Source organism: Zingiber officinale, chromosome 7B (assembly GCF_018446385.1).
Source record: "Zingiber officinale cultivar Zhangliang chromosome 7B, Zo_v1.1, whole genome shotgun sequence".
NCBI classification, from domain to species: domain Eukaryota; kingdom Viridiplantae; phylum Streptophyta; class Magnoliopsida; order Zingiberales; family Zingiberaceae; genus Zingiber; species Zingiber officinale.
Genome location: NC_055999.1, coordinates 104,309,093 through 104,453,271, shown reverse-complemented (window position 1 = coordinate 104,453,271; position 144,179 = coordinate 104,309,093). Strand labels below are relative to the sequence as shown.

The following is a 144,179-nucleotide window of genomic DNA, read 5'->3' as shown; positions in this document are numbered from 1 at the left end:
TCGTTACCTACGATGGAGGAGGAGAGGAGAGCGGAAAGAATCAGGTAGATTTCCGATCTCCGCCTCTTCGCCAACGTCGCGCTTCTTGCTATAGCTGACACAACCGTTTCAGGTTGCAGAGTGCGGCTCGGCGAGTGGAAGGAGAATGGCGAGGACATCTTTTTATTCTCCCTTTGAGCAGCGGCGAGCAGGGGGGTTTAAAGATTTTGTAAAATATCCTTATCGTTTGATTGTTAAAATAAAATGAATATATAAATAAATATTTTATTTTTTTATTATTTTCCATGAAGACAGTAATATATATATATATATATATATATATATATATATATATATAGTTTTGTTAAAATGCGGACCTTGGCGTGCGGATTCGTCCGCAACCACATAATTTGATTTTTTTTTAATATTTTGTTTATTTTTTAAATATAACTTCTTCTCTATTTTTTCTCTTCGTTCTCGCCGAAACAAATGTGCTCACCGCGCCTCCTCGCGCACCCGCCACCCGCCCTGCCCACCTGCCATCTGCCCACCGTCGGCGGCCTCCGGCCGCCTGGACCCACCCACACTATAGCCCAAGGGGTGAACCCGTCGAGGATTGCGGCCGGACTCCGGACGCTATCGCGACTAGACGCAATCGTGCCAGATTCCGGCGAGATCACAGCCGGAATCCGGCGCGGCCGCAATCGCGACCGGAATCTGGCTGCGATCGCGCCGGAATCCGGCTGCGATCGTGCGCCGGATTCCGGTCGCGATCGTGTCTGAAATCTGGCGTGATCGCGGCCGGATTCCGGACGCGTCACGACCGAACGCGAGGCTGCCGGGCCAACAGCGGGGGCGGTCGGTCGGCGACGAGGCGCGAGGCCAGCTGCGGAGCTGCCGGTCGGCGGCAGGGCGCGAGGAGGCGCGAGGGTGGAGCCGCGGTGAGCTTCGGTTGCAAGAACGAAGGAAAGAGAAAAAGTTTCATTAAAAAAAGGAAAATAAAAAGCGGTATTAAAAAAATGACGTGGAGCTTAATCCGTAGCAATCCGTAAAATAAGGTCCGTAGCATAACAACATTGTATATATATATATATATATATATATATATATATATATATATATATATATATATATATATATATATATATATATATATATAATTAATATTAATATTTATATATCATTTGATATTTTTATAAACCGTATTGAAAATTAAACTTTTCTTTATTTTAAGAAAACCAACCTTTTCATCTCCTCGTCGAAAAAGCCTCGCAATCCTCCTCGTTGCCACAGCAATCTCTTATCGCGCATGCTCTCTCTATCTCGCCGCACCCTCCCTCAACTTTTTCTCTCGTCATTCTCCTAGCGGAAACTCTTCCAGTCCCAGCCCCTTTCGTCATGCCCTCTTTCACTGCGATGTCTACCGTCGCCGCGCCGAGCCTCCCTTCCTCGTCGCGAAGAAGCTAGGTTTTCCTTGCCGCGCCCTCCCTACTACAACGAAACTTGGTTTTCCAGCACGTCCCTCACTTGCCACGACGAAACTAGGTTTTCCCTCTCTCATCGATCCGTCGTTTCTGCCGATAAGCAAGTTAGGAGAGTAAGCCTCAAATATATGTATTGAAGGTCTCCCTCACCATGCCGTGCCAAGTTTTGTGAGTTATACCTCTGCCAAGTTCCTTCTCATTTGATGCATTCACATCTCAAAATCATTAGACATAAGCTATGTGCTAAGTAACTTATTTACTATGAATGTGTTTTTTTCCTTCCCAATTTGCTAGATTGAGAGAAACAGAGATCATGCTTGCTAACTTGTATCTGCTACATTGTTGCATTTAAATCTACTAGTACACAGATAGATATTCTAATAACATCATGCTTGCTAACTTGTATCCTGATTGAAGTACAACTAAGGGGCCAACCATAATGATATTTGTAAAACATTTCCTTCTATATCATGGTCGACCAAGCTATTGTTATTACTATTTGATTTGATTTGGTTATCATTTTTCTAAAAGTCTGATAGCGGTACTTGATGCGGTGATAAGGGTCCACCTGTCACGGGTCAGTTGACATGGTGTCGGTCAAAGTCAAGGCGGCCAATGCTGGGGTTGTCTGTTTATCCCGGTCGGTGATGTGCGTAGATCTTATAATCTTTTATGCATGTTTCGACGTGCATTCATGTATTTTATTCATGATGGATTTATGCATTCTTACACTCTTTATCATGTTTACAGCATAATTACTCTTCTATTTTAGAAATCTGCTCTTTGTGTGCATTTGTGTTGACAGGGATGACTTTTGGAGCAAAAGCGGTGATCGTCGACATATCGGGGAGCAAAGCAGAAGGCTAATCGACACTGGTCATGTGACCCTACACGACCGTGCAACACATCTAGAGGAGAAGGAGAACATGATCGTGTGACCCTACATGGCTGTGCAACACATCCAGAGGAGAAGGAGAACACGATCGTGTGACCCTACATGGCCGTGAGAACACGGTCGTGTGACCTTACACGGTCGTGTGAAGCATCCCGAGCCAGAGAAGAACATGGCCGTGTGGATCTCACACGGCCGTGCCACTTAACCCGCAGCCAAGAAGGAGTTGGTCGTGCGATCCCTCACGGTCGTGGCACGGGCCGTGTCGCGCCCGTGCCCTACCCTATAAAAGGGGTTATAAACTTCTTCTTGGGGGAGGAGGCAGTCGTTCGAAGAAAGATCACCTGGGTGTCATTCCACGCCATCCCGGACCTCCGTTCGATGATCCAAGGGTGTCTTCATAATCATATTAACTCCAAAAGCAAAGGGTTGGATCCAAGGATCACTTGACGTCATTGGATAAGCGTTTCTCTTCCTTCTTTCTCTTAATTTGGAATTGAATGCTATATATCATGATGTCTTTGGGTTCTCCTCTTTCATCTATGGAGTAGATTCATTATTTTATGATTAGGAAGTAGTTGTGGTTAAGGGTACGATGTAACAACTCATGTTTACGCCTTTACCTATTATGTGATATTGACTTACTCTTGTATCTATTCTATTTACATGCATGAGAATTGCTCGCGTTTGATTGCCATATAGATTGAATGTTTGTGTAGGGATTATAAATCTCATAGAGAGGGTACTTTAGATCGTATACCCGAGGGTCCCTAGTGACAGTGGGGTAACCCGTTCATGGACGTCTTGAATATTCCCTTGAAAGGAGAAGCAACTCCCTCATAAGGAAGTAGGAAACAGTGCTGAACTTATATCTTTATCTTTATTGTTATTAATGAAGGGCTCTAGAATTCCATTCTGTTTAAATTTCCCGTACAAAAATTATACAAGTACAGAACTATTCCTAGCAACCCGCACGTTCGATCAGACATGTGTTTGATCAATCAAGCAAGTTCTTGAATGATCAAAGCACACCTTGATCGAAGTACAAGATCGCTGGCCTCTTGTGTTGGTATTCAAAATCGATATCCAAAATCGATACGAAGAGAACAAAACTAGATACGCAGCGGAATTAAAGAACTAGTTGTACCTTTCTTCGTAGCTAAAGACCTCTTAATCTTCTATCGTATTCCTCTCCTCTTCTTGGACGTCGTGTGGGCGACGATCTACCAAGACGACACCACCCTTCTTTTCTTCTCTTCCAAAATGTCGGCCACAAAAGGAGTCTCTAGGATGGGGCACCTTCTAATCTTCTTTCTTCTCTTCCTCTTTTTCTTCTTCTTCCTCTTCTTCTTCTCTTCCTCCTCTTCCTCAAGCCGCCAACCACCAATGGATGGGAAGAGGCATCGGTCACCAAGGGAGAAGGGGAACCGCAAGCCCTAGCCGAGGTAGAGGAGGAAACCGTCGGCCCTAGGTGGGGAAGAAGGTGGCGTCGGCCACAAGGGGAGACGAGAATTGGTTGTGCCGCCGGCCCTAGCAAGGGAAGAGGGGGCGGCAACCACAAGGAGAGAAGGGAGTTGTGGAGAATTAGAAAATTAGGTTTTAGGGGTCACATCCTACTCCTTTTTATAGACTTACCGTCGGTTACAAGGAAAGAAAAATTAATAAAATTTTGTTTAGAAAAAATCTAAACAAACTATGTTAAACCAAACCAAGTTAAGTTACATCAAACCAAATTAAGTTAAACCAAATCAAGTTAAACTAAACCCGGTTCTGGAAAAATGGATGCGAGGCTTTATATATTGAGGCTACAACAGGGACCTAGAGGAGGAATTAGTTTAGGCCTCCCGATGGGCTTGGGTTTCCCGTGTTCGCCCCGAACACCCAACTCAAGTCCATCAATAATAACTTATACCACTAAAGGATTATTATTAAACTATCGCACCAATCTCATATTACAATATGGACTCCTTCTTATTATGAGTGCGTTAATCTCCCTGTGTTTAAGATATCGTATGTCCGTTAATTAAATAAGTTATTGACAACTCATTTAATTAACATATGACTCCAAGAGAATTATCACTCAACTTTATTATCATGTCGGACTAAGTCCACCTGCAAGATTTACATAATAATCTTTATGAGCTCCTCAAGGGGACATCATCGACCTAAATAAATAGGGCACAGTTTCCCTTTATAATCAACAATACACCATATAAATGGTACTATCTCCCAACTTATCAGGCCTATTGATTTAACGAATAAATCTCACTCATTGATAAGTTAAAGAAATAAATACTAAGTATATGTGTTTGTTATTATATCAGGATTAAGAGTACGCATATCTATAATAATAGAGGTTCTGCTCTTTTATATAGTCAGTATAAATCGAACAACCTCAAATGGTCCTGCTCAATACACACATAGTGTACTAGTGTAATTATATAGTCAAAACAAACTAATACCGTTCCAATGGTTTGTCCCTATCCATCTTGGTTGTGAGCTACTATTTATAACTTATAAGAAACCGATAACATGATCTTCTGTGTGGCACCACACACCATGTTATTTACAATATAAATTAAATGGACATCTGCATCGACATATATACAAATATAAAATGCAGACATTTGACCAAAGTGATTCTCATTTCAAAATATCTCAAAAACAGATGTTCATACAAAAGTTAGGCTTATAGTATACATCCCAACAATTAACTAGTCATGTATTCCTGTAATTTATGACTGAGGTGCCCTCGTGACAAGGGCTAACCGTTACAGGCTTTCACAGGGATCACCTCTATTCAATACTTAGAGATAATGACTCTAGCTTCCTATAAGGGCACGTTAATTGGAGATAGGAAAATGGTAGATTGTGACACATTAGTGCACACCACAATGAAACCGAACTCCTAGAATACTCCCCAAACCGAGATAAACAACTTTACCTCTAGTTCTTTCATCTTTCTTCTAGGTTTCGTCTTTCCTTCTAAATAGATAACTTCAGACCATTGATAGTTTAGCTAATTCTACATGAGTGATAGCTAGTACTTATAACCAGTCCCTGTGGGTTTGATGTCTTTTGTATTACTGACGACGTAACCATGAACTTGTAGTAAGTAATAAGTTTTTAGTGTCGTTGTCGAGGATTGCGCTTATAACATTAGCGATAATCATATTAAGTTAGACTAAATCTTATTTTCTTTGTTTTCTCTGCATTTTACTTTATTTTTTTCTGTAATTTTATTTCTGCATTTTACTATCTATTTTTGAAAAAAAAACCTTCATTTCCTTATTGCATATAGAATATTCAATACCTTATTCTTGCATGTGAAGAGCTAATCTTTCAGGAGAACTTCTGTCATTCGACCCAGAGATCGATAAAAGCTTCCTGAGGAGAAGAAACTTGCAAAGACTCCAAGAAGAACAACAGTCATCTGAGATGACTGACAAACCTTTGAAAGACTACGTAACACCCTATGCATGCAGGCTTCGGTCTAGCATCACCATACCACAAATTGAAGCTAACAACTTTGAGATTAAGCCTGCAGTGATCCACATGGTTCAGCAAAGTCAATTTGGAGGAGGACCACATGATGACCCGAACCAATACTTGGAACACTTTTATGAGATCTGTAGCACGATGAAGGTGAATGGAGTTCCACCGGAGATTATGAGACTACTTCTCTTTGGATTTTCTTTGAGGGGCAGAGCCAAGCAGTGACTTAATTCCTTGCCAATGAACAGTATTGCATCATGAGAATAGTGTGAGCAGCGATTTCTAGAAAAATTTTACCCATCAAGCAAAACAGCTCACATGAGGAACTTAATAGCAAGTTTTAGACAGACAGACAGACTCAGAGTCGTTACTTGAAGCATGGGACAGATTCAAGAGTATGCTCCGACAGTGCCCCCATCATGGGCTTGAGAAGTGGTTGGTGCTATATATATTCTATAATGACATCAACTATCACACGAAGGTGTCCCTCGATTCTGCAGCAGGAGGGGCGTTAATGAACAAAAGCTTAGATGAAGCCGAAGACATAATAGAAAATGTAGCCTAGAACCATCATCAATGGGCATCTGAAAGATCTGGAGGCCCCTTCTCTAGAAATCCAATCAAGGCATCAGGAAAATTTGATGTAGATGCAGTCACGCTCATATTTGCAAAATTGGATGGTCTAACCAAAAAGTTTGAGATCATGGGGAACAACACAGTCAATGCAATTGCATGTGTGTGCGAGACTTGTGGAGGTTCGGACCACGCTCAAGAAACTTGCCCCCTAGGGCCAATATATGAAAAAATAAATCAACTTGAGTAATGCGATGCAATAGTTAGTTACAACCAAAAGTAGAACAATCCATACTCCAACGCATACAACCCTGGGTGGAGGAATCATTCAAAATTTTCTTACTGGGGCAATCAAAACCAAGGAACCTCTATAGGGGCAAAGCCAAGCTACCAACCTGGGCAACAAACCTATCAACAACAGCAGCCTTCACAAGGCTACTAGTTGTCCAGGATAGAAAAGATGCTTGAAGAAGTTCTCGTTGGACAAAAGGAAATGAAAAATGATCTCAAACAATTGAATCAAAGAATGGAGAACTCTAAGAAGCACCAAAAGATGCAAGATAGCCAAATTGCCCAGATAGCTCAGTCCTTTTCAAGAGCACTAGGAGCATTGCTAGGAAAGCATGATATAAACCCAGTGGAACATTGCAACCTCATTGAAATAAGGAGCAGATGGACTTTGAGAGATCCCCAAATGACTGCTCAGAAAGGATTCGACTCAAAGGAAGAGCCCTCTCCTTTCACACCAAATTTGGTCCAGACCAAAATTAAAGAAGAGATCACCGAGAAGGGTGAAGGGACTCTTCTGTTTTCCCTACAAAGTCAAAGAATTCCTTTCCCCCAAAGGCTAATAATGACCTAAAAGGGTGAGGAGTTCCATAGGTTCCTAAAAAAAGGTTAAGGAGATTTGCATTGAGGTACCTCTTATAGACACCCTTCACCAAATGCCAAAGTTCACCAAATTTTTGAAGGGAATTTTGTCCAATAGAAGACAGAAGGGCGATTTCGAGACTGTAGCATTGATAGGAAAATGCAGCGCACTGCTCACGGCAGTCATTCCCCCCAAATTCCAAGATCCAAGAAGTTTTTCTATACCTTGCAAATTAGGATCAGAATTTATAGATAAGGCTTTTTGTGATCTGGGGGCAAGTGTCAGCCTTATTCCATATTCTATTTGTAACAAGCTAGGCCTCAGGAACATTAAACTGACTACTATGACACTGTAGTTAGCTGACCATTCATGCATATACCCTATGGGGATAGTAGAAGATGTGCCAGTGGAGATGGGTGGATTCATCATACCCACAAACTTTGTTGTTTTAGACATGGAGGAGGATCCCTAGATCCCAATCATCCTTGGAAGATCATTCATTGCAACTGCTGGAGCCATCATTGATGTGAAGAACCATAAGTTATCCATGGAGATTGGTAAGGAAAGACTAGAATTTGATTTATCTGATTCTCCTAACCGTGTCTCTTCTTTTCAGGAAAATATCAGCAAGTCGGATGTTCACAAAATTGAGAAATGTCGTTTCCATGGGAGGCCACCTGAAGCGATGCAGGATTCAACAAGATTGGAGATATCGCCCCTAATAATTATGACAAGTGCATATGCCTTGCACAAGTAGGAATGAAGGAACGAACTGAAGTATTACCCCCTAGGAGGGGAATCATCACGTTTCCATGGGTTTAGTCCACATTAACTAAGATAGGGTCGAGCTAAAGACCTAAAACAAGTGCTTCTTGGGAAGCAACCCAAAGGTTTCAGTTTCACTGGTTTTTGGTTTGTTATTTTATTTTCTTAGTTAAGTTCATTTATTTCTAACTCTTTGTTTTCAGGTTGTTCATAGCTTCCACGAGTTGGCCATAATTATTTCATGGGCATGAAGGCATCGGAGGAGTCAAAGAGAAGAAAATCCAACCATTACGCAAGTCAAGAGGTCAATCGTGTGACCCTACACAGAAGTGTGATGCTGGCAGAAATGGAAATGCCACAGGCCGTGTGAACTCACAGGGTCGTGTGGCTTTGGCAGAGCAGAGAATGGAGCTGGCCATGCCAACTGACATGATCGTGCGAGGCCACCCGAGAGGAAGAAGACACGGGCCATGTCGATTGACACGGTCGTGTGACCGAGGCTGAGAAGAAAAGTGGATGGATCGTGCCAAACGGCATGACCATGCAGTGATACCCTCAACTGAGTTGTGCCCTTAAGACATAGTCGTGCCACACCCGTGTGTGCCGCCAAACACCTCCACCCACCCAAATTTCCATCTCCTTTTGTTCCAAATCCTTCTTCCCCTCATCCATTTTCATCAACCTCAAATACCTAGATCTACGATTCCTCTCTTTCAAGATCTAGATCTAGGTGCCTACTTTTCTTCTTCTTCCTCCTCCTATTTCTTCAAGACCCACCTCCACCAACAAAAACTTCCTCAAACTCACTTTGAAAATCATGCCTCAACTCTTGAAAAGGCTCCGACAAGGGAGTGGCGGATCTAGCGGAGGAGATGCACTGGAAGGAGACAAGGGTAAAGGAAAGGCTACTTCATCAAAGGGCAAAGGCAAAAGAGTGGCACGCGACGAAGGTATCGACGATGAATTTCATATTGTTTTTAGAAATCAAGAACAAAAAGCTAGATATGATTTACTTGTCATTAGAAAAATTGTGTGTACTAGATATATGGATCCAACTACTGTAAAGATGTTAGGCATTAGAGATGATATAAATTGGATGATTAGCTCTTTTGATTGGAATGCCATTATGTATACATGCCTTCCGACATATCCTCGCATAGTCCTTAAATTTTTAAGCTCAATTGATGTCATATTTCCTTCTGAGGATGATTACATTGGAAAAATAAATTTTAAATTGATGAATAGGGAATTCCAATGGATATTTAGTGATTTTAATATTTATTTTAATTTACCTATCGGTGGTGCCCGTAGATTTGATTCATCTTTTAATTGGAATGAGTTTTGGACTTCAATCACCGGATCAAAGAACCCTTATGAGCCCTCTAGAGCTAAGGCATCCCGAATGTAAAACCCTGTCTTTAAATACTTTCACTGTGTCATGAGTAAAACAATCTTTGGTAGAGGTGATAGTGATGGAGTAGTTAGAAAGGTGAAACTTTATTCTCTTTGGGCTATGCTTAATAAAGTTAATTTTGACTCTGGGTTTCACTTTTTACAAAATCTTTGGAAAGCAGGAAGGACATCTTCGGGGATGATAGTCTTTGGCGGTTTAATCACCCAAATAGTTATACATCCTTGATGGACTGGAAGTCGTTCATGGTAATGACAAAATCGATATCGATTCTTGTCTAGCCATGAAGATGATCTGTAGGGATGAAAGTGAGTTTGCCTTTACTAGAAATGATGGTTTTTCATTATCCCTTCCTTGTCCCGAGCGTACTTCAATTCGCAACCCCACTAATTGGGTTAAAATTATTTGAATAAGGGATTAAAAAGAAGTTGTCATGAGTGTAAACTAACAATTTACCCCTTTGAGACCGAGTTAGGTTACTGAGGGAATAAATGTTATGTTTCTCTTAATTCCGAGTGGTCCTTTGAGACATTGTGTAATTTAAGTAAAGCGAACCAAGTGTGTGGCAGGTAAGTGTCTATCACCGGGAACATTAAGAACTCGATTGTTTGACGACTTGACTAAGATAGAAAATTGAAACTTGAAAAATTTATGTCACTTATTGCACTGAGCACAAAGAACTTATACTTAGGTCATACTTAGGTTACTCCACAATCATGCTTATCAATGAAACTAGTTGATAGACTTAAGCGAGTGTACTAGGGATTATGAAACTCTATAAGGACTCATGAATTTAGATTGCAACATTTTTCTTGAGGACAAGCAAAGCTTCAAGTCTGGAGATGTGATGTGCGTAGATCTTATAATCTTATATCCATGTTTCGACGCACATTCACGTATTTTTTTCATGATGGATTTATGCATTCTTACACTCTTTATCTTGTTTACAGTATAATTACTCTTCTATTTCGGAGATTTGCTCTTTATGTGCATTTATGTTGATAAGGATGACTTTTGGAGTAGTGTCGGCTATTCTGCATGTCACGTGGCACCCCAAATTAATTAAAATTGAAATTCATTAAAATAAAAACAAATGTTATAGTAACGAGTCCCAAATCGTATTTTTCCAAAGATAACTAGTAGTTGTGTGTGAATTCTAGAATTGATGCAAAACAAATTATTTCATCAACAAATTCAACTTAGCACTTCCATTTAACTCACAATTCAAATTAAATTCATCTAATTAAATCAAGAATAGAATTGAAAGAAGATAAATATCATCTAAACATCATTCTCTTGCATCTCATTGAGCTTATTATAATTAAATTCGGATTCTAATGCTTCATTGAATCAAATGAGTCAATTTCCACATTTCCAATTCACACTCATAATAGCAACCAAACTCAAGAGCTCCAACACAATTAAGTTAAACAAAGGCAACATTCAAGAGTGCAAATTAAACATCGATCATGCAAACTAAATCACAGTCATCACATATGCTATGGATAAGTAACTAACACAACTTGATAATAAGAACATCTAATTCAAAACACAAACTGGTTAAGTAACTAATCCAGAAATTAGACTAAATTCAGATTGCTATGGTTCAAAGAAATCAGATGGCAAATGCTAAGTATCAAAATCAGATTGCAAACTTTGTTAGTAGCTAAACAGTCCTAGATTGCAAAATTTAACAAGAAATCAGAGGTTCAAGCAAACAAACGGAAAACAGGACTGAATTGCAAACTAACCCGAAACAAAGATGAATTTACAAAGCTAAGAAATCAGATCTGGTGATCTGAGCCATGTGATGGAAGATTCAAGTAAATTGCAAGACAAACAAGAAAACAACCTAAGAAGCAAACGTTCAAACATCACAGATCCGAGAATGCAGCTTCTTCTCCCTGTTGTCACTACAGAATTGCCGTTGAGAACGCCCTTCGGCAAATGACTTTGAATCTTGAGCTTCCAACTAATACATCTGGATGATCATAGCCTCAGAGAATGCCCTTCTAGCTCACACCCGAGTGGAATCCACATTGCGCGAAGAAACAGTGTTGATTTTTGGAATTGCGCATGCCAATCGATTGATCAGATCGATTCTGGACTCGCTGATGGAATAGAGAAATGGGAGTGTGATCGGAGCTTCTGGGAACGCCCTCGAGCTCCGGCGATAATGAAAATCGCAGATCAGAGAACGCCCCTAAATCCGGATTGCGAAATGGACAGAAATCAACTCGCGGACTGGGAACGCCTCTGCCGCTCTCTGTGTCCTCGGACTGTGAACGCCGGAACTCAAGGAATCGCCGCCGGTGAAGAAAACTCGCTCTCAGATCTGGAATGGTGAACGGGAGCAACGACCGTCGCGCGAAGAAGAAGAGAAATAGTGCAGAGAAATCACAACGCCGAGCCCAAGCAACACTGTAGCTTCTCAACAGATTTAAATCTCTCCCTAATCTGATCAGATGGCTGAGAATCATCGGAGCTTGATCAATGGTGGAAAATAGCTTAAAATTCGATCCAACAGTACTGATCTTCATCTACGGTTCAGATCTACTCCTCATTAGGTCGGATGGACCAGATGCTTGACGGATGGCTCAGATCTCTCCAATCTTCAATGGACGGTCCAAATCAATCCAAAGCTTGATCACCTCGTTTAGCCCTAGATTTGAACCCAAATGTGGTCTGATCTGATCGATTCCATGACCCTTTTGATGCCTATAAAATAATAAACAAATATTAGCATCAAATACCATGAAAATATACTAATTTGTAATTAAGTCTAAAATCAAATGTAATTTATGAAATGTAGAGTAATCATGAGTTTAAGTTATGAAAAGACCAATAAAAACATACATTATGAATTAAAATATTATAACTGGCAGGTAAGTGTCTATCACCGGGAACATTAAGAACTCGATTGTTTGACGACTTGGCTAAGATAGAAATTGAAACTTGAAAATTTTATGTCACTTATTGCACTGAGCACAAAGAACTTATACTTAGGTCATACTTAGGTTACTCCACAATCATGCTTATCAATGAAACTAGTTGATAAACTTAAGTGAGTGTACTAGGGATTATAAAACTCTATAAGGACTCATGAATTTAAATTGCAACATTTTTCTTGAGGACAAGCAAAGGTTCAAGTCTGGAGATGTGATGTACGTAGATCTTATAATCTTTTATGCATGTTTCGACGCACATTCACGTATTTTATTCATGATGGATTTATACATTCTTACACTCTTTATCATGTTTACAATATAATTACTCTTCTATTTCGGAGATTTGCTCTTTATGTGCATTTATGTTGACAAGGATGACTTTTGGAGTAAAAGCGGTGATTGTCGACGTACCAAGGAGCAAAGCAGAAGGCTAATCGACATTGGTCGTGCGACCCTACATGGGCGTGCAACACATTCAGAGGAGAAGGAGAATATGGTCGTGTGACCCTACACGACCATGCAATACATCCAAAGGAGAAGGAGAACATGGTCGTGTGACCCTACACGATCGTGCAACACATCTAGAGGAGGAGGAGAACACGACCGTGTAACCCTACACGGCTGTGTGAAGCATCCTGAGCCAGAGAAGAACACGGTCATGTGGATCTCACACTGTTGGTTGCTACTCGGAAAACCTATAGGTTCCACTGTACAAAAATTTTGTACAAAGGTCTGAACCTTTTCCTAGCTACCATGTGTTCTTTTAAATTAAATTTTGGATCGCCTGCGGAACTTAACACGTTTGATCCAAAACTTAATCTATTTGTTCTTTTAGGTTTTGACTTGGATCTCCTGCGGAACTTAACACGTTCGACCCAAGTCTCCTTAAGTTATTAATTCCATTAAATATTAATTTCCATAAAAGGTTCCCAGTACTGACGTGGCGAGGCACATGGCCTTCTTGGATATGGGAGCAACCACCACCGACTAGACAAAACCTTTAATAGAAAGCTAATATTTAATTTCCTAAAATAACTTTAGGTTAACCAAAGAGAACAATCAAATCACAAGGAAAAGAAAGAAACAAAAGAACACAACTTCGAAAAAACATATTCGAAATACTAGAACGTAAGCCTCTTGTATTTGGTATTATTTCCATAAATAACTAGCATGATGCGGAAATAGAAATTACTAGTTATACCTTGTAGAAAAACCTCTTGATCTTCTACCGTATTCCTCTTCTACCCTCGGACGTTGTGTGGGCAACGATCTACCGAGATGAGAAACCACCAACCACCTTCTTCTCCTCCAAGCAAGGTTCGGCCACAAAGGAAGAACTTTACCAAAGAAGAAAATCAAAATACTAACCAAGCTCCAAGAGATGCTAGCTTTCTCTCCTTCTTCTTCTTCTTCTCCAAGTAGTATCCGCCACCACAAGAACTCCAAGAGAGATGAAGTTCGCCACCACAAGAGAAAGAGAGGGAGAGGGTAATGGCGGCCACAACACGGAAGAAAAGAGGGAGAGAAACAATAGAGGTTGTGTCTTGTGAAGGCACCCTCACCCTTCTTTTATATTCCTTGGCCTAGGCAAATTAGGAAATTTAATTACAATAAAATTTCCTTAATTTCCTTGACATGATTTATTTGAGAAAAATAAAATAAAATTTCTCAAATAAACTCTAATGGTCACCACATCAAGAGGAAGCAAATTGGACAAGTTTTAATCAACAATTAAAACTTTCCTTATTTGTTTCGGAAATTTTAAAAATAAAATTTCTCTTTAAAAATCTCTTCATGGTTAATAAAAGGAAATATCTATAATTTTAATTTTATTAACATGTGAATAATTTTAAAGAGAAAATAAAAATCTCTCCAATCTACAAATAAGGAAAGAGATCTAATCTCTTTCTTTAATCTTTGTAAATCTTTTACAAGAGAGATATTTTAATTTTAATTCTCTTTAAATTATATCTTCCACATAATAATAAAATCTAAAATTAAATTTCTTTTTATTTAATTATGGTCGGCCCTACTAGCTTGGGTTCAAGCTAGGGCCGGCCACCTGCTTAGGCCGGCCCTAGCTTGGTTCCCAAGCTAGCTTGGCCGGCCCCTTTAGGTGGGTATAGAAGGTGGGTATATGTGGGTATAGTACTCTATAAATAAGAGGCTACGATAGGGACCGAGAGGAGGAATTGGTTTTGGTCTCCGATAAAATTAAGCATCCCGTCCGAACACACAACTTAATTTTATCAATGATAATTCATTCCACTAGAGAACTATCATTGAACTACCGCACCAATCCCAAATTACATTTTGGGCTCCTTCTTATTATGAGTGTGTTAGTCTCCCTGTGTTTAAGATATCGAATGTCCACTAATTAAGTGAGTTACCGACAACTCATTTAATTAATATCTAAGTCCAAGAGTAGTACCACTCAACCTTATTATCATGTCGGACTAAGTACACCTGCAGGTTTAACATGACAATCTTTATGAGCTCCTCTTGAGGACATTATCAACCTAGTATCACTAGGACACGGTTTCCTTCTATAATCAACAACACACACTATGAGTGATACCATTTCCCAATTTATCGGGTTTATTGATTCATCGAACTAAATCTCACCCATTGATAAATTAAAGAAATAAATATCAAACATATGTGCTTGTTATTATATTAGGATTAAGAGCACACACTTCCATAATAAGCGAGGTCTTTGTTCCTTTATAAAGTCAGCATAAAAGGAACGACCTCAAATGGTCCTACTCAATACACTCGAGTGTACTAGTGTAATTATATAGTCAAGATAAACTAATACCTAATTACACTACGACTTTCTAATGGTTTGTTCCTTTCCATTACGGTCGTGAGCTACCGTTTATAATTTATAAGGTACCGATAACATCATCTTCCGTATGTGACACCACATACTATGTTATCTACAATATAAATTAAATGAACAACTACAAACAAATGTAGATAATTAGACCAAATGTGATTCTTTATTCATAATGAATGTTTACAAAGCTTAGGCTTTCTATACACTCCAACAATCTCCCACTTATACTAATGACTAAGCCATATCTTCTACCATACATCCGATTCCCATTCCTCCACATGCCGATCGAAAGCTTTTACGGAAGGGCCTTAGTGAAAGGATCGCCAGTTATCCGCTGATGCAATCTTGGCGATGACAACTTCTCCTCGCTCACGATATCTCGTATCGTGGTACTTGCGCTCTATATGTTTACTCGCCTTATGAGCTCGTGGTTCCTTCGAGTTGCAATGCACCACTATTATCACAATAAATTGTGATGATCTTGGGCAAACCAGAATCACATCTAAGTCCATTAGAAAGTTCCCGAGCCATACTGCTTCTTTCCTCGGAGGCTGCTACATACTCGACTTCCATGGTTGAGTCCGAAACATTTCTGCTAACACTCCTCCATGAAATGGCTCCACCTCCTAAAGTAAACACATAGCCTGATGTAGACTTACTATTGTCCCTATCGATTGAAAATCAATCCATGTAACCCACAGGGAGCAAATCATCTGCTTGGTAAACTAGCATATAATCCCTAGTCCTTCTCAAGTACTTTAATATATGCTTTACCGCAGTCCAATGTCCTTGTCCAGGTTACCCGATATCTACTGCCCATGGAAAACAGATATCGTGTCTCGTATATAGCATTGCATACATTAGGCTTCCTACAGCCGAAGCATAAGGAACTGCTTTCATGTCCTCTATCTCTTTTGATGTCTTTGGAGACATCTCTTTAGATAGAGCTACTCCATGTCTAAAAGGTAAGAAACCTTTCTTGGAGTCTTGCATGCTAAAACGAGCAAGGATTGTATCTATATATGAAGCTTGGGATAGACACAACATTCTTTTCTTGCGATCCCTTATAATTTTGAGCCCAAGAATGTGCACATTCTCCTAAGTCCTTCATATCAAATTGTTTGGACAACCATACCCTTACGTCTGATAATACCTTGACATTGTTGCCAATTAACAAAATATCATCTACGTATAGTACAAGAAATACCACCACATTTCCGTTACACTTCTTATATACACAAGACTCATCCGGACTTTGAATAAATCCATATGACTGGATTACTTCATTAAACCGGATGTTCCAAGACCTTGAAGCTTGCTTCAGTCCATAAATGGACCGATTGAGCTTGCATACTAGATGCTCTTTGCCTTTTTCAATAAATCCTTCTGGTTGTTTCATATGGATGTTCTCTTCAAGACTTCCATTAAGGAAAGCTGTCTTGACATCCATTTGCCAAATCTCATAATCCATATGAGCAGCAATGGATAAGAGTATCCGGATAGACTTAAGCATGGCTACCGTGAAAAGGTTTCCTCATAATCGATTCCCTCTTTCTGAGTGTACCCTTTGCAACAAGCCTAGCTTTGAAGGTTTCTACCTTCCCGTCTGCCCTCTTTTTCTTTTGTAGATCCACTTGCATCCAACGGCTTTTACACCATCAGGTGGTTCTACAAGCTCCCGGACCTTATTAGAGTACATGGACTCTATTTCAATTCATTGCCTTTTGCCAAGATGCATCTATATCTTGGAGTGCTTCATTATATGATGGGGATCGGGTTCATGTTTCGGATCAAGTCCAAGACTCTCCCAAAACATGAATCTTCTATGTCACACAACCCTCCCACTACGACGAGGCACTGTCTGTGGTTGTGTATCATGTGTGACACGTGTTGCAGTCTCTTGTGGTACTTCATCTTGTACTGTTGGTACTGAAGTAGACATGTCCTCTCTAAATTCTTCTAAAACAACTTTACTACTGGGCTTGTGATCCATTATATAGTCTTCTTCTAAAAACTGGGCATTGGTGCTAACAATGACCTTCTGGTCTTTAGGACTATAAAATAAACCACCTTTCGTTCCTTTGGGATATCCTACAAACACGCGAACTTCTGTACGAGATTCTAACTTATCAGTGTTGGTGCAACCTTAGGTCAAGGTTGACCTGGTTGACCCGACTCGAGTTGACGTGACTCGAGTTGTATTTTGATGTTTGACTTGGGAAGATTGTCGGTGCAACCTTAGGTCAAGGTTGACCTAGTTGTGTTGCATGTTGATGTTTGACACTCGTGAGAGAGTTCTATTCTTGATGTGGGACAAGAATAGATGTTTGGGAGATTATTGGTGCAACCGTAGGTCAAGGTTGACCTGGTTGACCTGATTCGGGAAAAGTCCAAGTATGGAGACTTGGCACGAAAAAGTCCAAGCAGGGAGCTTGGCACTGGAAAAGTCCAAGTATGGGGACTTGGCACGGAAAAGTCCAAGCAGGAGCTTGGCGAAAAGTCCAAGTATGGAGACTTGGCGGGAAAGTCCAAACAGGAGTTTCGGGGAAAAGTCCGGTGAGTGAAGCGGGCGGTGGAAATCGTGAGTGAATCCGGTGAAAATCCTAGTGAGTGAAGCTAGGTGAAGGTGAAAGTCCGGTGAGTGAAGCCGGGCATTGGGAAAATCCTGGTGAGTGAAGCCGGTGAAAATCCTAGTGAGTGAAGCTAGGTGAATGGGAAGTCCTAACTGGGATGTTAGGCGGTGTGGAAAATCCTGGTGAGTGAAGCCGGTGAAAATCCTAGTGAGTGAAGCTAGGTGAATGAGAAAGTCCTAACAGGATGTTAGGCGGTGTGGAAAGTCCCGTGAGTGAAGCCGAGGCGGTGTGGAAAGTCACGTGAGTGAAGCCGAGCGGGGAAAGTCCTAGCGGGATGTTAGGCAATGTGGAAATCTGGTGAGTGAAGCCGGTGAAAGTCCAGTGAGTGAAGCCGGGCAAGGAAAATCCAGATGGATCGGGATGATAGGACTTCGGTGTTGGAAAGTCCAAGTAGGTCAAAGGATTGACCGGACACTTGGTGGAGTTCTAGCTGGTCAAGGAGTGACCAGATGTTAGGGATGAAGTACCAATAGGTCAAGGTTGACCGGATATTGGTTTGAAGTCTTGGGACTTGGTTTGGGCCAAACCCAAGCTCTGGATCGGTCACCAAACCGATCCAGATACTGTTTGCTCGATCGGTCCGGTGACCGATCGATATCAAAGCTCTGTTTTCTTGATCGATACGGTGACCGATCGGCCAGCTAACAGAGGCAAAGAGGCGGTGATCGGTGCCGATCGGCCATATCTGATCGATGCAGGGACCGATCGAGACGATGTCGCTGAGGTTGGGATCGGTGTGGACCGATCCATTTGCTCGATCGGTCCACGCACCGATCGAACCCGCGAAGGTGGGCAGCCGTGAAGAAAGTCGATCGGGGACCGATCGAATAGTCTGATCGGTCCCCGGCCGATCGAACAGCCGCTAGCCGTAAACGCCAGATTTTTCTGTGTTTTCTTCGCTTTCTTGCAGGTTATAAAAGGAGGGCTACTGCTGCGAGCTTTTTTTCTTCTTCTGCTGAATCTTTTCTGCTTCCTGCTGAGCTTTGGTTGAGCTCTCATTGTGCTGAGTTCTGTTGAACTCGTCGAAGCTCTGCGTGAGTTTCCTGCTGGTGTTCTAGCTGCTGGATCCGAGAAGCTGCTGCTTCATCAAGGTTCCAGTCGACAACAAGAGGCAAGCAAGTGTATTACAATTTCTATTGTTCTTGTTTGTTTTCTCCATTGTTGTACTCCTTTGTTTGCTGTTGCAAAAGAGTGTGGCGAGGTTTCTCCACCCATAAGGAGTTTATATTAGCCGGTTCTCCGGGGACTCATCCACCGACGGATTGACCGGACTCGTCCACCTTACGGACACGCCGAGGAGTAGGAGCCCTAATCTCCGAACCTCGTTACATCCATCGAGTTTGAGGTTTGATTTCTTTCTTTGTCGCTTCTATTGTTTTATTTCCGCTGCGCTAACTCGACATTGTAGAAAGAATCGAGAACGAATTGGGGTCGGCTATTCACACCCCCCTCTCTAGCCGTACGAAAGGATCCTAACAAGTGGTATCAGAGCAAGGTTCGCTCTTCATCGGATCAACACCCGTGGGAGCAAAGCTAGAGAATGGATCTCTATGGAGAAGATGTCACGATTCAACCCTTCTACGAGTCTCACGACAACTTCACATATTGGAAGGTAAGGATGATGTACTTTCTTAGGACTAATATGTTAAATTGGTTTTGTGTACAAGAAGGTTTTTCCCCTCCGATGGACGAGGAAGGAAAACCTATCAAGAAGAAGGAGTGGACGAAGGAGCAAATCCACAAATCAACCATCAATGATGAGGTAACGAAAATCATTGAATTTTCTTTACCTAATGATGTTTTGTGTAGGGTAGAAGGATACAATAGTGCCAAGGAGTTGTGGAACAACTTGGCCAAACTTCATGAGAAGAACTCCACTTCAAGTCATGAAGAGGAGACAAGTGAGTCATCAAGTAGCTCACTTCATGGAGATAGAGAATTGGGAGTTGAGGGCTACTCAACATCCAAGGAAGAAGAGGAGGAGAGCTCTTCTTCAAGATCGGAGCAAGAAGAAGCATCTACCTCCGGAAGGGATGAGGAAAAGAGCCTTCATCCATCCTCAACCCTAGGTAACTCAAGCATCGTAATTTCAAATAAGTTACATATAATATGCTTTGAGTGTAGGGAGTTTGGGCACTACAAGAGTAAGTGTCCAAGGAGGGTTAGGAAGACTCCACCGGCACCAAAAGTCAAGGGAGCCGGAGTCCCGACACGCAAAGGCAAGGAGCACGTGGTATGCTTCCAATGCAAGCGAAGGGGACATTATCGGAGTCATTGTCCGAGGGGGAGGCAACCTCACAAGGACAAGGGATGCACATCGATAGGGGGAGCTAAGGCAAACCCTAAGGTAACCTCTAAGGTTCATTTTTGCAATTCTAATAAAATGCATGCTAGGAGTTTTATTGCAATTGCAAATAATGATAAGCATGATAATCTTAGGAATCAATATATGTGCTTAGGTGCCAAACATGTGAGCCTAGATAAGGATAACACTAGGAAGGCTAACCCTAGGATCAACCCATCTAAGGCTAAGGATAACCTAGGTAGGAATCCTAAATCAATTAGACACATGCCTAGGAATACCTCAAGGAAGAGTGATAAATCAAAAATTGAGGTATTAGAGAAGGAGAATCAAGTCTTGAAGTCAAGACTTGATACTTTGGAAAAGACTCTTAAGAATTTGGAGAAGTCATCTCTAGGCTCTAAGAGTCAAAAACCAATGTCCAAGGACAAGAAAGGTTTGGGTCACAAACCTAAGTCCCAAATGGTCAAGCCCACTTACCACAATGTTCCATTTGATTATGGAACAAAACCTAGGGCTAGGAAGACCATTACCAAGGTCACAAGGGGAGTCACCCCTATAGTTGACCTTGATGAGACCCAAATGACCAAGGCTTTAAAGCCTAAGAGGGTCATTAGGAGGGTTGCTAGGGAAGTTATCCCTAGTGAATATTTAGTGAACCCAATGAGCTCAAATAGGTATTGGGTTCCTAGGAGCATCTTCTCTACCCCATAAATGGGTTAGAGAGTGTCAACTCCAATAAGAAGGGTAGTTAACCCAACTTTGAGGAAATTGACACTCAAGGAGCATTTTCAAGGTTTTGAGAACTTTTGAAAATGAAATGGAATTATCATTTACTCCCTTGAAGAGCTAAATGTGCCTAATGGTGGAAATATCATTTTTAATCTTAAGTGGCACAATTTGAGGAAAACCTAGAGAAATACCATAATTGGGATTTTGGTTTTCTCTTAGGGATATATGGGCAATCTAGGGTTAGATTTTAAGTTAACTAAGAGATTAAGGATACTTAGATAGGTAATCTAGGTATTTTATTTGTGTTAACTTACCATGGTTGTTTGCCATATGACATGTCATGACATCATGTTTAGTTTTATCATCATTTGAAATGTCATGATAGTGCTAGGCTAGTTTATATGTCATGCTTTATTTAAGTTTTCAAACTTTATGCCATGACATCATGACATTGGCACATGTTTTTACTTATGATATCATTATATGCCATGTCATCATCTCTTGCATTATAATCAATGTAATTGATTTAAGGAAAAACACATTTTGATATTGAGATCAAATTGATGTTTAGAAAATGCATGAGAACTTAGCCTAAGTTGACCTTAACCCATATCTCACATCAAATTGACTTGAATGTGGTTTGATACACTTTAGATGTGTGTGAGATATTAGGATCATGAGTTAGGATCAAGGTGCATAATTCTTGTACCTAGATGACCCTAATTCAAGAAATGGAGGATCATAGGGAAAGCTTATGTACAAGTCATGTACATTTAGCCCTAAGATTATGGTCCTAAATTCAAATGGTTTTAAAAGCATTTTAAAATTGATTTGAAAAACCTTGATGAAGCTTTCCTAGTGATAGCATTCATCATTGAACATTGTGATACAAAGTTGAGTTAAAACTTGAACTATTTCAAAGTTTTTGAACTTTGTATCAAGATTTGAAAATGGAAACTATTTTCATAGAAAATTATTTTTCCATGGTAGTGTATGATATGAGGAATGTATCCTCAAATTCAATATTTTGAATTTTGGAATTTATTAGGGTTTCATCAATTTATCAAATTCTCAATTTCAATTGTTAATGATCCAGGGAGGGCTGGATCGGTCACTGGACCGATCCAGAGTGCTGTGGATCGGTCTGGTGACCGATCCAGTGAGGTCTGATAGCGTGCCAATGTGCTGAAATTCGACTGCATGTCTGAAATTTCGGCTGAAAGTTGGTTTTTAGATTTCTAAAGGTTTGAAACTCTCCAAGACATTGTTGGTGCAATGGTCAAGGGGGAGTTGGCCTTTAGGGGGAGTTTTAACTATTAGTCAAGGGGAGTTGACTTTTAGGGGGAGTTTTTACTCCTTGAGGATTAGTGATATGGGATTATCACTAAGTGGACTGTTGAGTTTAGTATCAAGGGGGAAATTAAGAGTTTCAATGAAAGGTATGGGACTTTCATTAGGAAGAAACTCTTGACCTTGATACCCTCCTTATTCTTTTTGATGTGTGTCAAAAAGGGGAGAGTGTTCATTGGAGAATTATTGGAGAACCCAAGTTAGGTTATCGGTTTAACCTAAGCTAGGGGAAGATTGTCAAGGAATGTTCGAGGAAGAACATTGGAATACTTTTTGATGTGTGTCAAAAAGGGGGAGAATTATTAGAGAACCCAAGTTAGGTTATCAGGTTAACCTAAGGGGAGAATGTCTAGAGAATGTTCAAGGAAAGAACATTGGACATTGGAAGATGGTTGGAAAACCTAAGTTAGGTTATCGGGTTAACCTAACTTGATTATGGTTTTGTCAAACATCAAAAAGGGGGAGATTGTTGGTGCAACCTTAGGTCAAGGTTGACCTGGTTGACCCGACTCGAGTTGACGGGACTCGAGTTGTATTTTGATGTTTGACTTGGGAAGATTGTTGCAACCTTAGGTCAAGGTTGACCTAGTTGTGTTGCATGTTGATGTTTGACACTCGTGAGAGAGTTCTATTCTTGATGTGGGACAAGAATAGATGTTTGGGAGATTATTGGTGCAACCGTAGGTCAAGGTTGACCTGGTTGACCTGATTCGGGAAAAGTCCAAGTATGGAGACTTGGCACGGAAAAGTCGCAGGGAGCTTGGCTGGAAAAGTCCAAGTATGGGGACTTGGCACGGAAAAGTCCAGCAGGGAGCTTGGCACGAAAAGTCCAAGTATGGAGACTTGGCACGGGAAAGTCCAAACAGGAGTTTGGCACGGGAAAAGTCCCGGTGAGTGAAGCCAGGCAATGGAAATCCTGGTGAGTGAATCCAGGTGAAAATCCTAGTGAGTGAAGCTAGGTGAAGGTGAAAGTCCTGGTGAGTGAAGCCAGGCATTCGGGAAAATCCTGGTGAGTGAAGCCGGTGAAAATCCTAGTGAGTGAAGCTAGGTGAATGGGAAGTCCTAACTGGGATGTTAGGCAGTGTGGAAATCCTGGTGAGTGAAGCCGGTGAAAATCCTAGTGAGTGAAGCTAGGTGAATGAGAAAGTCCTAACTGGGATGTTAGGCGGTGTGGAAAGTCCGGTGAGTGAAGCCAGGCGGAAAGTCCTGGTGAGTGAAGCAGGCGGTGGGAAAGTCCTAACTGGATGTTAGGCAATGGAAATCGTGAGTGAAGTGAAAGTCCCGTGAGTGAAGCCGGGCAAGGGAAAATCCAGATGGATCGGGGATGATAGGACTTACGGTGTTGGAAAGTCCAAGTAGGTCAAAGGGATTGACGGACACTTGGCGGGGAGTTCTAGCTGGTCAGGAGTGACCAGATGTTAGGGATGAAGTACCAATAGGTCAAGGTTGACCGGATATTGGTTTGAAGTCTTGGGACTTGGTTTGGGCCAAAACCATCTGGATCGGTCACCAAACCGATCCGGTGATACTGTTGCTACGATCGGTCGGTGACCGATCGGATCAAGCTCTGTTCGATTCTTGATCGATGCGGTGACCGATCAACAAGCGAACAGAGGCAAAGAGAGGCTGATCGGTCCAGGCCGATCAGGCCATCTGATCGATGCGGGGACCGATCGAGCGATGTCGCGAGGTTGGGATCGATGCGTGGACCGATCCGGGCTCTTTGATCGGTCCGCACCGATCGTAACCCGCGAAGGTGGGCAGCTTTACGAAGAAAGCCGATCGTCCGGGACCGATCGAATAGGTCCCGATCGGTCCCCGATCCGCCGCGTCGCAACGGCTAGATTTCTTCGTGTTTTCTTCGCTTCGCAGGTTATAAAAGGAGGGCTACTGCTGCGAGCCGGTTTTTTCTCTTCTTCTGCTGAATCTTTTCTGCTTCCTGCTGAGCTTTGGTTGAGCTCTCATTGTGCTGAGTTCTGTTGAACTCGTCGAAGCTCTGCGTGAGTTTCCTGCTGGTGTTCTAGCTGCTGGATCCGAGAAGCTGCTGCTTCATCAAGGTTCCAGTCGACAACAAGAGGCAAGCAAGTGTATTACAATTTCTATTGTTCTTGTTTGTTTTCTCCATTGTTGTACTCCTTTGTTTGCTGTTGCAAAAGAGTGTGGCGAGGTTTCTCCACCCATAAGGAGTTTATATTAGCCGGTTCTCCGGGGACTCATCCACCGACGGATTGACCGGACTCGTCCACCTTACGGACACGCCGAGGAGTAGGAGCCCTAATCTCCGAACCTCGTTACATCCATCGAGTTTGAGGTTTGATTTCTTTCTTTGTCGCTTCTATTGTTTTATTTCCGCTGCGCTAACTCGACATTGTAGAAAGAATCGAGAACGAATTGGGGTCGGCTATTCACACCCCCTCTCTAGCCGTACGAAAGGATCCTAACAATCAGCATCTAGTTTCAGCACATGTGCTGGACTACCCCATATCCGAATATGTCTTAGACTGGGTTTTCGCCCATTCCACAATTCTATGGGAGTAGAAGAAACTGATTTAGAAGGTACTAAGTTCAGAACGTATACTGCTGTTTCCAGAGCATATCCCCAAAACGAATTTGGTAATTCTGAATAACTCATCATTGATCTAACCATCTCCATAAGAGTCATATTCCTTCGCTCCGCCACACCATTCTGTTGCGGATAATTGGGATTGAATCCCTCCGATAAGTAATTCCTAAACTCTCCTAAGAGGTATTCGCCACCACGATCCGATCGTAGTGTCTTGATACTTTACCTAGTCGTTTCTCCACATCGCCTTGTATTCTTTGAACTTGTCAAAGCATTCGGACTTCGCGCATTAGGTAAATGTATCCATATCTTGAATAATCGCCCATGAAAGAGACAAAATATTCAAAACCTCCTCTTGCACGGACAGACACCACACAAATCCGAGTGAACCAACTCTAACACTTCTTTGGCTCTATACCCCTTGGCCTTGAACGACCTCTTGGTCATTTTACCTTCTAAGCAAGATTCACAAGTTAGAAAATTTTCCAACTCTAATGAACTCAAAAGTCCATCGGCTATAAGCCTCTGAATCCTACTTAAATTAATATGACCAAGTCTTAGATGCCAAAGATATGTTTGGTTCATTTCTGAAGGTTCTTTTCTCTTATTAGAATTAGAAGATGAGTTATAAATTTCCATGTTTTGCTTTGTGGAAGAAATTGGATTTAAAATATACAAATTGCCAACTAATGCACCAGAACAGATAATCACTTTATTTCTTTTAATAACTACATCGTTACTGAAAGAAACTGAATATCCATCTAAAAACAGTTTAGAAACTGAAATTAAATTCTTTCTAAAACTGGGTACATAAAGACAATTTCTTAAAACCAAATTTCTATTTCTACTAAAAGATAAGTAGACGTCTCCCACTGCAACAGCTGCCACCTTAGTAGCATTGCCCATGTAGACGGTAATCTCTCCTTTAGATAGTCGTCGGGTTTCCTGGAACCCCTGCAAAGAATTGCAGACATGATCAGTGGCTCCCGTATCTACACACCAGGTGCTGGTAGATAACACCGCTAAACATGTTTCAACAACTAGAGTATGAGATATACCTTTGTTTTGGTTCTTACGAGGACAGTCCGCCTTCCAATGTCCTGCCTGCTTGCAGATGAAGCACTTGCCCTTCGGCTTCTTCATTCCAGCTTTAAATCCCGTACTCTGAGATTTATTCACTTTCTTTGCTGAACCAGCTTGTTTCTTCTTCTTCTTTCCTTTCGGTTTAGAAGTAGAACCATTTTCAGCATAGTGAATTTGAGCATTGTGACGAAATAACCCTTCTGCTGCTTGAAGTTCTGTCAGTAGTTCCCCTAATGAATAAATCCTTTTATTCATATTATAGTTCAGGCGGAATTGCTCAAAACTTCTAGGTAGCGTCTGGAGGATCATATCGATCTGGGTTTCCCCATCAATTTCTCCTCCAAGGATCTGTATTTCGTTCAGATAAGCCATCATCTTTAGGATATGATCCTTACAGAGTACCCTCTTGCATGGTGGTCATTATCTTTCTCATGGCTTCTTGCCTAGAAGCCCTATCACGATGACCAAAGAGTTCCTTGAGATTGTTCATGATATCATTGGCTGTAAATCTTTATGTCGATGTTGCAATACATTTGACATTGAAGCCAAAATGTAACACCGCCATCTCATCTGCTTACCCATTTCCTATGATATTCAATCTCCTCTTGGGTAGATTCACCAATGGGTGCATCAGGCAATGCTCAGTCAAGATAAATTTATAGCTTTCAGCAATTAAGACAATATCCAGGTTTATTTTCCAATCTATGTAATTTGGTCCAGTAAGTCTATTTTGTTGAAGTATGATGGACAGTGGGTTGAAAGTCATCCTAAGAATCACAAATAACTTTTGGTCAGAACTCTAAATTTAGAATAATATTGATTCCTCAAACAATACTATTTTAAATTAACCAACACCTCATAACACCGTGAATTTTGTATGCCACGTTAGTGTGGACGTATACAAATTCAACATTTGTAAAGGAGGGTTTTAACCCATTAATTTTATTATCTTGTCAACCTAACTTTTGACAAATAAAATTAATAGTTGGTATTATTTGGTCACACAAATAATAGCAGTGACTCCGTTGGGGAGGATACTATCAGATGTGTCTAAGTGTTCACCATTACTTGACACTAAGTCCATTAATAAGATTATGCCCCTTCCGTTGGGGAAGATCACACGCTCTTAATTAACTTCCTATAGTCATCCAAAAATGGAAGTCTGTTCTAGTGATCCGCAAACAAGCTCATCCGTTATGGAGGAAGGCACTCAGAGCCAACGCGCAAGCTTGTTTGCATCACTTACAAACCAGTAATGGAGACCATGGGATTTACTTAAAAATCTCTCTCCCACTTAGTTATTTATAAATGAGGAATTTTAACTATGCTAGCCTACTAAACTTGTAAACTAACATGCACACACAGCACAATATAAAAGCAATAAATAGAAAATCTAATTTTCAACTATTATGGCTTTTATCTTTAATTGTCCTCCGTGTGTTGTCATCCGAAGCTGCTGCCATATTTGGCCACCGCCACCGGGTCTAACTGTCGCATTCATCTTGCTCCGAGTTCCGCTGCGCCTCTTGTCCTTAGAAGGTTCCACGCATTGCAAGATTCGATCCGCGACATAAATAGAATTTTACATTTTTGATCCTATATTCCATAAAAGGAATGTACATGTATCTAGATCAAAAAAAAATAAAATCCTAATAAAACTAAATACAGCTCCTGCTGTATTTTAATACAATCATGCACACACATATAAATTGCCCTTGACATGTCCAAGGGTCCAATCACACACATAATTAATTAAAAGCCATAATAGTTGGATCCTGCATCCATAGAGTTAGTACATCCTACTATTAACCTGCCTAAATTATGTATGACATGTGCATAATTAAACTAAATACCAAATACACAGAGGCAAAACCCTAGCTCTGATACCAATTGTTGGTTGCTACTCGGAAAACCTATAGGTTCCACTGTACAAAATTTTGTACAAAGGTCTGAACCTTTTCCTAGCTACCATGTGTTCTTTTAAATTAAATTTTGGATCGCTGAGAACTTAACACGTTTGATCCAAAACTTAATCTATTTGTTCTTTTAGGTTTTGACTTGGATCTCCTGCGGAACTTAACACGTTCGACCCAAGTCTCCTTAAGTTATTAATTCCATTAAATATTAATTTCCATAAAAGGTTCCCAGTACTGACGTGGCGAGGCACATGACCTTCTTGGATATGGGAGCAACCACCACCGACTAGACAAAACCTTTAATAGAAAGCTAATATTTAATTTCCTAAAATAACTTTAGGTTAACCAAAGAGAACAATCAAATCACAAGGAAAAGAAAGAAACAAAAGAACACAACTTCGAAAAAACATATTCGAAATACTAGAACGTAAGCCTCTTGTATTTGGTATTATTTCCATAAATAACTAGCATGATGCGGAAATAGAAATTACTAGTTATACCTTGTAGAAAAACCTCTTGATCTTCTACCGTATTCCTCTTCTAACCTCGGACGTTGTGTGGGCAACGATCTACCGAGATGAGAAACCACCAACCACCTTCTTCTCCTCCAAGCAAGGTTCGGCCACAAAGGAAGAACTTTACCAAAGAAGAAAATCAAAATACTAACCAAGCTCCAAGAGATGCTAGCTTTCTCCTTCTTCTTCTTCTTCTCCAAGTAGTATCCGGCCACCACAAGAACTCCAAGAGAGATGAAGTATTCGGCCACCACAAGAGGAAGAGAGGGAGAGGGTAATGGCCGGCCACAACACCAAGGAGAAAGGGAGAGAAAACAATAGAGGTTGTGTCTTGTGAAGGCACCCTCACCCCTTCTTTTATATTCCTTGGCCTAGGCAAATTAGGAAATTTAATTACAATAAAATTTTCTTAATTTCCTTGACATGATTTATTTGAGAAAAATAAAATAAAATTTCCCAAATAAACTCTAATGGCCGGCCACATCAAGAGGAAGCAAATTGGACAAGTTTTAATCAACAATTAAAACTTTCCTTATTTGTTTCCAGAAATTTTAAAAATAAAATTTCTCTTTAAAAATATCTTCATGGTTAATAAAAGGAAATATCTATAATTTTAATTTTATTAACATGTGAATAATTTTAAAGAGAAAATAAAAATCTCTCCAATCTACAAATAAGGAAAGAGATCTAATCTCTTTCTTTAATCTTTGTAAATCTTTTACAAGAGAGATATTTAATTTTAATTCTCTTTAAATTATATCTTCCACATAATAATAAAATCTAAAATTAAATTTCTTTTTTATTTAATTATGGCCGGCCCTACTAGCTTGGGTTCAAGCTAGGGCCGGCCACCTTAAACCTAGGCCGGCCCTAGCTTGGTTCCCAAGCTAGCTTGGCCGGCCCCTTTAGGTGGGTATAGAAGGTGGGTATATGTGGGTATAGTACTCTATAAATAAGAGGCTACGATAGGGACCGAGAGGAGGAATTGGTTTTGGTCTCCGATAAAATTAAGCATCCCGTGCCTAACACACAACTTAATTTTATCAATGATAATTCATTCCACTAGAGAACTATCATTGAACTACCGCACCAATCCCAAATTACATTTTGGGCTCCTTCTTATTATGAGTGTGTTAGTCTCCCATGTTTAAGATATCGAATGTCCACTAATTAAGTGAGTTACTGACAACTCATTTAATTAATATCTAAGTCCAAGAGTAGTACCACTCAACCTTATTATCATGTCGGACTAAGTACACCTGCAGGGTTTAACATGACAATCTTTATGAGCTCCTCTTGAGGACATTATCAACCTAGTATCACTAGGACACAGTTTCCTTCTATAATCAACAACACACACTATGAGTGATACCATTTCCCAATTTATCGGGTTTATTGATTCATCGAACTAAATCTCACCCATTGATAAATTAAAGAAATAAATATCAAACATATGTGCTTGTTATTATATTAGGATTAAGAGCACACACTTCCATAATAACTGAGGTCTTTGTTCCTTTATAAAGTCAGCATAAAAGGAACGACCTCAAATGGTCCTACTCAATACACTCTGAGTATACTAGTGTAATTATATAGTCAAGATAAACTAATACCTAATTACACTACGACTTTCTAATGGTTTGTTCCTTTCCATTCTGGTCGTGAGCTACTGTTTATAATTTATAAGGTACTGATAACATCATCTTCTGTATGTGACACCACATACTATGTTATCTACAATATAAATTAAATGAACAACTACAAACAAATGTAGATAATTAGACCAAATGTGATTCTTTATTCATAATGAATGTTTACAAAGCTTAGGCTTTCAGTATACACTCCAACACACACGACCATGCCACTTAACCCGTAGCCAAGAAGGAGTTGGTCGTGCGATCCAGCACGGGCGTGGTACAGGTCTTGTCGCGCACGTGCCCTACCCTATAAAAGGGGTTATAAACTTCTTCTCGGGGGAGGAGGCGACCGTTCGAAGAAAGATCACCTCGGTGTCGTTCCACGCCATCTCGGACCTCCGTTCAACGATCCGAGGGTGTCTTCATAATCACATCAACTCCAGAAGCAAAGGGTTGGATCCAAGAATCACTTGACACCATTAGATAAGTGTTTCTCTTCCTTCTTTCTCTTAATTTGGAATTGAATGTCATATATCATGATGTCTTTGGGTTCTCCTCTTTCGTCTATAGAGTAGATTCATTGTTCTAGGATTAAGGAATAGTTGTGGTTAAGGGTATGATATAATAACTCATGTTTATGCCTTTACCTATTATGTGATATTCATTTACTCTTGTATCTATTCTATTTACATGCATGAGAATTGCTCGCGTTTGATTGCTATGTAGATTGAATGTTTGTGTAGGATTGTAAATCTCGTAGAGAGAGTACTTTAGATCGTATACCTGAGGGGTCCTAGTGATAGTGGGGTAACCCATTCATGGACGTTTAGGATATTCCCTTGAAAGGAGAAGCAACTCCTTCATAAGGAAGTAGGAAACCATGATGAACTTATATCTTTATCTTTATTGTTATTAACTAGTCATGTATTCCTATAATTTATGATCGAAGTACCCTCGTGACAAGGGCTAACCATTACAGGCTTTCACATGGATCACCTCTATTCAATACTTAGAGATAATGATTCTAGCTTCCTATAAGGGCACATTAATTGAAGATAAGAGAATGGTAGATCGTGATACATTAGTACACACCACAATGAAACCAAACTTCTAGAATACTCCCCAAACCGAGATTAATAACTTTACCTCTAGTTCTTTCAACTTCCTTCTAGGTTTTGTCTTTCTTTCCAAATAGATAACGTCATACCATTGATAGTTTAGCTAATTCTACGTGAGCGATATCTAGTGCTATAACCAGTCTCTGTGGGTTCGATATCTTTTGTATTACTGATGACGTAACTGTGGACTTACAGTACGTATAGTCGGTAAAGGAGTAGGCCGAGCGGATCACCCGGCCAGTCAGACGAACAGATCACCCCGCCAGTTAGACGAGCGGATCACCTGGCTGGTCAGACGAATGGACATGATGGGCCGGTCGGATGAATGAACAAACTCATAGCCAGTTGTTTCAGTCAGCAGGAAAGCGAGCTGCTCATACCACTTGTCCGGTGTAAGGAACGACATTACACAGGAGGGGATAAAAAAATAAAAGAGAACACTCCGTCTATCATTAAATATGCAAAAGCCAAGATAAAGAAGAACACTCCATCTATCATTAATGCATGGAAGTCAAGACAAAGAAGTCTTCATCGGATAATTAACATAATTAAATAAGGGCAGATAAATGATCACTAAGAAAGGTATAAAATGATACACCATGTATGAGGAAAAAAAGGATTGGATCTATTTCTTGGCTACTCATTCTCTCTTCCTGATTCTAACTTGAGCGTCGGAGGGCCAACGCCAGGGACCCTTCCCTGGTTTGATTTTGTTTTGTAGGATTGAAGTGTTCATCCTATCAGTAGTCACCCTATCCTCGGATTTCCAGCTTCCTTCATTCGAACAGGATCATTTTGACATCGTCTGTGGGAATCTAGCCTCCATCCGAATAAGAAGATGGAAGATGCTAGACGACTCACCACAGTGACGCTGAAGCAAGAGGATTTCGATACACAATACAAGCTCGAGTGACGAAGATATTAGAGCAACAACAACATGCATTGGCCGATCGGCCAACACATGAGCATGCTGCCTCTGCAGCAGGTCAATAGGCTAGAAGAGGAGATCGAGCGGATCAACTTTCCGCTTGGGAGATAAATAGGAGACCGATCGACTCCTATGGGGGTGCCCATAATGTGCCAGTCCCCTTCAACCAAGCGCTATCATGGGCTCCTCCAGAAGAAAGGGGTCGAGCGGATAAAGACAAGGGATCTTCCTCGGATGAGGCGTTCATACGGGATGCACAAAAGGGAAAAGCGCCGAGAGAAGACAACTCACCCGAGTGGGTTAATCAACAATTTTTGGAGGGGATCCTAAATGATCCTCTGCCAAAACATTACACCCCACTGACGATCAGGGAGTACAATGGAATAACCGATGCCAACAACCATTTAGCTAAGTTTAACAACGCGGCCACCCTTCACCAGTACACGGATGAGGTGAAATGCCAAGTCTTTCTTACCACTCTATCTAGGTCGGCGCAACGATGGTTCAAACAGTTACCGAACAGCTTAATCCATAGTTTCAAGGACTTCTGAGCATCATTTCTACATCACTTTGCTAGCAGTCGCCGCCACCAGAAGACGAGCGTGAATTTGTTCTCGCTGAAGCAAGGACCCTGAGAGGCCCTGAGGACCTATATCCAACACTTCAATCAGATGGCTATAGATATTCCAGTAGTCTCCTCAGATGTGTTAGTGAACGCCTTCACCCAAGGGCTTACAGAGGAAGAGTTCTTTCGATCGCTCATTCGGTGGCCGTAGAAGAACTTTGGTTATCTCCAAAAGAAGGCCAACGAATATATTAATGTGGAAGAAGCTCGGACGACAAGGAAAAAGGAAACGACGTTCGAGCTTGTAAGAGCATCCGAGCGGTGTCAACCTGTTGGTGCGGTTAGCACTAATGATCTAACTCGGGTTTTGATGAATGACAAATCGGGTTAAGTTAGGTTTGTTGTGATCTAACACTCTAACCAAGTGTGCAGACGAAGTCCAGCTAGGTCGACGGGCTGACCGGATAGCTGGCGAGAGTCCAAGCGGGTCGACGGGCTGACCGGACGCTTGGCGAAAAGTCCAGACGGGTCGAAGGGCTGACCGGACATTTGGCAGGTAAGTAAGGTAAGTCACTGGAGGGGAGTCACTGTGAGAACGCGTTCCCAGGAAGGGAACATTAGGCGTCGATCCGGCTTATATCCATTTCGGATATCTAAGTCGAGATCGTGACTAGATTCCGGTCTCGGAAAGACAAAATCTAAGTTATACTTTTTATATTAAACCTATAAACTGTGCTAACACTTTGTTTTGCAGGATATACCTTATTTATTTGCCTCGGACTAACCTTGTCTTGCAGGAAAGCTGTCTTCTGGAGAAAGGTGGTCCGGGCGCCCGGAAGGGATCCGGGCGCCCGGGAGGTGAATTATATCCAGATTGCGCGTCGCCGCGTGGAGCTCGTTGGTTGGACCTGCCACGTCTCACCAGGGCGCCAGGAAGGGATCCGGGGCACCCCGAGCCTCATATAAAAGGAGGGTCAGAGGGGAGCTTCAATACAACAACTGACAGAAAGTCTACTACTGCTTGCTCTGCTGCTCTGCGCTCCTACGACGCTGACAAAGTTCCGACAACACGCTCATTTCCTTTTTTGTTAAATTCTTGTCGGTATTTGCTTTAGTTCCATTAGCATTCCTGTACTTTAATTTGTAACAATTTTTGAACTGCTAGTGATTGCCCACCGAAAGCACCCTTGTGTGCGGGCCTTGGAGTAGGAGTCGACACAGACTCCGAACCAAGTAAAACCAGCTTGTGTTAGCATTGTCCTGTTATTTCCGCTGCGCGTAACTCTTTTCGAACGATTTTGTTTATCGATATTCACCCCCCCCTCTATCGAACGCTTACGATCCAACAAGTGGTATCAGAGCGGGTACCGCTCTGATTTGGTGCAACCACCAATCAGACAGGGGGTGAACTTTATGTTAAGTTTTTTTTTTGTTTCTTATTTTTTTCGCATAATTCCAAACCAGTAATCTTACCTTTTTGAAAGATTTTTTTTGTTATCCAAATTGGTGCAACACTCATTTAGTTCTTTTCTCTTCTTCCCACACTGCTAACCCAAGACCAAGTCTTGGGATTTTTTTTATCTATTTTTTTCTTGTGTGCAGGATTAAAATGTCTCAACTTGAAGGATTCAGCACAGTGCGTCCTCCCCTCTTCAACGGGGATGACTTCCCATATTGGAAGAAGAGAATGGAAGTCTATCTCAAGACGGACTTCGACCAGTGGATGAGCATCACCAGACCATATAAAATACCAGTAGACAGTTCCGGAAACCTACTGGACCCAGAAGATTGGACGGCAGACCTAAAGAAGAAGGCGTCAACAGAAAATAAGGCAATCAACACCCTACAGTGCGGTTTGACCAGAGAAGAATTGAACCGGGTCGGACCACATAAGAACGTCAAAGAACTGTGGGACAAACTAATCGAGCTGCACGAGGGAACAAGCGACGCTAAGGTAACAAAACGAGACTTATTATTAAATAAAATATTTAATATAAGAATGCAGGAAGGAGAAACTGCAAGTCAACTTCACGCGAGGATCAAGAACATCCTGAATGGACTCCACGCCATCGGCCACCAAATGGAGAACCGAGATTTAATAAGGTATGCATTAAACGCATTTCCACGTAATAGTTTGTGGGCATCTATCGTAGATGCCTATAAAATTTCTAAGAATTTATTGAAACTTAAATTAGACGAGTTGTTTTGTGAATTAGAACTATACGAACAAACTAACGTCGGGGTCGAGAAAGGAATTGCTTTGTTTGCAGGTCCCTCCAAAGAAAAGAAGAACAAGCTTGAGCCTGAAGCAGATTCTGACCAGGACTCTGAAGATGAAGAGCACCTGGTGAACTTGGTAAAGAAAATGTTCACCAGGAGAAAGAGGGGCTTCACCAAGAAAGACCTTCAGAAAATCAACTCCCCCGAATCAAGGAGCGTGATGTGCTTCGGATGCAACAAAAAGGGTCACTACAAGAATGAGTGCCCGAAACTGAAGAACGACAAACCGAAGCTGATCAAAAAGAAGGTGCTCAAAGCGACATGGGACGACACTTCCTCGGAGGAATCAGAAGCCGAAGAACAAAAGAACCAGAGTTACCTCGCGCTGATGGCCCGCGAAGAAGAATCGGAGGATGAATCGGAAGACGGGTCTGAACCCGAATCAAGCCACGAGTCCGTACTCGTTTTCGAAGGTTCCGAAGAGGAAACTAAGTGGATTTTGGATAGTGGTTGCTCTAAACACATGACTGGAGATCACACAAAATTCACCCAACTCACCTACAAAAGCCTAGGAACAGTTGCCTTTGGGAACAATGACAAACTCAAGGTAATTGGTATAGGTAACATAGAGCTAAAAATTGATTTTATTATTACAAACGTTTTACTTGTTGAAAATTTCAAATATAATCTCTTGAGTATCAGTCAACTATGTGATACTACGTATAAGGTTAGGTTTTTATCTACAGAATGCTTAATTAAACACCTAGACAATCTTAACATAAGCCTAAAAGGGTTTAGAAAAGACAACATCTATGCAATCAACTTAACCACTTCTTCAATTGAGTGTCACTTAACACAAAAAGAAGAAACCTGGTTATGGCATAGAAGGATGTCACACACAAATTTTAGAAATATAAGTAAACTAAATGGACTAGTTAGAGGTCTACCAAAATTACCTAACTTAGACTCAACCATATGTAATGCTTGTCAACAAGGTAAACAGACAAAATTCACCCATAAACTAACTAATCAATCACAAACCAACTCAATTCTAGAACTATTACACTTAGACCTATTTGACTCCCATGGAGTCAAATCAATAAATGGAAGCCTATACTGTCTAGTGATAATAGATGACTACTCTAGGTTCACCTGGGTAAATTTCTTAAAAAATAAGGATGAAACTTTTGAAATTTTTTCAAACTTTTGCAAACAAGTTGAAAATGAAAATGACCTTAAAATTAAAAGGATTAGAAGTGATAATGGGGGAGAATTCAAAAATCATAATTTCAACAAATCCTGTCTTGAAAATGGCTACCATCACAAATTTTTGTGTCCTAAAACCCCCCAACAAAATGGGACTGTAGAAAGAAAAAATAGAATCCTACTTGAAGCCTCTAGAACGATGTTAAATGAATACAACCTACCTAAATACTTTTGGGCAGAAGCTGTCAGTACAGCGTGCTACGTACAAAACAGAACAACTCTAAATAAAATCCATAACAAAACATCTTTTAAAGTTTATCATAATAAACAACCCAATATAAAATACTTTAGAGTATTCAGGTGTCCCGTTTTTATCCTAAACACAAGAGAACACTTAGGAAAATTCACCTCTAAAATTGAAAATGGAATCTTTCTAGGCTATTCTCTAAATAGTAGAGGCTACAGGGTTTACAATAAGGTTACCTTAAGAATTGAAGAAACTACTAATGTGAAATTTGAAGAATCCAAACAAAACCCAGAACAAACACAACTTCAACCAATTGAATTTGTTCAACAAAATAATAATTCTGAAGGAACAAACCAAACCCTAAGTCTTGAAGAAGAAGAACAACCTCAGGAAAGTCAACCTCCTAGAACTATAAGAGTCAACCCAAATCACCCAACTGATCAAATAATTGGTGACCCAGATCTTAGAATTTAAACTAGATCATCCTTAAGAAATCTAAGTCAAATATCTTTAATTTCAAAAGTTGAACCCAAAATCATAGCTGAATCACTACTTGACCCAGACTGGGTCATAGCTATGCAAGAAGAATTAGCTCAATTCGAGCGAAACGAAGTTTGGGACTTGGTACCACCACCCAAAAATAAGAAAATAATAGACACAAAATGGGTATTTAGAAACAAATTAAGTGAAACTGAAGAAATTACACGAAATAAAGTCAGGCTAGTTGCTAAGGGGTTCAGTCAAGTAGAAGGACTTGACTATGATGAAACATATGCCCCAGTAGCTAGACTGGAATCCATTAGAATGCTACTAAGTTATGCAGCATACAAAGGGTTTAGATTATACCAAATGGATGTTAAGTCAGCATTCCTAAATGGTCTAATAAAGGAAGAAGTCTACGTAGGACAACCACCTGGGTTTGAGAGTCCAGAACATCTTGATTATGTCTATAAATTGAAGAAAGTCTTATATGGACTTAAACAAGCACCTAGGGCATGATATGAAAGATTAACATCTTACCTAATATCTAAAGGATTTAACCAAGGACAAATTGACCCAACCTTATTTGTCAAATTAATAAAGGAAGATATCTTTATAGCACAAGTTTACGTAGATGACATAATTTTTGGTTCAACAAATTCAGATTTCCTAGACGAATTTACAAGTTTAATGGAGCACGAGTTTAAAATGAGTCTGGTAGGCAAATTAACTTACTTTTTAGGACTACAAATCAAACAAACAAATGAAGGTAACTACATTTATCAACAAAAATATACTAAAGAATTACTTAAGAAATTTGAAATAGAAAACACCAAAGAGATGAAGACACCTATGGCAGTAAACACAATCCTAGACGATGATCCAAATGGAAAACCAGTTGATCTAAAGCATTATAGGAGTGTGATAGGTAGCCTACTATACTTAACTGCAAGTCGACCAGATATCTTATTTGCAGTAAGTATGTGTGCAAGATACCAAACATGTGCTAAAGAATCCCATCTGACTCAAGTCAAAAGAATCTTTAGATACCTTAAAGGAACAACAAATGTAGGCATTTGGTATCCTAGGACTAATAACTTTGAATTAATAGGATACTCTGACTGAGATTATGCTGGATGCAAGTTAGACCGCAAAAGCACAAGTGGTGGATGTCAATTATTAGGTCCATCACTTGTCAGCTGGTTTAGTAGAAAGTAACATTGTGTTGCCCTTTCTACAACTGAGTCAGAATATATAGCAATAGGAGAGTGTATTGCACAATTATTATGGATGATGCACACCCTAAAAGACTTCAACTTAAACCTCACAAATGTCAAAGTCTTAATTGACAACATTAGCTCAATCAACCTAACAAAAAATCCAGTGCATCATTCCAGAACTAAACATATTGAAATTAGACATCACTTCATCAGGGATCATGTTACTAAAGGGGATATTGAACTCAAATACATTGAGTCCAAATCCAATTTAGCTGACATATTCACAAAATCACTCCCTGAAAGTGAATTTAGCAATCTACGTAGACAGTTAGGAATGTGTTTAATAGACTAGGATTTTCAAACTTCAAAATTGCTTTCAAATTGACTGTTTTAAATTCTAGGTTAAATTTGTTTTCATTTGTTTTAAAACCTTCCAACTTTTAGACCTTCAAAACAACTTTAGCCTTAGATTAGAAAAATCCCCTTAGAAATCATGTTCCCCCAGGACTAGTATTTGAGCATCTCACCAACACCCTAGGCTTACTTTGATTGTGATTGACAAACTTAGAAAGGGGTGAGATGTATAGGCTAATTGCCTGGACTTAAGATGCTTATGTCAGTGCATCGACATAAGTCTGGGCGTTAAATACAAAACCTACATTAATCAAGTTAAGTTATTCAGCTTAGTCAACCACTAACTGATCACAATGAACTTAACTTGACTAACCAAGTGAAAGCTGCCATCTTCTGATAGTCAGTAAGTAACTAATTGGTTAGACAGCTATTTTAAATGTCAGGTTCAGGGGGAGGATTAATTAGTCTCATATTTATTTTTCCTTTACTATAATTGGTTTTTGAAAAATGCTTTCTTAAAAAATATTTTAACAAATCTGACTTATCTTTGTAAAATCTAATAAACTTGGTTTTTGAAAATATTACTTTTGCAAAAATTATCTTTATAAAACTTATGTTTAAAAAGGTGTTTTAACTCTACTAGCTCATTTTCAAAAATTTCAAGAATTGGATCTAGCTTTAAAGTTTGATTTGAAAATTAAACTTCACCTCATTTTGAAAATCTGGATTTTGCAAACTTAGACTTGAAAAATAAATTTTAATTAGTTTTGAAAACTAAACAAACTCAGTTTTGAAAAATCGAGTTAGATTTGAAATTTTTTGATCTGAAAACTTATGCTTAAGATTTTTTTTAATCCTCTATAAACTAAGTTTTTAAACTGATTTTGAAAACTGATTTTGAAAATTTTAAACCTTGAAATTTTGGTCTGAAAAACTCATGTTTGTAAAGAATTCCAAGTTGAAACTTATTTTGAAAATTCAATTTCTTGAAACTTGGATACTTATGTTTGAAAGTTAGACGTATACTTGAAAACTTGCTTTTTACTCTTTGAGTTTGCAAACCCAATTAATATTGCAAAATTATTTTTACTCAAAATATACTAAGTTATTTTTCAAAACTTAGTTATTTTACAAAAGTTAAGAAATAAACGCTAAATTACTCCCCCAAGTTAATATGACATCGGTTCCTACATATTTTTTTCATACATTTTTGTATTTTTGAATGTTCAAAATATATCCTTGTTTGATGAATGTCAAAAGGGGAGGGATAGGTTGTTAAGTTAGAAAAACAAGATAAAATAAAAAACTAACTTAAACCTCATGCTAGAACAAAATGTTTAACCATTTTTTCTCTCATATCTTTACTAACTTAATCAGGTTGTCATTCCATCAAAAAGGGAGAGATTGTTGGTGCGGTTAGTACTAATGATCTAACTCGGGTTTTGATGAATGACAAATCGGGTTAAGTTAGGTTTGTTGTGATCTCACACTCTAACCAAGTGTGCAGACGAAGTCCAGCTAGGTCAACGGGTTGACCGGATAGCTGGCGAGAAGTCCAAGCGGGTCGACGGGCTGACCGGACGCTTGGCGAGAAGTCCAGACGGGTCGAAGGGCTGACCGGACGTTTGGCAGGTAAGTAAGGTAAGTCACTGGAGGGGAGTCACTGTGAGGACGCGTTCTCGGGAAGGGAACATTAGGTGTCGATCCGGCTTAGATCCATTTCGGATATCTAAGTCGAGATCGTGACTAGATTCCGGTCCTGGAAAGACGGAATCTAAGTCATACTTTTTATATTAAACCTATAAACTGTGCTAACACTTTGTTTTGCAGGATATACCTTATCTATTTGCCTCGGACTAACCTTGTCTTGCAGGAAAGTTATCTTCTGGAGAAAGGTGGTCCGTGCGCCCGGAAGGGATCCGGGCGCCCGGGAGGTGAATTTTATCCAGATTGCGCGTCGCCACGTGGAGCTCGTTGGTTGGACCTGTCACATCTCACCAGGGCGCCCGGAAGGGATCCGGGGCGCCCCGAGCCTCATATAAATGAGGGTCAGAGGGGAGCTTCAATACAACAACTGACAGAAAGTCTACTACTGCTTGCTCTGCTGCTCTGCGCTCCTGCAACGCTGACAAAGCTCCGACAACACGCTCCTTTCCTTTTTTGTTAAATTCTTGTTGGTATTTGCTTTAGTTCCATTAGCATTTCTGTACTTTAATTTGTAACAATTTTTGAACTGCTAGTGATTGCCCACCGAAAGTACCCTTGTGTGCGGGCCTTGGAGTATGAGTCGACACAGGCTCTGAACCAAGTAAAACCAGCTTGTGTTAGCATTGTCCTGTTATTTCCGCTGCGCGTAACTCTTATCGAACGATTTTGTTTATCGATATTCACCCCCCCCTCTATCGAACGATTACGATCCAACACAACAGAGCAGTCATCAACCACCTAAAGGGCCTCGATCGGGAGCCCCTTCACACCAGGAGACTAGGCCACATGTCGTACAGCAGGTGGCGACCGCTCATCCAAGAGGCAAGAGGTGGGGCACCAATGTTTTGCACCTTCCACCAATCGACGATACACAACACCAGGGACTGCTACGACCTGGCAGCTAGTAGGTCAGTTCTGCATGGATACCGCCGTCGATCGCCACCCTCCAAACCAGCGTCATCGAAGCCAATCTACAGAACGAAGGAAGGAGGAAAGGGCGACCAAGCCACAACATCACCAAAGGAACCGAATCCCTACCTGAGAATCTTCCGAATGGACCAGACCGTCCGCAAGGGAAGAAGAGAACCGGAGTAACGCCACCTGGGGGGAGATAAGAATGATCGCCGGTGGACCAACCGACGGAGATTCTAACCGAGCAAGGAAGTTGCATACACGGCGGCTCGAGATCCACGCTGTTGGTTGCAGCAAAGAGAAAACTGAGGGACCTGAGATTAGCTTCGATCCTAAGGATTTGGAGGGAGTGGAGATCCCCTATGACGATGCATTAATCATCCGAGCGGCAATTACCAATTATACAATCCATCGAACTTTTATTGATACAGGGAGCTCGGTGAATATCATATACAAGAAGACATTCGATCAATTGTAAATTGACCGGAGTGAATTGCTACCAATGTCGACTTTGCTCTATGGCTTCATGGGCAACAAAGTGTTTCCGATCGGACAGATCGAGTTGGTCATCTCACTCGAAGAAGAACCCCTAAAGCGAACAATGACGATAAATTTCATAGTAGTAGATGCGCCCTCGGCCTACAATGTCATTTTGAGCCGACCGACTCTAAATGAGTTCCGAGCGGTGGTATCCATCTACTACCATAAGATCAAATTCTCGAATGACGGTAAAGTAGGAGAAGTCAAAGGAGATCAGTTGGCCGCTCGGCGTTGTTACGTTGAAATGGTCATAATGGAAGACACTTCACTTGGAGGTGAATGCCATTATTGAAAAAACCCCCACGCTGGTCTACGAAGTGAGAGAAGAAGTTCAGATTCACCCTAATCGTCCAGAAGCAACTACCTTCATCGTTGCTGATCTAGAGGGCGAGAAAAAGGTGAAGCTGGTAGCCTACCTCAGCCAAAATCATAATGTGTTCACTTGGGCGACACACAAGCTTTCCGGCATTTCACCAAGTGTGGCTCAGCACGAGCTACACGTCCAACCGGACGCTCGACCAATAAAACAAAAGAAAAGGGACTTCAGCACAGAATAAAACTTGGTCATCCGAGCAGAGATAGATAAATTACTGGAGGCCGACCAAAGAGGTACAATTTTTGAGCTGGCTTGCTAACATCATACTCGTTCCCAAGCCGGACAACAAATGGAGGGTTTGCATAGACTTCCACGCCTTAAATAAGGCGTGCCCGAATGATTTCTATTCGCTGCCCCGGATAGACCAGTTGGTGGACTTTACGGCAGGCTGCGAGCTAATTTGCGTACTCGACGCATATCAAGGTTATCACCAAGTGCCACTCGCCCGAGAAGATCAAGAAAATGTCAACTTTATCACGGTTCCCTGATTGATAATTTAAAAAAGAACTGAGATGGATCCAGATTTAAAATATAAAGTAGTTAACCAAACCCAAATTAATTAAAATTAATTTAATTAAGTTAACTTAATTAATTTTGAAATCTTAATTTCAAATTCTAATTAATTTCAAAATCTTAATTAATTTTAATTTCAAAATATTATTTAATTAATTTCAAAATCTTACTTAATTTCATAATTAATTTCAAAATCATAATTAATCTCAAAATTAATTTTAAAAACATAATGAATTTCAAAAATCTTAATTATGTGATTATTAATTTTCAAATCATAATTAAATTTCAAATTATTAATTCTTAGATTTTTAAAATCTTAATGATTTTTAAATGATAATTATTTTCAAATCATAATTAATTTTAAAATGTTAATTATTTTCAAAATCTAATTAATTATAATTATTTTCAAATTATTTTCAAATCATAATTAATTTTAAAATATTAATTATTTTCAAATCATAATGTTAATTATTTTAAAATCATAATTAAATTATAATTATTTTCAAATCATAATTTCAAAAAGTTAATTAGTTTCAAATCATAATTAATTTTTAATTAATTCTAAAATTCTTAATCTAATACATTATTTTCAAATGATTTAATTTTCAGAATCTTAATCATAATTATTTTTTAATACTATTTTAAAAGGTTTAAAATTCAAATTACTCAAACGTATATGTTTTTAAATTCAAATTTAATTATTCTGAAACTCAAATTTAAAATACTTTTTCAATATTTTGAAATCATTCAAAATTCAAACTTATACTTTACTTTTAAAATCTAAATTTAACTTAAATTATTTTTAAAATATACTTCAATATCATAAATATTTTTCAAAGTTAAAGATAAGATCAACTTAACTTAACTCTGTGTCACACACACTCATAAGCTGAACATGTTTAATAATCTAGAATGTGTGAGTTGGAAAATCAAGAAAATAAATAATAACTTTTATATTTTTTATTTACATGCTTGGACTCTAGGACCCTAAAAAAAATTTAACATTAATTAAGGGAGAGTGCAAAGAAGTTTAAGACATTAATTTTTATTTTTATTTTATTAAAGTATTATTTTTCAAAGTTAAACTTTTAAAATATTTTTGAAAGAGGAAGTTTAAATTTTTAAACTATTTTTGAAAAGTAAAATAAATTATTTTTGAAATGACCAAAACTAAGTTTTGGATAAAATATTTTTAAGTGTTTTTCAAAGAATTCATTTACTTAGCTAAGTATTTTTATCAAAAAAATTTAAAGCTAAGTTTTATCAAAATATTCTTAGCTAAGTATTTTTATCAAAAATTTTAAAGCTAAGTTTTATCAAAATATTCTTCAAGCTAAGTTTTTATCAAAATATTTTTAAAGCTGAAGTTTTTATCACAATATTTTTAAAGCTAAAGTATTTTTATCAAAAGCTTTTTAAGCTATGTACTTAACTAAGTTTTTATCAACTTTTTTAAAGTTAAGTACTTAACTTAGTTTTTATCAAATTTTTTAAACTAAGCTTTAATCAAAATCCTTTTTAAATTGAGTACTTTTAACTAAGTCTTTTTTAAAACCTCTATAAAACTAAGTATTAATGCTAAGTTTTTATCAACTTCTTTTGAAAGCTAAGTACCTGACAAAGTTTTTTAAAGAATTTAGTTAAGTATTTTTCAAAGAAATTATTTTCAAAACTAAGTTTAGCTAAGTGCTACCTTTCAGGGGGAGCTTGAAATTAAACAAAGTAAAAACTCTTTTGTCAAACAACCTTCTCTCCTTTTTTATATATGTCAAAGGGGGAGAAAAAAGTTAAAAATTAGGAGTTAAACATAATTTTATGAAAGGGGGAGCATAAAGGAGTTTTTTTTTACAAATTATTGTATTTATGCTCATGCTTATATTCCTTTATTTATTGCTATGTTTTACTTAACTATGAAACATGTTGTCATAATCAAAAAGGGAGAGATTATTGGTGCGGGAAGCATCCGACGATCGAACCTAGGTCTTGATTATGTCAAAGGGTTCAAAGTTAAGTTGTCTTGTTATCTAACAAGGTTGATTAAGCTTGCAGAAAAAGTCCTAGTAGATTCTAGACAAGTGAAAAACCCTAGGGGGTGGTAACCCTAGATCTTAGGGGGTGGTATCCCTAAGTCCTAGGGGGCGGTAACCTTAGGTCCTAGAGGGCAGTAACCCTAGGTAAGGAAAAGTCCTAACTGTGGTTAGGCAGGTGAAAATCCTAGGGGGTGGTAACCTTCGGTTCCAGGGGGTGGTAACCCTAGGTTGTAGAAAACCCTAGGGGGTGGTAAACCTAGATTTTAGGGGGTGGTAACCCTAGGCTATGGAAAATCCTAGGGGGTGGTAAGCCTAGGCAGAAAGTCCAGTCGGTCTGGAGGACTGATCTGGCAACAGGTAAACTCTCCTGAGAGGAGTAGGTGAGGACGCGTTCTCCGGTAAGGGAACAGTAGGCATCGGTTTAATTTAGGGTTTCCGGAGGCAAAATCTGAAGTCAGAATCGAACAATCCCGAGACTGTTAAAAGGTTTATTTTTCATGTTTATATTGTGCTAACTTTGTTTTGCAAGGTATGGCTGGTTTCTTGGACTAACCTAGTTTATAGGAAGTGAATTGGCATGTTTGGCTCGGATGAACAGTGTCCGAGGCGCCTCCAGGGTTGTTGGAGGCGCCTTGGGCACCTTGGCTATAGCTATGCAGGAAGCAGGGCAGAAGGCGCCTTCCAAGGATGCTGAAGGTGCCTTGGATGTTGAATGGAGGGTGCCCTCTATGGAGCTTGGAGGCGCATTCAGGTGGATAATCAACGACCACAGCAAAGCTTATCGACGACCGAGATTGGGGGGATAATAGTTTGCTGAAGGCACCTTCTAAGGAGCTTGAAGGCGCCTTCAACAACCCTATATAAGTAGGTCACGAATTGATGCATCACACAAATCTAAAACTTGCAATCTTTCTTCTGTGTGCTGCTAACAAGACGATCCTACAAAGTCATAACACTCTTCGACGACCAGAAGCTCTCAATTTCAAACATCATTGTTATCGGTATAATATTTGATAGCACTTTAATTATTGTACTTGTTTGTAATATTTCAGATTGATAGTGAATTACCTAAAGTAAACACACAATGAGTGTGGGTCTTGGAGTAGGAGTCGTCATAGGCTCCGAACCAAGTAAAACCAATTTGTGTCATTATTTTCCTTTAATTGTTCTATTCAGCTGCTATTTACTCGATTATTTTAAAATGAATGAATTAGCCACGAGTGCTATTTGTCCCCCCCCCCCTCCCTCTAGCACGCTACGATCCTACAACATCAAGAGGATGATCTTTTTAGATACGTGTTTGAGTAATTTGAATCCGCATGACAGGGAACTACTACTTAAGGTAGGTGTGACATAGTCAGCGAAGTGGGGATTGATATATGAACCATGCCCTGAACCAAGTGGATATAAGATGAGTGGAAGGAATAGATGCACTTATTACTGTGGTTGTTGAAGGGTTAGAATTGTTCTGGAATTAACTGTAATTTTTTTTATTAATTGGGGATCATGATGTACTACTAGGTGTTATTCATAATCAATCTATAATTAATAGTTAATTATGGATAACCAATATAAATCAAAAATCTATTAGGTCACATGCACTACGAGTATATTCTAAAGACTTAAAATAAGTTTGAGAATTGGATTCTCAGATTGAGAAAGACTAAGTTTGGTAAGACCAAATGAGGAGCAAATTGGAAGATATTTTTCAGGTCAGAAGTGATGGTGGGTCATGCCTATTGTAGGCGAGTTGGATTCATTATGGTTTAATAATAAATTCAATTAGTTTGGTTTAATTATAAACCAAAATTTGGCTTGGTTCAATCTTAAACCAATTTGGTTTGGTTCTTAAATCAAACTTAATGATAATGGATTGGGTTGACTAATTGGGCTTGGTTTATGATTTACTCCCCAAATCATTGTAAGAGGTATATAAATACCCCTCTATGGGAGAAAATTTAGATGGATGAATTAAGGAATTAATTGGATTAATTTCTCTCCCTCTTTCTCCCGCACAACCTATGCCACCCAAGAAGCTGCTTCTTATGTTGTCGCTGCCGACAAGGACCTGTCGTCAGCCACTAGCTGACCGTGGACTACCCTCCAGGCTGCCCTTGTCGCCTCCTATTGTCAAGACACCCACCAGACAGCAACCACAAGGGCCTACTATGCTTCCTTACCGTGGACAATAAAGAGGAAACTCCTCCTTGCTTGTTGTTGCCGGCCTCCTCCACCAACAGTAGATTTTCTCAACCGCAGAACAACCTTTATTGCCTACCTTGCCACTGGCAACCACAAGCCCCAAGCCATCGGACAGCAGTTGCTACCCTTGACAGCAAGGTTTCAAGGTTGTATATAGCATGTAGTTGATGTCCTCTTGTTCCCTTTTTGTGTCGTCGGGTTGCTTATACCGTCGGGCACAAATCGGGCCATAGGATCTCTCTCTCAAATCACTTTGTCTCTACATTTGACTAGTACCAAATCATAGATGAAGACTTGTGGCTTAACAAAGTTGTCTCGAAGAAATCTTGATGTCGATATTAATTGAGGTAAACTTTATTAAGTTTTCTAGTTGATACCATTTCAGCTCAACATCATCCAGTAGGTATAATTTCATTTTTGAAATTTATGTTCTCGCCATCGCCCTTAGTTTCGTCCCTCAGATATAGTTCTTTTATACTGATGTGAGGGAATGGTAGAGCCTCCACATGTTTTTTATAAGTCAAGATATATGTCTACGTGGATGGAGAAGTCAAAGATAGGCCGACTCAAAATATGTCGATCAGAATGAGGATCGCTCAACCTTCCGGAATGAGGATAGCTTAGCTGACCGGTACAGGAATAGCTCAGCCAACCAAGATAAGAATTTGTCAGGCTCACCCTGTTAACCGAGGCCAGGATCGCTCAACCGTCTTAAATGCTCATTTGCAACTACTCCTGAGTGGCTATATCCTGAACCCCCGACCGGTGATGTCCAGATTCTCCTGAATAGTTATTCCTTTAATGTGAATGGTTCCATCAGGCTGATAATCTATCGATATGCGACAGCATTCAATAGGTTGAATAAGAAAGGTCGAAAGTGTAAGTACCCAGTAGTAGTTTTGGTGTAATCAACCAAGTCAAGTTACGTCTTATTGTGTTTGATCCTTGTGTCTAAGTGTATAGGAGTTTAGGAACACAAGAAGTCGAGCGAAAGATGTGACTAGCGAGAAGGATGACACTGGAAAGAAGCCGACAGGTTCGGTGCATCCAAGGGACGAGGTGTTACAGAAGAGTACACCGGTGGACGAGAAGGGCGTACGCGATATTTGAGGGACGAGAATCTGAGAAGGAAGTCTGCTTGAGGAGAAGGTTAGAGTTGGATTTGGGTAAGCTCAACTTCGGTTAATCAAAGCATTACTCACACGAAGAGATCAACTAAGGAGTTGATTTATCTCATAAAAGGCACCATCCATGGCTTGGAAGGCGCCTTCGATGAACAGTGTCGAAGGCACCTTCCAACCTGTTGGAAGTGCCTTCCCTAACTGTTAGCCGAAGATAAAATTTTATCTTCGACAGATAAAGTTTTCCACTTGAAGGCGCCTTGAACCTTATTGAAGGCGCCTTCCAACTACAGATAGAGTTTTTCAAGGGCTATAAAAAAATCCCTGGAGTTAGGAAATAATCAACAACTCTTGTATTCATTTCCTGGTTTATTTCTGAGCTTCCAACTGGTGTAAGATGTTTTTCCACCTTCAACGAAGGAGAATTTTAGTGCTTTCATCTATCTTGGATTAACAACCACCTATGTTGTAACCAAGTAAATTTTGGTCTTCTTACTTATTTCTTTTTAAATTGTTCAGTTTATTTCTGCTTTAATTTAATTGTGCTTTTTAATGAAATTGAAAGATCGAAAAAGGATTATTTTTATTTTACAGGCAATTCCCCCCCCCCCCCCCTCTCTTGCAGGTCATACTGAGGCCAACAAGTGATATCAGAGTCTAATCATTTCAGAAGGACTAACTGTCGATCAAAGCACAGAAGATGATGGCCAGAACAAGTATTCACCCGCCTAAGTTTGAGGGAGAGTTCGCCCATTAGAAGAAGAAAATGGAGGTATACTTTAAAATAGATTTTGATATTTTTCTAATTGTAAAAAATGGTTTTGTAGTATCTACCGACACCAACGACAACCTAAAGAAAGAGGAAAATCGGACAAAGAAGGAACAAGCCAAATTTGTGGCCAACAGAAAAGTAAAATTTCATCTGCTGAGTGTGCTGCCACCACAAGAGATCAACAGGATCAGAGTCTACAAGTCTGCAAAATATCTCAGGAAAAAATTATTGGAGCTTCACAAACGATCCTCCGAAGTCAAGCTCGCAAGAAGAGATCTACTTCGGAACCAACTGATAAATTTTCAACTGAAAGAAGGTGAAACGGTCCGTCAACTGCACGTCAAGCTAAAGGAGTTAATCACCGAACTCACGAATCTCAGAGAAAAGGTAACCAACCGAGATTTGCTAAGGTATGCACTTAATGTTTTTCCAAGAACACTAGAATGGTCGACCTTAGTAGATGCATATTACATCTCTAGGGACTTAGAGGTAAGTGATCTAGAAGAATTATTTTTAACCTTTAAAATTTATGAATCTAGATGTGCAGAACTAAAGGAGTCAAATCAAAACATTACCTTAAAGGCAAAAATAGACGAATCAGATTTCGAAACTTCCACCGGTGAAAATAAAGTAGCACTAATGGTAAGAAACCTTAATAAATTTCTTAAAACTAACAAATTTCACAAGTCGTGGGCAAAGAAACACCTTCGAAATAAAAGGAATGTTCAATGCTACAACTACTAAGATGAAGGGCATGTCAAAGGCGAATGCCCTAAATTAAAAAGGAAGGAAAAAGAAAAAGACAAAGAACCAAGATGAACAAAACACAAGAACTTAAAAGCTACGTAGGATAAATCATCATCCTCCGAATCTGAGATCGAGGCCTATGTCGGATTGACACTAGTGGCGAACTATCAAAGGGATGAAGAAAGTACATCAGAGATGAGCATCGATAAAGAGGGAGCATCATTAAAAGAAAGCATCGATGAAGAGGGAGTGTCATCAGAAGAAAGTATCGATAAAGAAGGAGCAACAGAGTATGAGGTAAGTGAGGTACGTACTTTATCTTCTGAACAATATAATCATACTAGTTTATCAAAATGTTTACTATAAATATGATTAAACTAGAAAAAGAAAATTCAAAGTTAAAGTTAACATTAGCAAGTGCATGTAAACTGGAAGATTTTGATAATATAAAATTTGAAAATGAAAAGTTAAAAGAACAATTAGAAAAAATAAACAAGGATAATGCATACTAACATGTTCAACAAGCTAGAAATTATCAAGTACTAAATTGATATTTTAGATATCATAAAGGTCAAATTAGAAAATTATCATAAAAATATGTTCCGAAAAAATTTTTGATTCATCCAGTAGTCAGAAACCTATATTAGGTACTCAAATCATGTTTAGATTAAAATCTTATGCATGTTTTAATTTTAAGTTGCTTTAATATTTTTTTTCATGTTTAAATTTGTCAAAATTTTCATATAAATTATTTTATATGTGTTCTATTTAAAATTAATTCTTAATTTTTTTTCGATCTTATTATCTATCTCTAAGAAAAATCTTTAAAAAATTTTAGTCAGTCTATTATTTTTTATAAATTTTTCAACAAAATTCATGTCTTTAAATTTAAAATTATTTCATAAAATTATTTTTAAAATTTTATTTTTTTTGACAAAAAATCATGTTCTTTATAAAAAAACTCAAAATATTTTGACTATTATTTAATTTTCTATGAATTTTTTATCAAAATACTAATTTTTAATATTAAAAATTATAAAAACATTTAATTTTTAAAAAAATATTTTTTTACAAATATACTTACTATATTACATTCTTATAATTTTTTTAAAGATTTTCAAAGCTGGAAACTATTTTTAAATATTTTGTTAAGAAAATATGTCTTTCTATATCAAATAATTTATTACTACTTTTATTAATTCCTTTTATTTGTAAAAATTTTATCACTATTTTAGATATGACTATTTAACTGTTACAAAAAGTTTCAAAAATTTTAAACCATTGAACATAATTTTAAAATTATTTCTTCTAAAACTAATTTATAAATCATAAAAATTCATATTTTCGAAATAAAAATTTCATAATTTTTTTAAATGTTAGTCCCTATTTTTTATCCCTTAAAATTTATTTCAAATTTATTTTCAGAGAATATCCCTATTTTTAATGTGATGGGAGAATTATAGATTAAGTCTAGGCGAGGCAATATTTTTTTACATTGCATAACATATTTATTAATTATAAATTATTGACCTGTTGTAAAATCCAGTAATTAAATAATAAGTATTATTGGAGAATTAACCTTATTGGATTTTTTAAAGAATTTTTAGAAATTTTCTGGGATTTAATCGGAGCTCATATGACCTATTTTAAGATGGTGCATTTATGGACTCGAGAAAAGCCTATTTAGAATACCCAAAGATGAGAGTTGATTGAGAAATTGATCTAGAGTTTAATTGGGAAATCCTTAAGTTATAAATCTAATACCCGTGCCCTAGCTCCCAAATCCACGTCAACTCCTCTCTTCCCTCTCTCTCTCACGGTCCTCCGCACCCCAGCCACCGATCTCCTCACGCGTGCACCAGCCGTCGAGCCATAGTCGCCTCTCCTCCTCTCTCGAGCCACAGCCGCCGGTGATCTCTCCTCCTCATGTGAGCATCTCCTTCTTGCGATCTCCTCACCACCTCGCTCGAGCACCACAGTCGCCGCCTCTCCTCTTCACGCGAGCACCGCAGCTGCCACAACATCCGACCCCATCGCCTCCAATCGCTGGCTGACCATCGGCCGAGAAGGGGAAGCCCGAACCCTAGCTTCGATTCCTCGTCGTCGAATGCTGATGGATGCAGCCAACGTCGATGTCCTAAATCCTCTGTTTCTGTTCCCGTAAGCAACCGAATCAAGGTAAGCTATCTTTGAGAATCAGATTTCATGTTGTTAGTGGATTTCGAATGATGGTATTGAGTGCAATCGTTAAATTTGTTGTGATTTAGGGTGTTGATATGGAGATGGTAGAGAAACAATGAGCTCTAGCCATAGTTTTCCAGTAGCAAGTTTCCCCGGTTGTGAGTCAACAGCGGAGCATCCAAATTCGGTGAGATTTGGAAGTTGATTTCATTTCTATATTGTTTTGGATTAGGAGTGATGGGTTATAGAAATTGATTACATTATGTAATGTACTGGATTAAGGAATCAATTGAAATGTGGATTTAACCTAGGGTTTAGGTTAGATCCGAGGTTTATGGTTAACCAAGTTAATGAAAGAATTAGGGTTTTTGAAGTTAAATAGGAGTTCAAGTTTATTATTGGATACATGAGGTATAGCATAATTATATGTGTTGTTACAGGACTTTGATTTACGACGAGTCACTTGACGAGTGGATAATTTCGGACGCTCGACTTATATTAAAGGCGAGTACTTCTTACTTTGACTCTCTTTAGTTCTTTAGAACTTGGTGCATGAGCTATTATTTTTGGATAAGGACTGCTTTACCTTAATTCCACTCGTATTTTTCTTGTGCTTGATACTTCTACTCAAATCTTTGAGTTATTCGTTTCTATATCCATACAGTCTCTTGTTGTCATCTATGATATTTAGCAGATATTAGATACCAACCTTGTATGCTTTGATTGTTGTTTATTTATGTACTGTATTGAGCATGCTGGCTTCATGTAGCATATTTGATTCCTGTTTACATGTATATGATGACTGTTGTATATCGTGCATCATATCATTGCATACATGTTAACGACAAATTCTCCCTTGCGGTCGAGAGAGTCGTTAACCAGGGTCGCACGCTCGGCCACTCGAGAGAGTGGTAGCTGGAGCAGATGTCGCTTGTCCTGTTGTGTCATACTCAACCACTCATGGGTAGTGATAGCTGGAGTTGCGAGCAGCAGGGACCCCCGTCGCAGACGTAGGCACGTAGCTAGTTAGCTACTATGCAACTGTCCCTCGGTCACTCGAGAAAGTGGTAGCTGGAGTGGTGTACAGTTTGTCACTGACCTGACCTCTCGACCATACAGTAGGGGTGAGCAGTCAACCCGCCAAACCGACCAACCCGCTTATACCGACCCGAACCGAACCGAAAAAAAATAATCCGCCGGATATAGGGCCGGATGTAGGGTCCTAAGATTGCATTATCTGATCTAGTAGGGTCGGATAGTTTTTTATCCCAATAATCGAACCAACCCGATCCGTGATCACCCCTACTTGTAGCAACTAATGTTGATAAGCTATTACACGTTGTAGCAACTACTGTCGATAAGTTACTACACGTTGTAATAGCTATTTCCGATTAGCTGCTATAATGTGTAATGAGTAATGTCTATTATCATTTTAAATTTTATTTTATTTTGTTATATTTATATTTATATTTTATATTTCATTGGATATAGGGTCGGATATCCAAATAACTGACAACCCGTTGGATATCTGATACATAAGAACCGCCGGATATAGGGCCGGATGTAGGTCCCGATTTTACATTATCTGATCTAGTAGGGCCGGATAGTTTTTTAGCCCAATAACCGAACCAATCCGATCCGTGATCACCCCTACCATACAGGGGTCATGGTGCAGAGAGGTGGGCGGGAGTGACCATCCATCCATACGCTGTTATTATACTTGCTTTGGCTGCTGGTGTTTACATATACTGTTATTGCTTACTTGTTACTGTTGTTGTTCACTTTTGCTGATATGCTTACTTATGTTGAGATATACTCTCATTGTCGGTGTTTAGACATTGATTTATTTATTGAAAATGTTTATATACCTTACATATTACCTTTGTAGTTATGAGCAGTACTATAGCAGATTAGTACTACTTCTGACCTTCTATTACCAGCCTAGAATATGGTTTCAGGTATGAGCATTTGTTATAGTTTTATTTTAGTATCTTATATTTCCTTTATGAGACTGTATATTGTTGGCTCATTCTCTATTTATATGTTATGTTCATGCACTATCTTTCCTATACCCGCTGGGTCTCTGTACTCACCACCTCGCAAACTGGTTTTTTTTCGCCAGGTAGCAGGTAGATGATTCATGGATACTTGGAGTGTCCCGGCTATCAGTCCCATGTCACACTCGAGGATAGTTTTTCTTTTCGGTTTTATTATTGTTTGGGAGGTATATTGATTTTGCGTATTTACTTTCTAATAAGTTGATTTTGGTTTGGAGTTTAGTCTGGTGGTTGCAGGTATTTTGGTTAATGACTTTGTTGGTCTTTCATTCGTATTTTTGTGTTTTTCGCTATGTTTACTTCCAGCCGTGTGGACTGTTATTAAATTGCATGGTTGCGTTTTCATTTTGTCCAGCCGTGTAGGCTGAGAATATTAAATTGTGCTTGTGTTTTCATTTTGTCCAACCGGGTAGGCTGAGTATATTAACTGCGTGGTTGTGCTTATATCCAGCCGTGTGGGTTGTTGAATATGTTATTATGTTGTTTGTATATTGGTCCCAATTGTCACTGTTACAGGGGAAGTGCTGTCTGATTTTTGATTGGACACCCTTACCCTCGGGGCGTGACGCCTATTGTTTTACTTTTTTGTTTTGTTTTTCTCTAATTAAACTTGGGTTGCTCACATTAAAAGGGAAAATTATAAGTACCACGTAGTAGTTTTGGTATGATTAACCAAAGTAAGTTAAATGTTGTTGTGTTTGATCCTTGTATTCAAGTGTGCAGGAGCGTAGAAACATAAGAAGTTGAGAAAAAGACACAGCTAGCAAGAAAAATGACACGGAAAATAAGCCGACAGCCTCGGTGCATCCAAGGGACAAGGTGTTGCGGAAGAGTACACCGGTGGATGAAATGATGTACGCGACATTCGAGGGACAAGAAGCCGAGAAGGAAGTCTGCTCGAGGAGAAGGTCAGAGTTAGGTTTGGATAAGCTCAACTCCGATTAGCCGAAGCATCACACACGTGAAGATATTAGCTAAGGAGCTGATCTGTCTCATGGAATGCGCCTTCCATGGCTTGGAAGGTGCCTTCGATGAACAAAGTCGAAGGCGCCTTCCAACCTGTTAGAGGTGCCTTCCTTAGCCATTAGCTGAAAATAAAACTTTATCTTCGGGCGATAAAGTTTTCCACTTGAAGGCGCCTTGAACCCTATTGAAAGCATCTTCTAGCTGCGGATAGAGTTTTCTAAGGACTGTAAAAAGATTCATGGAGTTAGGAAATAATCAACAACTCTTATATTCATTTCCTAATTTATTTTTAAACTTTCAACGAGTGTAAGAAGCTTCTCCACCTTCAACGAAAGAGAATTTTAGTGGTTTCATCTGTGTTGAATTAACAAGCACCTAGGTTGTAACCAAATAAATTCTGGTCTTCTTACTTATTTCTTTTTAAGTTGTTCAGTTTATTTCTATTTTAATTTAATTATGCTTTCTAACGAAATTGAAAGCTCGAGAAAGAGTTATTTTTATTTTACAAGTAATTTATCTCCTTTTGTCGGTCGTACCAAAACCAATAGAGAGCATTAATGATTATTAAACATTAATTATAATCATCATTAGGTATTAATGAGAAATTATTAATAATCATGAAAACAACGAGAATAGGTAAAGTCAATAAGATAAGTAAAGGACTACTAATGCATGGAAGACAAGAAACCACTGAAGATCGCATAAAAGAGTCAATAGGAGATAAACATGTTATTTTCTAATTTAAAAAAACAACTCTCAACTATTTCTATTTTGTTCTCCTTTGACCGGTTCTTATTTGGACGTCGGAATAACAATACTAGAGTATTTTAGCGCCATTCTAATTCCTATTTTCAATCTATTATTCTCCAGATTTGCTGAGGGCATTGGTCTTTCTTTTTATTAAACAAGAACAGTCAATATGCATTTACCATGTCACCGATAGATCTCCCTCCAAAAGTCTCCCTCCGAAAGTCATGCGTGTATGTTCTAAATCAAAATTTTCATTTGATATGGAACAGTAATTACCTGACAACGATTTGTAATTTTTATGTAATCAAAATCACGATCAGTTTATATATAAAAGAAAACAAATTTAATCAAACTCTTTAATTAATTCAGGTCAATTTGGTATTTGAGGAAAAAACTCCGTGTGCACGATATTTAAATTAGAGATTTACACAGAAAAATATGAAAAGAGTCTTAAGTTTAAATAAAAATAAATTTTATTTAAATCAAATTCAATATAAATCATCTCATTTTTTAAGAGTTCTAACCCTTATTTAAATAACTTTAAAAAAAATTAAAAAAATTCATAACAAAAAAGCCACAGAAAAATAATTTAAACGAAAATAAATTTTATTTAAATCAAAATCAAACTCAACGTAAATCATCTCATTTTTATAAGAATTCTAACCCTTATTTAAATAACTTTAAAAAAAATTTTTTTTAAAAAATGATAACAGAAAAGTCACAACAGACAAATAAAAAATAAAAAAAAACTAATCTTAATAAAAATAAAATAAAATCTAAACTAATTTTGAAAAAGAAAATTAATCCTAATCACGAAAGAGATAAAATTTATATTAATTTTTAGAAAATAAAATTAATTTTAAAATTTTAAAATAAATAAAGGAAAAGTAAAAAAATAAATAAATCTAGAATTTTAATGACCTAGTTAGCCGACTCCGAATATAGTGCAACCACGTCAAGAGGTCACTAAGTCATCATCTTCCTTCTACGTAGCCTCGATCCTCCTTCTTCTAGATTCAAAAGGGATGTTGTTAGTCTCATTTTCTTCTCGTAACAACTCAAAGGGAAATATAGTCATGTTGGATGATATGAGATGATTGTGTCCCTAGATGCTCTGCATCAGATACCCCAGGTTGAAAAGAACTCATCCTCGAGTTCAAAATAGCGTCTTCAATATCCATAGTCTCCCTTTTCTTCGCATTGTTTTTCGATATGACATGAACTACATCTTCAAATAAGATCTTTCTCAACAAATTCAACAAATTCTGGTTTACCAAGTGCCTCAATCTCGTCTTCATTGTAAATTGGATCACCGATTATTTCAATCTTGTCGTCCATATCTTTCTCAACAAAATTTTTATCTAAATTTAAATAAAAAAACTTATGACTTTTAAAATTTCGGACACTACGATCAAAGTGTGAGACTTCCTCAGCCAGAACCTGTCTATCATGACCTCGACCATGTACCTCACTATCTTTAAGATTTTACGCCACTAGACGCTGGTAGGGCTGTGAATGAATTGTTCGTGAACAAACTTGGTGTTTGGCTTGATAAGAGATTATTTATGTTCATTCAATATACACAAGATTAATTAAACAAACAAACTTGAACATCTCATTAAAGTAAACAAACAAGCTTGAACACATATGTGTTCAGCTCGTTAACGTTCGTAAACAATGTTCGTGAACTCACGAACCATATTCATTAATAAAATTCTTTTTTAATATGCTAAATAAATAATAAAATATAATATAATAAACAAATAAGTGTAAATTATGCTTGAACAATCATTTCAAAAGCTTGGTTCATTTTAAGCTCAGCTCGGCTTAGCTTGGTTACCTTATCAAACAAGCTTGAACACCCCAAAGCTCGGCTCGTTTGCAACCCTAAATGTTGGGATAACTCCGTGACTTGTCTCTATAAATCTTCAATGAGCTTGTAGGATATGTTTCAATCCTGGTGCAAAACTTCCTCAACTGGAACCTGTCTTTCAGGTTCACGACCTTGACTACGATCATCTATAGATCTAAGGCTCTGATACCAACTGACGAAGGTGTAGGATCGAAAAGAATTTAGATATCTCCACAATGACATGATATTGTCCACTTTGGGCCTAAGCCCTCCTGGTTTTGCTCTTGGGCTCTACCCAAAAAGCCTCATGCCAATGGAGATATATTTTTCTTATAAACCCATGATCTTTTCCATGTGTTTTCAATATGGGACTATGTTTGCAACCTTGCAACCCCAACAGAAGGGAAAGGAACTCCGAGTGGGACATTTAAATTAGAGATTTAAAAAGAAAGACATGGAAAGATAATTCATAAATAAAAAAAAGTCGTCTTTAGGTTTAAATGAAAATAAACTTTATTCAAATTAAAATCAAACTCAACATAAATAGCTTTATTTTTACTAGAACCCTAACCGTTATTTAAATAACCTAAAATGTAAGAAAAAATAATAACATAAAAAAGAATTAATCTATAAAAAAAATATAAAATCTAAAGATAAAATTTATATTAATTTTTAGAAAGGAAAATTAATTTTAAAAATTTTAAATAAATAAAAGAAAAGTTAAAAATCAAATTTAGAGTTTTGATAATTTAGTTAGTTGATTGTGTTTCAACCGGACTCCGAATAGAATGAAATCATATCAGAAGGTCACAAAATCATCATCTTTATTATAAGTAGTTGTTTTTTAATCTAAAAGGGAGGTTTATAACTTTTATTTTTTTAATATTTTAAAGGGGAACATAATCATATTAAAAAAAATGATTAATCAAGTTGGATAACGTCGGGGGTGATCGGTCCGACTCCACAAAAGTTTTTCATCGGTCATCAAGATAAATCAGGAAGCACTCGCAATGGTCAATTCAGGAGCCCAACATTCTTTAATTACAAAATATAATGGTATTAAGATGATATGAGATGGTTACACCCCAAAATACCCTGCATCAGTATTCCAGTATTTATTTATTTTCTTTTACTTTGGGCTTCTTTACTTTTTTTTATTATTTTTATGAAAAATGATATGCTCAAGGAAAGAATATCAATGAAATGCTTAAAGATAGATACATAAAATGATGGTGCCTACAAAAAATGAAATGATGGACCATAAATTGAGCAATGATATGTTCAAGGAAAAAATTTCAAGGATAGACACATAAATTCATGGTCTACCATTTTATTTTTTGTGGACCTCATGAATTTATCTGTCTATCCTTGAATTTTTTATTAAATTTTTTTCCTTGAGTATATTATTTTTTCTACGAATATATTTATTCTTGAGCATTTCTTTAAAATTTTTCCTTAGCATATGATAGCTTTATTTTTATTTAAATAATTAAAGAGAGAGTACTTTGTGAAGCTCCATTTCATCCCCTTCCCCATAGTTAACTGGCCAATAGCAGCCTGCCACGCCAGCCCACCTAGCAAGCATAACCAGTGCCGGCAGTGCTCCGGAAACGAATGCCTCACCCTTTTGTCCCTCTTGTCCGACCTCATCCCCTTCCCCATCTCGCCCCTTCGTCCGCCTCCTATCTGGTTCTCTCCTCCCTCCTCCCTCCTCCTCCCATGGCCGAACTCTTTGCGGACAGCCGCCCCCGTCCTTAGCCGCTAGATTTCGAATCCTCCCCTTTCCACTCTCTCCTCGCTCCGCTTCGACCTCAAATCCCCCCGCTAGGGTTCTTGGCCCCGATTGGTACTGCTGCGATGTCGTCGATCCTGCCAAGGAACGAGACGGTCCAGATCCGCGAGGTGTGGGCGGAAAACCTCGAGGCAGAGTTCTCCCTGATCCGCGAGATCGTCGACGACTTTCCCTACGTCGCCATGGACACCGAGTTCCCAGGCATCGTCTGCCGCCCCCTGGGGAACTTCCACTCCAACTCTGATTTTAACTATGCCACACTTAAGGCCAACGTAGACATGCTCAAACTCATCCAGCTCGGTCTCACCTTCTCCGACGACCTCGGTAATCTTCCAACTTGCGGCACCGACCGAGGCTGTATCTGGCAGTTTAACTTTCGCGAGTTCGATGTTCAGCGTGATATCTCCGCCTCCGATTCCATTGATCTCCTTTGTCAGAGCGGCATTGACTTCCAGAAGAACGTCGACAAGGGCATAGACGCGCAGAGGTTCGCTGAACTGCTGATGTCGTCAGGTATCGTGCTGAATGACTCCGTGCACTGGGTGACCTTCCACAGCGGATACGACTTTGGATACCTTCTCAAGCTGCTTACCTGCCAGAACCTACCTGACACCCAGGTTGGGTTCTTCAAGCTCATCAAGATCTACTTCCCCACTGTGTATGACATCAAGCACCTCATGAAATTCTGCAACAGCCTCCATGGTGGACTTAACAAGCTTGCTGAATTGCTGGAGGTTGAGAGGGTTGGAATATGCCACCAAGCTGGCTCAGACAGCTTGCTCACCTCTTGCGCTTTTAGGAAGTTGAAAGAGTCTTTCTTTAATGGTTCCACTGAGAAATATGCAGGGGTATTGTATGGGCTGGGTGTTGAGAATGGACATATGGTTCATTGAGTCAGCAAGCAATAAAAATAATAATTAAATTATTATGAATTGCCTTCTCCGTGTGCTGGCCAAACTGATTTTCTTATCCCTATAAATGTTTGATATCGGTAAACAACTCTCTTAGTTTAACATATGACTAACCAAGCCTTTCCATTTAGGTTCATAGTAACTAGAGTCATTTGTTTTACGTTCTTTTTGGAATCATGCAACTTTGAATAATCTTAATTAGCATAGCAGGTGCTTAGAGGTTGTATTCTTTGTACTCTACTATGAGGTGATCCAGCTTCATCCGAGTCAGATTGTTTAAGGTATGCATCTATTTCTTCTCGAATTTGTACAATGTAATTTAGGGATTTGAATAAGAAGATAATCTGTTTTTGCTTAAATTAATATATTGCAGTTTAAAGCTTTAATCATTCCAGATAAAATTTGCATTTTCTTTGAGTATAGCTCCTCCCATGAAATTTCTATACCTTATGTACCAGGCTTCTAATTTATTGAGAGAAATTAGTGAAGGAGTGGCCATTAGTATCCATGTCTCTTCATCACTTTGCTTGTTCTGTTTAGTTATCATTGGATGCAAGACTTCTCACTGTTGTAGTGAACCCATTACTTCATAAATGTCAAGTTTTTTCATTAGTGGACTGAAGATTGAAGTCTTTGATAAAGTTTGTTTGTAGTTAGTTCAGCTTGATAGCAGGAATATTAAGCTTCAACCATTTAGGAATCACATATCTATATGTTCTTCTTTATTAGTGATGTCTTAAATGTGTTTACATAAGAGTTCATCATATTTTTGTGGAGGTTCGACTGTACTATAGAGGGATTGTATTTAGAGTTAATCAAATATTATCTAAAGTTCAGTGGACCAAGGTTTAAAATAATGTTATGACTTATGAGCTCAGAATTAATCCTCAGCTGAACCCATACTGTGTGCTGCTGTGTGGGTTTGTGACACATGTTCCTGGTGGCACTAAGTTAGGAGTCAGGAATTGATTTTGGGAAGAAAAAGAAAGCGGAGGTGTTTAGCTGATCAAGGTTTAAAACTAAAAGACGAGGTGGAAGCTTTCATGCAGGAGGAGGAAACCGATCTGGTCGCATCTCATATCACATTGCCTCATGTCATTGGCGTCGGAAGAAGTGTTCGCCGTTGCAAACTAAGCTCGACTCATATCTCCTGTCGGTGTTGCCAACACTGTAGGAAGCTTTCTGCCTCACAGAAGAAGAGAATCCTTCTTTCTGAAAAAGAGAACCCGCTCCCATGCCTGTCATAGAATAATCCTCTGCGGAAATAGGATTTTGTCTTGCCTGTCCTCTTAGAAGATTATCTTTGTGTTTTGGCCCGTTCCATGAGCCTGGTTGGTGGACAGAATAATTTGTTTCACTTGTGCCAACTAGAATAGAACAGTTTGTGAAACGTGCCCCGGATATTGGTATGCTCTAATGATCTTTGTCAAAGTAACTTCTTGCTGGAGAAACCATATTATAGGTTTTTGTCTTCATCAAGACAGTTATGGGAATAATAGAAAGTGACCTCAGAAAGTGAAAAGTATTAGGCCATTGATGCTTCCCTCATTTGGACAAGTTATAACCAAAAAGTTTTTGGGAACTTGAATCCTGCAGTAGTTTTTTGCTAGAGAACACTAAATATCAGGAACATTAGCTAACTATGTTGTTTGGGGAAGAGGGATTAGATCCAGCATTCAAATTGGTTCTGCATCATCACAACTCTTTTAAGCTTCAGGCGTTGTTTGCTTTAGAAGTTTTCTTTTCCCTATCTCTGAAATAGATGAGAAACAGAGATGTTCGTTGTTTGGTTATCGTCATAGATGGAATTTGATTATATTTAAAGTTGCGTGTAGGAGATTGGATATGGGTTGTTAATTGTTCCATTCCTCAAGAACCAAAAGTTACTAATATACCTTAATACAATACTGTACCAAGTCCTGCAGATGATTTGGCATGCCAAAAAATGATTTTTGAAGAATCAAGAATTTCGTTTTCCCAAGACATTTTTTTTCTTGTATATCGTTCCCAGGAATATATTTTCTTCATATTTTGAGATTGTACATAAATATGTGCCTGATATCGATGTTATGATTATTAGGTAGAAACAATCCTTACCTATTGATGGAAGGGGCAATGCTTGCCCCCCAGGGCACGGGTGCAGCAAGGCAGGATAAATCCAGCAGCAAGGGTTTGATTTTCGGATGCCTACGGTGTCGAACTACTGGTGATGTAGGACTGTGGACCCTTGTGCTTTTTGAATTTATTTGGTAGGCAGACTTATTTTAGGATTAATCAATTTAAATTGGATACAATGGAAAATGCTTCTAAAATTGACGTTTGTGAAATTGATTCTTTGTCAATATCAGTGCAAGGATGAAATGGGAAATTGATTAATTAATCTCAGATAGCTCCGTCTAATCTAAGGTTTAAACTATTATTATCGTATTGTTGTCTGCTGAAATGATGCTTATAAATATCGTTAATTAACTCTTCTAAATCCTGAAAGAAAATTAAGGACCACAACTGCTGAACCACTAATCACTCTAAACCAAGCTGATCAGCAAGTCAGTTCAGTGTAACTGCAGCCGAAGACGAACGAGTTGCTTAACAACTAAACGTCTGTATAATATGTAAAGGAGATGAAAGAACGTGCATGCATGAGACGTGAGATGCAACTGTGGGGACGAGCATAAAAGAAGAAGAACGGATAGTTTAAGTCAAGTTGAGGGTTAGTGAAGGGGGGAGGAGGAAATAAAAGCTGCAGCTTTGAGAGATTGATTGATTGATTAGGTGAGTGAAAGGAAAAATGTCAGGAAAGGAGGGAACAGGAGAGGACATGGCCCAGCTTCAGCTGCACGCATGCAAGCGATGAACCAACAAAACCCTTCGATTCTTTTCTAACATGCTAAAGTTGGGTTTCACGCAGCTGGCCTGGCCTTGCCTGACCTCACTTTTGATGGATAATAAGGGTTAATTCCCTTGCCAAAGCCGATATTCTTGGTCCACTAAAAGTCTTGTGTGGATGAAACGACGAGCCGCCCAATTCACATTACGAAAATTCTTGTTATAGTCGATTTCAATGATGGCAACTCCATACACTATGACTTGATACCAATTAATAGTCTCCACATGATCTATGATAGATTTATTATAATGGGAGTAAATGAAGACGTAGATAGCCCACCTTCACTATTCTCCTGGTCTAGTCCGGTCATTATGGGCAAGGAGCCATTCACTATTCTAGATTAATCTGAAGATCTATCTGTGACATAGATAGCCCACCTTTAACATTAATTGGATCAAATGCTTAATTAGACACATGGACCAAACTTAAGTCAAAATTCGAACAAAGATTAAGTTTTGTTCAACGATGGACGTACAGTGGAACCAAAAGCAACACAAATTATAAAGGACAGAATGCAGTGGCCGTGGCTCAAAGTTGGAGAATCAATGGACACTCCCATGCGTAATGCGTTTTATTTTGAAGGCATCTGTCTCCCTCTTCCCTCGTTCCGTCGACGACTCGACCGGATCGTACGGCCCGAGGAGGGGATAAACTCGGCGTGTCAACTTGTCTCGTATTTTGCTGAAATGACACCGCATAATTGTTAAACAAACCTCTCTGCCTAACTTTTGGTCGGAGAGTGCCACTTGACTCGAAGGACGAGCCTATCATTGATTTTACTGAACCGGATATGCAAAGTTCCTTATTATTTTTATAGAGAATACTAAATGATTAAGATTTGATCAATTAAAATATTTTTTTAAAATCATTATTAAAAATATTTAAGTAAAATTATCTCTCTTTATATTCATAATTAATTATAATTCAAGATAACATGTATTGTAATTTATTTTTTTTTAGCGGTCAGACCAGCAAGATTTATCATATTCTTAAACACGTTCCTAAATTTTAAAATTGGGAAAAAAAAATATGCATAGCTTTCTGATTATATTTTTTCCTTTTTTCATATTTATTTTTACGCTCAAATTTTATTCAACTCATTTAAGATTTTACTATTCTCAATTTACGCTATGAAATTTAAATATAAGGATATAAATATATTTTTTAAAAAATAAAAGTATATTGATTTTAATTTGAATTAATTCAGAATTTTCTAAATTAATCAGATAATTTCAGACAAAAATGGATATGAATCATTCAAAAATTCAAAAGTTTGATGATCCTATAAATTTATTTGTGATGTTGGATAGTGAGTATTAGTGTCCTAAGGCTTAAAATGAATTTGTAATAAATTTGTCAAGCATTTATAAATTTAAAAATTTATTGTTCTCAATTTACGTCATCTAATTCAAATTTATGGACATAAATAAATTAAAGAGTCTTGCAAGAATATATTAGTTTTGGATCATTTCAAATCAAAATCAATGTAGTTGTATAAGCTCCTTAATATATTTATACATATAAATTTGACAAGAGTAATAAATTTTTAAATGAGTAGAGAAAACTTTGAATGTGTAAAAAAAAAAGCGTATAACGATTAAGGACTATGTTTTTTTAAAAAAAAAATTAAAACTTACAATAATATTGAACCTTTGTTCACGTAATTGAATAAAATACCGTTGATTGGAAGTCACTTCTGTAACCTCATTAACTTACTCGTTTAGCCAAACACACTATTACCATATATAATTTTAGAACTTTGCGACTTCCGTGTGTATGATCTTGTGAGTTTATTGTAAATTAAATGAAGATCGAATGGCTAGTGCCCTCCAAGAGAGCATCTACTTTTGAGTCAATTGTAGCCAGCTAAAGCATGTAGCCACACAAACTATTCACAAGCATTACCTCAAGAACCCTAGGAGATAATTGAGAAGTAGAAGAAGAAATATGATGATGTAAATTAAATTTGTCCACTAATTCTCTCCTATTAATTAATCTACATATATACTAATTATTATTATTATTTTAATAATGTATGATCTTTAGCTAGTAGGTTATTCATTTTTTTTTAGTAGTTTAGGTATCCAATTCATCCCGGAAATGATCCTTCTGATCCTATAGAAATTTATCACTGGTCATCAGACGTAAATTGGGAAACATAGATGAATTTTAACGGATGATCAGCGTCATAAATTTTTTAAACTCCAGTATAATATACTTGGGTGAAATTTAAATCCTCGTTGTTTAAGGAGTCCATCGAGAATCTTTTACGATAGGGCATACCATCATCGTCCTCTCGGAAGGGTCTAGTGGCTAATGCATGAGGTATTGTGATCATGAGGTCTGGGGTTCGAATTTCGGCAAAGTCAAGGTAAATACTTCCCTTATGTGTTAATCATTATTCCAAAGGCTAGTAGTCGCTCGTGATTTACCTCCTCCGTGTTGACCCTAAAATGAATTGACGGGGACACTAGATAAACGTATTCGCCTTTTACTACCACAAGGACATGCCATCATCTCCATGCATGCTCTCTAAGCTTACAAATGGCAGCAGCCGGTCCTAGCTCTCTTCTTCAATTATTCCAGTACTTCTTCCATTTTTCGATCATCCGCTCGTCCATGGCCAGCAAGCGAGGTGAGCAGGATTACCATGGAGTTTTCACCACGAAGACGGTGGTAGTCCACCCGAAAGCTCGCCCTCCTCTCACCTCTTCCTCCTCCTCCTCCTCCTCTTCCACCCTCCTCCACCTCTCCAACCTCGACACAAAGTGCCCAGCTCTCATGTACTTGGTCTTCTTTTACCGACCAACCCAACCCCCAGCCTCCTCCTCACTTTTCTCTTCCTTAAAGAGAGGCCTGGAGGAGGCCTTGTCTTCCTGGTACCCCGCCGCGGGCCGCCTCTGCTTCTCCCCACCCTCGGGGAAGCTCACCGTCGCCTGCACCGGCGCCGGTGCACTCCTCGTCGAGGCCGCCACCGCCGTTAAGATCTCTGATCTCGGCGACCTCTCCCAGCCCAACGACTTCCTCGACCGTCTCGTCTTTAAGCCTCCCGTCCACGCCCCGCTCGAAGAAACACCTCTAGTCGTCGCTCAGGTTAATTTTCTCTAGATTAATTCGTCGATCGATCGATCGAGCATCGACAATTATATATATTTTTGTCGAACACTACTTATAATTGCGAATTAGGTGACGAGGTTCGCGTGCGGTGGGTTCGCGATCGGCGTGGGCACCAACCATGCCTTGTTCGACGGGGTGGCCAACTACAACTTCCTGAATGCATGGGCGAGCAGGGCAGTGGGAGGGGGGAAGCAGATCTGTGATCATCATGAGCCAGTAGTACTGCACGAGAGAGGCAGGCTTCAGCTGGCAGCACTTGATCAGCATGACCATGGCGGCGACTTTAACGATCAAGAATTCATGGCCCTCGGCCACCTCCATCAGCTCATCAAACAGGCCGCAGCAGTGCGTGAAGAGGAGAGGAGCCATGAAGATCAGATCAAGATGGTGCTCAGGACATTTTCTGTCGGGTGTGGCATGGTGAGCAGGCTCAAGAACAAGGCGGCTTCCAATTGCACTTCCTTTGAGGTGGTCGCAGCTCACCTTTGGAAGGTATTTATTTATTTATTTATTTGAAGAAATTATGATTCAATTTTATTTTTTTATTTATGCTTTTAATTTCTCAGTTCGTATTATAGGATTATGGATCTGTGAGTTAACAAAATTTACTTAATTGGTAAGTACACGCTTAATAGTTTAGAAGTTCTTGTGATTTTTCCGAGGACTAATTAACAACTATTGATATCAGAATTTACGGTCATATTTCTTTAGTTTTCAGTTAAGATCTCTATCAATGAATTTCATAGTTTTGCAAATTATTTTACTATCCTTTTATTTTCTTATCCGGGTAAAAGTATTTATAAAAAGGTTTCAGGATTGAATTACCATGTGAGTTCATAGATTATGAAGTAAGAATTGTAAATTTCAAACGACACAAATCTTTTGTTTTTATTTTATTTTTTTTAATAATTCTATGTTTTGAAATTTTTCTTATTGTATTATTCATTCTCCTCATCAAATTTACTAAATAAAAGTCAGACTTGATTTTTTTTTTTTAATTTAAGCATCGAGATCTATATATATTTTAGTTTGATTAAATTTGATATTTTGTATCAGTTTTTTTTAGCAACTATGAACTATTTACCTATCACATTCTGTTCTCCATTTAAAAAAGGATGTTAATGAATACAATTAATGATTAATTAAATAATTAACTAGAATAATTAATTATATTTAATTATCTATAGGCTTCTTAACATAATAGTATTATATCTTAATGATCAAACTTTTTAGTTCCACATGCAATATCATCTTTTTATCATCGTAATGGTGTGATGATAAAATCTCGAAGCACCTAAATCATCTAGTTTGTAGGCTAAAGAAATCCATCCTTGTCGATGTATTTGGTTAATTAAAGCCTATTTAAAAGCATGTACTTGCTTTGGTCCATTTGGAATATATACGTATGATGATGGCTTTCTTCTTAATAACTCCTTCATAAGATTAATTAGGATAATACATAAGTTAAGACGAATCAAATTTTATGGTATTCAAGTCTATTTGATAAGAAAATCGAGCCAAGTTAAACTTAAAATGAACCAAATTGTTATGATTATTTATAAGTATGTTTTCTTTTTTAATGAACGTTCGTTTAGATATTATCAAGTTTTCAATTCAAAATTTTTTTTTTGATTGTTTTAAACTTTTATATTTTAAATTGTTTATTGAATTTGATAATATAAATTTATTTATTCATTTAATTTTATTTATTTATTTAATACGTCAATAATAATTTTTATTGATAAATATTATTCATGAATATTATTTATAAATATTAATAAGTTGAAAACATAGTTTAACAAATTATTTAAATTTGTTCAATAGTCAATCAGTTCATTTACACCCTAGGATTAATTGTTTAGTTTAAAATTATATAATAGTTCATTAAAACAATATGAGATAATTTAACTTGGTCTGAGTTAATTAAAGATAAAGTTTATTTAATCTGGTTTTTAAATAAAAATATAAATTGGAGCATTATTTTGCAAAATTTCAGGCACGGACCAAAGCCCTCAACATCGCCGGGCACAAGACAGTTTGCCTACAGTTCACCGTCGACGCCCGCGACCGCATTCGCCCTCCGCTGCCGCCCTCCTTCGCCGGCAACGCCTTCGTCCTCTCCTCCCTCCTCTCCACTGCCGCCGACCTCGACCGGCTCCCCTTCGCCGCCCTCGTCCTCCGCATCCAGGCCGCCAAGCGCGCGGTCACCCACGCCTACGTCGCCCGCTACGTCGCCGCTCTCGGAGAGACGGCGCCCCGGACCTCGCTCCCGCCGCTGCCAGAGCTCACCATGGTCTCCGACTGGACCAAGACGCCGTACCACCGAGTTGACTTCGGCGCCGGAGAGGCCGCTTACGTGGCGCCCTTAGCCACGCCGATGCCGCAGACGGCGTACTTCTTGCAGAGCCCCGGCGAGGCCGGGAGGGTGGACGTCAGGATTGGGCTGCCGGAGAAGAGCCTCCGAGCATTCGAAAGCTATTTCCTCAGTGGATTCTGAGTCTAGTAATTTTATTAAAAATACCATAGATATAAGAAAATAATATCAGCAGAGGTGCATGAGATGAGATGAAATTATGTACCTTAAAATAAGGATCTGCTACTGTGAAACAAGGCATGTTTTCTGCTTCAGGGCTAGAAGCAGATAGTTTCGATATTATATATATCTATAGTTGTATTTAAAAAGAAAATTCAGAGACCTTCAACCACATTTTTAAAAATATAAGCTTTTATATATATATATATATATATATATATATATATATATAGGATTTCTATGCTGCGGACTCAACTGTGCGAACCGTTGCGGACTGCCCTTGTGACAAAGTCCGCTGATCCTGTCCGAACCAAGAGTCAACGGACACTGGGCACGTGGCGCTCCCTGTTGGATCCTCGAGCGCTCCGGCGAACCTGCAGCAAAACCGAGCCGGGAGGGGTGTCCCGGCGACGGCCCTCCGACGCTCAAGTTAGGCGAGGAATAACGAATAGGTGACCTCAAGATGAAGATTTTTCTCCTACCTCCCGTGAAGAAATGAAGGCCTTATATAGACCTCTCGAAGAAGCCTGGGCGCGCCAGTCGAAGCAACCACCTGCCTTTGACCATGCCCAGGTATGGGTCTGTCAGAAGGGTCATGCCCAAATATGGATCTGTCAGGCAAACGTCCATGAGACCATACTGCTACTGTATCAACCTTTCCATGATGTGACGGCAAGATCCTCCATCGTGCGATCTTGTGTACGGCCTAATCATCCTTCTGTTGATATCCCATATCCCGAGCTGAGCGCATAGGCCGCTCGGCCACCTTTATACCCTCGCCCCTATCCTGGCCGAATGGACCACCCGATCGGCCCTTCGGTCCCAGCCGAGCGGACTTCCGCTCGGCCCTTCGGTCTTCCTGCCTTGGCGTCGGAAACCCAAGCCCATGGATGAGTTATCTCTAGCTCCGTTCGGACCATTACCCGCTTGGCCAGCCCTCCATCCGTCCTTAGGTTGGGACCCTTCAGAAGGTGGGCCCCGCATTCTTACCGCCGGATCACTTGCCTTCCCTTCAAGTCTAGTCGAAGGAGGAAGTGAGTCCGACTGACTGGACCATATGTGTCCGAGCGGGCGGTCGTCGCCTTTCCGTTGCTTATAGTATTCGTGGGGCCGTTCGGCCCTTCCTCCAAATTCAGCCGCTCGGCTCTTCGTTATGGTGGTCTTGTCGCTCAACAGGAATGTTTGCTTGTCTAAATCTCCTTGAAAATCACTCAAATCCTCTCCATTAAGTCGAAGCATGCGCAGTATGGGCGCATTAATTGCGCTCGGTGACAGAGTGCCACGTGTCGACCCTTGTGTGACGGCGGCGTCACTTACGATGGGACGCCTCCGTTTAAAATGGACGACCCGATGGTGTCCTTGTTTCCCGTGACCTGGATCGGACGGTGGAGGCCCATCGACTTCGGCCGTATAAAGCCTTAGCCCTCCTCCGCCTACGCATCTTTGCCCGTGCTTTGCCCCCCTGCCTCTTCTGTTGCTGTGGCCTCCGTCGATCCAGCTCCTGTTCTTCGGCGCGGATGTTTATAGTCGATCGGCGCGGCTCTCGATTTTTAACGACGGTGCTCGTCGGCGCGGATGTTTATAGCCGATCGGCGCGGCTCTCGATTTTTAACGACGGTGCTCATCGGCTTTCCGCTCGGCTTTTATAGACGTCGGCTCGTCTCTCGATATTTAACGTCGGAGCTCGACGGCATGGATATTTATAGCCGGTCGGCGCGGCTCTCGATTTTTAACGACGGTGCTCGTCAGCGCAGATGTTTATAGCCGATCGGCGCGGCTCTCGATTTTTAACGACGGTGCTCGTCGGCGCGGATGTTTATAGCCGATCGGCGCGGCTCTCGATTTTTAACGACGGTGCTCGTCGGTTCGTCCGCTCGGATTATTTATAGACGCCGGCTCGTCTCTCGATATTTAACGTCGGAGCTCGACGGCACGGATATTTATAGCCGGTCGGCGTGGCTCTCGATTTTTAACGACGGTGCTCGTCGGCGCGGATGTTTATAGCCGATCGGCGCGGCTCTCGATTTTTAACGACGGTGCTCGTCGGCTTTCCGCTCGGTTTTTATAGACGCCGGCTCGTCTCTCGATATTTAACGTCGGAGCTCGACGGCACGGATATTTATAGCCGGTCGGCGCGGCTCTCGATTTTTAACGACGGTGCTCGTCGGCGCGGATGTTTATAGCCGATCGGCGCGACTCTCGATTTTTAACGACGGTGCTCGTCGGCTCGGATGTTTATAGCCGATCGGCGCGGCTCTCGATTTTTAACGACGGTGCTCGTCGGTTCGTCCGCTCGGATTATTTATAGACGCCGGCTCGTCTCTCGATATTTAACGTCGGAGCTCGACGGCACGGATATTTATAGCCGGTCGGCGCGGCTCTCGATTTTTAACGACGGTGCTCGTCGGCGCGGATGTTTATAGCCGATCGGCGCGGCTCTTGATTTTTAATGACGGTGCTCGTCAGCGTAGATGTTTATAGCCGATCGGCGCGGCTCTCGATTTTTAACGACGGTGCTCGTCGGTTCGTCCGCTCGGATTATTTATAGACGCCGGCTCGTCTCTCGATATTTAACGTCGGAGCTCGACGGCACGGATATTTATAGCCGGTCGGCGCGGCTCTCGATTTTTAACGACGGTGCTCGTCGGCGCGGATGTTTATAGCCGATCGGCGCGGCTCTCGATTTTTAACGACGGTGCTCGTCGGTTCGTCCGCTCGGATTATTTATAGACGCCGGCTCGTCTCTCGATATTTAACGTCGGAGCTCGACGGCACGGATATTTATAGCCGGTCGGCGCGGCTCTCGATTTTTAACGACGGTGCTCGTCGGCGCGGATGTTTATAGCCGATCGGCGCGGCTCTCGATTTTTAACGACGGTGCTCGTCGGTTCGTCCGCTCGGATTATTTATAGACGCCGGCTCGTCTCTCGATATTTAACGTCGGAGCTCGACGGCACGGATATTTATAGCCGATCGTCGCGGCTCTCGATTTTTAACGACGGTGCTCGTCGGCGCGGATGTTTATAGCCGATCGGCGCGGCTCTCGATTTTTAACGACGGTGCTCGTCGGTTCGTCCGCTCGGATTATTTATAGACGCCGGCTCGTCTCTCGATATTTAACGTCGGAGCTCGACGGCACGGATATTTATAGCCGGTCGGTGCGGCTCTACGGTTTAACGTCTGGGCTAGACGGGCTTCGAGCCTAACTCCTTACCAGGTCGAGCGACCTTGGCCTTCACATCTTATCTCGCGTTTGGACAGTCTTTGTGCCCGGCCGAACAGCACGGGTCATTTGCTTGCAAATATAATCGGCTGGGGAGCCTTCGCTATTCGGGCGCCTGGCTCGGATAATCTACATGCCCCTTCCACCCAGCTCGGAGAACGTACTCCTGGCCGAACGGCCCAGGGTCTGCTGCGTCGAGCATTTTGGCTCGGATAATTTACCTCCGTCCGACTGGTACGGGGCCTTCAATTTTAGAGCGCTTGGCCCGACCCATTTACCTCCGGCCGCGCGGCTCGGGGCCTTCGTTCTTTTGTTGGCGATGTCTTATTTGTTCTCTTGATTTTTCGTTTCTGCATTTCAAGTATTCAGTCGAAAAAAAGTACATAAGATGATTTACATAGGCACACCTTTTACCCTGCCCGGTAAGGCTGGAGGTGGTTCGCGCTCCACGGTCTATCTAGCTGTCGACCTTCCTCATCCTCCAGATAATACGCGCCCGAGCGGAGCTTTTCGATGATTCTGAAGGGACCTGCCCATGGAGCTTCAAGCTTGCCGACGTCGCCGACCGGCTTGACTTTCTTCCAGACAAGGTCGCCGATCTGGAATGATCGGGGAATGACGCGCCGGTTATAGTTTTGCTTCATTCGTTGTCGATACGCCATCAGCCGAACGGACGCCTTTGCCCTCTCCTCTTCTACAAAATCCAGCTCCATGTTTCTCCGTTCGGCGTTGTCCTCATCGTAGCTCTGGATCCGGGCGGACTCCACGCCGACTTCAACCGGAATGATGGCCTCGCCACCATATACCAAATGGAACGGTGTGACTCCTGTCCCTTCTTTTGGCGTTGTTCGGATGGCCCACAAGACGTTCGGCACTTCATCCGGCCAACTTCCTCCCAAATGGTCGAGCCGAGCGCGCAGAATACGGAGAATTTCCCGGTTGGCCACTTCAGCTTGACCGTTGCTCTGAGGATAGGCCACGGATGTGAAGTGTTGCTCAATGCCGTAGCTCTTGCACCAATCCTCTAACATCTTCCCTGTGAACTGCCGCCCGTTGTCGGACACTAGTCGGCGAGGGATGCCGAACCGACAAATGATGTGTTGCCAGATGAATTTTTTAACCATTTGTTCAGTGATCTTTGCTAGCGGCTCGGCCTCCACCCACTTGGAGAAATAGTCTACCGCTACTAGTAAGAATTTCCTCTGCCCAGCCTCCATCGGAAATGGACCGACAATATCCAATCCCCATTGGTCGAACGGGCATGAAACGCTTGACGCCTTCATTTCTTCAGCCGGTCGGTGGGAGAAGTTGTGATACTTCTGGCATGAAAGGCAGGTAGATACTGTCCGAGCGGCATCTGTTTGTAAAGTTGGCCAAAAGTATCCGGCCAAGAGGATCTTCTTGGCCAATGAGCGCCCGCCCGGATGACCCCCGCATGATCCTTGATGTACTTCTTGGAGGATGTAAGCTGAGTCCTCCAAGCTTACACATTTCAGCAACGGGCGCGAGTAAAGCTGATCTCCGATGAGTGTAAACCGACCGGCTCTTCTTCTGAGGAGCCGGGCTGCATATTCATCGGAGGGTGTGGTGCCCGAACGGAGAAATTCTATAATAGGTGTCCTCCAGTCGCTTGGAAACGTGAGGCCTTGCATCCGATCGACGTGCGCCACCAGCAGTACTTTTTCAATTGGTTGCTGAATGGCAACGGGTGTTATTGAACTCGCGAGTTTGGCTAACTCGTCTGCTGCTTGGTTCTCCGTTCGGGGAATCTTCTGTATAAGAACCTCTCGGAAAGTAGCTTTGAGCTTTTCGAAGGCCTCAACGTAGAGTTTAAGCCGAACATTATTGATTTCAAAGGTGCCAGAAAGTTGTTGAGCGGCCAACTGCGAATCCGAATAGAGAGTCACCCGACCGGCACCCACATGCGGGGCTGCCTGCAATCTGGCTATGAGGGCTTCATACTCTGCTTCGTTGTTGGTAGCCTGGTAATCCAGCCGGACGGATAGGTGCATCTTTTCTTCCTGAGGTGAAAGTAGTAAGATTCCGATCCCACTTCCGAGCCTAGTGGAGGATCCATCCACATATATTCTCCACATAGCTTCCTGCTCTGGCCTTTGCACTTCAGTCACAAAATCAGCCAAGGATTGGGCTTTGATCGCCGAGCGGGGCTGATATTGGATGTCAAATTCACTTAATTCTGTCGTCCACTTGATGAGCCGTCCGGACGCTTCTGGATTCAACAGTACTCTTCCGAGTGGACTGTTCGTCCGGACAATGATGGTGTGAGCCAAGAAATACGGTCGAAGGCGCCGAGCGGCTAGAACCAAAGCAAAGGCCAACTTCTCGAGGCCCGTGTAACGAGATTCAGCATCTTTCAAAATGTGGCTTAAAAAGTACACCGGCTGCTCTTCGCCGCTCGCCTTCACAAGTGCCGAGCCTACAGCATGCTCAGTTGACGACAAATAAATATAAAGTGACTCACCCCCGATCGGCTTGGCTAGCACTGGCAGAGAATTAAGATATGTCTTCAATTCTCCGAACGCTCGGTCACATTCTTCGTCCCACTGGAACTTAGTAGCCTTGCGCAGGATCTTGAAGAATGGAAGGCTCCGGTCGGCGGTTTTGGAGATGAATCTGGACAAAGCAGTTATCCGACCGGTCAGCCGTTGTACTTCCCTTGTATTTCTTGGGGGCGGCATGTCTTGCAGAGCTTTCACCTTGTTGGGATTTGCTTCGATTCCCCGCTCGGTCACTATGTACCCCAAGAAACGCCCTCCTTTTGCTCCGAACAGGCACTTCTGGGGATTTAGCTTGACTCCATATTTGCGCAGTGTTCGGAAGCTTTCTTCCACATCCTTGAGAAGATCGGCCTCTCGGACAGACTTAATGAAAATATCGTCCACATAGACTTCCAGATTACGCCCGATCTGCTTCTTGAACACTTTGTTCATCAAGCGTTGATAGGTGGCCCCGGCATTCTTCAATCCGAACGGCATCACATTATAGCAATATGTGCCGTCGGCCGTTACGAAGCTTACTTTTTCTTGATCTTCCCGGGCGAGCGGCACTTGATGATATCCTTGATAGGCGTCAAGCATGCAAATTAATTCGCAGCCGGCCGTAGAGTCCACCAACTGATCTATCCTGGGCAGGGGATAAAAATCTTTGGGGCATGCTTTGTTTAAGTCCCGAAAGTCGATGCAGACTCTCCACTTGCCGCCCGGCTTGGAGACTAATACTACGTTAGCCAGCCAGCTCGGGAACTGCACCTCGTGTTTCCTCCCGGATGATGGCGTTCTGCTCGGCACTGAAATCCCTTTTCCTCTGCTTCACTGGCCGAGCGTCCGGTCGGACATGCAATTCATGCTGCGCCAGGCTTGACGAAATTCCGGGCAACTCATGTGTCGACCAGACGAAGACATCATGATTTCGTTGGAGGCATTGGATCAGTTCCTCCTTTTGCTCCTCCTTCAGATCAGAGGCGATAAAAGTCGTGGCCTCCGATCGGGTCGGATGAATCTGAACCTCCTCCTTTTCATCATAAATTAAAGCAGGAGGTTTCTCGGTAATGACATTTACCTCGATTCGAGGCGCCTTCCGAGCAGAGGTGGATTCTGCTCGGATCATCTCGATATAGCATCGCCGAGCTGCTAACTGATCCCCCCGTACTTCTCCCACTTTGTCTTCGACGGGGAACTTCATCTTCTGGTGGAAGGTTGAGACGATGGCTCGGAATTCGCTAAGCGCCGGTCGTCCCAAAATGATGTTGTAGGACGAAGGAGAGTCGACCACCACGAAGTTTATTGTCCTGGTCCTTCTGAGCGGCTCCTCTCCCAGCGAAGTAGCCAGCCGGATCTGTCCAACCGGCTGGACCTCATTGCCCGTAAACCCATAGAGCGGGGTGGTCATGGGCAGCAGCTCGGCTCGATCAATTTGCAGCTGATCGAACGCCTTCTTGAATATGATGTTGACCGAGCTCCCTGTGTCAACAAATATGCGGTGAATAGTGTAATTTGCTATTACCGCTTTAATGAGCAGAGCGTCGTCGTGGGGCACTTCAACTCCCTCTAAGTCTCCGGGCCCGAAAGTGATTTCTGGTTCACTTGCCCGTTCTTGGCTACAGCCGACTGCGTGGATCTGCAACTGCCGGACGCTCGCCTTTCTGGCTCGGTTGGAGTCTCCTCCGGTCGGCCCACCAGCAATAACGTTGATCTCACCTCGGGAAGTATTGCTTCTATTTTCCTCTTCCCGCGCGGACGGCCGGGACCGCTCTCTGGACGCTCGGCGATTCTCCTGTCTTGGGGATCGGTGCCGATCGGGCGTCTGGTGATGTTGCCTCTCGGTGCGGGTCCGGTCAGCTTCATGGGTCCTTTGTCTCCTGTCGATGGGAGGGGACCGTCGTTCGGCTTTCCTGGGAACGGGATTAGCCACGAAGGGAAGACTTCGACAATCCCTCGTGTTATGCGTATCCGTCTGGTGGAAGGAGCAGAACATAGGGGTCCACCTCTTCTTTGGTTTGGGCCGAGCGGCAGCCACTTCTTGTACGTGCGATCTGGTGTGGGGGGATCGGATTGCTTCGGCCCTCGGTCCTCGTGGTGGCTGCTGAGCGGTATGCTGTTTCCGCTCGGCCTGAACAGGTGCCCGCTCGGTTGGAGTTTCCTTTTTCCGAGCGGCTTGCGCTTCTTCCACATTTATGTATTCGTTGGCCCGATGCAGCATGTGATCATAATCTCGGGGCGGCTTTCGGATGAGCGACCGGAAGAAGTCCCCATCTACAAGGCCTTGCGTGAAGGCATTCATCATCGTCTCCGATGTGGCTGTTGGGATATCCATCGCCACTTGGTTGAACCGCTGAATGTAAGCTCGAAGCGATTCTCTCGGCTCTTGTTTGATGGCGAACAAGCTGACACTTGTCTTCTGATAACGCCGACTGCTAGCGAAGTGGTGGAGGAAGGCCGTTCGGAAGTCCTTAAAGCTAGCGATGGATCCGTCCGGCAGCCTCCGAAACCACCGTTGAGCCGATCCCGAGAGAGTCGTAAGGAAAACGCGGCACTTTACTCCGTCTGTATATTGATGGAGTGTAGCTGTGTTATCAAACTTACCCAGATGATCATCCGGGTCCGTTGTTCCGTTGTACTCGCCGATCGTCGGAGGCACGTAGTGCTTGGGTAGAGGGTCTCGTAGAATAGCCTCCGAGAATTGGCGATTGATCCGCTCGGGAGATGAGTCCGCCCGGGGAGCTTTCCCTTTTCTGTCATCCCGCCTTGGCATTTCGTCTGAAGAAGAGCCTCTATCTCTCCGAGCTAGCGCGGCTTCAGGGGTGCGAAATAAGGCCCGGTGGAATGCGACGGTGGCTAGAGGTGCTTCCGCTCGGCCGACCGACGCAGACGTTGCTTGTTGCTCCGGCCGTTCGGCCGCTGCTTTCTGTTTTTGTTCCACAAGTTTGGCGGCCCTTATCTCGACTAGAGCTTCGAGTTCTTCCGTCGAAAGCGCCACCGTGTGTTGTCGTCCAGCCTCGTCCATCGTTCTTGTTCGGATGCAGGTGCGTTCCCACAGACGGCGCCAATTTGATCCTGTCCGAACCAAGAGTCAACGGACACTGGGCACGTGACGCTCCCTGCTGGATCCTCGAGCGCTCCGGCGAACCTGCAGCAAAACCGAGCCGGGAGGGGTGTCCCGGCGACGGCCCTCCGACGCTCAAGTTAGGCGAGGAATAACGAATAGGTGGCCTCAAGATGAAGATTTTTCTCCTACCTCCCGTGAAGAAATGAAGGCCTTATATAGACCTCTCGAAGAAGCCTGGGCGCGCCAGTCGAAGCAACCACCTGCCTTTGACCATGCCCAGGTATGGGTCTGTCAGAAGGGCCATGCCCAAATATGGATCTGTCAGGCAGACGTCCATGAGACCATACTGCTACTGTATCAACCTTTCCATGATGTGACGGTAAGATCCTCCATCGTGCGATCTTGTGTACGGCCTAATCATCCTTCTGTTGATATCCCATATCCCGAGCTGAGCGCATAGGCCGCTCGGCCACCTTTATACCCTCGCCCCTATCCTGGCCGAATGGACCACCCGATCGGCCCTTCGGTCCCAGCCGAGCGGACTTCCGCTCGGCCCTTCGGTCTTCCTGCCTTGGCGTCGGAAACCCAAGCCCATGGATGAGTTATCTCTAGCTCCGCTCGGACCATTACCCGCTTGGCCAGCCCTCCATCCGTCCTTAGGTTGAGACCCTTCAGAAGGTGGGCCCCGCATTCTTACCGCCGGATCATCCGCGTTACAACATTTTAATTCACTTCTCGCCATGAGTCTTGCAGAAGCCCTTATTCTCCTCTCGTCGCATCTTCCTCCCGACGCTACCCTAAATCGCCGCATCTTCCTCCCGACGCTGCCCTAAATCGCCAACTTCCTCCCGACGCTACACAGACTCGTCGCATCTTCCTCTTCCTCCCGACTTCCCCCCAAATCGCCGTAGATCCTCTTCCTCCCGACGCTGCTAGACTCGCCGCATCTTCCTCTTCCTCCCGACGCTGTGCCCTAGCTCGGGACAGAGATCCCCTCGCCCAGTCCCTGTGCCCTAGCTCAGGACAGAGACCCCCTCGCCTAGTCCCTGTGCCCTAGCGATTTTCCTCCCTCCCTGTGCGCGAAGCTGAAAAATCGGGAAGGTGCAAGTTCCGCTGACTGGATGAAGACCTCGCTCTCTGTAAAACAAACTAAAATAGGGGAAGAGGTCCCTGACGTTGGCGCCCCAACACTAAGTTAGAAACAGGAGAGGAAAAAAATGAGTACTAAGGATAAAGATTTTTTCTCACCCTTCTTCGTACATGGCATGCCCCTTTTATACATTTTCGAGCAACCTTCCATCTTCCCATGCTTAATAATATTGATTACTGACAGAGGATATTTTTGTCTGGACTTCTTCTCATTTAATGATAGATGAAGTGTTTCTCATTCCTTTATCAATTATTCTTCCTTTTCTCTTTTTATCATTTTATTACTTTATTAAGTGTATTGATATTTTATCATTTTATTACTTCATTAAGTGTATAATGCCAATGTCATTTTTCGAGCTAGACAGGTGGCCCGCTCAACTCAGGCTCCTCGCCTGTGTAGTTTGTTCTCCTACCGACTGGTCGATCAAACAAGGGTCTCTCCGATCGACTAATGATCCGCTTCCCTGGTGTTGATCATCTTTGACTTTGATCTGCATCATGGTAATTGATTCGTATTAGATAGGCTCTTACCGCTGCATCAATATATTTTTAAATTTTAAACAAATTAAAATAGAAAAACAATTTAGCTTTCTAAAATTAAGAGTATTTTTTTTATATACGGTATCAAGCACTTATAACCCGATCGATTAATCAGGCTCATATTTCAGCCATAAGTAAATATAGAAAACGTAGTGCTTAGCTTCACTAATAGTTTAATTATCATACATAAGAATCGAACTCTGAAATGCATGCTGTCTCCTACAATCACATTAATTTTGAAAAAAAAAACTAAGAGTATTCTGAACAAATAAAATGGAGCAGAAAATTAGGGGATGTTTTATTGATGCGTTTAAAAATAAGGGAATGAAATGATAATAAAAAATAATATTTAAATTGTGGGTTTGAGAATAACATTTTGAGAATGATTATTAGATTTATGAGAATCAATTAAACTCATATAATTTAATGAATTTCATTTCTATTTTTATACTCATTCCATCATATTATTAAATTCATACTCATGGTCATTTTCATAATTTAACCAAACACCCTCTTATTTTCTTTTTGCCAAAGTTTTCACCCGATCCGAATCGCCACCGCTCTTGGTTCCTACTATATAACATCCGAAAGCAAGTTTTTCTTGCTGGAGAATCCACTCGCTTGGCTCTCAACCTATGGAGACGGCGATGGTGGAAGACACCGCCGCGTTCGAGGACGATCAGATCTCGTCCATGACCACGGAAGACATTGTTAGGGCCTCTCGCCTCCTCGATAACGAGATCCGCATCCTCAAGGTCTCAAACCCTAGCGCACAATTGATCCTTCCTCCCTCTCTCTTCCCCACAATATAGGGTTTTATTTATTTATTTATTTATTTATTTTATGTTTCGTTTTTATTTTGATAATTTTGTTATGTCATGTTACGGTGTTGGTCATAGGATGAGATGCAGAGGACGAATCTCGAACTCGAGTCCTTCAAGGAAAAAATCAAGGAGAATCAAGAGAAAATTAAGCTCAACAAGCAGTTGCCTTACCTCGTCGGCAACATTGTTGAGGTTAGATGCTTAACCACTATTTCTCTTGTATGGATTAATTTGTCTACTTATCTTCATCTTGATCCTGTTGAAAGGTTTGTGATCATTTAGTTACCTCAAACATGCAGAAAGGTTTCGCCCAGTCCATGTGATTTCTAAGATAAATGTGTTTTTATGTGATAAGCATAGCATTTTGTTGTCAGTGTACCTTGTAGATAAATTGCTGCTAAATTCTGATCTTCCGAGTATTTTTATTTTTTTTGTTGAAGACACGTAGCTTATTTGAAATATGCACTGTCTTCTTAAATTTTTTCCTTAATGTCTCGGATTTCTTCTTTTCTTCCTTTTTTTTTTCCCTGTACCCTTTTCTTCTTCTCCTATTGATGCTTGTGCAACTTCGGATAAGTTATTCTAATTACATAATTCAGTTTGTACTGACCCAGTGTCACTGCTCTATCAAAAAACCTGTTATATTTATTGTTTTATTTACATTTTTTAAAGAATATATGTCCTAAATTGTCCTTTGGGGATGGAGATATGGATAAAGCATGATCCTCGGGGTGATAGGGTATATGTTTTTTTCTTGTATTTTCTATCTTGTGCTTTTATGAGAATTTTCTTTTCTTTTGTTCAACAAATGACCCAATTTTAAATTGTCTCAATTATTTTATCTATTTTTCTCTCCATTTTGTCGGTTTTCCTTTAGTATAGTAGACACAAATAAAAGGTAGATTAACTAAGACAAGCTGATGAGATTGCTAACCCTATAATATTTTTCAGATTTTGGAGATGAATCCAGAAGAAGAGGCAGAGGAAGATGGTGCAAACATTGATCTTGATTCTCAAAGAAAGGGCAAATGTGTTGTATTAAAAACTTCCACCCGACAAGTAAGATAACTATTGTAGCTTGTTTCAACTATTTTTTTCTTGTGTATCTGTGCATGCACGCATGCACAATATATGTTAATCAAGAGTTGTCCGTAAGATCTGGAAAAGTATATTGAAAGTTTCACAAAGCTTCTACTGGTTCTGAAATTTAATGAATCATATGTAATCGTAAATTTTCCATCTTTTCCTTCTTATTTGATGTTCCATCTTTTAGCCTTTTAGGGTGTTACTGCTTTTGTCTTTTTGCCAGAGGTCAGTCTGAAAAGGAAATAATTGTGGTTATTATGTGGCTTGATAAACTTTTATCATACCGATTTAAGTTTAATTCACTTGGTGAACCAAACTCTCTCCAAACCATAATTGATTCAGTTTATACACAAATATATTTATACCTATAACATTGGACACAAACTTATATTCACAAACAAAATTATACGTGAGAGCATTTGAGTCATTCTTGTGAGTTCTGCCTATCGGCCCTATCCTCTAAAATTTTCCATGTTTGTGTTGGCTGGACATTGCAGAAGAATGCAATCTCAGTCGAGCATTGTTATGGCCTTTAGAGAGATTGATGATAGAGGATACAGAAGGGGACGGAATGTGGAGGCTATAGTCCGCTCGTGTAAGGATGGTGTGGTCAACACTATAGCCTCAATGGCTTAGCATAAATCTTATGCTAGTGGTGGAAGAATCCTAAAGGTTACATCAATTGAAGCTGTAGTGGAGGGGAAAGAACCTTTAAGGGATTTATGGATGAGATCCTCTTGAAAGTTCAATGCATATTTGGTGGAGGTGACTAAGATTGGCTTGTGATACCAGTATAAGCTTAAGATTTGCAATAGAAGCTGTGGTGTTGCAAGACAAGAAGGGGTGTCGCAGTGGAGATTGTTTTGTGGGGTCGTTATGCATGTGGCTCATGATCTATCCTTGATCTCAACTGGGAAGAAGCTAAAGGGGCAGTCCATGCTGCAGGGGAAGTAGCTGGAAAGGTGGTTGTTCAAGGGTGACCGACCACGAACATCATGTATGGTTTAGTTAGGGAGATGGATTGATCGCAGCGAATTGTAGATGCAAACCAAGCAATAAACACCAAAGGTGAACGAGTTGTGGAGCTGCTAGATGAACTAACCAAAAAAATAGAACAAAAACCTTTGCCAGTAATTGCCACCTGTACCAATTGATGCAACATGAAAAGTTCCATTATAAAACTCAAACAACTCAACTCACTGACGAGGAAAATATTATTCAACTGAAAGATGAAGCATTACAAGGGATCCTAACCATTTTTTTTTTAAATGGCTATAAAGCCGATTCTCTATAAAAATGCAAAACTCTAAAAAAATTCTAAATAAATCTAAATAATCTTTTTAAAATTTAAAATGATAGAATTAAAACATTATGTTAGATCTAATCTAGTGAATCATTCTAGTAGGGCAATCAGTTGATTGGCTACCTCTTTCCGCTGTCCATATAGCGCAAAAAAGAAGGTTCATTCTCCGAGTTGGTCATGAATAATGCCATTGGGTCATGATTATTTACATAGAATGGACAATTTTTGTTAATTTGTTTCAGTTCTTGAAGAATGTTGTCTGCTTATTCTTTTTGTTTATTTTCCTTCCAGACAATTTTTCTCCCTGTTGTTGGGTTAGTTGATCCTGATAAGCTAAAACCTGGTGATCTTGTTGGGGTGAACAAAGATAGTTACTTGATCTTGGACACTCTTCCTTCAGAATATGATTCACGAGTGAAGGCAATGGAAGTCGATGAAAAGCCTACAGAAGATTATAATGATATAGGAGGTCTTGAGAAACAGGTACTACAACTTTGTTTATGTCAATGCAAGTAATGAGTCCAAATTCATAATCTATTCAAATTTTGCTGCACAGAACTCCTTTCCAGCATTGATTCCTTAGTTATGTTCTGCTGATCTAATAATTAACGAAAAACATTGACAAAAAATTTGGTAGGAAGTTTTGTCTAAATCTACTTGTTGATTTGTCCAAAAATTTTCAGATCCAAGAACTTGTTGAAGCTATTGTTCTGCCAATGACTCACAAGGACCGTTTCCAGAAACTAGGAATTCGTCCTCCTAAAGGAGTGCTTCTTTATGGACCACCTGGAACTGGTAAGACATTGATGGCGCGTGCATGTGCCGCACAAACAAATGCAACTTTCTTGAAATTGGCAGGGCCTCAACTGGTTCAGGTAACATGCGCTTTCTTCTTCTTGTTATTTCTTTGATTTAATAATATATCTAGTAGCTTTTTCTTTTGGTGAAATTTACCTAAAAGGTTATGTGAAGAGCTTAACAGTTCTACACTGTTTGATCTACACAACCAATTCAATAGGAAACATGTGTGCTCTTTTATATGAGAAAGGTAGCTTTTAAACGTCAACAATTTAGTTCAAATAATAGAATAAATTAAAATATTCATGATTTAGAGATGAAAAGAAATCACATATACTCTTCGTACACTTTTTTTTGTCAGTAATAAATTTTCTGTTTGTGGTATTATTTCCTTTCCTAGTTTTACATAACTGTTTACAGATTCTTTTTTTTTTCAGTAATAAATTTGCTGTTTTTTGGTATTATTTCCTTTCCTTGTTTTACATGACTGTTTACAGCTGCAATATTCTGGTTCTGTTGTCAGCATTTATCCAATAATTTTTCCCTCCTGTATTTACACTTAACAGCAACTGAGCTTATTTACATGCTAATATTTGCTTTCTTCTCTATTTTTGGACTTTGGGACAAAGGTACACCATTCACTATCATCAAATACATCTTATCTTTATGGCAATGTGCAACAAAGTTTAGCAGCAATATATCAGAGTAACTAAGTTTTTTGTGTTATGCGTAATATTACACTTAAAGGGTATAATGAAGCTATATGGAGGGATCATTGTTAAAGACGTTGAAAGCTCCAACAGATGGTCTTTGTTGAATAGACCAAGGAAATGTGCTTTGCATTGTCCTCCAGACAATCTTCTATGTGATGGAGCAGGTAGTGAGAACTGTCCAATGGTCCAAGCTATCCCCAATAATAAAGGTTTCGAAAAGTAAATGTAGGCAGTATGTTGGTTGACCCATTGCATAGCCCATTCAGGCCATATGTAGATATATAATGTTGTTAATATTGGAATATTAAAAAACATTAATACTGATCTAAATTGTTTATCACTTGGAAAATAATTATTTAAGTTAATGTTATAAGCTACTACATAGGCCAACTTACGATTTAAAGTCAAATATTTGATTTAGTTTAAATAAATTAAATTAGTTTTTTTAAACTGAATAATTAGACTGCTTATGTTATATGCTATGCTGTTCCCTCAAAATCTAAGTGGCTGCTTAAGTGGGAGCTTTGAAGGCCATGCCCATAGTGGATAAATTGTATGCATTTTGGTCAAATATTGTATATTGCACCCCTTAAGGCTTAGGTAATTTGGTTGGCAATGATAGTTTGCAGATATCCTCTTGTACTTGTGTTTACACGAGACAACATGAGTATGAATAGAAGTCTGAGCAGTCAGACTTGTCTAAGAGAGAACAATTAATGGAGGACAAACACGGAAGACTACCTACTGCTGGACTTTGTGAGCAGACACATCATCTATAGAGGGAGGAGAATTTGATTGATGAATTGATGATGTTGTGGAGAGAGAGGGATGAGCGCTCACTCACAACGTTTGGATAGACATAGGAAGATATGCCAGGTGGGCTCAATTTTTTTTTTTGGTGGGGTGGGGTGGCGGCGGCTTAGAGGTGGTTGACTTGCTGTTTGTTGCATGTTGCAAGAGTGGCTGGGTGCTTATTTAGGGCTGTGTAAATGATACTAGGGTGGGTGGGTTATTTTACCTTTTGGTTATGTTAGGGTTATTCAATAACTTTGGGCTGGATTGATTGAGTTATATAATTTTAAGAATTGGGATTATGTTAGCTATTTAATAACATTACATTGAATTGGTGAGTTAAGGCTATTTAATAATATTAGGATTTATCTAATTAGTTATTTAGTATTTACTAAATTTTATTCTAAGTTAGAATATGCTGATAATTTTTCAAGGTTTGTTATACCCTGTACCCATATCCTAGATTTGGACTATGAAAAAATTCCATGTCTGACATTTCCATACCCATGTTGCATACCTGAACTCAAGTAACATAATTGGAAAAGAAAGGATTCAATCTCTTAAAGAATTAGATTCTTGTTAATATTATTTTCCTTCTTGAAATATCAGCTTACTTGAGTTTTGGTTCATTCTTTAGCCAACTTTTGCAGATGTTTATTGGTGATGGAGCTAAACTTGTTCGAGATGCTTTCCAGCTAGCAAAAGAGAAAGCTCCATGTATCATTTTTATTGATGAGATAGATGCTATAGGAACCAAACGTTTTGACAGGTATGGTACCTTTTTATCTCTTTCTCTGTCTCTGCACTTATTGGGTTTATTGGTCAACAAGATATTTCTTCTTCATGTAACATGCTGATTTGAACAGAATGCAGAACATTTTTTGAGCAACTCATTTAACTTACATTAAGCAATTAATTTAGAACTATGGTCATACAAATAACATAGTAAGCCAGACCGACTGGCATGGTGCACTACATTGTCATGATGGAACTTTCTCTGATACACCTGAAAAGGTCCCTGGTCCCTGTTAGTAAACACAAGTTTGTCTAGGTCTGTTCCATTCGGGCAGCTTATTGATTCCTCTTCTAGCTATTGGCAATTTCCATGTTGTATATGTTTGACTGTGTGACCGAAATGAAATGTTCAAATTGGTGAGTGAATCGCCTAACATGATGCGGTCCATTATGATCCAGGATATACTGTAAAGGAATTATACATGCATGAACATTTTCATAGCTAAAAGTGTTAGAAATATCATGTAAAAAACCTGGATAAAGCTAAGGTGACCTGATATTTGGTGAACTGCATGTTGACTTGAACATTAACTTTGTCGAGTCTAGTGGCAAGACCAACCTAGAGCCACTAGTTATTGATTTTATTAATAAATTGGATTCAGTTAGTAAAAAAGATTAATAAATCCTTTAACAAACAAATTTTCTGTTACAAAGAAATACATTCCTTTTACTACATTATAATTTAGTCTATAGAACGTTTGCCATAATTTAATACTGGCTGACAATCTAATGCAACCCTCAAGCCTTTTCATCCGGGCTTAGGAGTGACATTTGGTGGTTTTATAATTTAGTTAATAATTATAAAAATCAAATCAGAAATCAATCTAGGCCTCACTCCATATTGATATAAAATTTATGGTACATTTGGAGTTAATATTGATAGAAAATTAGAATAATCAACTTATAATTGTATTTTAAGTGAAGGATTTGCCCCCAGGATGTAGCACATGGGTGCATGACTTAGGCATAATGGCGTCGATTCCTAGGAACTGGCGACATGTGGTCACCCCACCATGCGCCTAATGTACTTACATTTACCTCTCTCCATATCTGTGGGGCCGCCACTAAGGGGGCCACTAAGGTAGCGGATCTACCTTTTTTTTTTTTATTAAGTGAAGGATTTAAAATATTTTTAGAAGTACTCATTATTAGGTTAGGCTAAAATAAGATAAAGAATTATTTTCCTATCTCCAAATAGTCCAGTGGCTTTGGCAAATTTGTTCCAACCTCATTTTCAATGATCTCCATTCCAGATCCTTATTCTCTTCCTCATGGGTCTGAAACAAATTTGGTGTGCATTTGAGGAAGAAAATCACTGATTCCTCTCGATTCTCACAAGCTCACTTGGTCCATCGTTGTGATTTCCAAATGTACCTGCCATTGTTCTCCCACTCACAATGCCTATCAGACAAAATTGGTTTGGCTCTTACCCTTCCTGATCTAACTTGGATTGGTTGAGTTTAACAACTATGATTTAGATTGTGAAACACAATATCTTTGTCATGTCACTTAAGTAGCTGCACTTTGTCCTTTGAGTTTGTTGAAGGTATTTCACTTTAAATAATTTTTCAGGGTCACATGACATACATTTATTTGCCATTGATCATGTTAATCAGTTCAAGCACCAGAAATTTACTTCTCATTTTGAGGATCATAATTCTTAGCAGGCCTTTACTGTCAAATTATAGTTTTGACTTTTGACTGAATCGCTAGTTGCACTTGTTCAAGAGACCATTCTTGATGTTTCACTGGTGATTGATGTAAAGTCAGTGTTATATGCCTTTACTGCTTATAAAGTAATTTATTGTCTCAAACTCAAGTGTATGCATTTTCTAGGGGCTTCCCATACTTTGTTATTTTTGTAATGGAAGCAATATTATTTTTTAAAAAAAGTTTGTTTTAATTTTTTTGTTATTAAATTTTTCTGCATCATATTGCATGCCATAATTATATCAGTACTATTTCATGAGACTGAAAAATTCTCCTTTTGCAACACTTGCAGTGAAGTAAGTGGAGACAGGGAGGTGCAACGGACTATGCTGGAATTGCTAAATCAGCTTGATGGTTTTAGCAGTGATGAGCGTATAAAGGTCATTATTATTACTCAGCTTATGGTGGATTCAATTTTACTATATCTGCATGCATGTAACTTGATAATCAGATATGTTGAATTAGTCATCACTAATCTTCAACAGATTCATCACTTAATTCCTTTCTTCTTTGATTACTCTATTGGTTTTCTACACCCTTCATCCTATACACAAGATTATGCATGCCATGTGAAAAGCACTCACATCCATATGTCTAGCAATGGTCCATGATTTTGTCTGATCTGTCATTTTTCCTTGCATAAGCTAGTCATAGCACTAATGGCCCTTTTATATTTGCATAAGGAAGTTAAAAAATGGACGATGAATGAGGGGAAGGATAAGAGTAGGATATTCTTACATCTGTTTATGTGGATGGAAGGATGGCATAAATTATTTTTTGTTGCTCACTCCCTGAAACTTCTCTTATGGTTCTTCATTCTTGGCTCTGGTTTATGATAATGATTGGAAGAAGATTTATTTTTGCTGAATCAGCTGGATAGAAGTTTTCAAATTTGTAAACTACACACTACATGCGTTGCATGTGATTGTTCTCTTAAATGTAAGAAAGCAACAATCCACTTTTTTACTTGTGGTTCTTTCCTTAATTTGGTGGGCTTGCATGCTTAATAGGTGATTGCAGCAACTAATCGTGCTGACATTCTTGATCCTGCTCTCATGCGTTCTGGACGTCTAGACCGTAAGATAGAGTTCCCTCATCCAACTGAAGAGGCAAGAGCACGAATATTGCAGGTAACATGATGTATTTTTTTCTCAAGTAATTCCATTACTTTTTATCTTGGGAAAAACAGTCATTACCTGCCAGACTCCAGTCAGTATGGGATCGCACCGGTCAATTTACAGTTTTGTTCTTGCAGCATTGGCAAAACGGATTCAAAAAGAAAAAATTACATTAAATTAAATCAATCTGCTTAAGCTAAGATTATCTTCCTATGTTGAAGTGGTCAACTCCATGCTGATAATGTCTTTTAAATTTAGATCCATTCAAGGAAGATGAATGTCCACCCTGATGTGAACTTTGAAGAGCTGGCAAGGTCAACAGATGATTTTAATGGAGCACAACTTAAAGCAGTTTGTGTTGAAGCCGGCATGCTTGCCTTGCGTCGGGATGCAACTGAGGTTCTGCTTTTGTTGCTTTTAGTTTACATTTGTAAACAGCTTAATCCTGCAGTTTACTTCTTGTTCAATCATCGTATTTACAAAGTCTTCTAGTGTTAACTTTCAGAGAACTGATAACTACACCATTTGGCATACGGGTAAAATACAAGTTTGTGCCTCCTGAAGTTTACTCCTAATTTAGTGTTCTTGAAGTTTGAATCATTTCAGTCTGACTGATAAAGTTACCGAATGTTGTCAATTTTGATCCTGGTGTATCAATTTTGGCTTTGACGATGTTAAATTTCAGTATAGCTTTAGGGGCCAAATTGAGAAAATCAGAGTTCAAATTGATATGCACATTTATAATATCAACAATTGAAACTTCAGGACCCATATTATAATATATATATATATATATATATATATATATATATATATATATATAGATATATATATATATATATATATATATATCTGGGTCAAACTGGCAGCTTGGGTTTCCAGCAGCGTATTTGCATTCTATGATTGTTGCGGTTTGTTCCCTCTTAAGTCTTGATCCAGAGGGAGTCTTCTGGTATTTTTAGATTCTCTGTTTACTTGAGATCTTCTTATTGCCTACAGAGATTCACCGTGTAGTCAAGTGAGGAAATGCTTCATGTATGCTCTTTTAATCTAGTTGACACTGTATACATCTAGATTGCGTTGTCTACAAGTCAATTGGCCTATCAGGCAGTCAGAAAGTGATTGAATAGACTCTAATTATTCTTATGCTTGACTTCATTATATGGTCATTGAACAAAGCAACGACGGTCAACTAATGCTATTTTTAATTCAGGTGACGCACGAAGATTTCAATGAAGGGGTCATTCAAGTTCAAGCGAAGAAGAAAACCAGTTTAAATTACTATGCTTAGTGCCAGGCAGCTAGACGGGTTACCTCTAGCCTATTGCTTTGTTGTTTTAGTCGTGCTATTTTTCTCAGATCCTGTGTTGCATAACCTGCCGGAATTAAGATTAGGTATTACTTAGACTTGTTAAGATAACTATTTTGATTTTTCTTTTTTAATCTTCAGCATCGAAGTCTACTAAATTTCGTTCGATTTTGTGGTCAATGTTATAACAAAAGCGCAAATAGCAGCAACCTTTTTAATTTTGGAACGTAGCTAAACACATTCATTTATTAAATTTTGTGGGACTAGTTATGCTTTACTTGTTACTTGGGTTTATTTTAGAAATGGACTGGCTTGACGTATGACAGCGGAACTAAATATGCATGCATACAACTTGAAGAATGTGATTGTAATATGTCAGGCTACGTAATCGACATATCGCCGCAAATCATGATAAGAACAGGCTGAACTGAGATTTCATAAAGGAAAAGAGGGATCGTGACAAAATAAAGTCTAATCGCATCATTAATTGTTTTCAGGACCTGATTGTTACTTAGCTTCAAATTATTTCAACGAAAATCTCCATGCCCCGATCTAGCTAGGTGGATTATCCTTAGCTTGGTTGTTGTCGTCTCAACAATCAAAATCTGTCTCTTTCTGTCGTTTAATCTAAGAAAACTTCGTGCTATCCAAGGGCCCTACATCGATCTTCTCGTATTGTAGTTGGGGGCAACTTTCCTCAAGGCCCTGTTATCGTAACCTTCATGATCTCAATGACATTTTATAGAACTTTATTATGGCTTCATTTATGCTAATCTCAATCGGAACTTGTAGTTCTCAGTTTCTTTGAGGTATCATCGCTGCTGCCTGATGTGGGATAGCTGCATCTTGCTGTTGCTGGTGCCTCTATGATTGGGGGGGCGGATCTTCTGGTCCCAAAATCCCTGGTCCCTCCCTGGTCCGCACAAGTGATATAAAACTCTCTCACGTGCCAAACACGTGCCAAGCTCCAGCGCCCAAAACTCCCTCCTTGCCCTAGCCTCGCGATTTCTTCTCGTCGCCTCCTCCCAGCGTCGCCTCCCTGGTCCCTCCCTCCTCCCAGCGTCGCCTCCTCCGCAGTGCCAAGCTCTATCGCCCAAAACTCCCTCCCTGCCCTAGCCTCGCGATTTCTTCTCCAGCGTCGCCTCCTCCCAGCGTCGCCTCCTCCGCAGTGCCAAGCTCCAGCGCCCAAAACTCCCTCCCTGCCCTACCCTCTCGACGACCAGCGCTGCCTCCCTCCCTCCGACCTCCACTGCCGCCTCCTCCCAGCGTCGGGGACCTCCAGCGCCGCCCTCGTCGCTGGGAGGAGGCGGCAGTGGAGGTCGGAGGGAGGGAGGCAGCGCTGGTCGTCGAGAGGGTAGGGCAGGGAGGGAGTTTTGGGCGCTGGAGCTTGGCACTGCGGAGGAGGCGACGCTGGGAGGAGGCGACGAGAAGAAATCGCGAGGGTAGGGCAGAGAGGGAGTTTTGGGCGCTGGAGCTTGGCACTGCGGAGGAGGCGACGCTGGGAGGAGGCGACGCTGGAGAAGAAATCGCGAGGCTAGGGCAGGGAGGGAGTTTTGGGCGATAGAGCTTGGCACTGCGGAGGAGGCGACGCTGGGAGGAGGGAGGGACCAGGGAGGCGACGCTGGGAGGAGGCGACGAGAAGAAATCGCGAGGCTAGGCAGGGAGGGAGTTTTGGGCGCTGGAGCTTGGCACGTGTTTGGCACGTGAGAGAGTTTTATATCACTTGTGCGGACCAGGGATTTTGGGACCAGAAGATCCGCCCCCCTATGATTGGCTTTCTTCTTCCTTCTGACTGCCTACGGGCCGTGTTCACCAGGGTGCCTCACGGGAGTCAAGTGCTAACTCTAATAGTCTGTTTGGAAGGAGGTGAGGGGAAGGAAGAACTTTTACTCTCTTTTATCCTTCAATGACGTATTTTTTTACACTCTGACTTGGGGTGTAAGGAAGTTGCCCTCCCTTTCCTTCCCCTCTTTTCCCTTTCCATTAATGAATCTCTCCTCATCCCATCCAAACATAGACTAAGTGATAATGAATCTAAGTAATAGAGATTAACTGGATTAATCACTTTGACCTGTTGGGGTAGCACATTTGTTTTGCATATTTGAAATTAAATTTATAATTATGCAGATTTAAATATTTTTAAATAAATATAATCCGTGGTTATTAATCTTTCACATTATCACATTTATTTTCTGTTAGCCTTAAGAAACGAGTTTTGGAAAATTAATAGCCAATTCATTTGATTGGCTTGTTGGTTGAGGATGTCTACAAAATTACGAAACAACAATGGCACTAGGGGAAGTTTGTGGATTTCTATGCTTTAAATGTGAGGATTTTAGAAGTAACAATATAAATATTGTAATTAAAATAAACGTGAAAATGACCTAAATTGGAGGTGACATTATTGACAGGCTAGAACTACTAGGATTTATGAAACAACCATGACAATTGCTAAGATAATCACAATAGGTAGTCACCGTTCAGGAAAAAAAAAGAGATTACGTGCTTGAAATTTTGATGTTGGTTTTAAGCCTAAGTGAACATCTTTAATGACTGTGCTAGACTTGTAATCATCAACATCAACTGTTTCTAAATATAAAAAAAACTTTGATTACTAAAATATGAATAATTTAAATATTACTATGGATGTTAGTAACAATTCAAAAGATCATCTTAGATACAATTCAATAGACTTGCACAAGCTGATAATGATGCAAGCCATCAGTTCACCCGCTAAACAATTTAATTTTTCTCTAATAAGCTTACATGAAGACTAAAACATTCGTTGCTATCATATCGAACCATAAAGTATGAGATAAGCCACTCGTGACGATTTGAATATATGGACACCCATGAGAGAAATGACATTTCTTTGAAAAACGCAAATGCTAAATAATATGATGTATCTGTTGCCAGGGAAAATTTCATCAGAATCTGTTCAAGATTCTCCCCAGTAAGGTACTGCAGACTCTAGCCTCACTTGGTTTAGTCGAACTGTACCAAGAATGTACTCAGGAAGCTCATTTTCTTCCTTTGCCTGCACAAAAAAAGGAAGAAAAAGCATATTTAGAATTGTTACATGTTCCTCACTTTTAAAATTATTCAGAATACCAGTCAGAACTCATGACTTGCTATCCGCTGAATAGCAAGGGTTCATTTCTCAAATGCACGAGATGACTAATGGAACTATAATCCAAATTCAAATGTATATTCACATTTGCATCTTGATGATAAATCCAATAGTTTAAACACCCACCCACACACACACTGACTTTGATTCTGATACTATCCGTGCTACTAAAAAGAGGAAAAGGAAGAATATGGCAATACTACGTGAAACGAGAAAGAGTAAGGTGATTTTGTCATGGTAAGACGAGCCAATATTGGGCCAATCCTAAACAAAGTCTTCGGGTCTTGATGAGGCAAGATTTGTTTGTTTTTCTATTATCATGGGGTGTCATCCACCCTGATTGACGACTTTAACTCCACATCACAAAATTACTTGCATGCCAGATTCAACACTCTCAACCTCTTCACTTCTGGAATACAATAAAATTTCTCTATTAGCTGTCTTTATTATAATGTGTTACTTTTTAATCTTCTATGTGCTGGGTTTTAGTGAATTAGGTGCAATTTAAGTGGTCAGAGGTGACCAAGTGGCATATGCCAAAGATGTTGCGGGATTTTTTGTTGCCCACATATGTTGCTGATGCGCAGGGTCATCTGAGATTGAGTGGTATTTGAACTTCATGAATGACAACAATGGAGAAATCAGAATTATTTATGTCAAAATTAGACTCTCATGTCGATGGTTCTTGCGGTACAACACAACTAACATCCACTGTTTGTTTCAAGGTAAATATTCCAGTGGTTTAGTTCTGAGTGGTTGAACTTAGGCTCAAGTTTGGTCTTGTAATACAATAGTCTGACTATTGTAGCCTTAACAAATTTTGCAAGGTTTCATTTACTAATTGGTGGGTCAAAATACCGCATCACAATGCAAATTCAACACTAAAAGAGTACATATAAAATATTAATTTCAGATCAACTGCAATTCAACACTAAGAGAGTACTCATACAATATTAATTTCAAATCAATCTATATACAAGATTGAGAAGATATTGAATCCCCAAATATTCTGAATGAAGTGAAGATATTAGTGTTGTAATGCATACCTCAATTAATATTGCAAGGTCAACAACAATGCTTGTGATATAACCAATAACTAGGCTGATTATGCTTCTTGCAACAGATGAGGATCCAATTTCCACATCTATCTGCAGATAAGAACTTTGTTAGCATTCTTCAGTAGTCAAACTGAATACCAGTAAGTGCAAAGTAAAAAAAACTAAGACTTTTAGAACTATATATATATATATATATATATATTACAACAAGTATATCAGAAGTAGGAGAGTAGGAGACAAGATTAAACAGGCTAGAAATCCTCATCATTTCATAGTTTCTATGGTGATTTTTCGCTTTATATATCTTCTAGAAGATTCTCACCACAAATTCTGCTACTACACATGCATACAGAAAAGCTATTCCAAATATGAAACTAAAAATATAAATACTGATCTGTCATCCAGTTTATGCTGCTCCGCATTAATGGTTACTCTATAATCTGACAGTAACCAAAATTAGGGTTTTCAACCATCCACATGTTCAGCTTCCACTCTATAATCTGACATTAATGGATCAAGATGAAGTGCATCAACAAGCACACTTCTCTCATATCTTACTTTAGCTGATCTAGGTAAAACTCCATATCTGCAAATTTATCTGATCTAGCAAGCTTCACCAAGTTCTTGATTAAAGCTTTTTGAGCAATTATCAGATAGATAACCAGACATCATACCTGTTCTTTCCCCAACCTATGTTGAAAGTTAGACTTAATAGTCATTAGCTACAAAACATTTTGTCTTTGAATATTATGCCAACAATATCTATATATATATATATATATATATATATATATAGGTTGTTGGCATAGTATTCAAAGACAATGTTGACGTAATAATTCTTTCTTGAAGAATGCAATACAATATGTTTCCTCCCAACTGGTAAAAAGCCTAGGTGTTCTTCTAGGATTTGATTTCTCTTCTACAAGGGCCTTAAGGTCAGGACCGTGATGTGACAACATTGTTTCCCCGGTCCATTCAAATCCTTATTCCAAAGCCCCAATTTTCCTCAATTCTTCTCTCATCTCATCCAACTAAATATTTCAGGCACTGTTTCCTCTCTCCAAGCTTCTCTTTTTCCTCCATGCTCCTCCAATTCTCTTTGAAAGCCTCACACAACAAGAGATCTCTCAAGGGTGTACCTCTCATGCCACCATTCCTTAAATATTGCCCTTTATATTCAGGGACGGATCTAAGAATTAGAGGTGGGCTAGACTAGGACGTCATAGAAGAGGTCTGAGTTCACTTCGCATGAGCACGTTACCATCAACTTTTCCTATATTTTCCCAAATTTTAAATTTTATTAAAATGATTTTATTCATTATTTATGAAATTATTTAATTTACCAATAATTATATCTAATTCGTAGACATTGGAAATTTGGAGGTTATGGCGGAAGGTGTGGCCGCTGACTGACGTTGACATTAGAGAGCGTACCGCCAACGGTGAAGCAGAGGAAGTTAGTGCACAAGCACAACGTGAGGCCGTGCTCGAGCATTTCACGCAAGACTTCAATCCACAATTGCTCACCTCCGGCATCGATGTAAGGGTAACGTGGAGGGCACATCGATCTGGTTATGGCAACCGCAGCCGAGGGACCATGTCGATAACTACACCTCCGAGGGGCGAGGGTCTAGTCACAGAGGGAGTGGCTATGACCGCGAGCAACAATAGGGAAAGGATATGGGGATCAGTAAGCGTCTTAAGCGAGGCTGAGGAGGGAGGCGATATGTTCGTCCACTTAATGTAACAGGCCGTTACGCTATTTATGACGGGCGCTACTTGGTTATAACCAAAATAATATATAATATATAACACTAATAATTGAGTTGCGAGAATTCTCCACCATCTATGGGACGACACTGTCATAGGGCCTCCGTCGAACTCTGGCCTCGAGCGCCTCAGCAAGTCCTCCTTTTCGCCTTCCTCCTCTTCCTCGACTGCATTGGCTCTTCCCACTGGCCTCCAGGTTATGAGGAGTATCATGATCCTCTATATTGACAGCCCCTCTGTAGGGATCTTATGCATAAAACAACACATAACGCAGCGGAAAAAGGATCCCTCCAAAGATTCTTGCGAATACCGTATACTACGTTTTCCTATTCTATCAAATAGAATCATTACCTTTGTTGCGTGCTCAAAGCAATCCCGGCAGCAACTTGACTTTGGTAGATCTCAGCGCGATCAACACGTCCGTGCCTCTATGGAATTCATAAGAACAAGCCCTTCGTTTGTTGCACGAACTCAGTATTCAGAGAAAACACCAACTATGTTGTGCTAGCAACAAATCTCAAGTGATGCTCCGACCAAGACAAGAGAGGAAGAAGACAAGCAAAAACGGAAGAAGAATCAAATTCATCTTTCAAGAAAATGAATTCCAAAAGCCTTTTGTACTCATCCAAGGAATACCAAAGGTTTGTCTCTTGGTCTCTTTTGATTAATGCTCCATTAATCTCTATTAATGGACCCTCTTAAGTGGTTGAGTCTAATCCAATGAATCTAATTCAGATTAGACTCAATCCAATAATCCAATGATTGAAAACTTCATTTGAGTCTAACTCAATGAGTCTAATTTGGATTAGACTTAATCCTATAGCCTTAGGGTCCATCATATTTTAGTTAAACTAAAATAGACCCATCTCCAAATCAACATGTTCTTTGTGTGTGACCCAATAGGCTCTCGTAATGTTGGCAATGTATCTTAAATCATTTTAGATACATAAACAATGAGTGACATCTAACAATGCATTATTGTTACCCAAGTGACGAGAATGTCAAGATCCAACCTAACCTTTCTGTATTTATTATCCTATATAACTCAGTCCTTCTATCCTTGATATCTAGATTGATCCATGAGACATAGTCTGTGTCATCCTTTTATCAATCTTTGTGTTTCTTGATCCCTAAGTAGACACACTTAACCAAATGCTCAATATCTCATATTGACTCATTTGGACATGACCACACATTTTAGTAGTCCTACTTAATCAAGGGGTCCACAGATATCACTTCCGTCATATGGAAGGGATAGATCTCATCTACATTACTTATATCCCTCCGCATAACTTATTATATACCCAATGATCGACTTTATAGTCCATCTTGTTACAGGTGACGTTTGCCGATACCAAAGTACATAATTCCTTATATAGGGAATCATAGTGACTTTAGGTCTATGGACTATTTATATCAATAGTCACTATGAAAATGTTTATGACACTCATATAACGATCCATGAAATATTCTCATGGCAGGTCAATTCAGTACATATTCTCTAATATATACCCATGTGTCAACTTGATATCTCATATCCATAACTTGTGAGATTAAGTTATCAATTGACCTACATGCTAGTCTCAATGCATTAATATTGTTCTTGCATATTAATGCTTAACTAGGAATAGTTAAAAGTAGTATCTATATATATTTATAGTCTCCTACTATTAATTTAACCAATTGATAGGCTACAGACTACCTACTACCCTATAACATTATTATACTTATTCATCTGACACTAATCTGAAGTAAATATAATAATCATTATCTTTTATTAATGAAATATGATACAACATATCCTAAGTCAATCAACTTTTGATTGACTCTTAGGGCTTATGCTAACACCCTCATCACCATCGGCCGCCTCCTCCCCTTGTAGCGCCCTTGACTCTCTTGCTTCTAGTGAGACCTCCACCTGTAGGACAGCTAGCGTTGTGGAACCTCAGCGAGATCGATTTTGAATGGGTTTTTCTTTGTTTGTGCAGCTCCGACGCTGAGGAGGGACTGGAAGAGGCTTTGGATGAAATTGGCGTCGGCAGAGGGCGAGGAATCCGATGTCATTGAGCCGAGGAAGCCTATTTTCTATGACTGATTCGTCCTATTCTTTCCTTCCCTTCCCTTATTCTCTTTCTTCAAAAACAAAAAAAAAACAAATTTTGAAAACAAAAGACTGCATTTGGTAGCAGGGCTGGGCTATAGCTCAGGATTGCCCCTGCATAGCTCTGCCCCTGTTTATATCTCATGCACGTGCAGTTTACAACTTATGTAACCTACAAGATATAGGAATGACAAATTAACATACAAAACATACAAAGATATATGGGAGGATAGTCACTTCATACAATTTGCTAACAAAGTTGAACTTGCTCAGAAGCAACAGAATTAAACAGAAAAACAATTAAGTAATTAACAAAGATCCAGAGTCCATTCACCTCTAGAAAATTATCTTGACGAAGATATTTGCAGGTTACTGCTTTTCCCAATAGGCATGCCTTAGTTCCAACTGCACGCTTGACCATCCAATAACCCTATGAAATTTATTATCCCATCATCAACAAGATTAGAATAAACTTGAAAGTAGGAAAAAAATAGCATCTAGATGTTAATCAATGCATACCTCTACAATACTGGGTATGAGTTTGAATCTAGAGTCTCGGAACATGTCAGTTCCATCTACAAATCTACCTAATAAAGAATGTTTGCTTAAAGGCTTTTCTGCTGCATAATAAAGAACCAAGCTGTAGTTTGGTTTTGAGGGAATCTGCAATTCAATGAGACATAGGACAGATGTAAAGAAACTAAAGAAAAATAAGAAATTGATTTCAGTAACAAATGTAGAATAAATATTACATAAATTGGCTTAAAATCATTGACATTATATCCCACCAACATTTTTGTGTAACAAACTATCCACAACTTGGAGATGTTGAAGAAATTCCTGTTACCATTCTCCCATGTTTGTTAATCTAGAGATCACATTGAGCCTAATAAAAATGATAAGAAGATTTCCAATTTGTCAATTTCAATGGTGACTTCAAAATTGAACTCAAAATCCCTATTATATTTGTACTAGTTCATACAACCTTAGTGAAATTCTCTAGCAGACTCCACCTAGCTTTTTATCCTGAAAAAAGATGAATTCAAAATGTGTTTTATTAAGTAATGTTGGTGACTTATTCCATGAGTTCTTTAAAAAATATTTTATCTAAGAGCACACTTGAAGTTTTGTAATTACCAAACTGCGCCATGGTTTCAAATTTATCAAAGAGCCCACTTTTCCTTTTAGACATTCCCAAAATAGTCTTCTAGTTGTCTCAACTCCTTTTAAATTTCTAAAAATGTTAAATAATACAGAGATGAAAATCAATAAGCAAGAGCATAATTCAATTTCTGAGAGCATAATGAATTCAATGATAGTGTCATTTTGTCATTTTGACCCATCAAAGTGCTTTTAGAAAATCAAGGGTCTTCCTTGGCATCATTGTGGTCAATATTAATAAAGGCATGAAAAATTCGTGAGAGCATGACAAATGGAATGGTGTCCTCAATTTGTCATTTTAGCTCACCAAGGAGTTTTTTCTAGATTCATCTTAAGGGCCTTTTCAATGGTCATCATCAAGAAGTAAGGATATGAATGGATTCCAAAGATATCGTCTTTTTATTTTGACTTGCAAAATCCAAGGTTTAAAATTGAGTTTTGTTGAAGTTTTAGACTCTAACTAAAATGATATAGTTTTGGTACCACATTATGTTTGCACCAATATGATTTCAATACTTTTTTACTTTTAAATATATTGGTATATTAATTTTAAAAAAAAGCATGACTATTTGGCAGCACTAGATGTTGACTATTGAGTTTATGTTTTAGGTGTTAACTAAGTTCATGTTTCAGCACTCTCGTGAGATGTTTGGTGTTTGTTTAATCTTTTACAACACTTATTAGTAAATAAGGATTAAATTTGAAATCTATATTTTTATTATTATTACATATAATAAAATTTAAGAAAGTTCGAGTCTTGATCACTTGAAGTTTTATTATAGAGACCATGACTCTTCTTCTTTAGATTATTCTACTACTTCTGTTTTGCGTCTAAGAAATCGCGTCTGAAATAGTCTAGAGATTAGTCTCTAGCTTTGACATCTTTAGATATATAGTAAATCCAATTTGCTACTAGTTTAGAGATTTAATCATGGGCATTGCTTATGTAAGGTTTAGATGAATCTACAAGAGTTTGGTCTTTCATTGAAAAATATGATTCTGATAGTGTATCATGCCGTGCTAGTACATTTTTGGTGCTTATTCAATTGAATTATTAATAAGAACATAATTTTACTTTATATTGAGTTGTATTTTTTAATTAAATTTTTATTATAATTAAATGTCACTTAATAATTAATTAGATTGCTAATTCATGTTTATTCTACTATTTAGCTTTATTCATTGTAATCATCCTTTAAAATTAAAGATGCTTGCAATCATTCAAGTTTTAATTTTTAGATTTATTCCCTTGTAAACTTCTATACTTCTTACATTTTAGAATAGTTTACATATATTTATCTAACTTTTGTAGGTAGAATTAAGGTTTAAATTTTATACCGTGTCGGAGTTTCAGTTTATGACCAAAACAATATGGTTTTATACCATATCATGTCGTGTTGATACAATTTCGGTACTTTTAAAATATATACTAATTAATTTTTTTATTAATATTTGATTGCTATAGATACTTACTATTGAGCTACATTTGATATTCTCATAAAATATTAGATACTTATTGAGTAAAAGTTGATTTAGGATTAACTAAAGTTCACTAAGTAAACATGACATGATTAAGTAGGTTTAAATTAAATTTAATTTGAACTTATTTTGGTTTAAAATTAAATTAAATTTATATATATATATATAATAATTTAATTTATTGATAGTAGTATATTTGATAAAGTTAGAAATCATATTTATTGAATTAGTTTATTTATTTTCTAATAATATGTATCTTCCATCCTTAAAGAGCTTTTTTCTCCTTATTTATCTCTCATGGATGGATGAATAAACCATAGATGGACGGAGGAAAATAAATTATATTTTTTCTCTCATGTATGGATGGATGAAAAAATTAACGGAGGGAGGAAAAAGAAACTAAGAGACGAAAAAGAAATATTCCACGAGGGCGTGATGGCCTTGTGACTAATAGCGAGGTTGCGAGTGTCTTTGCGACCAACCGTGAGGCCTCCACAACCTTGTGGTTCCAAGCTCAGTGTCATACCGGTTGACGGGCAGAATGATAAATTTCACCCATGCCAATCGGCACGGCTCGAGATCTTTTACCTTGGATAGAACAGTGGAATGAGCATGGAGAAAATGAGACCTCTAGTTCTTTATAAATATGGGCATACTTTACTTTAAAAGTCTTTGAAATGCATTGGTATTTTTGAAATTAATGTAATTGTATTTGAAATTTATTTATAAGCATTTGGTAAGAACGTTGAACATTAAATATCACTTTGATAAAATCTAAATAAAATCTCTTGGATGTAGTAAAATAATTCTAAATTTTATTGTTTAATTCTAATTTGATTTTATTTTCCACATATCTACAATTATTAGAGTGGACAAAAAAAAAAGATTCTAGATTTTTTATATTTTAGTTTAAAATTGTATTTGAAAATATTTATTTAACTTTAAAAGTATAAAATTTCTAAAAAAAAAGAAAACATGAAACTCGATTTGAACTCAACTTAATTAAATTAAAAATATTTAGATTGAAGATTTTTTTTTAATAAAATCACATTCATTTGAAAATAGAGATTTTTTAAACTAATCTAATATAATTAGTACACACCTATTGCAATCATATTATATTATAAACAAAAAATAAAAAAAAGGTAAAAGAAAAAAAAAGAATTATGTTTTAATTTCAATTAATTCAATCCTTTCTATACGCTAAAATCAAAGCTAAGAGAAAACACAAAAGAGGAAAAGAAGCTCGACATGAACTTACTCAACAATAGTTTTCTATCACTTTCTTGCACATTCTCTCTCGATCTCTCCTGACATCACAAAAGTTAGAACACAAAAAAAAAGATCTTCAATGTTAGCTAGTAAGCTTTATCCAATTTAATTCTTTATATTTTCAAATTACTTTTTAAATGTTTAGTAATTAAGTAAGTTAAATTAAACTAATATTTTGAGTTTTAGAGTCAAGTGAAAGTTGATTTAGAGTTAAATAGGGCTTATCAATTAGATATGGTGATTTGGATTTATTTTGATTATTTAACACTAAACTAAATTTATATATAGGATAATATAGTTCACTAGTATTTAACTAGTTGTATTTTTATAAGGTTAAAATTTATTTATTTAATTTCTCTATTCATTCAATCTTCTTTGATGCCTTTCCCATCCCTTCCCTTTGCACATTGCTTATCGTAGTCATCACAATTGCCCACCCAAGAACCTGCAGGGCTTGCCGCTCAAAACAACAGTTGTGCCCACCACCCTAAGCAGTCTTGCACCTGCCACACACAACGGCTGTCACATCCGCCACCACCACACCCATACTCCTCTTCCTTTGTTCTTCCTTAAGTAACTTCTTTCTCTCATCTTTTGCCTTAGTATATCTTCTCTCCTCTCTCCTCAATTTCTACAACTCCTATGTCTAGGCTAGTGTTGAGCATTTCGCATGTTGGTTAATGGATGAGACTGTAAATTCCTCTCGTGCCACCCGACTTCAAACCTTGGCTTATGTTATATTTATCTAGATGTCTTAATTTTAGATTATTCATTGAATTTAATATAATTTTCTTTAGAGAATACTTAAAAGAGTAAGCTAAATTTGGTTTAACAATGTAGATAAAATTAAATTTGCTATTGTATAATAAGAGGATGATGTGTTTTGCTTATTGATGTGTTTTGCTATTGTTAGATATATATATACACATTATAATAAAACCCTGCTATAATAAACGCGAATCTCAACCATGCCGCTCCTATCCAACCACAACAATTTCTCAATCGTGACTTAATTCCATGATTATCAACAATCATTGCTCCTATTCCAATCATTATTTCCTACCATCATCACACTGCCTTTGATCGCTACTCCATGCCACTTCTCACAATTGTTGATAGCCCTCTACTTGTCAATAATGCACGTGGTCACTACTTGGTCCTAAGGAATCAAATCCAATTTCTTTTGTTGCATCCCATGTTGATGGTGAGCACTCATGTTGAGCAAGACCCTACATGATCGACCACATGTCATGCGGTATAGGTGACAAGGGGTAATTTACTTTGTGCAGATGAGTTTTAGTGTCGATGTGTGATTGAATGAAATATTTTGGGGTTTTTCATAGTATGACTTGGCACCTTAAACCATAGAAAGACTATCAATTAAGGTTTTTTTTCCAAACAATACTTTGATGTTTTCCAGTAGTCAAAATAAAATCCTGGAAGATGGTCTTTCCAATGGTCAAAATGGTAATATGACACCATCATCATTGTGCTCATGACACTCCTAGTAACCCTAAGGTGCTAGTCTTTCTAGTAGTTAAAATGATGATAGGCCACTACCATCTTGTGTTTACAGTATTCCTAAGAATATATTCACGACCTTCATAATTTGGACCACTAGAACTCTATCAAAATAGTTTTGAAAATTTTACAAGTGTTTAGGTGAGTGCAAGGGTACTTTTGGGATCCCAATTGTGGAAGAGCACAAGAAGGATGCCCTTTGGTAAGTTGAAACCAGTGGGAAGGTTTGATAATTACCATGCTCCAAGTGTATCGTTGGTAGAATAGTTAAAAATTGGTTAGTAATCTAACACCATTGTCTTCTCATGTGGTTGTCATCGCCAAAGAGAAATGGATAATCCACTAGTATATTGCAATAAACTAGTATTAGTCTATAAGAGGATGTTGCTGGATTGTTGTCTACTAACCTATAGTACACTAGACCTTCATATGTGAACAACAACATATTAAAACAAAGGCTCAGCTTAGAAATATTGACCAACACACTACCATATAAACCATTTTATGATTGTATAGCATTACTGTTCTAGATGCTAGATAGATTGGCAATTCAAAGGAAAGTGTTAGAATGCATCCAATTAAAAGTTCAGAAAGAAAGCAGCAGAAGTTCTGAGAAGAGCATGCACACCTCTAAGTTTACGATAAGAATGAATGGAAGAGCTTTTCCAGCTTTTGACTGATAGGAAAAGAAGCTAAGATCAGTTCTTCCAGGCTTCAGTGTTGGAAGATAAAATATCCACAAAAATATAATTATGGCTAAAAAATAAGTCTCATTATGTTCATAGAACTAATACAGGAATGTGTTTTCTAAGATGGTTTTCCAAAGTCGCTGAGAAAATTTCAGCATGTACAAGTTTTCAACTTATCTGCATTTATCTAAACATTTTTCTTTTTTTCTACACTATTTTTTTATGTTAGTTCCCTATCTAATTTATCTAATTGATAAGCTCTATTAATTATTTTCAAAAGCTAAACTAAACTGAAACTAAATTAATCTTCAAAAATGTTTATTTCATCTCTTATTCTTCCTCATCTCAATAAGCCCTTCACCAAAATCTCATGATATGATAATGCTCATCAACTTGATCTTCTCTATGATTAAAATAACATTGGATGTCCAGTTCTATTTTAATATATTAAGTACTAAAAAATTTAGTCTGAAAAAGTGAGAAGTGGTGGTAATTTTAGTACCTGCACTAGACTCTTGGGATGTAATGCAACCTTATCAATGCTATTATTATCAGCTTTGAACCAGTCAACTGCAATAAGCTTCAAAAGAGGATCTCCTCCTACAATCTGTCATATGGCACTACTATGTTAGAGGCACTGAAAACAGAAATAAATAGAAGAGAGAAATACTATGAATCATGAAGATTCTAGTGTATGTATATACATTCAGCACCAGAAAAGCAAATCATGGAAGAATTTGGAGATGTATGATTGAGGTTGAAGAATTTGGAGATACAAAAGTCAGCAATTGATTAATCATGGAAGTTTGATCTGTGATGCGGCAAAAGAAAAAAAATATACAGAAACATAAATGAGCAGGGTTCAATGCATCGGAAGAAAGAAAATAAGAAAATATTCATTTTCCATTATCCATTAGGTCTGCTTCAAGGTTCTACTACACTAGTGCTTAGAAAAAGGTATATATTTCTAGGAATATAAACATGAAGAAAGAAAGACCTTAGAGTAATCTTTTAAATAGTTCTTCCCTCTTATCATGAAACCATGTCCATTTGGAGAGCTCCAGCAATTGGTGTCTGTCTGCGCTTTACCTTGCACCATGGATCCATGAAATTGTCTTGGGTCAATAGTAATAGATGGACAGTTGGCATCTAATTCACTTCTCTCCAATAAACCTGTGTGCATAAATTATGATAAAAAAACATTGCTGGTTAAATGTCAAATATATATAAATACACCAGCACTAATTTCTCTCCAATAAAACTCTGCATAAATTATGAAAAAAATACATTTGTTGGTCATATGTTAAATATATATAAATACAGCAGGAGTTGTGGACTAGCATGATAGCAGAATAATGTTTTCCATGGATGATAATATTGGCACATAATTTCATGAGCTCAATGTACCATATCCTCCTTGGTATCTATTGATCACAAGCCAACAGACCAGTGTTTGACTTGAGTGTGCACTAGATGCTCACAAGGAATTGGAACAATACCTAAGAAAGAGTTAGGGACCTTCTAGTAAATATATTAGAGATTTATGTGTAAATAAGAACTTTAGGGTGCGCAATAACCCTAATTGAATATGAATATATGTAGAGAGGACTACCTAGATAACCGTAATAACTTCTACAGTCATGGTATGTAGTATGGTATTATAACCACCAAGATACATAGGCCCCATCCTCCTCTTTGTGACTTAGGGTGTTGATCTTTCCAATTTGCAAGGAATTCTTTGAACAGATCCCCAGCATGAAAAGAATGTCTGTGACTCCAGCAGCAAGCAGTTTGCTTGAATCTTTAATGTGCATCGTGAGCCAACAACATTCACATGAAACATGACAACATTATCACACTTGCATCCATGTGAGAGCTTTTGTGTGACATCCACAACGTGAATCAGTGCCTTGCACTCCCTGCACATATCCTGGCATGTGGTGCAACCCTCTTCTCTATGCTCCCATTGCCAAGGTACATCATCACTAGCCAGCTTCCTCTGATGAAGGCAAATATCCTACAATATTGCTTCATCTTCCTCATTAAAGTAAGTTGCACTCATCTTTCATACTTTTACCCATGTCATGTTGTGTCATGCTAACATGGGCGGAGAATGAATTGAGCCTGAGTAATAGAGAAAATCAGTAACCAACAATTTTCAAGATGAGAATGAGACAACCATATGTTCTACTGTGCCAACATAGTCTATAAGTGTCTTCCTTAACCACCAGATGAGTTTTAACTTGTCTATAGTAAGGTTTAAAATCTTGATTTGTGCCAAAGTTTCAGGTTTTATCCAAAATAATAGGGCGAATACAATTTCAGTTATATAATTGGTATATATATGTATATAATATAACAGAATATATATTTATATAAGTATATAAATATATAACATATATCTGTAATACTAATATAATATTAATATATGAATAATACATGTAATGTATATCAGTACATATATATTGATATATTCGTACTGCTACCCCCTTTTGTTGCTAAGGTATGCATTTGGTTAATATATTCTACTCTCCTTGTGACCTCGTACCGCTTTAGGGCTTGCAAAAGACTCATAGGGTGTCGGGTTGTTTCTTGCTCATGCCAACTGACATGGAACGATACCTTTAACCTTGGTCATTTAAGAATAATAACCCACTTGCATGCTATAATACACTTCCTAGAGGAAGAGGAACCAACTTCCTAGTATCATTAATGTGGAGAGTATCCATTTTGTTAAATATGGTTTATCACTAACTTGATCTAGAAGGGCCTCTAACACACTTTTAGCAAGAGAATATAATTGTGGAACATTTGAGTAACAATGAAATATAAGATAATAGTATAAAAGTGAGTGTGAAGTAAAACCCTAAACCATAAATCCTAACCACTAGTTATACTCCCACAGAGGTAGGTCATTAAGGATGTAAGTTGTGGTAAGAGGTATACAATTGTCAATAAAATAAGAACAAGAAACACCACATGTACAAATTTAAAAAGAGAGATGAAAAGAGAAAAGAGAAAAGAGAGAGTCAACTCAAAAGGACAAGATAAATACAATGTGACTATATAGAGAAGCAACAATACTCTTCTAATAACAAGAGTAACAAAAAAAAAGACAATAAATTAAGAGATAACTTATTTCATCTGAGAGATAAAAGATAAATAATGCAAGTATAATCATATAGCCACGAGAAATAGAATACAGAGCACCCCAAAGAAAGAGGACTATGAGGGAACCAGCCATGAAGAGAAGAGGATGAGATAGGTAAGAAACACATTAACCTAGAAGGGAAAAAGAATATAAATATGTTGAAGTAGAGCACTAAGAGTGTCAACTAAGTGTCAATTTTCCCTTTCTTTAACACCATTTTGTTATTAGTCATGAGGAGTCGAGGACAGGAAGACTAGTGAATAGTTAGAGCTAGAATAAATTGACTAGAAATATTAAAAAGTATTGCTTATTATTATTGTGACAATCTTTAATAGGCACTCCAAACTAGGTTTTAACCTTAGTATAGAAAGCTGATAAGATAAAAAAATAAAACAAAACATAATTTCATTGAAAAAACCCACCATTTCATTCATAAATACTCATCGTTAATTCAAAAGTAGAACTTTATAGCATCCATATCAGTTACCCTATCCAAAGATTTTATCCTAAATTTTGGATAGGGTAACTAAAAAACCTTTACATCAACTACCTTATCCATTCCCTAAATTTTACATTTATGAATAGTGCTTCTCTAAATTTAGGGAATGAATTCCATTCCCTAAACATAATAGAGGAGAGAGAAAGAATAGGGAAACTGATACATGGTGTTAGGGCTGTAAATGAACTAAGCGTTCGTGAACAAGCTTGGTGTTCGGCTTGGTAAGAGCTTGTTTATGTTCGTTCAATATACATAAGAGTAATTAAACAAACAAGCTTGAACAGCTCGTTAAGCTAAACAAACAAGCTTGAACACATATGTGTTCAGCTCGTTAACGTTCATGAACAACGTTCGTGAACAATGTTCGTGAACAATGTTCATTAATAAAGCTCTTTTTAGTATGCTAAATAAATAATAAAATAAAATAAATAAATAAATTTAAATTATCAAGCTCAATATCCAATCAAACAACTAAAACTTTTAAAACAATCAAACAAGCTTGAATTGAGAACTTGATAACATCTAAATGAACCAAACTCGAACCAAACTCAAGCCAAGCTCGTACCAAGCTCAAGCCAAGCTTGAATTGAGAGCTTGATAACATCTAAACGAACCAAGCTCAAGCCAAGCTTCAAACAAGCTTAAGCTCATAAAAAATAAACCAAGCCAAGCTTGAACACTCATTTCAAAAGCTTGGTTCATTTTATGCTCGGCTCGGCTCGACTTGGTTACCTTATCAAACAAGCTTGAACACCACAAAACTCGGCACGGCTTGGCTTGTTTACAGCCCTACATGGTGTAGTGAAAAGTGGATATCTAAATTTAATAAAGTAACTTTTTTATCCTAAATTATGCATTTTGGATAGGGAAGCTGGTGTGGATACTCTTAGGATATGACTCAAATCCTAAACAACATAATGGTATAAATAAAAAGGTGCCCATATGATCTAGAGGTCGACGAGACATGACTAACAACAATGGCTTTGCTCATCTTTGGATCTAAATGAAAATATAAGTGACATCAAATGTTATCAACTATTTAGTGAGTTTACTAATAAACAATAAACTCAATAAAAAGTCAAATATATAAATAAAGGAGAAAAAACATAAAGGTGAAAGAGAAACATTCTTAATGCTCTTATTCTACGAGTGATATTATAGACTATTGTAACATTGATACATGATATAGTGGTGGCTTAAGAGTGAGAAGGAAGAGATGTTACCAGAAAGGTGTTTAGAGGGCCCTAAATATATAATCAATGGGGAATAATCCAAATCTTTGAGGTAAGTAGACAATCAACATACTTCAATAGGCTATAGTGTTAACTAGCTAAGGCACAAACAACAACTTGAAATTCTAAACGAGGAGTGAATATATGATAGAAATTACAAAGTTGAACTAGGCCCAGAATAGACATGTGTTGATGGTCCCACAAGAGAAGCAAGCATCTAACTAAGTAACATGCATTGTGCAAAAGATGGTTAGGTGGGTACCCATGGATAGAGTAGCAAACGTCCTTAAAATTATAAATTTCCGACAGCATGAGTACTTACTTCCCCTGTCCACTAAATCATTTGCCATGACCTAATTAACAGCCTCCTCTAGTGTTATGAGATCCTCTAGATGGCATTTAAATCACTAAAAAGAAGGACAGCTCAAAGCACCTACCAATGCTAGGGCTCGGGGAATGATTGGATCGCATTGAGTTTATCGTATGCAGTCTTACCCTACATTGCAAGAGATCGATTCCGCAACCCGAACCCATGACCACAAGGTCATACGGCAACAACTTTACCGTTGCACCAAGGCTCCCCTACATGACATTTAAATCACCAAAGCAAATTAATCAGTCATTAGATTAAGGGATTTTGGGACTATGGTAGAAGCCTGCAACATCTATAGATGTCCAATTGGGATGGAATGGAAGAGCTTATAAAAATTTAAGTGTTGATTGGCTGTAATTAACGATGAATAGTGTAAATGAATATCATATTGAGAAGCTTGTTAAGTGCTCTTACATAACCTTAGCATCTCAAGTAATTTGGAAAATCTCTAAAATCAACTGTAAAAATCTAGAATCAACCAATGTGAGTGGTGATACCAGTGCTTGCCTAGTGTAATTAGAAAAGATTAACAATCATGTCATAGGCCAAAGAGACATCACCTATACACAGATCCGCAGCTCATGTTGAAATTCCATAACAAGAGAAGAAGCCAAAAAAATGCCCATAAGGATGAGATGAATGAAATGCTAAAGGAGAATAACTAGACATTAATCCACTTGCATGAGGCTGTTGTGGACAAAAGAATCACAACAATCCAAACCACTAAATCCCATGAAGCATAATCCTTCCAATTAAGCAACTCCATGGTAATAGTCATGGGATGAAAGATTTAAAGAAGCAATAGACTGAGCAAGCAGTACAAACAGCAATATGGTTGAATAATGACATTTTGGCATTGAAGGTTGATTCCTTGGGTTGTTGAATTGATGGAATATACAATCTTCCAGATTAAATCTGCTGGATCTCACAGTGGGTTGGAGCAGACTGCAACAAGGCAAATCAGTCTGGCAGACAACATAGAGCCAGAAATGATATCTGTTGGATCCTGCTTAAATGACAGATATGAAGGAAATCACAATGGAGATCAATGTTGAAGGAGAATCCTTTTTAGATCAGCAGTGTTCTGCATGAAAGAAAGGACTCATGTGGAAAAGGAGTGCTGTGAATGCAAAATGTGAGCACTATGCTGACAAGCTATTCATCCTTTTCCTCACCCTCCATTTTTGGCTCTTGTCCCTACAAGTGGGCGCTACCTGCATTTCTTAGTTTGAATGATCAAATTAGTAGATTTCTTGACTAAATGTATTGGTAGCAACCTCAAGTTTCATAATTCTTTAAAACTAGTTTGAGGGGAGTGTTATGGACCTGATTATAAGTAGGTAGGTCTACCTGTTAACATACAACTCACAAAAATGATAATAAGATAATATAGTGGCGGAGGGGACTGCCAAGGTGAATTAACCCTAGTTATTAACCCATTGCAATAAATTGAGTACAATACATAGTTAAGCACTTAAGCTGAACATCTAAAGCGCAATTGATTATGACAATCTTATGTTGTAAACTTAACCTTTGCTTCCCCTTAAAGCTAAGATTGCCCATGACACATTCTTCAGCTTCAGATTTCCAGCCTAAAGAAAAGCACACGACAGATAAAAGTTTTTAGTCATTTAGAAGGATTAAACACTAGGCAAGCAAGTAATGTAAGCAAAATTGTTCTTTAATTACCCCCTTAGAAATCTCGATCTCATCATCACTATCTTCATCATCCAAGGAATCACTACTAGCGGTTGCATCAAAAAATTCATCTGCCATCTCAGAATCCTTGAATTCAGTTTCAGCAGTTGAAGCATCAGATACTTTTGGTTCCACAATTGTCAAAGAAGTATCTATTGTTAAGGAAGGATTTGCTCCAAAGTATTCCTTTAGTCCTGAAAAGTTGAAGTGATAAATATGTATCAAAGTAAGAAAATTCATAAGTAAATCTATGTACAATTTTTCAGAAACTGAAAGAATATTATTATGCCACGTGCAATATCACTAGGCAATTCAGAAGCTACTACTCAATGGATGAGGAATTTTCTTCGTACCTATTAGTTGCACGAGTAGAAATAGCACATCTTTAGAACTACCCATAAAGAATAAAATTATAGCAATATGTCAATTTTCACACAAAAAAATAGTGAAGCCAACCTGTTACTTGACAAAGCAAAGCATATGGAATGGTTTTATCAAAGTTCGAGAATTGTTTTCTCCACCATCCACCCCAAGAATAATATTGGACTTCCAGCATATGAGTTACAAGGCATTTTTCTGTTGAAAAGTTCGATGTTTTTAGCCTTCTGATTTCCCACGTTGAAGCTGCACAAATAGCTATTTCAATTCCTGGGAAATATACTCTAAATAAAGATAAACAAAATGGAAGCTATTAAGCTAGACATAAAATCAAGGAGTTATTCAGTCGACATCTGTTAAATATCAACAAACGTAAGAAAAATGTCATTTAAGTTAGCAAGTCGGGATAATGCAAAGGGCATGACAAGTCAGGAACACCTAACACTGAAAGCATTCTACAATCTAATACTAACACCCATGAATTCATTCTGTGCAGTCATACAATCTCATTTGAACGTGATGAGAAACTTCATTTAAACAATTATTCTATTATTATTAAATAAACAACTATTTTGGGACAAGTGATTTCACAGCAAGTGTGGACAGAGGGAATGGGCCAAAATAAAACCAACATGAGGATTGATTTAATATAAAATGAATATCGTTTTTTAAATTGGTTTTAAAAACCAAATATTTAAGTGAACTTTAAAGAGGATTGCATAGGAACTGCAAATAATACATGCAATCTGAAAGTGCAATAAAAAAAGCCTTATTTCATTCATTTATATAAAGAGGACTACATAGCGTCCACGATGAATACTACCCATGATTCTTGACCACCATAACACCTCCCTACTTGGGACTGCAACCATGTGATTCTCATCTATGGTGATCTAAATGATGCCTGCCCATTGCCAGAGAGAATTCTTCTGCCTCCAAATTCCTCCCCTCCCCCTCTTTGCATTGCTGAGCCAAGCCCCTCCTAGCTTTTCCTTAACCAAGAAGTGAGGCAAGGCCTGCCACCACACATCGTTGAGCCTGTTATTATTGCTTTCTCGGCCTCAACCATTCTAGCAGTCAACCCCCTTCTTGTGCAGCTGGTAAATAGCCTTTCTCCTATCTTGCACAACCAGCAATCGCATTGATTGCTCCCCCTGCATGACCATCACATTGGCGGCCCCTCCTTAATTCCCCTCTCCTACATATAAGCAACTGTCAATGATCAATCACCCAACCTTCAAGGTTGTGGCAATCTCTTGAATGACCTGGTATTCATGGTTTGAAATCTTGTACCGTACCAGGTGAAATGGTTGAAAACTTGAAACATATCATTTGGGTAAATTACCAAAACTTGATACCACTCGGCATATGTCTCATTCTTATGTTTCATCTTATTTCTCCTTCAACTTCTGATCCATAACCGGCATCATGCATTGAAACAATGGCATGCTACCAAAACACTATTGTTCTAGTTAAAAACCAAGACTTCGGCACAGCTCGAGATTTTAAACTTTGATTAAAAGTTTAAAATTTCAAGTCGAGCCAGAGTTTTAGTTGTAACTAGAAGGTTTTATTATCATATTGTGTCATGTTGGTATGAATTCAGTGCTTATTTAATTAAATTATTAATCATAATAATTATTTATTTATTATAATTAATTATTCACTTAGATTGGTTATCCATACTTATTCTTGCATTTATATTTGTTTAATCACTTCAGTCTTTAGATTAAATATGCTTAAAACAAATAAATTATTAGTTTTTAGTTTTAGTCATTTACAAATTATATATTTTGTTTGTTTCATAACGATTCACACAAAATCCAATCAATTTTTGCAAATAGAATATTGCAATGAGAAACGAAAAAAATGAGACCTCCCTTTATAAATTGGGATATGTTTGGCTTTCAAATTCTATAAGATTGGAGCAATTTTAGATTTAACGATCTAAGAGGTGAAGTACTTTTATTAAGAATTTAATTTTGTATAAATAAACGTATATCTCTATGTTTTATGTAATTGTGTTTGAAATTTATTCTTTAGCATTTAATAAAACAAGAATGGGCATTAATATCATTTTGTTTCTTGTATTTTGTTTGATAAAACCTGTGTAACCTTGATGAAGTGAAATAATTTAAAATTATGTCATTTGTTTTTAATTTGTTTTTTTTTCATGTATCTACAATTACTGGCGTGGATGAAATATAAAGATATAGGATTTTAAAATTTTTTATGTAAGATATTTATTATAGGCTGAAATTAGATTTTAAATTTTGAAACTAAATTTATAAATTTTAAAAAATGAAAAATACAAAATTTGACTTGAATTTAACTCAATCAAATTTGAAAATTTTTAATTCAAGATTTTTTCGACAAAATCAAATTCTTTTCTTTTAATTTAAATTGGATAGAGTTTTTTTTCAAAAAAATTATCTAATCCATTTAGTGCACATCTATTATAATCACCACCATTGAGAAAACTTCAATGATGTTTCTATAAAATAAATTAAAAAATAGTAAAATAAATAAAATTATTTTTATTTAATCTAAGTGCCATCAAATTCTAGTTTTCTCATCACTTGCTCCTATGATTTTTCACCATCATAAAAGTTAGAATATTAAAAAAACCTTTGCTAATATTAAATACTAAATTTTATCCTATTTAAAATTTTAATTTTATAAATTATTATTTTTTAGAATAGATACTAATTAAGCTAAATTGAACCAATATTTTAAGTTTTAGAGGGAGAGTGTAAGTTTGTTTAAGATTAGGTGGAGTTCATCAAGTAGACATGGAGATTAGGATCAAGTGGATTCAAATCAGGCTTGATCTAAATTTATTTTGTGAATTTAAAATTGAACCAAATTAATATATATAAGATATTCTAGTTCAATCATATTTAACTAGTCAGTAGTATATTTAATTATGTTTTCCTTCCTCTCTCATGCATTCCATTTGTTCCCTTGATTCGTCTTGCAGGAATGCCTATTCACCACCATAGCCAATTGCTGCCACATTGCTGCAATAACGATTGATTACCAGCACCCGCCGCCTGCTTCCTGTCTCTATTACTCCATCTACTCCTTCCTTATCCTACCACTCTCCCTCTCCCTCCCTGTTTTCCATTGTCGCCACACTACTCTCCTTCCATCTCCTCCTTTCTCTCTCTCGATCTCTTTTCTCTCCCTTTGTTTCTGTCATTCCACCATATCAAAGTCATATAGCATGTTGATCAGCAGACGAAATAGTAAATTCTATTCATGCCACCAGCATCGCTCGGCACCAAAATCCATGGTTCTATTCATGCATCAGGGCACCCACAAAGTTATCATGTTTCAACTAGCTTTTAGTGTCAGACATAAGAAAATCAGTTTGTCTCACCTGTTATTGCCCGGGCAAAATTGAAATTTAAAACCTTGCATTTATCATGAACTAAGTAGTATTGTGGAATCTTTTCAAATTATTATGAATTAAACATACCCTGAGATGGGAAAAGACAATTACGCTAGCATCAAGCAACATAAAATGGTACTAGTATATTGGCTTTCTAATAAAAATAATCCTGTAAGCACTAATTTCTCCTATTGGCAGTACATACCATTTCATTCGACCTTAGCATTTGATAAGACAGTGGTTGGAAGCGAGTCAAATAATAATAAGTGAAGAATAACTTGATACTGCTACAAATGTAAAGAACTGTCAAGCATAGAAAAACCAAAAAATGCCAATTTGAACTTGATAGAGACAATTACACAACTAATGCCAACATGAGTAATATATATAGGACGGGCAACACTTACGATTGATTTTCGTACGTCGATACCCAGATTTTGGAGGTCGTCTTTTATCAGAAGCAGGAAGTTGCAAGATTGCTAAAATATTTTGAAACAACAATGATTAAGTACCTAAAACAATATATCTTGCCAGACAAAGAAAATGAAATTAATCAACCATTTATCTTAATAATTCTATTAAACCATGGTATCCATAAGGATCTTACACTTGTAAAGGTGTAGCAGAAAACTTTTGCATTACGTAAAGATTAGGCAAAGTGTTTTACTGTTTTCTACAATGTGATTGCAAACAGTACACTTTTCTACAAGTATTGCAGTTTTACCATTGGCATAAATCAAGAAAAACCAAATATAATTTTCTTCCAACGATCATTTTCTAGAAATACCAGGCCTACAGTTAACTTCTAAGAAGCTAATAATTGTTAATTGCCAAGACATCTAATGTATATTTAAATATTTCTATGAGTGAAAGATGGATTGCACAATAAATTGCTTCACAAACCATCAATGTAAAACTTACTATATGAACCATCTTGTCCACGAAACCACTGCCTAGAAAATATGAAGTCCCTTTTTGAATGCCACCTGAAAAACAGGACAAAAAGATAACAACGGCAACAAGAGCAAGGCTTTTTTATGTAAAAGAAACTCAAGCAGATTAAATTCATTAAAATCACTTGTGTAATAACCAAGGTTCAAAATCCCGAGTCATACCAAAGTATCTATCTTTGACTGGAACGATATTATTTTGGTATTATGCTGATGTTTCGATGCATGATGTCGGTAATGGATTGGAGTTGAAGAAGTGCCGAGCACGGTTTTAAATCTTGTACCATGCCAAATGAAACGATCGAAACATATCATTCTAGTAAATTACCAAAACTCGATATCATTCAGCACAAACAATGTCTCCTTCCTTTACTTCATCTCATTCCTCCTTCCACCTCCAATCTATCACCGACATCCTGCATTGGAGTGTCGGCACAATTCTGAAACAATAGCTTTCCGGTCAAAGACCGAAACTACGACACGACCAAGATTTTGAACCCTGGTGCCGAATGGTATCAAGTTTTCGTGATTTATCGGAACAATACATTTCAACCATTTCTGTTACGAGATTTCAAACCATGACAATAACACAATATTATTCAAGTAAACAAAATTATAATTACATCCATATATAGTTCCAATATAGTATCTAATGACTAAGTACCACATTTAATACAGCTAATATAACTATTAAATCTAATACTCCCTCTCAAGCTAGAACATAAATACTGATCAATATCCAACTTGTTGCGCGAAATAGAAAATTTCATCGGGCAAGGAGGTGGCAAGAAGCTCATTAGGGCTAGGGGGGACTCTTATCATGTTTCAGAACTAGAGAGATGCAGGCATGAGTGAGTAGGGCTGAGCATTCGATCAAAACCGAACCAACCGAACCGAATAGACCGAAAACCGAATAAACCGATTTTTTTTTTTAACCAACCGAACCGACCGAATTCTCTACAAAAACCGAACCGACCAAACCGATAAAAGATCGGTTAATTCGGTTTTTGACCAAATTAACCGAATTTTAAAACTTTACTTGATTTTAATTAAAAAAAGAAGAGATTTTATTTTATTTATTATATTTTTAAATAAAAAAATTAATAAATATTTTTATTCGGTTTAACCGAATTACAAAACTTAAAATCGAAACCGAACCGAATTCATCGAAAACCGAACCGAATTTTTTAAAAAAAATTGAAAACCGAATTAACCAAACCGAATTCCTAAATTCGGTTGGTTCGGTTCGGTTTTACCGAATTTTTGCTCACCCCTATGAGTGAGAATGATACTGGTGATGTTAGTGGTGCTTTGGCATAGGGAAGAGGGTGTGTTGTCTAGTATCCAATCTTCATGGCTTGATAATAGAAAAAGTTGTAGGGGGGTAGGGATGCAACAAGGGGAGACAGAAGGGTACCTTTTTTTGCTAAGGAAAAAGGGGGAGATACACCAACTAAGAGACAAAAGGAGCAGGGAACATCAACAACAAGAGATGAGAGAGGAGAACCCTGTAGGAGTGGATCCCACAAAGATCAAGAAGAAGAAAATCCTAATCATAGGAGTGAAACCACTCTATATCGACAAAGGATGGCGATGGGTAGACTACTCATCACACATACTCATCAAATGCACACTAACAATATCCTACCCATTAAGAAATTCAATACCCTTATTGATCTCATAATGATAGCGCGTATCCATTTTTCTAACCATGCATGTAATATCTCTAAAAATTTATCACTAGATTTTGTTGATGCAAATCCCTTCATCTGAGTACACTTTGTCCAAAGAATAGAATGTTGATCTTTTATTAAGTTGTTGAATATGACTCAAATTATGTTTCTGTGACAAGCTGAGCATTAAAAATATACATGTTATCTGCCCTTGAAAGATTGCAGCAAATATATACATGTACTGTATAGAGCTTAATAGAGAGATAAGACTCATGTAGTTGACCCCCAAAACACCCTAAACTGTTGGGATAAGTACAGCAACAATAACAACAATGATGACCCACATTGTTGATAACTAAAAGATTGTTAGGCTAGAGCATTACATATATGAGGTGTAATAAATAGTCAATTAACATAGATTATAAGAATAATTTGAACTAGCTCAATATGACATTTTATAAACCGTCTGAAGCCATTACAACATCTATATACTTGGCATAAATCAAATCATAAGAATGAAAGCAACTTGTTTCCAACTACACCCAACTATCAGAAAACATCATGTTAAATCTTTCCTCTATTGATATATTTATCAAAATGAGAAATCATGTGCATTGTTGACATGCCAAGCAAAACATAGTTTTCTATATCAATATAAGGCAGAATCCAATGAAATCAACCTATTTGTAATACTAAGATACAGCAGGAATAAAAACTACTTTTGAATTGAAATTTCCACTTTTAATAAGTACAAACTGGTCACGAGTAGATTATTTAAATCCATTTGCATTTGATGATATACAGAATATGAATGAGCTTGATGCTCTTAACCGGTAGTTGATTACTTATACTTTTCTTATTGGACCACTATTTGTGGTCAGATAATGTGTTAATAGAATTTGTCCATTTAATAGCTATTTGCATGAACACTAAGATTTTTCAAGCTCGTAATTGAATAGCTATTTTCTTCATTTAATCTTGCACAAGACTGCAAATTACAAGTGTTAGATATATATCGGCAGCTCAACTATGGCATGCAGTGTGTACATGTCATGATAATTGCAAAAATTAGGAGTTGTACCAATTAAGATGAGTGGGTTCATAAGTTCCATAAACAACATCGTTGTGCCCGTTCACAGAATCCAATAGCTCAAGATCACCTGTCAACGTATCCCATCTGCAGATAGTGGTTTCTTAGAATGTGTTCCAAAGGCAAGGAAATAAGCACAAGAAAAAAATACTTACTCATATCTCTTGTGCCTATCAAGGTTGAGAACAACTTCAAAGACGGTATCTGCATTTGCTTCGATGATGCTGACAGATTTTAGAAGCAAACGTTTTGCATCCTGCTTATTAAACCATTTTCAAAGTTTACTGACACTGTTAACAAAGTTTAGCCCATTCAAAGTTATTGGTCAATTCTATATTAAAATGATTCCTTCAAAGCAAAAGAATTGAATGTCAAAGATGTAGAATTTGTTTTGAACTCAAGATAGAAGTTTTATGCAAAAATCAAGAAGCTCTTATTCCTAGATTGCAACAGTTACTAAGTTATGAATCCATTGTCCCTGCCACAGGTCCTTGTTGTTTGCTGATGTCCTTTCACCTTTGTCACAGATGAATTTATGGGCTCTCCCCTCTGCCACAGATTTGTTGCAATAGCCAAGCTTTCAGGATTATCACCTCAAAAATTGTGATTGCCTCACTATGTGATGGTGAAAGGCCTCCAAACAGGGTGATAATCCCAGCGAAGAAATTTTTAACCATTGATGATAATTTATTCATCCAATCAATCAATTTTTCCTAGCTATCAACTTTCCACTAAGATTGATGTGAGAAGCAGGTAGAATAGGAATCCATAAATACTAGTACCATTGACACAATTTTACTGGAACCACACATGGTACTGGCTCGTAGAGATTCTTAGAAACTTCATTTCTGTTGTCTCTGCAATAGTGATCAAAGATAAGTTGCCCATTGCATATTCTAACCATTTGGCTTTAGCTATAGCTTAAAATACATATCTAGTGTTTGCTTCTTATAATGACATCAAAGCAGGTGGTTCTAGTATCATCTAAAATCTTCAAACAAAAAATAAACACTGCAACCAAAATGATATGCCATGTGACCCCAATATTACCTTGAGACACACTTTATTAACAATTTTGCAAGATGAGATAAAAAAGCAAACAAGGATTTTTTTTACAACTTAAAAAAATTCCATAACTGTGAACCAAGGAAGATAGGACCTTGGAATTGGAGACATCCTCAAAGATTCTAACGCCTGCACAAAATGGGGACAATGAGATAGTATAACCTTTGAGGAAGGAGCAAGAAAGAAGGTCCATGCAAATTGATTTCAAGTACATATTTCAATGATTAACATATACAACTACACCAAGATTCAAAGGATCTAGGGGAGGTTTCATTCAAAATAGAACACGATCAAGGATATTTATTTTGTTGATAACTCACAGAAACAAGCATTGGCAAGTGTCATATATTGACCGTCTTATAATAATTATGAAGTTCTTAAATGTTATTATATATTTTTCCTTACTTTGTTCTCTATAACTTGATCTAAGAGCATTTGATGTTTTGACTAATCCAAATGGATGTTGTTTATCGTTTGGGTGAAATTTGGAAGTCCTAATTCGGAGTTTATTCAGGAGTGAGCGAAATGTAGTAATTCAGTCAAGATCACCTCTAAGATCAAAGACCTTGTAGATTGACTGACCAATTTGATTTTCTTAGTATGAATAGAAGAGGAGTTTTCCATCATTATGGACAATGGGATTTTCATTTTAAAGTCTATAAACACCATCCCATAAAGGTTGAGAACATTTAAATGAAATAAAGTCACTATGAAATGAGTGACTAGTTTTACCAAGTTTATAACAAGAATCATTTCAGCTATGGTGTTGATCATCATGCACCTTTGTTTATGAGAGACATGATTATTCATTTTTAATAGTGAAGATGTTAATTTAAGAACTGTAGACAGCATAAAAGGTGGCAAGAATAAGATGAAATAAATTCACTACAAAATTCATTTATCAAGCCATCAGTTTTCATTAAGTTTATGATTAGAGTCTTTCCTATAGTTCGATCAATTTGATAATTGGTAAGACCGTATATAGTCCATTGTTCTTCTTTCTGAATGGTGGATATTTGGTTCAAAATTCTATAGATTCTATAATAATGTTATAAGAATTCAGGTGATATAAAGTCTTTTGAATTTATTTTTGCATGATCAAATCTTGATCAACTTCAAGATCAGAGACACATGTAGTCCAAACAATATGATTTTTGATAATATTGCAAATCAAATATTGTTCTTAATTTGGAACAGTGCAAACTTTAGAACATTATAGGTTCTGGAAAGAGACAATAAATTTTGTTTATGTTTGTTTTTGAGTTCATGTTCGTGGCAATTGACTTCTTGTGTTATTGTATCACATAGATGTTACTCTCCTCTTGCTCATGCTAGCTTAAAGGTTAGATGTTCTCCCTGTCGTCTTTCCATGATCCCTTGTATAATAAAATTTGCTCTGGCACTAGAAGGCCTTCCAGCCATACTGTGTTCCCAACAAGGTGATTCCTTTTCCTATCAACATGTTCAATTAATTTCTTGTTCAAGCAACCCCCTTTAGGGTCTAGAATTTATCAATAGAGCAACCCCAACAAGGTGTTCCCCTTAGCACACTTTCATTTATGACTTATTTGTTCATGATTGTTCCAATCCTTAAAAGCATTTTGTTTGTTCTCAATTTGGTGTTCATCTCCCCTTGTTCATATTTAGCTTTGGTTATGCCTTGATGTTCATTTGTTCTTGGCCCATCATGAAACCTCAACAACTGCGCTTTGGTTCGGACTAGCTTCTACCCAACAGTTGCCCTTGAGTTGTTGCATGGATTGCCCTCGGCCCTTAGTGACCATTTTGAGTTACTGGCCAGAGTTGTCACCAGTATCATCTTTATTGCACTTCTTGATTGGTTACAGTAAAGAAAAAGACAGGAAAAGAGGATGGGTAGTGATCATGAAGGCATATGATATTTCCCTCTTACCTTCTTACCTTGTTGTAGAGCTTCTTCCCAATCCTTATTTTTTCTTCTTAAGCTTTAGGAAGCCTTTTCTTCTCTTTTGTTTATTTTGGCAAGGTATGGGTACGATGCCCTATTCTTCTGGACACTTTGGCAAGGATTTGACTTGGTGAATACCATCCCCTTCTCATAGTGTGCATGATCCTTCTCTTCTAAAGACAAGAGTAGGCACATATTTGTAGAGAGGTAAGTTTTTAATAGTAGGCACATATTTGGTTAGTTTTAAATAGTCTCTTCCACATTTAAAATGAAGTACATACACTGACCCAGGCACTCCACATGACCGGTCACACAGTCATTTGTAGAGAGGTAAATCACGGGTGGCTTTGCCTTTGAACAGTGACCATTGCATGGGGAGGGCAGGAACCTAACAAGCATTTCGCTATCAGGAATTGACCTCCAGATCTCTTAGTGGCAATGCCCCATGCAATGGAGGACGGATCCTCTGGTCCATAATTTGCGGACTAGAGGATGATCCACTGCATGGATTGGTTGATTTTGATGGACCCCACCCGTTTAGCAGGTGGGGTCCATCAAAATCAACCAATCAAAGAAAGTGGATGATCCTCTGGTCCACAAATTGTGGACCAGAGGATCCCACTTGCATGCAATGACCATCTGCCCGTCTTGTGGAGATGTAAATTACTTTGTCATGATCATAAATAGGGAAGTTATCATGAAACACTTTTGTTGGGGATTTTAATTACTTTTTACTTGGAGTTAATGTATATTCCCAATCTCATGTAAGCTAACCTTATCATGGTCAATTGTTGTCTTGATGCCATGGAGACATTTAGGAGAGACTCTATTTGGTCATTAAAGCACCTTTGTCATCTTGGTGAATCTTCTTTTGTTATTGGTCATTCTAAGTTTCATATTGTCATTTATGATGTCATGTTCACATTGGCATGGTGCCACATTAGTGTTAAAATATTTCCACATTGACAAATTGCCATGTGTCATTTGGTCAAAGTCCAAATAAAATCATATTGATGAAGCATGAGGATCTTAATCATGCTAATCAAGTTGGGATGGAGCTTGGTCATGTTAACGTTTAAATTAGGATCATATTCATAAAGCTATACTATATTCTTGATCAAATCACAGGATTATGATTACATCAACCAAGCCTTGATTAAGTCATAAACATGTCCGCCAAGTCAAAGTTCAATCTTAACTGGTCTTAATTCAGAAAGTATGGGGCTTGATTAGACCAAACGTAGGTTTAATTAGGTGAATTTAGGACCTGATCAATTTGAGTGGGTCAAAATTAAGAGTTATGGTATACTTATAAGCTTATTTTGATGCCTTTCCTTAAACTCCTTGTCCATGTAGGGTTCACTTGAAGCGCATAGTCAAGCTTGATCACATCCCTTCACATGTAGAGTTGCAAATTTTAATGTCAATAATTATCAATCATTTTAGTTTCTTCTTGTTTCAATAACTAATGAAGCATGTTTTAGGCCAATAATTGAAATAATTGTAGATCTAAGAATTCAAACTAGATAAACTCTATAAACCAATTTATGGATAATATTTTAACGATAAAGAAAATAAGCTAATGAAAGAATCATTAAATCTAGTTAAATTAGATTCCGTACTATGAAAAAAAATGCCGCGAGATTTAACTTATAGAATTTGCATAAAATTGGCCCATAGAAAGGTTTGATAAATGGTTCAAGTTAAAACCAGAGTATAAACCAAGTAGTCCCCTTTAGCTTAGTGTATCAAGCATCTATTTTCTCTATTTATGGTTTAGTGTTTTCTTTTCAGCTTTTGTTTTCTTTAACATTTAATTTAATTTTTTTCCCATTAATGTATCTCCAACTGATCATATTCTCTAATTAGTAAACTTCATATCCTTACAATCATTTACCAATTTAATCAGTGTTCCTTTTATAGGGGTTAATCCTAGTTCCCACCAATATGCCTTTAAGATCTTAACCTGTAGATGCCATCACAGGATTGAGCTATGCATACATCTCTTGAATCCATTTTGAAACTTCCAAGCTAGTTATTACCTATAGTACCTATTATAAGCTTCTTTATTTTTTTCTCTAGATGAGTGCAGCAATGACAGAGAAAGGTACCATCGACAGTCCGAACACATTTCCAATCATGCATTTCAATCACATCTCCTATATCTCCTTCAAAATATGCCCCTCTTCTCGCATTGCTTCCAAGACCTGACGATTGCCGAATAAGCATTTCTGGACCTGTAACCACAAATAGAATTAGTGTACTGAAGAAATTAGCATTAGAAACATATGATATGTGATTATCCTTATTGTTTGCATGCATAGCTTAAATGCCCAAAGCTCCTGATGGCTGTTGTACAACAAATTTGGACCTTAACCAAGCTCACTATGAATGTTATGTCCATAGTAAGAATTCTTCACCTTCCATATTTGATATTGATTTTATCATATACTAACATGTTCCTTCTATGTTATAGTTTAGATCTTGAAGCCATGTTTTAGTACATTGGTAAATTAGTGCAACAATTACTAAATGGTGGCATAGATTAGTCCTGCAAACTAACCATATCTTAAATGTAAATTGCTTCAAATGTGAATACCAAAGTGAATAAATGACTATTATAAAAATGGTGAAGCAAATGCTAACAGGTAAAAAACTGAGTCTAGCTATATGATCAAAGCTCTTGTGTGCCACAGGGTACATGGGCTTGGTCTATATTGATATGTTGCATGAGGTCATTATTGCATCAACAATATTTATCACTGGTGAGGGCTTCAGCTCATGTGTCAAAAAATATTCATATCCATGGACTTGGCTCCGACAAGTGGCTCCAATGACTCACTTCTTAATCTATTTATTTTCTTTATGACAAATGTTTAAATGTGTTATTGTTGATATAAACATGTGTGATTTGAATAAATGATACAAAGATTAAATACTAATTATATGTTTAAGTAAAACTCTAATGTTAAAATATGAATCAGTTAATGATTCTTAAAGTTTTAAATAAGATTATAGTTCATACACATCAATTTTTGTTTACCCACTTTAAAATTTTATGCTCATTCTATGTTTTCTTTAGCCTCAGATTTTACAGGAGGATGGATATTTAGGGTGCTAGTCAGGTTCAACTAAAGTTGCTCAGTGATACCTAGACGTGCTGAAATACGTTTTGACAATTGATGATTTCACTCACTTGCATTCCTTTTAGTATTTTAATGACACATGACTTAGATGTATTTAATCAATGTAATCTTAGGCCATATAAGCCAAAAATGAAGATTGCCTCAAAGATAAAGGATGAGAAAAATCAACCAAGAAGTGACTTCTTGCCAATGACCTATATTGCATGTGGATCGAGTGAGAGGGGAAAGCTCTACAACCATACTATTGCTAAGAACCCCAACACGTGCATTCGATAGGACTTATGTCGAGTGAGGATGAAAGGACCTTAAGGATGGTGATTGCTGAACAAGGTGATCGAATAAGGGTGACAAACACAAGAAAAGAGAGATTGTGTGGTAAAAATAGGAGACAAGTGATACCTATTGCTCTAATACCATACAATAACAACCAAGCCTTATCCTACTAACTTGGGTCGACTATATGGATCATCTTATGTCATTATGCTCTATCTCTACTACATCATCATCTATATTTGAATAAATTTTATTGTGTTTTATCCAGTGTTCGAAATCTCGTTTCGTGCCGCCCGGCACGGACGGTTTTTACCGTTCCGCCGGGCGGCCAAAACCGGCACGGGAGGCATCCCCGTCTCGGCGGCGCCGGAGGAGACGGGGGGCGCCTCCGTCGGCGCCGGAGGAGACGCGGGACGCCTCCGGCGGCGTCCCGCGACGCCTTCGGCACCGAAGGCGTCGTGCGCGACGCCTTCAGCGCCGAAGGCGTCGTGCGCGATTGATTCTGCGGCGGCGGAAGCGTCCGGCGACGCTTGCGGCGCCGCCGGACGCCCCTCGCGGGATCGGCGGCGATCTTGCAGCGCGATCTCGCGGCGGCAGAACGCGATTTTTTTGTTTCTGTTTTAATAGTTTTTTATTTTATTTAATTAATTTAAAGAATTCCCAAGGATGCGTGGAGAATATGTGATAGTTCGAAGAGGTTTTTATAAACCCTAATTAAATTATTCTAATAAAATATATAAAAAATATATTTAAAATTAAAATAAATTAAATAAATTTTATTAATTAATATTCTGAAAAAAAATATATTTTAAATTTCATTTAAAAATTTTAAAAATATATAATAATTCTTATTTATATTCTAATATATTTTTTATTATTTTAAATTTCATTTAAATATTTAAAAAAAATTTAAAAAATTCTAAAAAAATTTTGAAAAAATTCTAAAAAATTTTTGACAAAATTCTAAAAATTTTTTGAAAAAATTCTAATAAATTATATTTATATTCTGATTTTTTTTTTATTTTTTAAAAATTTTTTACTTGATATTTTTTACTATTTAAAATATATATTATTTAATTAATAATTAATTAAATTAATAAATAGTTAATTTATATAATTATTATTAATATAAAGTAATATCTTGTATTATTATTATTATTATAATAGATACTTCTATTTTAATTTGAATTATTAATATACCAATTCTATTTAAATAAAATTATTTTTAATTATTTTTTCTAATAATATTAAATTATTCAATAATTGAGAACTTATAATAAATCAATATACAACTTATTTTTATATACATAATAAACATATTTATCTTATAATTACTATAGATAAATAAAAAATACCGAAACTGTATCGGCACGGCACGATACGATACCGAAACCGTATCGTTCCGGTCTGAGACCGAAACCTTGGCACGGGTCGAAATTTTAAACCTTGGTTTTATCGTTGCTAACCAAGTTGTCTTCCTCTTCCTCATTTAATGATTGTATTTGTCATAATTTCACATCGAGCATTTATTGGTTCTTTAAGTACATGCCCATACCAACTTAAATGCGGATAGTTTTTTGAAAGGATAGAGGGGTTGAGAGAGATATTTTATATAGAATACAAATGGAATGGTTAAAACAAAAGAGAGCGTCACGTGTTCTTTGTGATCGTAAAGTGTCTTTAAAACTCAAAGGGAAGTTCTATAAAATGGTGGTTAAACCTGCTATATTATATGAGACTAAATGTTGGGCTATAACTCAAGCATATAAGCAAAAGATGAGAGTTGTAGAGATAAAGATGTTAAGGTGGATGTACGGATATATGAGGATGAACACGATAAGATATGAGAATATTAAATAGAAAGTTAGGATTGCACCTATTAATGAAAACTCCGAAGACGCATTAAGGTGGTACAAACATGTCTGAAATGGCCAATAAATGTTCTAGTTAGGCGATGTGGAACTTTAATAAATACACACATTAAATGAGAAAGAGGTAGACCAAAGAAGACTTGTTTAACAACGATAAAACAAGATAAAATTTATTTAAATATTAATGATGATATAATAGGGGATAAAGCCTAATGACGTAGAAGGATCCATACTGCCCCCTAGTGGGATAAGGCTTGATTGTTCTAGATGTTATATGCTTGATCTTCCTAAAAAATTAAGAAAATAATCACTTTTCAATACTAAATTCTTTTTAAATGAAATTGATACATGCTTCAAGTTGATCAAGCAAGTATCTTTTAGTGTGTATTTCATATGAAGGAAGGAAATGTGAACAAAAATAAAATGATAGAAAGATTTCTCCAACAATATTTCCCTTTTGTTTCCTTTGACCAAAAAAAAAGTAGGAAGTGAATGAAAGATCGGACTTAGTTTCTTTTATATTACTTGTGTCTGCTTTAAGGGAAAACTGATTATGTATGTAATAGACCTAAACTTCATACTTAAAAATTTAAAATTATTTTTTATTTAATTTTGTTTTTGTTTTTAACAAATAAAGTTTTGAAAAATTTAGATTTTTGAGCATTCAAAATTGTCAATAAGAATAAAAATGAGTTACAGATTAATAATGATGTCCAATTAATTTATAATTAGTGTTTAGGGTTAACTTCAATATCTGAATAAGCTAAATCAGTCTTATTTTGTATCTCTTACCTCGAAGACACATTTGAACAGCTATCAATAAGTTTCTTTATTTATTATTTTCATCTATTATGAAAACTAATAACAGAAAATATAGTTTAAAATTATAAATAAATCATTGTTTCCACTTCATAAACTTATGGCCAGTTTACTTGGGTAGATTAAGAGGGAAGAGAAGTGGAAGAGGAATAAGTTTTCCACATGAAAAAAAAAACACTCATTGTGCATTTTTGTATTCATTTCATCCAATTAAACAAGCTATATTGCTCCTGTGTGACAGTGTGGGCATAGTAGAAAGTAACAGAATGTGGAACACTTAGAGCACATCATCAGATGCAATGTAAACATTGTTCCTCCCAGTTGGCATGAAGCACTAGATCACATGCATGTTTAGAACTCTGAAACTGCCAAAAATATCAAATTCACACCTCTCACAGCACAAAACTAGAGATGTAAGAAAACAAATTCGAGAACTTTATCCTTTTAAAATGGCAGTAGAATGTTAATTTTGAGTGTAGACACACCCTTCAGAGAGGAAAGTGAAGATAAAAAAAAAACTAAATGAAAGATCTAAAATTTTCAAGTGCAACCTTTACAAAGATACTTCAAACTTACATGTCACAAAACTTCCTCCAGAAAGTATTTCTATTTGCAAAATATCATGCCAACATTCATGAATCAACCCTCATTTTCTAAAGTGATATATATGAAGAAGAATGTATTTAAAATTGATCATTTGGCGATAAATGGGGAATCCATTTTACAATAAAATCTATAGAAAAGTAAAGAACTACATCCAGAAGCTTTGCTTACCTTTACCAATTTTTATCAATTTTTTCAAGCCTTTTGCGTATCGCCTTACTCGGGGACGATGCCCTTCAAGATTAAACCTATTTGAATAAAAAACGCTATGAGGCATGAGAACACAAAGAAAATTTATCTTCAATGTAAGATCTAGTTAGAAATAGAGATCTGTTAAAATTATGTCACATAAGAAAATTAAACATACTCCCCATCCATGTTGAATCTTTGGCGGGTACTCCCCTTCAACAAGTTGTACTCAGCCTGCCACAGAAATAATGCCATCATTGGAACAAGGGGGGAAAAGTAAAAAGAAATGCAAGGACTATATTAGCATTGATAACTTTGTCTAAGGAATGATTCTACCTAGCATGCAAGATAAAAAGAGAAGAAGACACCCAACTGCCTCAGTGTAAATAAATAATAGAATTGCCATGTAATCTCTTTGGATTATGACTTTTGGTTGTGAAGTGCTGCTAAAGTTCAGGGGTGGCATTAGCATGAAATTTCCAAGTTCACAAAAATGAATTGAATCTTCAGTCAAAAAATTGGTAGATAGTGCTACAAATTATTTATGTAAATGCAATGTGGATGCATAGATATTAGACTCTTGAAAATCTTTAACTTCTCATTCTTGACATACTTTATGAGTTATACATATGCCACTCTAATTCAAACATTAAGATAGAAATACAAATATGCTGATAAAGAAATTGTACATTTCTTATAGCAAGTGTATTAAAGTTAATAGAGTTATTGGTATAGTAGGTTTAGTCACATATTGGTAGTTCTAAGTTTAAGGTTTTATATAAAAATGGCATATCAAAAGCCCAAAATTAGATTGATCATGACTTTTTTTTTAAACAAAAGTTGGTTTCTTGAAAATTTGCAAGAGCCTCTGTGATATCTTTGTTGATTTTTTCACTAAATATCTTCATGATCCTTAAATGAATTGCAGTTATAACAAGTTTGGAACATAGATTATGCTCCTAAAAAATGCAAAAGACTAATACCGTGGTCATCGTCATCAATTAGTGATAGTTCCATCTATTTGGTTTGGTTACATGAATCACCAAGTTGTGTAGAGGGCTAATATGTACATGAACAAGATTGGCTTAATTGTAAAATATAAACAATCATGTCATGTCTTTGCAGGATTAATGAAGAGTAAAATATTGTTTGTCTATAAGCAAACAAAACACTGAACAGCATTCCTATTATCATACCTGTTGCTTGGCCTGTTCAAATGCCTCCATCCACTTATGTGATTCTCCAGCAGAAGCACAAGCAATCTAGTAAGAGAGCATAAATCAACTAGCACAGTCAGCATCAAATATCTTTTTCAGATCATTTTTCTTCTGTGAAGAGCATTTAATAGAAACATATGCAGCTGAAATGAATAGGAATAGGAGAATGGACTAACACAAGCAAGGTAACGAAGGTAAAATTTGTAAAGAACTAAACATTTTGAAAATGAAAAAAAAAAAGGACCAAGAATAATGTATATGATAGTGAGAAATACATTGTTTCTGCCATTGTTTCATTTAAAACTATAGTCTACAAGGTTGGATCACTGTTTGAGGTAGCTAGTTCAATGTCATGGAATCTTTTGTAGCCATAGAGTTTTAGCAGGATAAAGTAGATCTCCTACTGCAATTTTGCATTTTGAAAAAAAAAACATATCATTATATATACATAATACACAACACATTGTGTAAAATCAATTTAAATAGAACATTAGCTTACTTCTCCCAGTTTTCTTTGTTCCAACCGATTGTAAAACCTCAGAACATACAGTTCCTGCTAGAAGGAAATCTTAAGATTAGAGATCTTGAAAAATTGTGTGACACCACAAAGGGAAAAAGAGCAAACAAAGAAACAGATATCATGAAGCATACTGGAGTTTTGCACATTTTTCAAACATAATGCAAATCACTAAGACCACGCACCGGTTGTCCCTTGAGTGAAAGATGAAAGTTTGAGGATTACCCCATGATTGATGTTACAGCGCCCTACCTCCTCAACCTTGAGAGTATGACTTATAGCTCCTTTCCTAATTGGTTTCTGTTGCAAAAACAAAAAAGGAAAAGCACACATAAATAAACTGATACTACATATCTAATGTAACCATACATGGAGCAAAATAAGAGAGAGAATAGTAGTCAGATTCACTTTCAGATTCATATCTAACTACTAATTAATGTCATCTCAACAGTAAAAAATCAAAGCAGTCAGCAAAGTCCAAGAACAGCTCCTTCATGGACTTAACCGAAGCATAATTTATGACAACGAGCTTTCGTTTGCAGGGTGACCGCAGGCTTTTTACCAAACTGCCACGCATGATAGCAAACGCTTCGGGTTAGTAAAGGAGTTTGCATATTACTATATCAAGATCACAATTAAGTATCAATTACCTTGTTACTTCACTTTTTATTAAAGAATCAGAAAAACATAAGTTACTTAATTCATCGAAGGTCAGTCCAATTATTCACCGACCAGTAAATGCATTGTAGAAACAACTCCGTCCACAGAAAAGCTAATCAGCCCAAAAAACTAACTAGGCAAAATAACAATAATAATAACAACGAAAACTCGAGGAACAGAAAATGAAGGAATTCATCAAGAGTTCATTCCACTCACCATGCCAGGGTGCTCTTCAGGGTCCCTCTTGTACATGACGATGTACGCCCCTCTGAGGACGAGGTATCGGAGATGGCAATACTCATGGCCGACAGTGTTCACCCCAAGGTGGTAGACCCAGCCGCCATAGTGGATCTCCCTGCCGCTTCCACTGACGAGGGGGCTACAGTCGGATCCGTGGCCCTCCTTGTCGGATAACGCCTCAGCGGCCACCGCCGCCTGGGTCGCCTTCTCCTCCTCCATCACGGCAGCGACCTCAATTCCTCCCCCTGGCGCCGAGAAGCCCTGCTGATGCCGATTCCCGGAGCGACCGAGGAAAACTACAGAGGATCGGCTCAAGGGAGAAAGAGATCAGAACCAAAAGATTTATAATTGATTCCTTTTTTTCGGCGTTAGTATTCTTCCGCCAGTGGGTAGAAGCCGTTGTCGTAGCCAGGTTGTACTTGTCATCGATACGTTCAAAACCGAGTGGGAGGGACAGGTGGAGATTTTTGCCGTCGAGGATGACACGCGGGGAGGAATTTCAAAGCTTCAACCAATTGTTCGAGGGAATAGGGTGGTGCATGGTCCGTAGGAAACAGGAGATCTGGGATCCCTCTTGATCGGAGGAGGACCATCCTTGATTACATTCGGACCGGTTCGCTGAAGGGATGAACCGGGTGTTTTGTTTATCTTCTTGGTACGCGTACAATTTTGCATAAAGTGTATTTGATTATTTAAAGACAAGAAAGTGCATTCCAATTCTCTCGATGGTCTGTATTAAACTATTCAAGTCCCCGGAGTATGATATCACGATAAATATTTATAGTTGAATTTTTAATTATAATATATTTGTAAAATATTTTATTTTAAATAGATCATACAATTAAAAGATATTAGACTTTTAAATTAATCATTATATTTTTTTATTTATATAAAATTGTACATAATATGATTCTAAAAATAACCAATGAATCTAAGTTTATCAAATTTTTTATATATATTTAAACAAGGGTACGTTACGTGGAAAGGTAGAGACCTTACGAAATGACGGGTTTAGTTGCTTTAATAGAGCATTACCAATCCAACTCCAAAATGCAAGAACACGTCAACAAAGAACAGTGCTGTCATGCACAAAACCACGGTTTAATTAATATGACGTTGAGCACGTCAACATTAAGCCTTTCCTTTTTAATTTTTATAAAATGAAAAGCTTTTAAAAAGGAGTAAGAGTGGATTAGATGAGGTCAGATCCATTAAAAGAAACTCTATTTATTTATTGGGTCAATGAAGTGGACCTTACCTATTAAATAAGTGAGATCCAGTTCATCCAATCAATAAATAAATAAGGAAAAAAAATTGTAACATAGTTTAGAAAAAAAATTTATAATTTTCGTACTCCCCCTAAACTTGTACCTATCTTTAATTGCAACAGAGTTATTTAGAAAAAAAAATTATAATTTTCGTACTCCCTCTAAACTTGTACCTATCTCTCCCCCTTTGATCACAGCAAAAATGGGGTACCAATAAGCAGGGACGGATCCAGGAATTATAAGTGGGCTGGGCTGATCTCGAGTTAGTCTAGTCCACCATAGAAGAGGTCCAAGTTCACTTCACGCGAGCACGTTACCAACTTCATTTTCACCTATATTTTCACCAAATTTTAAATTTTTATTGAATGATTTTTTTTAAAAATTTATCAGTAATGATATATAATTTGTAGATGTTGAAAATTTAGGGACTGTGGCAGAAGACCTGGTTGTCAACGCTAGAGCACGCCGTCGATGGTGAGGTAGAAGTAGTCAATCCATGAGCTTGGCGTGAGATCATGCTCGAGCATCTCGTGCAACACTTCAATTTATAGCTGCTTGCCTCCTGCATTGGCATGACTGTAAGAGTACGCTAATGTAGAGGACACGTCGATCCGATCCTGGCAACTACGACTGAGGACGGCCATGTCGACGACTATGCCTCCGAGGGTGAGGGCTTGGCCATGAAGAGAGTGGTCATAACCACGAGCGGTGACAGGACAAAGACATGGGGATGAATAAGTAAGGTAAACGTTAGAAGTAATATCGTCGAGGAAGGACGGGTGGAGGAGCAAAACTAGTCAGGAGGTTAAAGTCAGAGGAAAATCAAAGTGTGATTTCAAAGTTAAATAGTAAGGGCTATCATCCATGGCCGGAGTCAGATAATAGATGAGGAAATAACATATATAAAAGGTGGTAAGTTAATGACGCATATTTATAATTAAAATAAAATAGAAAGTTAATTAAACAAATATATAATTAAATTAAAAATAAAAGTATTGGATGAGATCTTGTCAAATATACGGAGATAGGATAAATATGTGTGACTTCAATAACTAACCTCTTGATTAAAAGATTTTGATTTTTTTTTAAAAAAAAGACGACTCGGTCTATTTTTGGTACTCCATCTTATTTCTATTTTTTATCACATTGGTACTCCATCTTATTTATATTTTTTATCACAACAATAGGCCTTCCTTCAACCTAACTCTAATATGTATATTTAACAATAAAAAAAAGGGGTTGTGCTACAGCCCAGCATAGCCTTTTTCATAGATCCGTCCATGCCAATAAGAGAATATTAAACAAATTATTAAGGTAAAATAAATTCTGAGCAAAAATTTCTAAGTTTAAACTGAATTTTTAAAAAAATTTCTAAGCAAAAATGAATTTTTAGAAAAAAAGTTTTATCACAATCGAGTTTTCTTCTTTATCGAAACTGGAACAACACCAATTGAGTTCATTTATTTGTTTAATACTTTATTCCGCACTACTAAGCCAAGACCTAGTCTTGGGACAAGTTTTTTTTTTTTTTTTTTTTTTGCAAGAGTTCCTTTTTAATGGCCCCCCAAGAAGGTTATAGTACTGCACGCCCGCCACTATTCTCCAGCGAAGACTTCAGCTACGGGAAGGATCAAATGGAGTACCATCTCAAGACGTAAGTTGAGATGTGGATGATCATCTAGATCGGCCTAGCATGCATATGCCTATACCACACTAATCCATATAATTTGACCTCCCGCACAAGACATAGTTAAATGAATCATTATATCAAAAAAATATGGGGAAAAATATTTTTCAAGTAAACACAATAGCATTACAATCTCTCTTTGTAAATCATCCAACTTTGAGACATCTATCAATTTATATGCCTATACCACACTAATCCACATGATTTGACCTCCCGCACAAGGCATAGTTAAATGAATCATTATATCAAAAAAAGATGGGGAAAAATATTTTTCAAGTAAACACAATAGCATTACAATCTCTCTTTGCAAATCATTCAACTTTGAGACATCTATCAATTTGCGCACTTCCACTCGATGATGCTGGAAACCAGTACCATACGAGAATTGGGACACAAGTCTGATGAAGAAGATCGAGGTCAATGCCAAAGCAACATGTACTCTACAATACGGCATAACCAAAGAATAATTGAACCGAGTCGGCCCATTTTCAAGCGTAAAGGAGCTGTGGAGTTGATCAAGCTACACGAAGGAACTTCCGACACTAAGGTTTAAACTGAATTTTCAAAAAAAAATTTCTAAGCAAAAATGAATTTTTAGAATTTTACAAAAAAAAAAAATTCTAAGTTTAAAACTGAATTTTAAAAGAAATTTCTAAGTAAAAAAAATCCTAAGTAAATATTTTTTTAAATGTTTCCAAAAAAAAAAATTTTAAGTCAAATGAAGTTATTTAGAATTTCTCCAGAAAAAAAAAATCCTTAACTAAAAAAAATTTCTAAGGTAGAATTTTCAAGAATAGTTTCAAAAAAAAAATATTTGATAAACTTTCAAAGCATTATTTAATTCTTGTTTTTAATGTTTTTTTAGAAAGTTAATTAAACATTTTCTTTCAATATTTTAGCTTCCAGGTCGTGACGAGGCATTAGGCCTTCTTGGTTATTGGAGCAACAACCACTTCCTTAGACAAAACTTCCATAAAGAATTTCAATGTTTAATTTTCTCTTTTAAAGCTTTTAATTAAAAAAAAATATTAATTTAGCATAGATTTTGGAACTCAATAGAGGTTCCTCCCTACAGGGTTATTCAAAAATTTATGAGGTACATAGTTTCTTGGTACTTTTCTAAGTTGACCCTGATGGTTTCTAATGTACCAATTTAATTTACCATAAATTCTAATTTTTGAATTTGGAAACTTCTTTAAGCATGCATCATTTTTCAATTTTTCAATATCATTTTTTAATTTTGTATTTTCTAATTTCAAATTTTTATTTTCCTTTTCAAATTTATCTAACTCTTTAGAAAGTGCTTTTATAAATTTAAAGGACTGAGTCGGGGTTAGATTGCGTACCTTACTTACCTAACTCGGTGAAGCTCCCCCTTCACTGCAGCTTTCCTCTTCTGACGTTCCTCCCCCTTCGTTGATGCTCATCTCTGAGCTGAACATTTCTTCTAGCTGATGGTTGGCCATCAGTGCTAGTCCCGAGAATTCTTCGACTTCCGATTCAGAGGATGACGAATCATCCCACGTGGCCTTTAGGTTGTGTTTGGTTCGAGCTGACTTCTTGCTCCTTTCCTTATCCTTCTGTTTGCTCTTCAATTTTGAGCAATCCTCCTTGATGTGCCCTTCTTCATTGCAGTTGTAGCAACGGACTGTCCTTCTCTTTTGACGATGTTTACTTGACTGCGATCTAAATTTGTTAGAATTAAAAAACTTATTAAAACGTCTTACCATTAATGCAGCTTCGTTTTCGTCCATTGTCGCTTAGGAGTCAGGATCGTCCTTTTCGGCTCGTAGTGCAATGTTGAGGTTCGACTTCTCTACTAGATTTTCTGCAAGTCGAGATTCGTGTAGTTCGAAGGTTGAAAATAATTGTTCCAATGTACTTACCTCAAGATCATTAGAGATGTAGTAAGCATCTACTAAGGAGGCCCACTCGGGAGTTCTCGGGAAGGCGTTGAGCGCGTATCGATTGAGTCCCGGTTCGTTACTTCTTCTCCAAGGTTGGTGAGTTGAGTGATCAGCTCTTTGATCCTCGCTTGGAGTTGCGCTACCTTCTCGCCTTGGTTCATCCGGAGGTTCGTCAGCTGGGTCCGGAGGATGTCACGTCGCGCCAGCTTTGCTTCGGAGGTATCTTCGTGAAGCTCCAGGAATTTCTCTCAAAGATCTTTTGTGGAGTCGTAGGTTCCGATTCGACTTACCTCTTGTGGTGGCAGCACACTGAGCAGGTGGAACTCTGTCTTTCCGTTGGCGACGAAATCGGCTTGCTCCTTCTTGCTCCATGTGTTTTCTTCTTTGTCTTTCGGCGCTGCAAAACCATATTTCATTGTAATAAGAATATCAAAATTCGTTTTAAAAAATACCTCCATTTTGCGCTTCCATGTGGCGAAGTCTCCGTCGAACTTCGGGGGATGGATGTTCGCTCCGGCCATCGTCTTGATCGTAGTGCTTCAGTTGGCGGTTAGTCCTTCTTAGGCGATCAGGCTCTGATACCAATTGTAGGTGCAGCGGAGGCCGACAAGAGGGGGGTGAATTGCTTCTGAAATCAAAAATAAAATATACCCTCCTCGGATTTCAACTCAGAAATAAAATCAGCAGTAAAAATAACTAGCAACTATATAAAATTAAAGACAGAAATAAAACGAGAGACCGAGGTTTAACCTGGTTACAACCAAGGAGGTTGTTAATCCAGGACAATCGAAAATCGCACTAGCAGAGTCTCTTTCACTATAGGCGGAGACGCCTTTTTACACACTTAATGAACTCACAAGTTGCTAGGAATTGAAAGCTTGAATGAATGATAAATTCCTAGGTCCAGGGGTCCTTTTATAGCCCTTGGAAAGTCTATCCCGAAGCTCCAAGGCGCCTCCAAGCAAGTGTTCGGATAAAACTCTATCCGAAGCCAAACGGTCGATTTGACCAGACTCAAGGCGCCTTGAACAAGCCTTGAAGGCGCCTTCAAGTTGAAGGTGCCTTCAAGCATGATGAAGGCACCCTGAGCTGCCTTTTCAGCTCCTGTGCTTCTTTGCTTCGTCTTCCGACGTCTTCCGTAGTTCCGGTCTTTTGAGTGATTCCGTCCAACCGAAATAGGGCTCACCCGAACCCAATTTCCGGCCTTTCTCGAGCAGGCTTCCGTCCGGCTTCTCATCCCTCGAACGCCACGCACGTTCTTCTCGCTCCACTGGAGTACTCTTTCGCAGCTTTCTCGTCCTTCGGACGCACCGAGCCCGTCGGCTCTCTTCCCGTGTCGTCCTTCTCGCTAGCTGCGTCTTCCGCTCGACTTCCTGTGCTCCTAGGCTCCTGCACACTCAGACACAGGGATCAGACAAAACGCAGGACCTAACCAACTTGATTGATCACATCAAAACACCCACGGGATCCAACAGAAAGTTTCTATTGTCTTGTCAGGGATATGCTCACGCTATGGGGGTATGGCGTCAGACACGTTTTTTTGACACACTCATTATAGGTATATTTTGAGAGGCGTGCACGTCTCGGTAAGCGTACATGCGCCTTCAGGGAGCCCTATATAAGGACCCCCAGACTCCAACTGAGGTATGCGCGATTCACCACTGTAGCTACAGTTCTCGTTACTCTGCTTCGATTTCTCGCCGTCGGGAACTGACTTGAGCGTCAAAGGGTCGTCGCCGAAAATCCCTTCCCAGCTCGGTTTTGTGCTTGCAGGTTCTCGACGGAGGTCTGAGCCATCCCGGAGCTTACGTGAAGCCAGCAGGGAGCGCCACACCCCCAACGACCATTGTCTCAGTATTCGGACAGGATCAAATTGGCGTCGTCTGTGGGAACGCACCTGAATCCGAGCCGAGAAGATGGAGGAAGCTAGACGTTCACACATCGTGACGCTCTCTCCAGAAGAACTCGACGCATTCATCCAGGCGCGAGCGATAAAAATAGTGGAGCAGCAGCAGAAGGCACAAGCCGAGCGGCTTGCGCAGCATGCCACCTCGGCATCCGGTGGCCGAGCGACGTTGGAAGATCGACCGGAGCAGTTTTCTACTTGGGTGCAGAATAAGGGGCAGACTGGCACGCCAGGAGAGGCGCCGCCCGTCCCGATTCCATTCCATTGGGCTCTGTTCCAGACTCCCTCCAAGCTCGCCCAGGCCAACCAAGGATCATCCGATGAAGCTTCCTCTCGGGACATCAAGAAGGGCAAAGCGCCTCAGACTGAGTCATCTCCTGAGTGGATCAATCGACAGTTCTCTGAGGCGATCCTGCAAGACCCGCTCCTGAAGCACTATGCCCCTCTGGCGATCGGAGAGTATAGCGGTATGACTGACCCGGACGACCACCTCGGTAAGTTCAATAATGCTGCTACTCTCCATCAATACACTGACGGGGTTAAGTGCCGGGTCTTCCTCACTACCCTATCCGGCTCGGCGCAACGATAGTTCCGGAGGTTGCCGGACGGATCGATTCGAAGTTTTAAGGACTTCCGGACGGCGTTCCTCCACCACTTCGCAAGCAGCAGGCGCTAGCAGGTGCTAGCAGACACTACCAGAAGACTAGCATCAACCTATTCTCCATGAAGCAGGGGCCCAGAGAAACTCTCCGAACTTACATCCAACGATTCAACCAGGCAGCTATGAACATCCCGACGGTTTCATCCGAGACCATGATGCACGTCTTCACCCAAGGGCTGGTCGATGGAGATTTCTTCCGTTCGCTCATCCGAAAGCCGCCCCGCGATTACGACTATATGCTGAAGAAGGCAAGTGAATACATCAACGTGGAGGAAGCACAAGCGGCCAGAAGGAAGGAGGTGCCATCAGAACTATCTGAGCCAACTGAAAGGAGGCCACCTATCAGCCACCAGCTCCCTAGAGGGCCCTGAGCTGAGGGGGCCCGACAGCATTACGAGGCCAAGCCGTATGCCGTCCAACACATGGTGGCCGAATAGTCGAGGCCGAAGGGAAAGGTATGGACTCCCATGTTTTGTTCCCTACACCAGTCGGCTAGCCACAACACCCGCGATTGTCGAGGGTTCACCCAAGTTGTCTCGCCGATGCCAAGAAACTATCACCACTGATCGCCCTCACCCAACCAGCGACATCGGCACCGGGAAGCCAGGCGACGAGAAGTTAGGCAATCATCCGAGCGGCCACATCACGGTGATCAGCCCCAGACCTCTCACGAGCGAGCTAGACCATCCGCACGAGAGGAAGAAAACAAAAGCAACGCCGCTCGGGGGGAGATCAATATCATAGCAGGAGGGCCCACCGGTGAGGATTCTAATCGGGCCCGAAAGTCATATGCTCGGCAGCTAAGGATCCACGCAGTGGGCTGCAGCAAAGAGAAGGCGAACGGGCCCGAGATTAGCTTTGGTCCGAGGGACCTCGAGGGAATCGAAGTACCGCATGACGACACTCTCATTGTCAAAGCGGTAATAGCCAATTATACTATTCACCACATATTTATTGACACTGACAGCTCGATCAACATCATCTTCAAGAGGCATTCGACCAACTCCAGATTGACAAAGCCGAGTTGTTGCCCATGACAACCCCACTGTACGGGTTCACAGGAAACGAAGTTCTGCCGGTCGGACAAACTAGACTAGCCATATCGTTGGGAGAGGAGCCGCTCCGGAGGACGCGGGCCACTAGCTTTATCGTGGTAGACGCTCCCTCCGCCTACAACGTGATCCTGGGACGCCCCGCCCTCAATGAGTTTCGAGCGGTTATCTCGACTTTTTGTCAGAAAATAAAATTTCCCGTCGATGACCAGGTAGGAGAGGTCCGAGGAGACCAGCCAGCAGCTCGGCGCTGCTACGTGGAAATGGTCCGCTCTGAAGCCAGATCCGCACTGAAGACACCCCGGATCGAGGTAAACGCTATAACTGAGAAATCTCCTACTTTAGTTTATGAGGAAAAGGAGGAAGTGCAGATTCATCCTTGCCGACCGGAGGCCACCACCTTCATAGCATCAGACCTGGAAGGAGAACAAAGGAAAGAGCTCATCAAATGCCTCCAACAAAACCACGATGTCTTCATATGGTCGACACACGAACTGCCCGGCATTTCCCTAAGCGTAGCTCAGCACGAGCTCCACGTCCGACCGGACGCCCGGCCAGTAAAGCAACGGAAGAGAGACTTCAGTGCCGAACAGAATCAAATAATCTGAGCGGAGGTTGAGAAGCTCCTGGAGGCCGACTACATACGCAAGGTGCAATTCCCGAGCTGGCTCACGAACGTAGTGCTCGTCTCCAAGCCAAACAACAAATGGAGAGTCTGCATTGACTTTCGGGACCTGAATAAAGCATGCTCGAAGGACTTTTATCCTCTGCCCAGAATCGATCAGATGGTAGATTCAACCGCCGGATGCGAGCTAATATGTATGACGGATGCATACCAAGGATACCACCAGGTGCCGCTCGCCCGCGAGAACCAGGAGAAGGTTAGCTTCTTCACGACGGATGACACCTACTACTACAACGTGATGCCATTCGGCTTAAAGAACGCTGGGACCACTTACCAGCGTCTTATGAGCAAAGTATTCAGGCGGCAAATCGGGCGCAATATGGAGGTATATGTAGACGATATATTGATTAAATCACTCCAGGCTACCGATCTCTGTGCAGATATAAAGGAGACCTTCCATACGCTACGGACGTACGGAATCAAGCTCAACCCCCTGAAATGTCTGTTTGGTGCCAAGAGCGGACATTTCCTGGGATATATTGTGACCGGGCAGGGCATTGAGGCTAATCCCAGCAAGGTTAAAGCGCTACAAGATATGCTACTACCGAGAAACCTAAGGGAAGCTCAGCGTCTTACCGGCCGGATAACAACCTTATCAAGGTTCATTTCAAAGTCTGCTGACCGGAGCCTACCGTTTTTCAAGATCCTGCGCCAAGCCACGAAGTTCTAGTGGGACGAGGAGTGCGATCGGGCGTTCGAGGAGCTCAAAGCCTATCTCAACTCCCTACCAGTGCTAGCTAAGCCGATAGCTAGTGAACCCCTCAAGATTTACCTATCCTTGACCAATCACGCGGTTGGCTCGGCCCTTGTAAGGTCAGACGGCGAGGAACAGCCTGTATACTTCTTGAGCCATATATTAAAAGACGCTGAATCCCACTACACCGGTCTCGAGAAACTCGCCTTTGCACTGGTCCTCGCCGCTCGGAGGCTCCGTCCGTACTTTCTCGCGCATACCATCATAGTAATGACCAACAGCCAGCAGGGTCCTCCTCAATCCAGAAGCATCAGGGCGGCTGATCAAGTGGACCACAGAGCTCAGTGAGTTTGATATTCAGTATCAGCCCCAGACATCCATAAAGACACAATATCTGGCAAACTTCATCACCGAGGTACAAGACCCCGAGCCCGAAGTCACCTGGAAGGTGTACGTGGATGAGTCTTCCACCCGGCAAGGGAGTGGGGTGGGAATATTATTGATCTCCCCCAAAGAAAAGCGGATGTAGCTATCTGTTCGGCTGGACTACTGAGCAACCAACAATGAGGCCGAGTACGAGGCTCTCATAGTCGGGCTGCAAGCCGCTCGGCACATGGGCGCCATCAGAGTTATGATTCATTCGGACTCGTAGTTAGCCGCCCAGCAGCTTTCCGGAACGTTCGAGATCAACAACGCTCGGCTCAGGCTCTACGCCGAGGCCTTCGAAAAGTTGAAAGTGTTGGTGCAACCTTAGGTCAAGGTTGACCTGATTGACCCGACTCGAGTTGACCTGACTCGAGTTGTATTTTGATGTTTGACAAGAACAAAAGAGTTGTATGTTGCAGGGAGACTTGGTACGGAAAAGTCCAAGCAGGGAGCTTGGCACGGGAAAAGTCCAAGTATGGAGACTTGGCACGGAGAAGTCCAAGTATGGGAACTTGGCAAGTGGAAGACGGAGAGGGCTCGGTAGCTCGTTCTCCGGACAACGGTCAGAGAGGGCTAGGGAGCTCGTTCTCTGGACCGGATGGAAGTCGGAGAGGGCTCGGTAGCTCGTTCTCCGGACTGTGGTCAGAGAGGGCTCGGTAGCTCATTCTCTGGACCGGATGTGGAAAGTCCTGGTGAGTGGAGCCAGGCAGTTTGGAAGTCCTGGTGAGTGAAGCCAGGCAGATTGAAAGTCCTGGTGAGTGAAGCCGGGCAAGCGAAAATTCAGATGGATCAAGGGTGATCGGACATCTGGTGTTGGGAAGTCCAAGTAGATCAAGGGAGTGATCGGATACTTGGCACGAAGAGGAAAGCCCAAGTGGGTCAAAGGGATTGACTGAACACTTGGTGGAGAATTCTAGCAGGTCAAGGGAGTGACCAGATGCTAGGAATGATGAACCAACAGGTCAAGGTTGACCGGATGTTGGTGTAGAAGCCTGAGGTTTAGGGCTGGGGAGTTTGGATCGGTCGTCGAGATTCAGCAAATTCAGGATAGCCCGATCGGTCACCGGACCGATCGGTAACCATCCGGCCCTCATGGAGTTATCGATCGGTGCGAGACCGATCGGACAACGATCGAGGCGCGAAGAGTTCGGAGAGAGAAGCCTGATCGGTCTGGTGATCGATCAGGGCGATCGGTCCGTGGACCGATCGGAGGTTCCTGATCGGTCCATGGACCGATCGGAGAAACATAAGCGAAGGCTAGGAATGGATCGGTCCGTGGACCGATCCACATGATCGGTGGACCGATCCAGGCACTAGCCGTTGCGACGCAATGACTAGATTTCTTCTGTGTTTCTTCGCTTTCTTCGCAGGTTATAAAAGGAGGGCTGCTGCTGCGAGCCTTCACCCCTTCTTCCTTCTTCCTCTTCCTTGAATTGAAGCTTCTGCTTCTGTGCTCTGAGGTTCTGAGCGTTGTTGAGCTCGCTTCCGAAGCTTCGCGTGAGCTTCCAGTCGTCGATCAGCTGCTGCAGTTGGATTGCGAAGTTGCTGCTTCATCGCCTCCGGTCGACAGAGAAGGCAAGCGAGTGTTGCATTCATATTGTTGTTTGTATTTGCTTCTTGCTTTCCTTGTACTCCTTTCTTGTTGTTACAAGTATTGTGGCGAGGTTTCTCCACCCACAAGGAGCATTTATTAGCCGGTTCTCCGGGGGCTCATCCACCGACGGATTGATAGGCTTCGTCCACCTTACGGACACGCCGAGGAGTAGGAGTTTATCTCCGAACCTCGTTACATCGGTTTGTTTGAGGTTTGTCTTCTTTCCCTTTCGTTTCTGTGTTTATTTTCCGCTGCGTTAACACGTTTTGTAGAAAGAAACGACGATTTGGGGTCGGCTATTCACACCCCCCTCTCTAGCCTCCGTACGAAGGATCCTAACAAGTGGTATCAGAGCAAGGTTGCTCTTCGTCGGATTAACACCCGGAGGAGCACAAGCTAGAGAATGGATGGACTCGGAGAAGACATCACGTTTCCACCCTTCTACGAGTGCTGCGACTTCGCGTATTGGAAGGTAAGAATGAGGTATTTTCTTATGACTAACCTTGAAAATTGGAGTTGTGTTCAATTAGGTTTCAAGCCTCCGATGGACAAGAAAGGAGAAACCCTAGAGAACAAGGAGTGGACCAAGGAGCAAATCCACCAATCAACCATCAATGATGAGGTAACGAAAATCATTGAATTTTCTTTACCTAATGATATTTTGTGTAAGATAGGAGGATACAATAATGCCAAGGAGTTGTGGAACAACTTAGCCAAACTCCATGAGGAGAGTCCCACTTCAAGCCATGAAGAGGAGCCTAGTGAGCCAAGTAGCTCACATCGTGGAGGTGAGGAATTAGAAGTTGAGGGCTACTCAACATCTAAAGAAGAAGAGGAGGTGAGTTCTTCTTCAAGATCGGAGCACGAAGAAGAAGCTTCTACCTCCGGGAGGGATGAAGAAGAGAGCATCCATCCATCCTCAACCCTAGGTAACTCAAACACTTTAAGTTCAAGTAAATTGCATATAATGTGTTTTGAGTGTAGAGAATTTAGACATTACAAGAGTAAATGTCCAAAGAAGACTAAGAAGACTCCACCGGCGCCAAAGATCAAGGAAGTCGGAGTCCCAAAACGCAAGGGCAAGGAGCACGTGGTGTGCTTCCAATGCAAGCAACGGGGACACTATAGGAGTCAATGTCCAAGGGGGAGGCAATCTCACAAGGACAAAAGACCAAGCACGTGTAAAGGGGGAGCGAAGGCAAACCCTAAGGTATCCTCTAAGGTTCATTCTTGCACTTCTAATAAGATACATGCTAGTAGTCTTATTGCAATTGTCAAGAATGATAAGCATGATAATCATAGAAATCAACATGTGTGCTTAGGTGCTAAACATCTTAGCCTAGATAAGAACAATACTAGGAAGGCCAACCCTAGGATTAACTCATCTAAGGCTAAGGAGAACCTAGGTAGAAACCCCAAGACAACTAGACATATGCCTAGGAACACCTCAAAAAAGAATGATAAATTAAAACTTGAGGTTTTAGAGAAAGAAAATCAAGTCTTGAGGTCAAGACTTAACACTCTAGAAAAGACCCTAAAGAATTTAGAGAAGTCAACTCTAGGGTCTAAGGGTCAAATCTCAAAGCCCAAGGACAAGAAAAGTTTGGGTCACAAACCTAAGTCCCAAATGGTCAAGCCCACCTATCATAATGTTCCATTCGATTATGGAACAAAACCTAGGGCTAGGAAGAACAACACCAAGGTCACAAGGGGAGTCACCCCTAGAGTTGATCTTGATGAGTCCTAAATGATCAAGGCTTTAAAGCCTAAGAGGGTCATTAGGAGGGTTGCTAGGGAAGTCATCCCTAGTGAATATTTAGTGAACCCAATGAGCTCAAATAGGTATTGGGTTCCTAGGAGCGTGATTTCATCACGCTAGATGAGTTAGGGTGTGCCAACCTTACTTGAATAGGTAGTTAACCTAATCATGACAAAA

The 144,179-nt window shown here is 39.0% G+C and overlaps 5 protein-coding genes, 1 long non-coding RNA gene and 1 pseudogene across 8 annotated transcripts in view; 3 read left to right on the top strand and 4 right to left on the bottom strand.

Annotated features, from left to right (window-relative positions):
* The window catches only part of LOC122006666, a 7,945-nt gene extending 7,762 nt beyond the window's left edge, over positions 1-183 (bottom strand). For both annotated transcript variants that reach the window (XM_042562244.1, XM_042562245.1), the window contains exon 1: positions 8-183. The gene's annotated coding sequence lies outside the window, so the exon portion shown is untranslated. The remainder of the gene's footprint in view (positions 1-7) is intronic.
* Positions 184-6,204: 6,021 nt separating this feature from the next.
* LOC122007587 lies at positions 6,205-6,276 on the bottom strand (annotated as a pseudogene).
* Positions 6,277-58,692: 52,416 nt separating this feature from the next.
* On the top strand, positions 58,693-59,769 carry LOC122006665 (probable CCR4-associated factor 1 homolog 7). The gene has a single exon (XM_042562243.1). It carries the CDS (start codon positions 58,910-58,912, stop codon positions 59,735-59,737), a length of 828 nt encoding a protein of 275 aa, XP_042418177.1. The 5' UTR covers positions 58,693-58,909; the 3' UTR covers positions 59,738-59,769.
* Positions 59,770-65,215: 5,446 nt separating this feature from the next.
* Positions 65,216-68,461, top strand: LOC122004011 (brassinosteroid-related acyltransferase 1-like). Its single transcript, XM_042558963.1, has 3 exons — positions 65,216-65,735; positions 65,829-66,251; positions 67,756-68,461. Exons 1-3 carry the CDS (start codon positions 65,262-65,264, stop codon positions 68,254-68,256), a joined length of 1,398 nt encoding a protein of 465 aa, XP_042414897.1. The 5' UTR covers positions 65,216-65,261; the 3' UTR covers positions 68,257-68,461.
* A 10,894-nt stretch (positions 68,462-79,355) lies between these two features.
* LOC122006664 (26S proteasome regulatory subunit 6A homolog) lies at positions 79,356-89,385 on the top strand. The gene is made up of 10 exons (XM_042562242.1): positions 79,356-79,524; positions 79,669-79,785; positions 80,545-80,652; positions 82,274-82,465; positions 82,666-82,857; positions 84,936-85,054; positions 87,083-87,170; positions 87,801-87,920; positions 88,167-88,307; positions 89,122-89,385. The coding sequence occupies exons 1-10, from the start codon at positions 79,405-79,407 to the stop codon at positions 89,197-89,199; spliced, it is 1,275 nt and encodes a 424-aa protein (XP_042418176.1). The 5' UTR covers positions 79,356-79,404; the 3' UTR covers positions 89,200-89,385.
* A 2,454-nt stretch (positions 89,386-91,839) lies between these two features.
* LOC122006662 (protein ENHANCED DISEASE RESISTANCE 2-like) lies at positions 91,840-130,806 on the bottom strand. Of its 2 annotated transcripts, XM_042562240.1 has the most exons (22): positions 130,340-130,806; positions 129,689-129,763; positions 129,446-129,499; positions 128,926-128,991; positions 127,908-127,963; positions 127,712-127,788; positions 122,940-123,065; positions 118,996-119,030; positions 117,992-118,092; positions 117,828-117,923; positions 115,045-115,109; positions 114,531-114,602; positions 110,808-110,975; positions 110,343-110,545; positions 110,185-110,245; positions 104,396-104,571; positions 103,901-104,005; positions 103,338-103,385; positions 97,796-97,939; positions 97,611-97,706; positions 93,394-93,495; positions 91,840-92,254 (listed from the first exon to the last, which is right to left on the bottom strand). In XM_042562240.1, exons 1-22 carry the CDS (start codon positions 130,580-130,582, stop codon positions 92,156-92,158), a joined length of 2,268 nt encoding a protein of 755 aa, XP_042418174.1. In that variant the 5' UTR covers positions 130,583-130,806; the 3' UTR covers positions 91,840-92,155. The 2 variants fall into 2 exon arrangements, with proteins under 2 accessions (XP_042418174.1, XP_042418175.1); XM_042562241.1 differs by lacking the exon at positions 103,338-103,385.
* Positions 97,947-99,154, bottom strand: LOC122006663. Its single transcript, XR_006118737.1, has 3 exons — positions 98,414-99,154; positions 98,262-98,302; positions 97,947-98,162 (listed from the first exon to the last, which is right to left on the bottom strand). It is a non-coding gene; the product is annotated as an uncharacterized LOC122006663 (long non-coding RNA).
* Positions 130,807-144,179: the final 13,373 nt, after the last annotated feature.

Excerpts from the sequence above, each read along its gene's own strand:
- LOC122006664 (XM_042562242.1), top strand. The coding sequence starts at position 79,405 with ATGGAGACGGCGATGGTGGAAGACACCGCCGCGTTCGAGGACGATCAG. Across the intron at positions 79,786-80,544 it reads TCGTCGGCAACATTGTTGAG|ATTTTGGAGATGAATCCAGA; the intron begins GTTAGATGCTTA and ends AATATTTTTCAG. Across the intron at positions 87,171-87,800 it reads GCAGTGATGAGCGTATAAAG|GTGATTGCAGCAACTAATCG; the intron begins GTCATTATTATT and ends CATGCTTAATAG.
- LOC122004011 (XM_042558963.1), top strand. The coding sequence starts at position 65,262 with ATGGCCAGCAAGCGAGGTGAGCAGGATTACCATGGAGTTTTCACCACG. Across the intron at positions 65,736-65,828 it reads CACCTCTAGTCGTCGCTCAG|GTGACGAGGTTCGCGTGCGG; the intron begins GTTAATTTTCTC and ends ATTGCGAATTAG. Across the intron at positions 66,252-67,755 it reads TCGCAGCTCACCTTTGGAAG|GCACGGACCAAAGCCCTCAA; the intron begins GTATTTATTTAT and ends GCAAAATTTCAG.
- LOC122006662 (XM_042562240.1), bottom strand. The coding sequence starts at position 130,582 with ATGGAGGAGGAGAAGGCGACCCAGGCGGCGGTGGCCGCTGAGGCGTTA. Across the intron at positions 119,031-122,939 it reads ATGTGTTCGGACTGTCGATG|GCGTTAGAATCTTTGAGGAT; the intron begins GTACCTTTCTCT and ends CATTTTGTGCAG. Across the intron at positions 104,572-110,184 it reads AGCTTTAAGGGGAAGCAAAG|GTTTATTGGAGAGAAGTGAA; the intron begins GTTAAGTTTACA and ends TTATGCACACAG.
- LOC122006665 (XM_042562243.1), top strand. The coding sequence starts at position 58,910 with ATGTCGTCGATCCTGCCAAGGAACGAGACGGTCCAGATCCGCGAGGTG.